The sequence below is a fragment of the Astyanax mexicanus genome, chromosome 10 (genome assembly GCF_023375975.1).
Source record: "Astyanax mexicanus isolate ESR-SI-001 chromosome 10, AstMex3_surface, whole genome shotgun sequence".
NCBI lineage: Eukaryota > Metazoa > Chordata > Actinopteri > Characiformes > Acestrorhamphidae > Astyanax > Astyanax mexicanus.
In genome coordinates, this window is record NC_064417.1 from 10,639,618 (window position 1) to 10,754,218 (window position 114,601).

At 38.7% G+C, this 114,601-nt stretch overlaps 5 protein-coding genes, 1 long non-coding RNA gene and 1 other non-coding gene across 11 annotated transcripts; 4 read left to right on the top strand and 3 right to left on the bottom strand.

Annotated features, from left to right (window-relative positions):
* Window positions 1–6,777: 6,777 nt before the first annotated feature.
* LOC125804833 (uncharacterized) lies at window positions 6,778–13,402 on the top strand. Its single transcript, XR_007441021.1, has 2 exons — window positions 6,778–9,820; window positions 12,217–13,402. It is a non-coding gene; the product is annotated as an uncharacterized LOC125804833 (long non-coding RNA).
* A 6,285-nt stretch (window positions 13,403–19,687) lies between these two features.
* psma1 (proteasome 20S subunit alpha 1) lies at window positions 19,688–25,658 on the top strand. Its single transcript, XM_007241085.4, has 10 exons — window positions 19,688–19,778; window positions 21,187–21,231; window positions 21,317–21,418; window positions 22,584–22,687; window positions 23,045–23,133; window positions 23,854–23,924; window positions 24,031–24,160; window positions 24,701–24,780; window positions 24,863–24,967; window positions 25,459–25,658. The coding sequence occupies exons 1-10, from the start codon at window positions 19,776–19,778 to the stop codon at window positions 25,516–25,518; spliced, it is 789 nt and encodes a 262-aa protein (XP_007241147.1). The 5' UTR covers window positions 19,688–19,775; the 3' UTR covers window positions 25,519–25,658.
* A 2,824-nt stretch (window positions 25,659–28,482) lies between these two features.
* On the bottom strand, window positions 28,483–33,148 carry ric3b (RIC3 acetylcholine receptor chaperone b). The gene is made up of 6 exons (XM_007241087.4): window positions 33,034–33,148; window positions 30,765–30,979; window positions 30,602–30,683; window positions 29,816–29,918; window positions 29,440–29,585; window positions 28,483–29,068 (listed from the first exon to the last, which is right to left on the bottom strand). The coding sequence occupies exons 1-6, from the start codon at window positions 33,146–33,148 to the stop codon at window positions 28,602–28,604; spliced, it is 1,128 nt and encodes a 375-aa protein (XP_007241149.2). The 3' UTR covers window positions 28,483–28,601.
* Window positions 33,149–33,442: 294 nt separating this feature from the next.
* On the top strand, window positions 33,443–37,796 carry rpl27a (ribosomal protein L27a). The gene is made up of 5 exons (XM_007241086.3): window positions 33,443–33,546; window positions 34,185–34,248; window positions 34,335–34,410; window positions 36,471–36,645; window positions 37,626–37,796. Exons 1-5 carry the CDS (start codon window positions 33,544–33,546, stop codon window positions 37,752–37,754), a joined length of 447 nt encoding a protein of 148 aa, XP_007241148.2. The 5' UTR covers window positions 33,443–33,543; the 3' UTR covers window positions 37,755–37,796.
* On the top strand, window positions 35,941–36,075 carry LOC125804877 (small nucleolar RNA SNORA84). The gene has a single exon (XR_007441097.1). It is a non-coding gene; the product is annotated as a small nucleolar RNA SNORA84 (small nucleolar RNA).
* Window positions 37,797–40,870: 3,074 nt separating the features above from the next.
* flnca (filamin C, gamma a (actin binding protein 280)) lies at window positions 40,871–75,486 on the bottom strand. 2 transcript variants are annotated; one of them, XM_022683935.2, is made up of 48 exons: window positions 74,673–75,486; window positions 70,279–70,527; window positions 67,366–67,463; window positions 66,281–66,431; window positions 66,005–66,123; window positions 65,551–65,628; window positions 65,151–65,313; window positions 64,298–64,498; window positions 64,123–64,209; window positions 62,872–63,009; window positions 62,393–62,519; window positions 62,142–62,278; window positions 61,804–61,997; window positions 61,238–61,351; window positions 61,002–61,145; window positions 60,742–60,865; window positions 60,464–60,624; window positions 60,026–60,116; window positions 59,759–59,928; window positions 59,542–59,659; window positions 58,916–59,178; window positions 57,270–57,867; window positions 56,984–57,157; window positions 55,799–55,961; window positions 55,162–55,322; window positions 54,910–55,077; window positions 54,624–54,747; window positions 53,669–53,825; window positions 53,324–53,513; window positions 53,109–53,132; window positions 52,717–52,961; window positions 51,829–51,928; window positions 51,602–51,742; window positions 50,910–51,038; window positions 50,586–50,759; window positions 50,074–50,235; window positions 49,622–49,825; window positions 49,381–49,533; window positions 49,150–49,272; window positions 48,455–48,697; window positions 46,748–47,008; window positions 46,204–46,341; window positions 45,969–46,084; window positions 45,489–45,621; window positions 45,061–45,237; window positions 44,509–44,727; window positions 42,523–42,735; window positions 40,871–41,721 (listed from the first exon to the last, which is right to left on the bottom strand). In XM_022683935.2, exons 1-48 carry the CDS (start codon window positions 75,046–75,048, stop codon window positions 41,534–41,536), a joined length of 8,181 nt encoding a protein of 2,726 aa, XP_022539656.2. In that variant the 5' UTR covers window positions 75,049–75,486; the 3' UTR covers window positions 40,871–41,533. The 2 variants fall into 2 exon arrangements, with proteins under 2 accessions (XP_022539656.2, XP_007241150.2); XM_007241088.4 differs by lacking the exon at window positions 64,123–64,209 and having other exon boundaries at window positions 74,673–75,483.
* Window positions 75,487–84,276: 8,790 nt separating this feature from the next.
* Window positions 84,277–112,880, bottom strand: ccdc136b (coiled-coil domain containing 136b). Of its 4 annotated transcripts, none has more exons than XR_002651798.2 (9): window positions 112,027–112,397; window positions 100,399–100,629; window positions 98,560–98,634; window positions 90,678–90,980; window positions 89,689–89,800; window positions 88,526–88,760; window positions 88,307–88,444; window positions 86,652–86,717; window positions 84,277–86,085 (listed from the first exon to the last, which is right to left on the bottom strand). XR_002651798.2 is itself a non-coding variant. In XM_022683934.2 (9 exons), the coding sequence occupies exons 2-8, from the start codon at window positions 100,592–100,594 to the stop codon at window positions 86,662–86,664; spliced, it is 1,155 nt and encodes a 384-aa protein (XP_022539655.1). In that variant the 5' UTR covers window positions 100,595–100,629; window positions 112,443–112,880; the 3' UTR covers window positions 84,277–86,085; window positions 86,652–86,661. The 4 variants fall into 4 exon arrangements, 3 of the variants coding, with proteins under 3 accessions (XP_022539655.1, XP_022539653.1, XP_022539654.1); XM_022683934.2 differs by lacking the exon at window positions 112,027–112,397 and adding an exon at window positions 112,443–112,880 and having other exon boundaries at window positions 86,652–86,757; XM_022683932.2 differs by having other exon boundaries at window positions 86,652–86,757; window positions 112,027–112,398.
* Between the last annotated feature and the right edge of the window lie 1,721 nt (window positions 112,881–114,601).

The following is a 114,601-nucleotide window of genomic DNA, read 5'->3' on the forward strand; positions in this document are numbered from 1 at the left end:
GTGTCTTAGTTCACTCTACCTGTGTGTGTGCACTCTATGTGTCTGTATTCACTCTACCTGTGTGTGTGCACTCTCCGTGTCTGTGTTCACTCTACTTGTGTGTGTGCACTCTCCGTGTCTGTGTTCACTCTACCTTTGTATAAGCACTCTTCGTGTCTGTATTCACTCTACCTGTGTGTGTGCACTCTCCGTGTCTGTATTCACTCTACCTGTGTGTGCGCACTCTCCGTGTCTGTGTTCACTCTACCTGTGTGTGTGTGTGCACTCTCCGTGTCTGTGTTCACTCTACCTGTGTGTGTGCACTCTCTGTGTCTGTGTTTACTCTACCTGTGTGTGTGCACTCTCTGTGTCTGTGTTCACTCTACCTTTGTATAAGCACCCTTCGTGTCTGTATTCACTCTACCTGTGTGTGTGCACTCTCTGTGTCTGTGTTTACTCTACCTGTGTGTGTGCACTCTCCGTGTCTGTGTTCACTCTACCTTTGTATAAGCACTCTTCGGGTCTGTATTCACTCTACCTGTGTGTGTGCACTCTCCGTGTCTGTGTTCACTCTACCTGTGTGTGTGCACTCTCCGTGTCTGTGTTCACTCTACCTGTGTGTGTGCACTCTCCGTGTCTTTGTTCACTCTACCTGTGTGTGTGCACTCTCTGTGTCTGTGTTCACTCTACCTGTGTGCGTGCACTCTTTGTGTCTGTATTCACTCTACCTGTGTGTGTGCGCTCTCCGTGTCTGTGTTCACTCTACCTGTGTGTGTGCACTCTCCGTGTCTGTGTTCACTCTACTTGTGTGTGTGCACTCTCCGTGTCTGTGTTCACTCTACCTTTGTATAAGCACTCTTCATGTCTGTATTCACTCTACCTGTGTGTGTGCACTCTCCGTGTCTGTGTTCACTCTACCTGTGTGTGTGTGTGTGTGTGTGTGTGCACTCTCCGTGTCTGTGTTCACTCTACCTGTGTGTGTGCACTCTCCGTGTCTTTGTTCACTCTACCTGTGTGTGTGCACTCTATGTGTCTGTATTCACTCTACCTGTGTGTGCACTCTCCGTGTCTGTGTTCACTCTACCTGTGTGTGTGCACTCTCCGTGTCTGTGTTCACTCTACTTGTGTGTGTGCACTCTCCGTGTCTGTGTTCACTCTACCTTTGTATAAGCACTCTATGTGTCTGTATTCACTCTACCTGTGTGTGTGCACTCTCCGTGTCTGTGTTCACTCTACCTGTGTGTGTGCACTCTCCGTGTCTGTGTTCACTCTACCTGTGTGTGTGCACTCTCCGTGTCTGTGTTCACTCTACCTGTGTGTGTGCACTCTCCGTGTCTTTGTTCACTCTACCTGTGTGTGTGCACTCTCTGTGTCTGTGTTCACTCTACCTGTGTGCGTGCACTCTTTGTGTCTGTATTCACTCTACCTGTGTGTGTGCGCTCTCCGTGTCTGTGTTCACTCTACCTGTGTGTGTGCACTCTCCGTGTCTGTGTTCACTCTACTTGTGTGTGTGCACTCTCCGTGTCTGTGTTCACTCTACCTTTGTATAAGCACTCTTCATGTCTGTATTCACTCTACCTGTGTGTGTGCACTCTCCGTGTCTGTGTTCACTCTACCTGTGTGTGTGTGTGTGTGTGTGTGTGTGCACTCTCCGTGTCTGTGTTCACTCTACCTGTGTGTGTGCACTCTCCGTGTCTTTGTTCACTCTACCTGTGTGTGTGCACTCTATGTGTCTGTATTCACTCTACCTGTGTGTGCACTCTCCGTGTCTGTGTTCACTCTACCTGTGTGTGTGCACTCTCCGTGTCTGTGTTCACTCTACTTGTGTGTGTGCACTCTCCGTGTCTGTGTTCACTCTACCTTTGTATAAGCACTCTATGTGTCTGTATTCACTCTACCTGTGTGTGTGCACTCTCCGTGTCTGTGTTCACTCTACCTGTGTGTGTGCACTCTCCGTGTCTGTGTTCACTCTACCTGTGTGTGTGCACTCTCCGTGTCTGTGTTCACTCTACCTGTGTGTGTGCACTCTATGTGTCTGTATTCACTCTACCTGTGTGTGTGCACTCTCCGTGTCTGTGTTCACTCTACCTGTGTGTGTGCACTCTCCGTGTCTGTGTTCACTCTACCTGTGTGTGTGCACTCTCCGTGTCTGTGTTCACTCTACCTGTGTGTGTGCACTCTATGTGTCTGTATTCACTCTACCTGTGTGTGTGCACTCTCTGTGTCTGTGTTCACTCTACCTGTGTGTGTGTGTGTGTGTGTGTGGACTCTCCGTGTCTGTGTTCACTCTACCTGTGTGTGTGTGCACTCTCTGTGTCTGTGTTCACTCTACCTGTGTGTGTGTGCACTCTCCGTGTCTGTGTTCACTCTACCTGTGTGTGTGCACTCTCCGTGTCTTTGTTCACTCTACCTGTGTGTGTGCACTCTGTGTCTGTGTTCACTCTACCTGTGTGTGTGCACTCTTTGTGTCTGTATTCACTCTACCTGTGTGTGTGCACTCTCCGTGTCTGTGTTCACTCTACCTGTGTGTGTGCACTCTCCGTGTCTGTGTTCACTCTACTTGTGTGTGTGCACTCTCCATGTCTGTGTTCACTCTACCTTTGTATAAGCACTCTTCGTGTCTGTATTCACTCTACCTGTGTGTGTGCACTCTTTGTGTCTGTATTCACTCTACCTGTGTGTGTGCACTCTCTGTGTCTGTATTCACTCTACCTGTGTGTGTGTGCACTCTCCCTGTCTGTGTTCACTCTACCTGTGTGTGTGTGCACTCTCCATGTCTGTGTCCACTCTACCTTTGTATAAGCACTCTCCGTGTCTGTGTTCACTCTACCTGTGTGTGTGCACTCTATGTGTCTGTATTTACTCTACCTGTGTGTGTGCACTCTCTGTGTCTGTGTTCACTCTACCTGTTTGTGTGCACTCTCCGTCTGTGTTCACTCTGTCTGTGTGTGTCTGTGTGTGTATGAACTCTACCTGTGTGTGTGCACTCTCCGTGTCTGTGTGAACTCTACCTGTGTGTGTGCACTCTCCGTGTCTGTGTTCACTCTACCTGTGTGTGTGCACTCTCTGTGTCTGTGTTCACTCTACCTGTGTGTGCACTCTGTGTCTGTGTTCACTCTACCTGTGTGTGTGCACTCTCCGTCTGTGTGAACTCTACCTGTGTGTGGACTCTCCGTGTCTGTGTTCACTCTACCTGTGTGTGTGTGTGTGTGTGTGTGTGTCTGTGTGTGTGTGTCTGTGTGTCTGTGTGAACTCTGCCTATCTGTGCAGTCTGAGATCTTAAAGTGCTCCTCTGTTTGAGAGGCAGTTCTAATGTGACTGCCTCCATTTGAGAAATGAAAATTTACGCTGGCAGGACGCCTGTCCCAACTGGACTGTCCAAAACATCACACACACACACACACACACACGTATGCTTAGTATGATTTGCATGCAAAACAAGGAGGTGCTCATAATTCTGTGTGATCGGTGCACAATGTTTTGTTTTCTAAATACAGTTACTGTATGCAGGATTTACCTGCACATATTGATACCATAACCCCTTCACCCTGTCTTCATTTCTTTTAAAGATTACACAGTACATCAGTTTCATTCTTACCTAGATTACCTTAAGCACCCTGGCTGGATATGTTCAGAGACTCTCCTTTTTTCTATAATAACAATCTGTATAGTTTTCAGTCTAAAAGCATCAAACCAATGTAGTAAACATGTAGTAATTTAAATCATTAGAATGAGCATGATGAGTATGATTTCAGTAAATCTACATCTATTGATAATATGAAGTGTTAGTGTTACAGTAAGCATACAGTATTACAGTACAGAGTACATTGTTGGATTACACACCTGTTTTCTTTATGAAAAGTTTGTATTGTTATTTATTATTAATTATTGATCTCTCAACATTCGACTGTATATTTTGACCAGTCTCTGCCATTGTAAGGCAATGATTGATAATATGCGGCCCTTATTTAATATGGAACATGTCTATAAACTTCCCTTATATATTAACAGGCATGATTTATCTGATAACTAATGCTCAATTCAGGAGATACGTACAAGAAATTGTCTAATAGAAATGTATATGTGTTATAGGTCTCAATAACTGGTTTAACTAATTTAAATGTAAGGATTTATGCAGGATTAACTAGCTGTTCTGGTGGGTAGGACAGTTCATCAGAGTAATGTATAATATATTGTGATCTACAGGACAGGAGCAATTGATAATTTAGGAAACAGCAGACAGATATAATTTGTAGGAGAATGCCAAATCAATAAAAATGGCTTCTGTGATGAGCAAAAGTGACTAAAAGTTGTGGAAGTTGAACAACGTATTTTGAGAAATTCTCCAAGTGGCCAAGAAAAACAGCAAATAAATACACAAACAAATGAGCAGGTGGATGGATGGATGGATGGATGGACGGACGGGCGGACAGATGGATGGATGAGTTGCTTTTTAAAGAGATTTAATACAGGACAACAATTGTGAACATATCTCATTTACACAGTAATATCAGTATTATAGGCACTGTTTCGTTGTAAAATAAAATTGTGTGTGGTTCTGAGAAAATATTGTCATAAATGCGAAAAATGTGAGACTACATTAACTAACTAAAGTACTTTAATCAATTTTACAGAACAATATAAATAAATACACAAATTAATATGAATGGATAGGTGAATGAGTGGTGAGATGGATGGATAGAATGATAGAAGCTTTTTAAAGATATTTAGCACACTACAATAGTTTAGAACAGATTACAGTAGAATATGTTTAACTGTAGGATAAATGTGTCGTGTAAAATAGATTGGTTAATTTGGTTCGTCTTTGGTTCATAAACATAAAAGGCTAGTTTAAGTGTAAAATACTGACTCTTTAATGAGTAAATGAATAAATGAATGAAGTCGCTGTTGGAGTTGTAGAGTGTCGCCATCTAGTGGGCACCATCTGCAACGACGATGCTTTTAAACACTGCAGCCCTTCTGTGTGTTTAATACATTTCATAAATCACATTCAGTGAAACATTACTAAAGTTAAAGTGTGTACATTTAATTTTAATATAATGACAGTGAAATAAAATGTAAAATTAGAATAAAATGAAAGTGACCGGTGCGCCATTTAAGGTGGAATTTAAATTGATTATTCACTCCCACTCTGGCATCTGTTGCTTTTCTCAGCAACTAAGTTATCAAAGAAAACAAAAGTTAAACAACTGTTGGATATGTTTATGTTACAATAAAAATAATGCATTATTATTCTTATTATTATTATTCTTATTATTGTTGTTATTGTTATTATTATTATTATCAATGCTGATGTTATTATTATTGTCAACAACAGTGATATTATTATTATTATTATTTTTATTATTATTATTATACTTGTAATGCAAGTAAAATTCAGCGTAATTTAATGTTTTTTTGCCTTCAGGGTTCACAACATATAATTGCACTATAATTTAGATAATGTACTAGTAACGATGTTATAAATATTAGTCTTTTACAGTCAGATGCAAATCATTTAAAAATTTGAAAGTCAGCACCGTTTAAAAAATTATTTTATTCTTGCACATAGATTTTAATTATTTAATTATTATATCAAACAATAATAATAATAGTAATAATAATAATAGTTTTCCACACTGATATTATTATTTTTATAATTCCACACTGATTTTTTTATATTTATTATTATTATTATTAATATAAAAGTTGTAATTCAAATAAATTCAGCGTTAATTTAATGTTCTTTGCCACCAGGGTTCACCACAACATATAATTGTGCTATAATTGAGAAAACTGTATTAATTAAATATTTTACAGTCAGACACTCAAAGCATTTAAAAATAAATATATAATATACGCGTTTCTATGGCTACAGAAGTGACGCGGCGCGCGGCAGCGTTCAGCGCGAAGATTGGCCGCTTGTTTTGTTTACAGAGTTCGAAAACTCTAGACCAGCAGCAGCAGCAGCAGCTTTTTCCGGAGGAGATTCAGGGATTTTTCGAGAGCAAACCCTTTAATTATTTCATATTTACTGTTTTATTAATTGTATTTTGTTTTACTTATTATATTATTGTTATATTGTCTGTTATTAATCTTATATAGTTTGTTTTTCAGGTGTCGGTGGCTGGTGAGGGTATACTGACACCCCGCGGTCCGACATGGAGTTTTGGCGTAGCAAAGAGCATCGCCTAGAGGTTAGTAAACAATTATCTAATTTTACACCAAATTCATAGTGAAGAGATAAAACTAGAGGTGTAGCAGCATAAATTACAGCAGCTGTTAGTTCTGCAGGCGGAGTGTGAGGAAGTGATGAGTAGCTAGCCTAACCTAGTTAGCATAACATTAGCATTTTATTTAATAACTGTATCAGTCTGGAAAGGGTTCCTTGCTTGGGTGCTATAAAGGGTGGTATATGTGCTCACAAATATCATCAAATAAGTTCTAAAATGTTCACTGAGCTGCTCACAATATCAGCATTAGCAGGGACAGTAAATTCTTGTAGATATTTTTATGTCCTATTTTTTAAAATGATTGTAAAGCATATTGCATGTATTTCTATTGCAGGGGGCTTCTGGTGGTTCAGGAGACCCCTTCATTCTGCTGCCTTTTTGTGTAAGTCTCTTTCAAACTTATTTTTAATCTGCCTAAAAATGCAGCCTGTTTAGTTTATACTGCATATAACCATCAGTTGTGTTTTTTTTTTCATATTTCTGAAGGGCACTGAGGAGCTGAGGGCTGCCTGTTTGCAGTGGCAGGGTGAGGGTCCAGACCCCTGGACGGAGCTCAGGAGGGTCTGTGATGGAAGGTGTTTATTGAAATGATTCATAATCAATGACGTGTGATGATTCATAAACAATGACGACTATTAATGATATTACTTTTTGTTCTATGCGATGATAATGTGTACTGTGACCATTCTACCCTCAGTGAGCTTTTTTTGAAATGCTGAGTAAGAGTTTTCTCTATCTGGCTATGTGTATGTGTTAAGGAATGCACGTCACAGTTGTTCTACAAATTCTGGCGCCAGGGTCATCTTCCTTTCTGCTTGCAATGTTTTGAGAACCAGCCTGATATGCTCACTAAGGGATTATGTCATATCACATGTCAGAAGAAGTTGACGTGTCACAATGGTGGCACTGTGCCCATAATTGGGAAGTAAGGGATGGGAGGATCTAAAAGGTATAAAGAGAGCTTGGCACCTCTTGCAAGGCAGGAGATCACTCTGTATTCACATGTGTGTCTTCTCAATAAATCTTGTTACTCATTCTGATCAAGACTCAGAGACTCTGAATATTTCTTTCTTCCTGTCATTATTTTTCCACCACAATTTGGCGTCACGGAACAGGATGAGCATGGTCTTGCGGCGGAGGGGGAGAGACTAGCACCTGCCGAGGACGCTCTCCAGCAAAACAGCTGGGCCCAAGAAGCAAGGGAAAAATTCCACAGAAAAAAGGACAAGTACCGCGGGGGTAAGTGCGGCCTCTCCCCCCCATTCGCAAATCCAGGCCTCATCGACAAACATTGGTGGTGAGTGACAGGTTAACTAATTTACTCATTAAGGAAATTTTAAATGTAAACAATTGTTCTTAAATTAATTTACTCCCCTCCATCCTTCCTTCAGCACTCCGCCCTGGACAGTGAATAGTTACATGACGGTGTACAAGACTAGCCTGGTCATAGCGAGGCCTTTATTGATGTATGTAAATATATCTTTGAAGTTAAAGAGAAGACTAGCCTGGTCATAGCGAGGCCTCTATTGATAGACGTGTCATTAGAGTAATAGGTCCCGGGACCGTGGGGAGGAGTGCATAAAATAATACTAATAGTACAGGGTACTGATTGTGTATTAAGCAGGGATAGAAGAAGGAAGGTGAGACGTGATTATTGGGGCTAAATTACTCTGAGTCATTAAAATCGAATGAGAGAACAAAAATGGGATCCCAAGTAACTAAAGAATTGAAATTTAATCCAAAAATTCATGACACAGCTCTTTTCAATCAAATGAGCCAAGACTATATGTGTATGTCTGTGTGTGTGTGTGTTTATGTAGTGTTGTTCAAAGGTTTGGAATCATTAGCATATTAACCCAATATACATATATTAAAGTAGGGCAGAATATTGAGCCATGCTGGAACTGTTCAATGTAACATGTTTCATTATCTTTATGGAAAATGCTGTAGAATTCTGAGGATGGCAGTTTAGTGAATATGTGAGACTGCTTCATGTTTAAATAGTAGTGATGAGTTATGTACAAATGTCCACATTGTGAAAGTCATCCCTGATTGAAACAGAAAAGAGATGAGGATTCCAGGCTTTTGATACAATGTGTGTGTGTGTGTTTCTGCGTGTGTTGAATAAAGCAGTGAGAGAGATAGACAAAACATCTCTTCTCTGCTATCTTCTATCACATTTGGTGTGTGTGTGTGTGTGTGTGTGTCTGTGCGTGTGTGTAAGTGTGTATGTTTCTAACATTTGTCTAACTCTGATATTCTGTAAGCGAATCTAATGATGAATATAATGTGTGTGTGGCTGTGTCAGAATCGCTCCCTATTCCAGAAATAGTGCACTATATAGTGTAAAACCATTTTTGCAGTACTGTTTAAAACCGCAGCAGTACATTCTGTTCCCTATATAGTTCACTATGAAAAACCTAATGCATCACAAAATTTAGAAATTCCAAAATATACTATAATGCAATGCAGTGCTGTTGTATTAGACGTCCTCAGAGCAGGACAAACATGGTTTATTGTTTGGTTGTTCCATAATTCGTTTAGTAAATAGAAAATGCTACATAGTGAAAGAGTTAATGAGTGAGCCATTCTGAACACAGCTTCTGTCTTCATGTGGTTTAGGCCTTTTCTATTATTATTCTTTTTTATTGAGACTGACTTCAGCTCAGTCTCAGCTGAATGAGATTTAAAGAATACACATATCTAATTTCTCTAGTGGTTCTCATGTATCTCAGTCTATGCTGATCTTTTGATTCTCTTAATGAGGATAGTAGATTTTAGAAACCAGTAAGAAAAGACCTTACTTTCTTTGGAAAGGTTTAATTTGACAAACTTAATATTGTATCTATTACGAGCTACAGTGAATTGGGTCTCTCTTTCTGACTTTTAAACAAGGAGACATCAGATGTTTTTTAAAAAAAAAAAAAAAAAAAAAAAAATGGAGCTTTTTGTTTTGCTTTCCATATGTTTTCTATTTCTCGCAATGAAGAACTTGCTTGCATATTCTTGGCTATATTTTGAGTCCCCATCAGAGCACAACAATATAATGTTAATGTTTATACAAGTTTAGAAATATCAAGCATCGTTTGGCTGGAAATAATTTTTGTTTTAGTTATTTCATGAGGCTAAACAATTTTTAACCATGTTAGAATTCCTTTCAGGATTTCTTTTTTATTATTATTTTTTTTCTTTTAAGTTTTTTTTTTTTGGAGGGATTTTTCTCTTTTGACTGATTGTTGCTCAGTGCTGTTTTCTGGGTGTTTGAGAAGGCGGGGGTGGTGCTCATCACAGGAGTTTTGACCCTCAGAGACAGGGTCCTCTGCAACAGTACTGTGAACATCATCTGAACCAGAGCACTTCATGAGGAGAGTCTCAGATGAGAGACTGTGTTTGGTCCAGCTGTCGGTCGATGGCTGGACTGCGTCTTCACCGGACCTGCTGTGATTGAAATGTTACAGCACTGGTCCAGGAAACTGGTTTCAGATCTGGAAGAACTGAGCGATCAGAGACCGCTTCAGACAGCACCTGCTCAACCATCAACACCACCCACCCCCAGCAGCCAATCAGCCCAGTGGATCCACCCCTCAGCCTGAGCCAGCAACAGAGACGTGAGACCAGATTTTTTATTTTTTTGCCTGCTTACTTTTTTTCCATTAAAAGGAGTGATTTTATTTAATTTTTTGATGTTTATGCCTCATGTAGAAAATGTTTGGTTAAACTTTAAATCTGGTGGTGACTCAAATTATGACTGTTTTACCTTTCTTTTTAAGAAAAAAAAAAAGGGAGGTTTTAGCTTTTTGGTTTCTCTTTTAAATAGTGTTTCTCATCAAAAACTTTGATGAATTAAAAATAATATCTAGTTCAGGGAAAAATCTTTAATTTCATTGTACACAGTAGCCAAACATGGTTGCTGGGCAGATTAATACATTAAAGGCCTATTACACATTGGCCCTCAATTTTCACTGGAAAGTTTTTTTTTTTTTTAGGTTTACATTATGTAATTTATGTTGCCTAATGACTATGATTTGTATAAAACATTTTTAATAACAATCATCTCCATTAAGGCTTATGTAAGGGAAGTTGTTTACTGGCTTTTGACAAAATTAATACATATAAACTCAGATGTAGTTGTAACTAGCTAAAGTAACCAAGCATGCTGGCTTAAATAAAAATCAACCATTTAAAATCTTATTAATACATCAATGTAGACTATCAACTACAAAAAGAGCTTTGCTTGCTCCAAAGGTTTTTTAAAAAATATATATATAGGGTAAGATAGAAATCTTTCTCTTATATGTGCATTAATATTAATGCTAAATTAATTCAATATATATAATAATAACTAGCTTGCTAAACCACCAGCTAACAGTCTTGCAACTATGCCAAACAAGTGAAACTTAAATATGTTTTTATTTTTTGCAATTAATTTACAGGTAGCACAGTTCGCAAAATATATATTGGAACTGAACAAGGAAAATAAATATTAGGCCAATAACTTCAAACAGGACCACTGCAGCTCATAGCTTCAAAATCACTGTCATAGGAACTAGTTAGTCTAAACTTAGGTGGACCATGCCTACAACAGCTTGTGGACACAACTCCACACACATTTAAATTCTAACATCAGCCAAATGTTTTTAGACTCAAGTTAACAGATGGAAAATAAGTTTACGAAGGATATAGAGGAAATGCACTGACTGCATCATACTCATCAGTGTTTTGGAAGAACTGAACTCTCTACTTAATAACTAAAATAAAAAGGGGGTGTTTTATGCTCTTTGTGTGTTCGCCCTCAAATAACAGCACTAATCAGACTAAATATTCTGAACAATGCTTTAAGGATTTCTGAGTATGTGTAAAGTTGAGGATTGTTTGTCTACAGATTGGCATTAAGAATTTTGGCACATAACAAACTATTTTAAAATAAATAAAACTAAGATTAATCTGAAGTGCACAAATAAGTTTTAGATGTGCTTCAAAGGAAGAACTGGGTGATCCCTGATGGATATAAACTGATAGAGAGTTACAAATCTTTGGTGCATAAATACAGAATGCAACGCTAAATGTTCTCAACAAATGAGCTGGAATTGTCGATCTGTCAGGAGTCCTGATATATACTTAGCTGCTAAGCAGTTAAGAGATTTTTACACTTTTTACACTAAATGAATATTAAAATCCAATCTAAATAATCTTCTCTCTTTTTTATGTGTGTGAGTTAGAACTGTAGCTGCAGCATTTTGACCACAATGTAATTTGTAAATTGTAGAGAATAATAATTGTAATCCAGAGAATAATGCATTACAATACTCTAATCAAAACAAAGGTGTAGATCAGCTTCTAAGCATCTAGTGTAAGAAAATGTCTAATTAATGTATAAAAAATATATACATTATTGTGGTTAAAGATTAAATTAGACAATGTGAAAGGTTAAAAGAAAATATGAAGGCATTTGATAAATAAATGTTGAGACTATGTATTCTATAGTCTAGAGCGAAAACAGTGACAATGTTGAAAAACATTGACTTGATTTTAACACTTTTAAACTTCATGTTGTAATTCTGGGAAAAAAAAAAAAAGAGAAAGTTAATGTAGTAAAATTTGTTTATGAATCTTCTCAGATCCATGGTGGGCATGACGAGGCAGGGAGAGTCCGGCGTGGGGACTGGTGTGCAATAGGCCCCAGCATGTCCACAGCTGAGATGAAGAAACACTTGTTCTCATACTCTGTATGCGGACACTTGTCATTACTCCCGGGGCTTCTTAGGCGTTATGTAGACCATCATGGAATCTTGGATGATTCCATTTGGTCTAGAAGGGGGGAGTGAAGGGTATGGTTGGAGATAACCACACCTTCACACTCTTATTCTTAAATGTTTTATACATTTATATATACAGTTATTATTTTTACTGTTCACTTTATAATTCACTTAAAGACCTTATGATCTCTGCTCTCTTTTTAACTGTCACTATGACAAGGCTTTGGAGGTTGTTTTTACTTTTTCAGGAATCAGGAAGGTCAGAGTGTTTTCATCAACAGTGAGAGCTGTGAGGAGAATGTGACCCTGAGTGGCAGAGAAGCTTCACTGCTGTTCTGCTGTTCTGGGACCAGTGCATATGAACTAGGAGACAACAAGTTATCTGAGTGAAGTGCTGGAAACCTCTCCTCAGATAGCCAGAAGATCTTTCCATCCACTCTTTTCCTCTGTTTCCTCTTCTCACAGACTTTAGGACACTTAAGGACTGTCTGCTGTGTTCATGAAGGACACAGTGCTGAACAACATCATGATAAGAATCTGTTGCTCAGACAGGCTGGAGCTAATCACGTCATTAAAACTGGACAACATGCTGTTAACTGGACTCTGCTGACGTAATCATATTGATAAGTTCTGTACAATCACATGTCATTTGCAAAATGTATAACTGCTTGGATGAAGTATGAGGAATTCTCTCTGGCCCTCGACTGGCTTTAGTTTATTTCTTTCTTTCTCTCTCTCTCTCTCTCTCTCTCTCTCTCTCTCTCTCTCTTTTCTAATATATATCTATTAATTTTTGTTCCGCCATATGCAGAAGAAAGGCCAGTTCCTGCAAGTTACAGTAGATACAATAGAGTTAGATACTGCATTTGGGCTAGACCGTTTGTTTAATGAAGGTAAAGAAAATTAGCTGTAAAAAGAAAATTTCATTATTGATTCAGAATCAAAGGGGGGAGTGTGATGGAAGGTGTTTATTGAAATGATTCATAATCAATGACGTGTGATGATTCATAAACAATGACGACTATTAATGATATTACTTTTTGTTCTATGCGATGATAATGTGTACTGTGACCATTCTACCCTCAGTGAGCTTTTTTGAAATGCTGAGTAAGAGTTTTCTCTATCTGGCTATGTGTATGTGTTAAGGAATGCACGTCACAGTTGTTCTACAAATTCTGGCGCCAGGGTCATCTTCCTTTCTGCTTGCAATGTTTTGAGAACCAGCCTGATATGCTCACTAAGGGATTATGTCATATCACATGTCAGAAGAAGTTGACGTGTCACAATGGTGGCACTGTGCCCATAATTGGGAAGTAAGGGATGGGAGGATCTAAAAGGTATAAAGAGAGCTTGGCACCTCTTGCAAGGCAGGAGATCACTCTGTATTCACATGTGTGTCTTCTCAATAAATCTTGTTACTCATTCTGATCAAGACTCAGAGACTCTGAATATTTCTTTCTTCCTGTCATTATTTTTCCACCACAGGTCCAGCATGAGTTTCTCGAGGGGAAGCTGAGGGCCCTCATTCAGAAGGTCAGTAAAGCACAATGAACAATTAATTAAGATGCAGAAAAACATCACAGTCACGTTTTACACACTGTAAATGCATGTATATGTCAACATATGTTGAGTATTGTTTTTAAAAATGGTTGGAATTTATTTGTATTGTAGGTGGAGTCTCACTGCGCACACGACTCTACCACTCTCCTGCCTTTTTGTGTGAGTCTCTACCAAACTGTTATTGTTGATTTGTCTTAAAATGCAGCGTGTTTAGTTTATATTGCAGTGTATATAATCCTGAGTTGTATTCAGGAGGAGCCAGACCCCTGGACGGAGCTCAGGAGGATTCAGCTTGAGTTCCTCGAGGGGAAGCTGAAGGCCCTCATTGAGAAGGTGAGAAAAGAACAATGAACAATTTATTAAGATGCAGATAAACATCACAGTCATACAGCTGCTTTCAAAACCAAATACCACCTTAAATCTGTTGAATATCTGTTAATATGTGTCTTTCAAACCTTCATCTTCCCCTCCATAGCAGCTTGCCTGTCCCAGGCCGCGTGTTGGGAATGTCCTGGTGCCAGTTATGGAGGCAGCCCCCGCTCACAGGCTGGACTCTACCAAGCCTGATATCCCAGGTCCAGTTGCACAGGTAAGAGTTTGCAGTTAATCCTAAATAATCTTTGCCTCTCTACTATGTTAAAATGATTAAAGATCTACAATTCATAATAAAAACCTGTAATAAGATGCTGTGAGAAAGTTGTGTGAAAGGAATAATAATCTCCTATTGTTTTGTTTTTGTCATTGACAGTGCAAAGAAGCTCCAGCTCCAGACTTCACCACCACCTCTCATCCGGAGCCATCCAGCCAGGGAGACACTGCACTGTCACCCACCACTAATACACAGCGCAGATCCCTGAAACGCCCTGTCACCAACTTTCGGACCTCCTTTGTGTGTCGTTTCAGGTCTCCTCGCCGAGTCCTGGTGCAGGTAGAAGAGGCAGATCCCTCTCACCGGCTGGAACTTCAGGACACAAAGCCTGAATTGGAGCCAGTGCCAGCTGCACAGGTAAGAGTTTGGACTAAATCCTGCTGTCAGCTATAGAAGATTCACTGTATATCACATTTACTGTTTATCTCATTTAATAATAATTATGTTAATTCATGGTATAATTTAGTCCAAAACACTTTAGACATAATTCTTGCAGTCACGGCAATATTGATAAGCATTTTACAATATATTACGTATAAAATTATATAAATATTTGACAAGCATTATGCAGTGAAATTATTAGTAAATTCTCTACAACAGTAAAGGTGTACAACAGTTCCCCTTCATTTCTGTGTCTCTGTCTCTGTCTCTTGTAGGACAAGGACGACCTGGAGAACGACGTGGAGGTCCTGGAGTTGGAGCATCACAGGCCAGGAGAGACAGCTCCAAACAGAAAGGTTAGATTTCAGTGTTAATTAAAGCAAAAGGATCAGCATATAAATCATAAAAATCTGCTCTTTTGTTGTACTGTTATGTTTGTGCATGTATATGCAATGTCTGTGTTAATGCTTTTTTACACCATGTCTTACTTAGTTCTTTGTTTTTTTATTTATTTTCATGCAGAGAGGATGGCTACAGCACCTGCTCAGCTGCTTCAGGTGGAAAGCAAGAAAGAGCTGAAAAGGTGATCTGTAGAGGATCTGGCTGTAGAGCTGTACATACATACACAAACACATACATAAACACATACATACACAGACATACATTGCAGGGTTAGAATTTTGGTAAATGGGCTGAGGCACACAGTAGTGGTCTGGAGGTTGTGGGTAATATTCTGTGATCTATGTCGTGTCGTGAGCTTGGAGGGAGGTGAGTCTGGGATGCCAGAATTCACTGCTGAGTCTTCCTGAGGTGTTCAGCGTAACGCTTATGAAGGGAGGTCCTCAGCGGATGACCCCTGTGAAGAGCTTGTGGCGTAGTGAAGGATCAGTGTATCAGTGGGAGAAGGGAAGGGTGGGTGTTTCATTTTTGGGATAAATGTTGCTGATTGGATGGTAAATGGCCACAGCAGCGTAGTTGTTAGCTGTAGGAGTTTATGGTTCTCGTGTAGTTTCATGTAAATGAGTGGGAGTGTATAGAAGGGAATGGGCGGAGCTCTAGATTTAACCACAGTTGCGTTACTTACATAGATATAGAGATAGAGGAATAGGATACACATAGAAATACACACACAGTAATACACTCACATACACACACACATACACATACATACACACAGTTTTAAACATATACATACACAAACACACGTACACAATTTCAAACACATATACACACAAATGTTTTTGTCTTTATGTGCATAGTTGTATGTATGTAAGTATGTGTGTTTTTGTTTCTGTGTGTATGTATGTATGTATGTATATGTGTGTTTGAAATTGTATGTTTGTGTATGGTTTTAAGTGTTTGAAATTGTGTGTATGTATGTGTATATATGTCTGAATGTATGTGCATGTGTTTGTATGTGTAAGTTCATGTAAGTATGTGTGTTTGTATGTGTATGCATGTGTATTCATGTCTGCATGTGTTTTTGTGTCTATGTGTATTTGCACGTGTATGAATGTGTCCGTATGAATGTGTGTGTGTGTGTATGTGTGTGTGTGTGTGTGAATGGGTATGTATGTGTGTGTGTGTGTGTGTGTGTGTGTGTGAATGTGTGTGTATGTATGTATGTATTTATGTGTGTATGTGATATTATGAATGGGTGTGAATGTGTGTTCTCCATGGATCGCCACCTTGCCGTTGGTGGAGAATCTTGTGTGTTCCAATGAACCTGAGAGCGATGCCGTCTGGAACTTAGGTTCCTGGTAGGGTCACCCATGGCGGTACGGTCGAGGGGGAGGTTCCAGACTAAGTGCGATCCAAAAAAGACCTCTTATGTGCATGTGTGTACGTATGTGTGTTTGCATACGTATGTGCGTGTGTATGTGTGCATGTGTTTTTGTATGTATATGCATGTATTTATGTGTGTTTCTGTGTATATGTATGTGCACAAATGTGTTTGGTATGTATGTGTGTTTTAAATTGTGTGTATATGCATGTGTGTGTGCGTATATATTTCTGTATGTGTGTTTTTGTGTATGTGCATGTAAGTATGAGTGATTGTGTGCGAATGCATATGTATGCATGTCTGCATGTGTTTTTATGATGTATGAATGTGTTTCTGTAAGTATGTTAATGTTTTTGTATCTGTATGTGTATTTGTATGTCTGTATGTATAAATGTGTATGTGTGTGAATGTGTGTTCAACATGGATCGCCACCTTGCCGTTGGTGGGGAATCTTGTGTGTTCCAATGAACCTGAGAGCGATGCCGGCTGTAACTTTGGTTCCTGGTAGGGTCACCCATGGCGGTACGGTCGAGGGGGAGGTTCCAGACTAAGTGCGATCTGAAGAAGACCTCTTATGTGTGTGTGTGTGTGTGTTCTCCATGGATCACCACCTTTCCATTAGTGGAGAACCTTGTGTGTTCCAATGGACCTGAACCATATAAAAACATTTTGGGCACCCTAAAAAGTTTTATGATTTTTCTTTATAAATCATTGTTGGTTCAGATCTGCAATTTCAGTTAAGTATATCATATAGAAGATGAACATAGTGATATTTGAGAAGTAAAATGAAGTTTGTAGGATTTATAGAAAGTGTGCAGTAATTCTTTAAATAAAATTTAAATTAAACAATTTTTTAAAAATTTGGGCACGGTTGATTGCTGGTCCAAACAACCAGTGATTTATAAAGGACTGTTGTAAATGTTTCAAAGAATCCAATTTGCCCGATTACCAATCAGGATGCTGCTTCTGATCAGGATCATGATGGAGATGACCATGATGAGGATACTATCTCTGGGTGCTCTGAGAGGCCTTCAGAGGTAAAATGGTCAACTACAAATTCAGTGTTATTTGTATTGAAATAGCTAATGCATTTATGTCCTACTGAATACACAGAACATACATTACACAGAACAAACAGAGCATTCCTTCCAACCTGGACCCTCCACATGCAGGCGTAGTAGGGTGACCTCTGAGGTGAATCAACACAGTCAGTTATAATTTATGTGTTTTTGTATGTTCATGAATACATCTCCCACAAATGAATAATGAAAATCTCTTTTTAAAGGTTGGAACAGACACTGTACGAGCATTGTACAAAAGAACACTGGAGCTGGATATACAGTACAAGCTCCTATAGAAAAAAGGATTAAGCCAAAAATATAACAACTGGAGTATGAAAAAATGCTATAGTAAGACTTATATTAAATATTCATTTAATGTACATATCAAATAATATTGCTGTATTAAGGTAGCTATCCTCTTTTGCAGAAACACCCCTGAAAGATTTTTTTTTAATAAAACTCAATTAGTGATATGAGTGTTTCATTTGTCTCTTAGAATGTGTATGTTCAATGAGTACTTTAGGACAGAGGTCCCTAATAGGCGGACCCATGCTTTGTCCAGTCCGGACCCAAACCGATAAACTACTAAGAAAGATTTAATTCTGACAGACAGTGTTCATTTAAAGTGGTGGAACGTTTATTTTCTTTACGGTTTACATGCTTTACAGCGCAGTAAACTTACAGACCAATCACATGTGCTGTAAGATAAGCAAACACTCTCCTCTGACAATCAGATCTGTGCAGATGCGAGAGCGCGGAGCCACACAGGTGAAGCAGGAGGTGAGAAGTCAGAGAATAAAGGGAGAAAAGCTAATACAGATGGTGCGCACCAGAAAAAGAAATTAAAATACTACATTTATAAAATATATAATCAGTAATGTAACCTTGCGGTGTTACATGGAGGAATTAAAGAGAAACAACCGAGACGAGAGTGATTTATCTATGGTCTTGACTAATCGTAAATCGCCTCAGATATTCACTCTCTGCATAACTGTTCTGCATCACCTACAGTGTATATATATCAGTCTAAAAGAACAGAAGATGACAGCTGAGTACTCAGCTAACTAACTAGTAGCTGGTATAATCCTACTGTAGTGGGAATGAACACGATTACGGCATCATAACTACTGCTAAACAAGACGAACAAGTGCGTTAAAAAGGCCTTTTTTGGATTATGTTACACGGGTAAAGTGCTAAAGCAGCCTTAGCAGGGTTAACTTGTTATACTACTTAAAAGAAAGCGAGGCTGGGTTACTGTAAACAAGAGACAAACTGAGCTAGATAAAGTTTACTGCTTATCTAATTGATCCGTTCCACCTTAAATAGTGCAGCAGTTACATGCTAGTTTCTCGGGCGCCGTAATCTGATTACTGTACCATTTAAGGTGGACTGATTAATTTAAATGAAAGGCCAAATTCAGGCTCGTACACACACATGGAGACTGCAGGAGGGAGCAAAGTGGCTCAGATACGGGTTTTTCTGGAACATATAAACGCTGCAATCAGGTGAAAATTACTGAATAACTAATGACTTGCTGAAAAGCTGATCTGCTGCAATGCAAGGTATGTACACCTGGACAGTAACAACATCCGGTGAAGCGCTGCGCAGCACTGTGGGATTTGTAGTTCATACGTATATTGTGTGACTACAGCACCTAAACCTCGACATTTTTTAAGGGAAATATTCGACTAATTTCACTATGCGAACTCATAAGAAGCGTTGTTTCTATTCTGTAACACATGCTTATAACGTTATTGACTTTACTTAAAATCTACAACATTTATAAGGTGGATTATTATGAAAACTTATTAAGAGTGCTGCTATAAAATCCGAGATAATTTAATGATGTCTGTGTTATTAATCCAGGTCTTTTGCAGTAATAATAACGCAGAGGGTCATTTTCTAAAGCATTTAAACAGCCCCGTTTAAAACAATTGATTTACTCCTGCACATTATTTAATTATAACAATAGTGGCAGTAGTAATAAACTAAAATAAAACAAAAAAAAAAAAAAAAGACAATGGGATTCAAATAAAAGCTTTAAAATTGCATGGAAAAATCGTATTTTTAATCAGTTATAAATTTATTAAAGTGTATATAAGTTACAGTTATTTAGATCTGTATAAACAGACGTTTGGTGTAAGGGTTTTCCCGCATTTTTTTCATATATATATATATATTATTAATATAAATGTGTCCTTGTGGTCAAATAAAGGGTCAAAAAAATATACAACACATAACTATATATATAACTATATGTCGATCTTAGAGAGTAATTTCCCTCTCTCCTGTGTAAATCAGTGACTCTGGGATCCTCTGGTTTGGTCTGAAGAGCAGAGCCGAGCGGAGCTGAGAGAGAGCTGCAGCGCGGAGATGGTGAGAAGAGAAACAGAATTAAAGAGAGGTTTTAGAGGGAATTCTGCGCTCTGGTTTCGGGCTGAGCTCGGGCTGTAGTCAGTAAGATTAAATACGGGGAGAATAATCGGGATTGTTTAGTTTAAATAGTTATTTAATAATAAACCATCGGGACCGTGAGTAAGCGTTTACAGCGGGGTAGCCTAGCCTAGCCTAGCCTAGCCTAGCTTAGCTTAGCCTATGTTAGTTTAGATTATGCTGTGTAATGTTAGATGGGCTAGTTTAGTAGCTTTGTGCTGCTGTGATTATTTGCAGTATATTTTAGTTTTTATCGTTATTGAGATGTTATATGCTCGTGGCTGATTATTAAATCAGGATTTGTAGCTGGCTAGCTAAACAAATCAGGCTCTAGAGTAATGCTGAATGACTAAGATGGCTAAAGCTAACTAGCTAACAGAAACTTCCTGATGTTTTAGCTGTCTTTGCTTATTTACTCTCTTAATATAAAACTAATGTAGCTAACATGTTTCTCACATCCGTTTATTCCATTTACCGTCTTCAGATTTCAGATGTTAATCTGGTTTATTCGACAGGTTTGCTGACCACCCGTAATTACATCTAACTGCTTTCACTTTCGACCTTAAACAATGATGCTTGATCATTCATACACTGATTAAACTGGCAAGATCCTTAACCCTCCTTAACACTTATTCACCCATTATTAATACTGGACCCCTAAACAGATTAAATCCTTTACTTATTAATTAATTACAAATTAATTAATGAATTGATTACTTATTTATAACCGGATGTTCAGGAGGTTGCAGTTCTTCTAGCTTGTTTTGTGAATGCTTTATACCAGCTGTTGAATCATTGAGGTAGATTAAGAAAATCAATTAGGTCTGGTAATGAGGAATGAATAGTTCTCCAACTCCATCTCTCACATCTATTGTCACACCATCATTTAAAGAACCTGCCACATAGTTTAAGACCTACTGTTCTATTTGCACTGTTCTTTTATGTCTATTAGACCTACCTACAAGTAGAGCTGTTAAAATGAATTTAACGTTTTGCTTTGATTACCCTATTGGTACATCAAGTGGCTTGAGTTCTGATACTACTTTAGAATTCATTAGAATTACCTTTCTCCTCAATGTGAATTAATAAGATTTTAGCATCCAGCTGTAGGGGAATGTTATAGGCTAAACAAAAAAACAGTAACATCATGCTTGGATTATTTAACAGTGAATTTCCAGGATTAGTAAATTGAAGCAGGAAAAACTAATCACAACACAATGGAATAAATTAAGTTAAACATCTCTAATTCAGTTTGTCATGTAACAAGCAGTCGTTCATTAAACAGACACTATCAACAGTATCCTCAGCACTGCATACTGTAATGTAATTTGTCATCTTTTTTCCCCCTCAGTTTCGAAACCAGTATGACAATGATGTCACAGTTTGGAGTCCTCAGGTAAAAATGTATTTTCTAACAATTTTTACTAATTTTTTTTATAAAGTGTGAGGTATCATACCTTATTGCATGTGTTGTTTTTTAGGGGCGGATCCATCAGATCGAGTATGCGATGGAGGCGGTGAAGCAGGGATCTGCCACTGTGGGGCTCAAGTCACGCTCTCATGCTGTTCTGGTAGCTTTAAAGGTATTAAGCCTTGTGTTTGTTAAAAAATGAGTCGGAGTTAAGAGAAATCTTATTTGACATGTGACCAGTGAGAAAGGGATGCTTTTTAAACATCAATTAAAGTGCTCCCTCTACCACTTACAATTAGCTTAATGACCTGAAGCTGTTTCACTGTTTACAATGTCAGTGAGTGTTCAGCAGAAGGGATTTATGATGACGTGAAAACACAAATGCTTTAAAGAAAGACAAAAAATAAATTCAGGAAAACAAGTCTACGTCAACTCATGAGTTCATGGCCTCGCCCACCTTGGGTCGGGACCGCCCACAGACAGAGCCAACAATGTTAGCTAAAGGGCTTACAGCTCTGTTTACACCAGCTAGATAATGTTAGCTATCTTGTGTAACTAACTATAATGAGACCTTTAATATACACTTGGGAAGCATGGTTTGACAAGGCAACACAACTCGACAGAACACCGGTCAAAGCACGCGCCATTCCATCAGATTCTATGATATCCAGCTGACTCTGACTAAGACGTAGTAAAACTGCCCAAGCACCTAATCATAGCCGCTTGGCCGCGGCAGGCAGCATCCGCTCGCCCTGCAGCATTGATAACATTTATTTTGACTCTAGCTCACAGTGCTATACCTTTACAGCTAAATATGTATCTCTGAAAACATTTGTCTTTTGAGTTTTAGAGCTGTAAAATTGACTTTAGGGGGAAGGCAGGTTGTGTTCTCTGCTGCAGTGCTGCTAGCAATATATATTTGCATGTATGAATATTCATGAGCAAGAGCCATAATCCTGTCTTTCTTAAGAGACCACAAATTCATTGAAATAAAGCAGGGCTGTACAAAAACACCCGACCATTTTTTTTCCACAAAAAACATCTCGCATTGTATTCATTTATACTAGAGACCAAAAATGAATAAGAAACCATTGGAATGAAACCTTTTAAAAGAGCAGCAAATAAATTTTTGTGTGAACTTTTTTGTATTACACTTATTAATCATGGTATACATTAAAAAAATATGTTACTCGTGCTGTGTTTTCCTCATGGGGCTGTATGACCTAACTATAAACTCATGTCCTATTAGTTTGAAATTCTTCTTCATTCTTCTGTTCTTCTAGTTTATTCATGTAAAGCACGTAAATATTAAAGTGTGTTTTTATTTTTTGTTTTAGAGAGCACAGTCTGAATTAGCAGCCCATCAGAAGAAAATTCTCCATGTTGATAACCACATTGGCATTTCTATCGCTGGACTGACCGCTGATGCCCGGTTGCTGTGGTAGGAACAGTTTTCACGAGTGTTGTTGTTGTTTAAGTATTTTATAGTTTATATTTCTGCAGATCTGTGTGAATTGTAACATTTAAATACTGTTTCACTTCTTAGTTGTTCCGTTTCAGTACTAATATAATATTCAGGCTAGAGATGGCATATGTGTGTAAATGGGATAAGCATTGGTCAGATTTCAAGATCGCTGAAACGCAGGACTATTTTCATGTTTACTGTTTTAAAAGGGTTCAAGAGTGTAAGTTAGGATGAAATCAGTGGTGAAAGCTTAAATGAAATGTACATTTCGAGTAAGAGAAAAATGTAACATTTAATTAATAATGGCTGATAATGTCTCATTTTGCTCCCTAGCAACTTCATGCGTCAGGAGTGTCTGGACTCCAGATTTGTCTTTGACAGGCCTCTTCCAGTATCTCGCCTCGTCTCGCTCATCGGGAGCAGCATCCTTTACTTTCACTGATTTTTTTTAGTACACTTCTTAGTTTTTGATTATATTTTGGTTAATTATAACTGTTACATCATATTTACATTTGACATCACATGTTTATAATGTCTGAAAAATCTTTTTTACATTTAACTTCAGATGTTCTGTAGCATAATTTTAAATATGGCAAGCAGCCAATATAAGTGTAAAATGCAGTATATCAAGTGATGTCTGTGTTAACATTAATTCAATTAAGGTCTGCTTTCCTTGTTTCCTCTCGTGAATTGGCCTGATTACTACTCAGTTCTGCAAATGTTAAGCAGAAAAAAAAACAATCTTTTAACAGTTTTTAAAAACATATTGATAACGATGTAATTGATTTACACTGGATCTGGCTTTAGCCTCCTGATTTGAGGGACTCTGCAGAAGGTAGTTTCATACATAACACAGATTTTTTTAGTTTATAAGTCAAAGGTTCTGGGACACTGTTCAGCTTACTTTAGTGCTGTATTTCATATATATGGCAGTATTTCATTCAGTAATAAATGAGGCTAACTAAATCCTCAACCAGTTAGTGGGATCCTGTTTGGAGCAATTAGTCGCAGCATAAATCAAACCAAATTAAAAGGTGAAAAATGTACCAGGTGTAAAACATGAATTTGTACACTATAGACAAAACTGGAAAAGGTGTGAGCTTCTCATGATCCCTGTGAAGTTTCCTTAATCTGTGAAACAGAAACCCAGATTCCTACACAGCGGTACGGGCGCAGGCCATATGGTGTCGGGCTCCTGATTGCAGGTTATGATGTAAGTAAAGTCACATGAACATTGTTTTTAAGCAGACTACAGTTTCCTGTTCCTGGTTTTCTGTTAAAAAGTATTAATTAAATATTTGTTTTCTGTGTGTGGATAGGACATGGGACCCCACATCTTCCAGACCTGCCCCTCTGCTAATTATTTTGACTGTAAGGCCATGTCTATAGGTGCTCGCTCACAGTCTGCTCGCACGTACCTGGAGAGACACATGGACGGCTTCTCTGACTGTAAGATCATCATCTTTTACACACTTTCTGTTATGAACGCAGAGTGGTTCAAAATGTCTTGTTGGAGAGAAAATTCTTAAGACATTTTAGACCCAAACTTTTTTCAAAACTCTGGTAAAACACTAAGGGTGTTTTTTATATGTTCTCAGAAATCAATTCATAAATAGACTGCAGTTAACTGAATAATTAAGCAGCCACATGAACAACATAATGTAATTTCTTATATCTGATAAGGTCTAAGTATCAGATTATCAAATCCAATAAACATAAGGATTTTAGAATGATGATATATCTTAGTCCATGTTTACTTTTAACCGGAGTATTCTCGGATTTCTCAGTCAGAGCTTGCAAGTAAACACACTGTGTGTATTGGGAGGTTTAATAACTTTCCGTAAGCAAGCTGTTAGGAAAATTAAACTCTTTAGATGTCCGGTTCCATTCGTGACTGATTATTGGCTTTATTATATTGATGTTTGTGGTGCAGATGTTTAATTGATTGTTTCTGATTAATGTATGTTACTGGTTGTGGTGTTCTCTCAGGTAACCTGAATGAGCTGGTAAAGCACGGTCTCTGTGCACTCAGAGAGACTCTCCCTGCTGAACAGGATCTCACCACCAAGGTCTGAATTCACTTCTCACTGATTTTCAGAAATGCAGAATCCTGCAGTGCAGCGAGACTCAGACTAAGCTTTGTGTTTTTAGAACGTCTCCATTGGAATTGTGGGGAAGGACATGGAGTTCACCATCTATGACGATGATGATGTTGCTCCTTTCCTTGAAGGATTAGAGGAGAGACCTCAGAGAAAGGTACGATTTCCTTTTAGTTCAGGTATATTTGTATTTTTCATATGGTTATCATATGTATAACTATGACATCACTGGGGATCTGCTACCTCCTGATATCAATATCTGTGCCACTTTTCCATCTACTGAAATCAGTCCCACTAATTCTTAGGCGTGCGTCTGGGCTAGTTCTGCTTTCTTTATAATCAAAGAGGAGTATGTAATTGAATTATAAATACTGAAATAAAACAAAAGCTCCATTTATTATAACATGCCTCAAAGTTTGTGGCTGGCTTTTCTGTTTGTTATTAGTGGACTATGATGAGTCAACACCTGCAATGTTTAGAAAAGCTGTTTCTAGAAAAGCTACTTAAGAGATGAGATGTATATATTACAAAGTGCAGAGGTCACCAATTTTCTGCAGTCATTCACTTCAGACCTCTAAACTTCATGTGGCCTTCAGATCAGCTCAGAACTGTAGATTCTGTAACAGGCCAGCGCTCTGTGTCTTGCAGGTGGCTCAGCCTGCAGATGATGCTCCTCCAGCAGCATCTGATGAACCCATGGAGCATTGAGGAGAGACCCCTCTGAAGTGAAAGGGGAGCTGCAACATTTACCCTGAGTAAAATAAATCTGTCACAACAACAGTAACTGTATGACTTTGACTTTCTATCTCCATAGAGTTCGATTCAATAAATGTTTCTTTTTTCTGAAAGGTGTTTGTGCTTTTTTGAAACGTGTTAAAACTGCATTTTTGCAGTCATTCACACCTGCACTTTTTAGTTCAATTAAAGCTCAGACTGATTCACACACTGATGCAGATCAGACACCTCACAAAGACCCATGATCTGAATTGTCTCCAAACAAGTTAGCATTTGTAGTTTTACTTGGTACAGATAACTATTAAAATGGCATCTCTGTTGATGCTCCATGTTCATTTCTATACAAGTATGTATAACACATTTGTTGTTGTATAACACATTTTGGGGTGTTGACAACTTTATGCACATCAGTCCTCTGTGATTTCACTGTGATGTAACTTTACCTGGAGTTGCTATTGTTTGTATGCATTTCCAATTTTCGGTAATAATGCAGTTGATGGTAGAATGTCTATAAACTATTTCAACAACTGCAATTCTGAGAGCTCTTCAGAATGACCCATGTTTGTAAAAAGAGAATTCATGGGTAGGTGGTGATTTTTATACACCTATGCAATGGGACTATACATCCACACACATCCAGATATTTTTTAGATTTTGCTCCGTCCAATTTGTTAAAATATTTTTTCCACACAGAGAATAACACTTGCTTGAGCTACTCACCCTGTAGTAACAAAAGACTTCACTACACCATGAAGAAGAAAGTAAACACAAGAGCTTTAATCTTAATTACACACTACTCCCTATGTAGTGAATGCAAGTCAGGAAATTATAGTTCTACATTTTAACATATCATTACATATTTGAAAAACATATTTTTAAAATAACAGTGCTAATATTGCAAAATGTGAAAACATATGCCATCTGTGTGTAAACGTAGTCCATAATTAATGTCGTTCACTACATGAGGAGTGAGTGTATTTGAAAATTTGCAAGAAACATGCATGTGTTGTAGCATCAACATAAAACACTTTCCCCCATTCACACAATAAGGTTGTTAAAAAACTCAGCTTGAAGAAGCATTTCAAAAAGCTCTATTTTCAGTACCAAATAGCACAGACGAAAACCTGAGTTTTAAAAATCTTCATATTCATGTGGATGGTAAATTTGATCTGTCTCAAATCAGCACTCATTGGTTTAGGGCATTTAGCAGCTTTATCTCATCAATGCTATCAGTCCTACAGTACAGAAATATCAACATGCAGAACAGGGTATAAATAACAGCACAGCCAGTATGTACTGGTGTGTGTGAAAACACTGCTGACTGGTTCGGTGTCTGTGTAAGTGGAACTCAAACAATATACTGAAAACTTAATAGTACACAATAAAAAAACTAGAGAATTAAACAAACATAAGAGGTGATAAATAATCCGTGTATCATTCGTTCATTTGATATTCAATTGAGAATCAAAATCGGAAAATTAAAAAACCAATTCGTTTTTTCGTTTTTGAATATAATACCAAAAAACGAATAACGGCTTGTATTTTGTATTTTTATTTGGTTATCCAAACAAAAATTGGAAATTTAAAAAACGGACCAGGAGCCGAATTTGATTTTGATTTTGAACTTGACCCATTTGTGTGCCCCGGAAGTTACTGATTTGTTTATTCTTGGTGGGTTTCTGTTGCGCGGGAGTTCACTGCAGTGTTATCTACACAGTCTGTATTGCTGTAGGCAGCATGGCCGGACTGGAACCACATTCTGGCCTAATTAAAGATCTTTTTGAAGGTGGTAAGACGCATGAAGAGATTTCGTGCACGTTGCAGCAAATGGGGATCCAGCGATGTTCTGCAATGAGTGTTAGAAGGTTCTGTGTTCAACACGACCTTAAGCGAAAAAGACATGTATCGAACACAGAATTGGAGAGGGCCGTTGAGGATGGAGAGTTTTATCTTGTTCAGAGGAACTAAACGCGTTGCAGTGAAAGAAGACGATATGACAACAGAAAAAATCTTTCAGGTGTTTGTCTAACGTTCCGTAGCTAAATGTCATATTTAGTAGGCGGCAATTCACAGAATAACATTAACTAAATATGACATTTAGCTACGGAACGTTAGACAAACACCTGAAAGATCCTGCCGATTTTTTCTGTTGTCATATCGTCTTCTTTCACTGCAACGCGTTTAGTTCCTCTGAACAAGATAAAACTCTCCATCCTCAACTCCATCCAAAGCCTACAGCAATACAGACTGTGTAGATAACACTGCAGTGAACTCCCGCGCAACAGAAACCCACCAAGAATAAACAAATCAGTAACTTCCGGGGCACACAAATGGGTCAAGTTCAAAATCAAAATCAAATTCGGCTCCTGGTCCGTTTTTTAAATTTCCAATTTTTGTTTGGATAACCAAATAAAAATACAAAATACAAGCCGTTATTCGTTTTTTGGTATTATATTCAAAAACGAAAAAACGAATTGGTTTTTTAATTTTCCGATTTTGATTCTCAATTGAATATCAAATGAACGAATGATACACGGATTATAAATAGGTGCTACATTGTATATATTATTTAAACAGCTCTAATAGAACCCTGAATTTCTGTTTGAATGAATATGTAAATATTTATATTGGTAGTTTAATATATGAAAACTGAGCTGAAGATAACAGCCTGTTTTAAATTAACTTCTCTAATCTCAGAAAAATCTAATTTGTATATATTTGTCTTTTTAGCCTACTGCACAGTATCCCACTCACTAATACTAGAGCTCTCAGAAGTGTTTAAGAGTTCAGAGTTAAATCTGCTGAAGTAAAGCCCAGGGAAAACCTAAAAAGATTAACATCTAGGAAATGGCTCTTTAAGGCTGTTCTGTTTATAATAAGTGCAAAAGTCATTCAGTAAAATCAAAACTACTTGAGAATAAATTATAATATATCTGATATAACAATATTTTCTGAATCAAATAATATTAAATGAATTATAAAATCATTATCATCAGCCACAGTCCTCATATAATCAATACTATAAATTATAAATACATAAATAAAGTAGGGATATTTTATTCAGGTCGTTCAGTTACTTCGACTGCTTCAGTCTTGGTCTTCCGTCTTATCAGTCGACTGCCTGAGATCGAAGTGTTCCAGACCAGAACTTCTCTTTCAGGTGAAAGTTTGTGAACTGTTTTGTCATCCGCTGCCTCCAGGCCCTTCATCATCTCACCAGCCACTTCTTCATCTTCATCACAGCCTTCAGTACTAACATCTTCCTCATTATAAACATAGTCTTCATCAAAGTCATTGTGCACATGTTCCCCATCCTGCCTGTTCCCTCCGTCTGCACATGTCTCTCCTCTGTCCTTGTCCATCTCTCGGTCCATTTCTTTGTCTATCTCTCCTTCCATCTCTCCAGCCACATCTCCATCCTTCCTGCAGTGGACCTTACTGGACTGATGGAAATGGCTTCTACAGCAGTGCTGATGCCACTCATTCATCAGCTCCTCGGGATAGACTGTCCCATCAGGGTAATCTGTTTTAAAAATAATTTGTTAGTTCACTTATTATATGATTGTGGGCTGCTTAAGACCCAAGGATTCCCTCCTTCTGTCCCCTTATAATAATTAGGTCTCAGGACATTGAAGGAGCATTATGTAAAAACTTGTACTTTTTTATCTTGAAGCAGTGCGTGCTTTACACATGCACTTGTTGACTAGCTGAGAGATACAAAAGAGGCATAAAAAAAACTTGTCATCAGAGTTGCAGAGTGCAGTCATCTGCATGTCAAGAACAAAGTAAGAATGACTGGGTATGTGTTTTAGTCCATATGGCAGCCAGTGGAGCATCAATATGATTTTGAAGCTGTTATTTAAAAAAAACATGCTACATGTTGCTTTAACACACCTTCCACATAATGCTCATAATTGAGGTCTGTAGTCTTCTGCTCTGGGGAAAACCCTTCCATTAGCTGGCCCTCCTGCATGACCCGGGTGATCTCCCTGAGCTGGAGCAGCAGCGCCTCCTCCTGGGCTGCACTGACAGGAGCCCTCCTACAGCACAGAAAAGTAAAGAAGTATGGTAAAGGTCTGTTTTTAGCACAGTACTTACACTGAAATGCTGTTGGTGGAACTGTTTTGCTACTGTTTGGTACTGGAAAACATTTTGAGCATGTCATTCAGTGTTACTGCTAGGATAAGAAGAATAACCAACACAAACTGAGCATCAACACATGAGCTACTGTCTCTTTCTGTAGAAATATACAAAGTTAAGAGGAAGAGACCTTTCTGGACTTCCGCACTGAGCCTGGGCTCTGGACACTATTCTCTCCATCACTTCCTCCGTCTCCTTCAGCCTCTCCTGAAGCTGGTTGAGCTCAAAGTCAGCTACAAAAAAGTGTTAAATAGTTTTATTAAACAGAATGGAACACAGAACATACAACTGAATGGTATGTTGCTAAATATACTGTTTTACTGTATTCAGTTGCATACTAAGTTGCAAACTAATAATCAACGTTTGAATGTTCTGAAATTCTCTCATGGAGAGTCCTAGATAGTGGGCAGACTGGGGAAGACTAACTAGAATAACAATCCAACAAATGTAATACCAAGTTTCCAACAAAAGAATTCTCCTACAGATTTGAACAGTATGAGTATTATGAATTGACTAAATTTTTCAGATATTCCAGCTCTGCCCATTAGGTGATCAGTTTCAGATAGAGCTGGGTGATATGACCCTAAATTTATAGTTTCCTCAACTAAAGTTAATAAACTATTATTATATTTGGACACTGCATTATATTATGGTATAAGTTGCTCGGGGTGGCTCATTGTCTCAGTTCTCCTCAACGTTGCTTCTAAGTACACAAGCAGAACCACACAAGGTTTTTAAGGGACAGTAGATGAATTCACATAGTGTGATAAATATTAACAAAATAAATAAAAAGGATATAATCAATTTGAACCAGCCTAATGCAGCTTTATGTTCTGAATGTCAGTTTTGATTCATTTTTTAATAATTGAGAAGCTCAAATTCTTGAGGAAACTACACACTACATGCTGGAACTTACAAATTTTCCTCTTCAGGTTTTCTGATCTCACAGCAGGAAACCTATTCTCATGTGGTTGGGTCGTTTTCCCTTTAGAGGTGATCTGTTGGGGAAAACAAAAACACTAAAGCTTCAGCACACATTTTTAGTGTAAGCAATCTACTAATGTGTGGATGATCATCACCTTAAAAATAATGTAAAGGATGTACAGAAGAATCCCAAATCCATAGACTGGAATGATCTGTCCCGCCAGGTTGGACTTGCCTCCTGCTGCCGTACCACCCTTTGCTCTGGCGATGGCCTCAGGGTTATGAGCCCGGGAAAAATGCCCCCCAGACGCCCGAGCAGGCTCTGGAGCCACCTTCCTGTGGAGCATTGGAGGGAAATGTCCTGCAGGCCCTGGACAATAGAGGACATTAGGAGAAAACACAGCTCATATGTTTGCACTTACACTCGGCCTGATGCAGAGGAACACTCCTGTGCAACTGAAGAACAGAACTGTATTGATACACACATTTCTTAGTTCTTACTAATTGTTGATTCTAAGGTCAGAATCTGAGTGAAATAGCAGGTAGGTAGTTTAGCTAAAACCTTTTCCTATAAAACCCTTTTAGGCCATGATTGGGACACCAAATTACCTTGATGATGGATCTCAGTGTGTTTCCATGTCTGTGTTACCTTCTTGCTCCCTCCTTTTGATCAGATCTGTAAGAGTATCGAATTCTTTGTATTCCATAAATAATTTCTTCCCATTATCTTTCTATGTATAATTGACTGCTCAATTGTTCCAGGGGTTTTATGTTTTGTATTTTTTCTGGATTTCTGTGAAGCTGTTCTGATCAGATGTAAAAAAAAAAAAATGCTATACAAATAAATCTGATTTGATTTATATCCAGTCATTATCAGACTGTATAACAGATGCTGCGTTTAGTAGTCTACTATTTTCTATAATGTGCAGAAAACTGCAAAAAAAATCCTTTTAGCCTAGGTGTAATAGCACTGGTCAATGCTTACCACAACACATAGGCTACATACTGGGAAACAATGCATATTTATTCGTTTTTTGTACTTTTTTATATAGTATAATTTTTAAAACACCTCTTTTTATTTGATGTATTTACTTTCTCTGGGCACCATCACCTTGAAATGAAGTCAAAATAAGGCGACTGACGAGGTTAACAGATTGCAAAATTGATTTTGTGAAAATGCTTGAATTCCTATATGAATTCCTATTAATTCTATAATATTCATGCATTTTCACAGAGATCTACCTGAAGGTACTGTGTGTATAAACAGTGTTTACTAATAAACTATCTGCACTTTCAAATCCCTCAGTGCCTTGTTTTAAATTTCAGGGCTTTAGAATTCTACCAGTGAAGTGTGGAGCTATTTTGAGCGTGTTAATGCAGAGCTTTCTAGCATTGTAAGCCAGTTGGGAGCATTGGCTAAAAGCCCTGTATTTTGGAACGCCTGGCGGTGAATAGAGACGCGCTATTCGACAAACGTTTGTACTCATTATTATGTTACTAACACCCCAAGTCCATTTCACACAGGTGTTGCATTGAATTTTGTGGCTGTTGAGTTGTGTTGACTGCACAGGGAGCTATTTCTCAGTTTTTGGACAGAGGGCCAGAAGCCTTAGCATAGGAGTCACAAATTCTGATAGCTGCTGTCAAAATGTGTGACTGCTCTGCATTTTTATGCACAAAATAATACTCATTTTTCTGTCTGTTACTTTTTTGCTCTTTGTGTGTGTGAATCAATGTCACAAATCTGTGAATAAATCTGGCGTTTTGCTTTCCTCTGGTGTAGACACCCTCTGATGTTCCTTATATGTTGTTTACATACGTAGAAATTTGTAACAAAACATTTATGTACAAGTGTATATGTGTCATTAATAGATGACAGTGTAAATACATGCATTTCTCATGGTTAGGCTTGCTGAAGGCAGCAGGACGACAAACAAAAGCGAGTACGAGCGTAAAGCTCGAGCATGTGAAAAGATACAGGGAAATAGCGCCCTCTAAGATCTAAGAAATTTGGTGTAACTCCGGATTTCTACTTTAAAAAATTATAATTAATAATCCAAAGTAGAGTCACTTGCATCCTCAGCTCGTCTGGAGGCACTATTTCCTTATTTTATTTTTGTTTCTTCAGTATTGTTTTACATTCTTTATAGATTATAAATGTATGTTCTAGTACTTCTACTGCCCGGCTCACAGTAACTGTACCCTAAATATCGCGCTTTGGTGACGTAATGCATAGTAACCACACGTGACTGTAAACGACAGGTTACCTTTCCTCCTCTAATAACGGTTATACCCCTAAATACTCCTTCATTAACACATTATTCCTTTATTACACTTCTGCTACTACTCTCTTCCCACCATAAACATACCCAGTATCTCAGCTCTGAACCAGTTAAACACCCAGAGGAAGATTCTCTCGCTTACCCTTAGCTTTGCTCTCCTGGCTGCTGCTGCTGTTATTGACTCCGGCTCTTTGCAGCAGCAGCGCCACGCACAGCGCGACCACCGACAGCAGCGCGAGCTGCAGGACCGCCGGCATGACGGAGCAGCTTTATACACACCGAAACAACAACAATAATAATAATAAATACATAAACTCTAATAACAGCGGTACTGCAGTAACGTTACTGAAGATGCTGAAGATGATGCTGCGGGTGATGCAACGGGGAGCGACGGAAATGCGGATTATTTTAAAATAAGTTAACGTTAAATCAAGAGTCGCCGTCGATACCACTATCACTACCTTTTATTTAACAGCTATAACATTAATACAAACAAATGACTAAAATAAATGAATAAAACTAAATAAAACAGTAAAAACAGAAACACTGCGAGCCATTGTCCCGCAGAGGCGGGGGCGGAGCTTAACATACAGTCTCGGACTTACTCGCGAGATTTAGCGCCGCTCTCTCTCTTTCCACTTCCCGCTCCAAGATGGTGAGTTTGTGTCCGCGCTGGGACCAACAGCATTACTATTATAAATAAAATCCACCTCAATCCGCCAATTTAAACCCCTAAAATTACAATAATCACATTACCCAGCTTATCCGCGAAGTATGTAGGCCCATGTGGCGCGGATATTGTTAAGATTAGACACAAAAACTGAGAGAAAATGTTGAGTTTGGTTCTGGAGGTTAGCCGAGGAGGCCGTGTGCGGATTAAAGTGGAAAATAAAGCACTAGTGTGCATTATAGTGAACTGATATAACTCTCGTTTAATACGCGGAGTGTGGTATGAGCTGGGTCTAAGTTATAGAGGTTATTAAGGACCGTGTTTTGTGTGAATTAGCTAGCGTTAGTTGGGTTGTTGGGTCGTTAGCCGGTTAGCCTGTAGCCTGCTGTGGTCAGAGCGGATCTGGTAAACCGGTTCGGTTGGACTTAGGCTAACCTCATGACGACCCAATAATTCAGTTACAGCAACAGTCAGTTCAGGGGGAAAATCAAAGCTATGATTTGAGCTTGGAATTCGCCGTTCCACCAAAAAGGCACCAAGTGCTGTAACTTGTGTACCAGTTAAGGTAGAGCGGTTAATTGGACTCAGAATCCACCTTAAACCTTTACATCTCTTCTCTGCAGCCTACCAAGACGAGCAAGACCAGGAAGCTCCGTGGACATGTGAGCCACGGCCACGGTCGAGTGGGTAAGCAACTGATTTTTGTCTTAGCAGTCTCTTTAAACCGGTGTATTAATGCTGGAAATCATCCTAACCGTGCCCTCTTCCCTCAGGTAAACACAGAAAGCACCCTGGAGGCCGCGGTAATGCCGGTGGCATGCATCACCATAGAATCAACTTCGACAAGTAGTAAGTGAACTCGTTTTTGTTTCATAACTAGAATTCTCCCGATTCAGTCAAGAGGTCTGACTTATAACAGACTCCAGTTGAAGAGTTTAAACTATCAGATTCTGCCCAACTATCAGAACAGGTCGAAAAATCAGTATTTTAATTATCTGTCACTGAAATCAGATGTGATTTTAAGTTTAATCCTATCATACATTACACAGCTTTACCTCCTCCTGTCAGCTATGACTGCACCAGAGTCTGCAGACTAAAGCCAACTAATCCCCCCCCAGATGCCCGAGCAGTTTCACAGAACCTCCACTAATTGAAATCTGGGTTAAAATCAGCCTAAAATTCTGTAGTGTAACTCCAGATTTACAGGGTTGAGGGATATATACCCTTGTCCTGTGTCACTCTTGAGCCTCTTAGCTTATGTGATGCTGTCAGTGATGACTCAATTTTTTAAAAAGTGAAGAATGTTCTTGTACTTACAACCTAAAGTTGAGTGTATAATATTGCTTTGATGATTTGAGTCGGAAGTTCTGCATGAGAGAAATTGTAAGTATTTCTGTGTTTTGTGGTGAGCTGCTTGTTGTACAGTTTGTCAGGGTACTTAGGTTTTTTCTTTAAAGTTAAAGTTGTTTGAATTTTCAATTCCACATTTAATGGTGCAGTTTTTACGTTCAACACTGCGTAACCCTGAAAGGTGGAATGTAAAGTTATGTGTGAGTTCAGCAAATTAGTATTAGGAGTAAGTTTCTGTAGCAGTATTAAAGCCTTATTTGTGAGCAGGGTTTGTGTTGGCAGCTGTAAGGCATAAAATACTGCTCAAACTATTTTACGTTACACACCTTCCCAAAACCTCCCTGAAGTTGAGTGTGGTAAAACACACAGGTGTGTGGGATTACAAAGGTCAGAGCTTGTGGCTGTTAAGCTGAAACTTTTGGAAATAATCTGCAATTACTAGAAATGTGTGTGAAAACTCTGAATGCAATCTTTCTGGTTTTAAGCATTTTTGCTCTGGCTTTAATAAGTAGCAGTAATCAGAGTAAAACATATGAGAACATGCAGTGTGTTATTGCAGCTAGCTCTGTTCTTGTTTGTAAGAAATGTCTGTTTTAATGTCACTTCAGTCTTGGTTGTATTCCTGTAAACACTGTTGCTGTAATGGTTTTGATCGGTGATGAAGCTGGAATTTAAAGTAGAGTTTATAATGAGTGTATTCTTCTAAACAGCTGCTATAGGGAATAAAACACAAAAGCAGTATGTTTACATCTTGGTTTCTCTTATTTTTAAAAGGTTTCTAATAAGCTCCAATAATTGTGATGCAGAACAACACTTTGCAAGCTGAACATGCAAACCACTTGTGAGAGATGTAGTGCTAGAGAACGCAACTGCTTCTAGCCTAAAGGTTCAACACGAAGGAAAACCTGAACAATTAACTGCATTTTGCTGTAGTTAAAATAATTTGTCATCTTTAAGCATCAGGTTTAAATTGACACATTCTGCTCTTGGCTCAGTAAAACTAAGGGGGTTAAAATGACATGTTATTTTGCCTGGTGGTTCCTTGAAGCAGCTTTTCTATGCTGGTCATCAAGGTTTTATTAAACAGGCAAATATTAAAATCTGCGGTTTAATGCTTGGGAGCTGCTTCTGTGCTGCTTCCACAGCCCGGCCGCAGAAACATACTTCTGTTTAACAAGACAAATGTACGCACCTCTTTTACTTCAGTCCATGTTCTAGTAACAATGATTTTTACAGTGCCAGAAGCTTCTTTAGACTTTTAGGTGTTTTAAGGGTTAGTGTGGTATCCATCCCAGTCCATTATCAGTGAGCTGAAAGATGGTCTTTCTTCTAGAAATGAAATGTTCCGTGTAAAATGTTATGATTAGTTTGTCAGTAGAACTGGATAGTTCTGGAAGAGTTGTTAACTCTTAACAACACACCATGGGCTCACCACTTTTTGCTTTATATGCTACAGTTGTGCTAAAGTTTCTTGTAATTTATTTATGAGTTTTTTGATTAGTTCTACCAGAAAGCTGGATTGCACTGTCCTGATGATCTTCCCTTTTTTCTGTCTTTAGCCACCCTGGTTACTTTGGAAAGGTTGGCATGAGGCACTATCACTTGAAGAGAAACACCGTTTTTTGCCCAACCATCAACCTGGACAAGCTCTGGACTCTAGTTAGTGAGCAGACCAGAGTGAACCATGCCAAGAAGCTTGATGGCCCAGCACCAGTCATCGACGTTGTTCGTGCTGTAAGTACTCCATTACACAACCCTGGTGGGTTCCTCCAAGATGTTCTGAGAGACAATTAACATAAGCCTAAGATACAGACTGCCCAGTAGGAGGAGAGCTAAGGTGCCGCATTATTAGACTGGCAAACCAGCTTTTATTTAAGGGGCCTCAGTTCCCTCAGTTATTTTGAATCCCATTGGTTACTCCTTCAGGCAACCAGCCCATATGTGGAATCTAAACTGCATTAAAGCAGCCTGTGTTGAATTTGCTGTTTTTGTTGTGGCAAGAACCTACTCCTTTACATCTCTACACATTTAACGTACTAGATTGAGGGAACAAACACATGCAAACTAAATTACATGCTTTAATGTAAATGTTACATCCTCAGAACCATAACCTTTTCATTGTAAGGGATAAAGAGTTGGTGTAAATTGTTTCTACATCTTCAAACTGTCAGAGTATGCAAAGAAAAATATAAATAAATATACCAGAGTATATTAGAATTTTTATCCAGACTTTGCAATAGAGCTGCATGATATAGAGAAAATCTTGCATTGTGATTTTGTTGTCCTTTGATAAATGTCAGTATGCTAACCCAGAAATTAACACTAATTTTTACAAGAAATCGATGATCGAACTTGTCATAACAGTGGACGCTACTTTTAGCTCCTTCCACTAATCAGTCCCACCTGATCCATCTAATTACTGCACACATAGAGTTTCTGATCAGTTAAATGGGCTGTAAGATTTGGGGTGGATTTGTGTAACTGCTGGACAGTATCTCTACAGGAGCAGGTTTGGTGACCCCTGATCTAAACTCTGACTAAAGTTTTCTATCCTTAACAATTATTATTTTCAGTATAGAATTTTAAACAAAGCATAACACATTTGCGTGGTTAATTTTGTTTTAATTACATGATTTGCTGAACAAATTGTAAAGGATTTGTTAATGAAAGTCTTTGAGGAATGAACTCTTAACTCTGTGTGGTCTGTTTTTCAGGGTTACTTCAAAGTGCTTGGCAAAGGCAAGCTGCCCAAGCAGCCGGTCATCGTGAAGGCCAAGTTCTTCAGCCGACGGGCAGAGGAAAAAATCAAGGGTGTCGGAGGAGCTTGTGTACTGACTGCATAAGCAGGCGCTGGTTTTGCATAATAAACAATGTTAAAAATTGAAGTGGTTTTAATGTAGTTCTTGAAGTTGTGCACGATTTTTAGGTCTCTGTGTGACTTAAGCCCTGTTAAAAGCTGGACTAGTGTTCTCCCTAGCTTTATCAGTCATGTGACTACCTGATCAGACCAATCAAAAAGCATGAGCTAAATTATATTTATGTAATCTTTCTTAAATGTGCAGGACAGAATATCATTGTCATCCTGGAGTCAACATTGGGACATCTGTGTTTAGGTAGAAGCAGGAAAGAAACTATTCTTGCATGCCAATATGATTTAAAACATAGGAGGAACTGTTTTTAACTAATGAAGACTTAAAACTGCCAAAAACATCTTATTGAGACAACAAATTTTACTGAAAAAGATGTAACCAATTTGTAAAGTGTTCCCTTCAGTCTGTTTTCTTAGCTGCTCTTCTGTAGATTGAAGCAAAATGGTCTGATTTTAGTTGTATTTTTCCTCTCTATTCTGAGGGTTTATTGCCTTAACCTAATCCTTATTACATTGTAATTTTTATACTGTAAATTCTCATTCTCTCAGCACAAAGTATCAATTTTTTTAACACAGGACAATTTCTCAAGATTTTAAACATGCTCTGGCTGTAATTTCAGCACCTAATCACATTAGCACAAATGCAGAGATGTATAGTAAAGAAGTAGAACTACTTCACGTTGTACTTTATCAAATACTTAGTTATTTGTTGCAGTTATATAAATGTTAGGAATCATTCCTGACCCACATTATTATAAGTCAGAAAGGTAGATGCTCTGCACTTTCACTGGGCGATTTTTTTTTTTAATTGGTGAATCAAGAGAATTTTCCACTGCAATAACTACATAACAATACTGTACTTTTGCTTTCGGTACTACAGTCATACATTTTGCAATAAGCTTCTTGCAATACTTAAATACAGAAAATTATTAGTTCTGCTTAACTATGGTGCTTAAAGAACTCCTCAGCTTCTACTTGTCACTTTTTTCAGAGCTGGGTCTTTATACATGTCTGCAGTAATGCCAATGTCTCCAAAATTTTTCCTGTTTCCTGTTGAAAAATGTAAATTTGCAGCTACGTGTATTTTAAGTGAAATGCTTTATTCTACTTAATAATAATAATAATAAACTTTATATATCACTTTTTATACATAAAAATGCAGCTCAAAGTGCTTTACATAGGGAGAAAGAGAGTAAGAACTAGCACACAAGAAGACAAAGAAAATGAGTATTAATTAAATACTCAAAAATAGATTAACTAAAATTGATAGAATAAAAATACAATGAAAACCAGACAGATAAGAATAGAATTCAATGTAATGCTGTAAAATAAAAAGATAATAGTGTTAAAAAAAAATCTGAGCCAAATAAGTTATAATATATAAATTATAAGAAGGGTCTAAATGAATGCTGGAACAATAAGACTTGGGTAAAAAAAATATGGTTTCAGCTTTTTCTTAAAAATAGTATCAGAGGTTCCTTGAGGAATACTTGCCCATATTAGTGGTATCCTGGGCAAGTCGTTTTTATTTGGTCAGTTTTTATTTGAGTTTTTAGCTTCATTCAACCCCTGTTCATTTTTGACTCGCTCGCGGGCTCCCTCTAGCGAGCGGAATCGACAGGTTTAGGGGAATCGGGAGGAAAAGGTGGTGGGCAGCTCTTTTAGCCCCGGAATGAGGCGGAAAACAGCGGAGGGAAGAGATCGAAATGATGTTTGGACAACCTGTATATTTATATAATGTTTAAGAGTGGTGACAGTTTGATGGCTGATTTTAATGAATAAATGCAAAGTGTTAAACATTACATTTAGTGAGAGTTTTGGAGAGTGATTATATGTGGTCATATTTCGTGCTGATAGCTGTGAAGTAAATATCATGCCACACGGTGGCGGCATCCTAATCCTAATAAAGCTCCAATATGAGATCAGTAAAGCTGATACCAGTTATTTAAAAAAAAGGAATGGTAGTTTTGGCAGTGTGCCAAGTCCTGCTGAAATGAAACGAAAATAAAATAAAGTTTCGCAGCAGAGGGGAGCATGAAGTGCTGTAAAATGTCCTGGTAGACACTGCGCTGACACTGGACTAGATAAAACACAGTGGACCAACACCAGCAGATCATCACTGATTGTGGAAACTTCACACTGGACCTTAAGCAGGTTGGATTGTGTTTCTCTCTACTACTTCCTCCAGACTCTGGAACCTCGATATCCAAATGATATATGAAAACGGGACTGTAAAACACTAAGCAACAGTCCTTTTTCAGGCTCAGGTAAGATACTTTTAAGGTTGTCTCGTCAGGTGGAATATGACAGTTTAGCTACCAGGCTGAAGTTGGCTTCTTCTTCACCAGCGTCTTGTTGAGATTTCCGTTCCACCTTAAATGCTTCCTGCAGTTACATATCAACAGTGAAAAGCCACATTTAAGCACAACTTTGAATAAAAAAGTCCTGAAACACGGTGGATATATATATATATATATATATATATATATATATATATATATATATATATATATATATATATATATATATATATATATAATGTAATGTATTATGTGTTATGTATATAATGTATTAATGTAATGAAATATGTAGATGTGTATAGACATGTAATATAAAAATAATAATCAATTGCCACCTTAGGTCTACTTTTCAGGGCATTATCTCCTCGTTCTTACACTGTCTCAAAAAACTGTCAGACTTAAGAAACAATATATCAGACTGGTAAAATCATATATCCTGGATACATCTGTGTGTGGTGGCTCTTGAAGCACATACTCCAACAGCAGTCCTCTTTGTGAATCTCCACCAAATCAATGAATGGCCTTTTCTTGATTGTCAAGTAAAGATTGGTTATTCTTATTGTTTCTACCACACTTTTTCTTTCCACTTAACTTTCCATAACAGCTTCTTTAACAATGACCATCCTTGTGTTCACCAGCACGTACTGAAGCCAAAGCTGAACATTAGTCAGATGTTATTTTAACGAATTCTTCTGATACTGATATAATGCCTATTCATCACCGAATTTAATTTAGAGAAATTAAGGATAATCTAAAATATACACAAATAACACAAACACATTGTGGCAAGTTAGCTTTATAATCTTTATTAGGTCTGCAAATATTTACCAGCCATTTGGTTAATTTAACAAAACACTCTTTTGAAGCATATAAAACCATACACACAAAAGTTACACACTTAAAGCTGTTTAACACATCACAACGTTCACACTAAAAGGCACGGTCTCCCCTGTTAAACTCAATCTGAAACTAATATTTTATTGATATTAAAAGAAAGACTTTTAATGTCAAAAATGTCCAAATAAAACAAAACCTAAAGAGTGCATCTGGATCAGCACATCTGTAGTCTTTTTCCTCTGTGAGACAGAGCTTCAGCTTCATGATTAGGGGAAACACAAAAGCAGGACATTTCTAGACACATTTCTGTAAGGAATTCTCCAACACTTTTTAACCTCGGCCCTGATCTGCTGCATCTGCAGACCATAATCAATAACCATGATAATAAAAGTAATAATAAAAATTTCTAAACACATATAAGAGCCAGTGGATAATCCAGAGCCCTTTATTTTATTTTGAGATAAAGGAAGTGTTAAAAAGCCGCTGGACTTTTACTTTAGTATAAAATGTTTTGGCACACACAGTAAAGACGACTCTCCTTCCTCGTTAAGAAAAAGTCTCCAGCATTTTCATAGTGCATTTCAGCTCAGCGGCGTGGGCGTTAGGGGGTCATCATTCAGGGCACGGTCACGTGGAAGGGGCTTCCAGGCACTGTTTCGTCTCCCCACTTCACAATCACCACGTAGTTTCCCTTTTCCTTCACGGTGTAAGTGACGTTGTAGAGCCTGTTGCCCAAGTGCTTCACATAAACATCCTCGCAGGGCGTCCGGGGGCCGTGAACTCCAACCATCAGCATGTTGGTGCCTGAGGAGCACAAACACAAAAAAAGTCTCAGGAGAGAACACATCTCAGTTTGACCTGTTCTTTTTTTATCACCACAGCAGCCTGAAGTAAATTCTACTACAATAGTTTGGACACACCTTTGCATTGCAGGTGACTCTACCTCATAAAGCTGACTGTGAAAATGCCAAGATGTGCAAATCTGTCATTTAAGTAAGAGGTGCTACTTTGAAGAATCTGAAATATAATACATATTCTGGTTTATTTAACACTTTCTTTGTTGATTAAATAATTCCCTATGATTTGGATAATAGTTTGGATTTAGATTGGATTTAATCTACAATGTAGAAAATATATATAAAAATAATGAAAAAAACAAACACTTAATTTAATTGTCTAATGTTTTGGTACTGTAAACAGTATAGTTTATTTTGGACCAGTGTATAGAGTTACATTGCCTGTATGTGTGTATGAACATGATTGTATCAATACAAATACCATCACTCTACAGTTCCACTGCTCCACAGCTCAATACTGGGGATTTAATTTTCACACCAGGCATTAAACTCTGTGCCAATAGTAGATTCATGTTTATCTCTTCCAGAAAGTTCTATTTTATTGGAAATACTCTCTACAGGGAATAAACAGGGATTTGCACATCTGTTTCAGATTTGGGTGCAAATTAAAGTGGATAAAGGTTCTCAAGTTCACAAATAAAACTAATTAAAAAACTTTGTGCAGTTTATTTTCTGTTTAGAGACTAATGTGAGTGAACAGTGTTTGAAATGGTTTTATTTCTTCCTCTAAATGAAGTGGTGTTCTTACCTGCTTTGCTGCAGTCCACAGTGAAGATGTTTTTCTGACCTATAAAAGCTCTGGTCAGTCCAGCCCCCTGACACACCACCCTGCTGCCGTCGGAGGACAGTGAAGAACTGGATGCAGAGCTGTAGGCTCCAGCCACCTTCGAGCTTTTAGTCATTGTCTCCACAAGAACGGAGGAGGTTTCGTGCAAACTGTGGCCTCCAGACAGACGGACACCTAAAACAGAAGACATGTTACATAACACACCACACAAACACTTACTGTGGTCTTATATAATTACTGCTACAAACTCAGAAGAGGGATAGGGGCATGCCTCTCTCAGAAATTTTACATGAGATTGTTTTGCCGTGGTTGAAGGATGATTTATTAATAATACATTCTTTATAGAAAAATTAAATATATATATATATATATAGAGAGTATAAAATATTTAGACCAAAGCTTTTCAGTGGCAGACAATATATATATGGCATTAAAAATATTTTTGGTAGTGAACGTCAGTTAATCTAAAGTATCTAAATTGATCATAAAGTGTTACTTCAGGGAACCGCTTGAGAATACCCCTAGCTATGTAAGTGGTAAGACTGAACACTGGCCAATGTTGCATTTAACCATTCTCGATCCACAGTGTCGCTCGCGAAAGTACCAGGAATACAGTGCAGTGTATGGTAATGATTAAGTCCGGCAGCATCTGGCTAGAACTGTCTGTGAGGACAGATAAGCCCCCACATGCATATCCCACAGGTGAGTGCAGTATTCTTTAGCTTCCATAGGAAGTCATGGGACACAATACTACTTGCTGTTACATAACGTTGACATGTTAGTGTATATTTATGTATAAACTGTATGAAGCAGAAAAGCTCTTTACATAATAATGCAACCTGATTTGTTGTTATATAGGGCCATTTCTTTAAAAGGTTCCGTATGAGACCATCTACAAAATATTTTCTACCAATCTTAAGAAATTAAGAAATGAATTTCATTAAGAAACATTGCCTTCATTACTGTACTCTTGAACAGCTATTTTTAAAATGTGTATCTACTGAAATTTGCATTTTCTATTTTTTTATTTAAAGCAGGCGACCAGCAGGTGGCAGTAGTTCTCTAAACACACCCCAGCGCTGCACTTTATCAAAACAAGTAAAAAAAGCATTTATTCTAAAATAACATTAACGGAGTTGTTATTGACATGCATGCGTAATTCCATAGCACATTGTAACACCTGTTACTGAGCAATACAAGTATAAAAATTCTCCTTAAACCCTGACAGCCTCTGTTTCCCACACCTCACTCCCTTACTCTCACAACTACACACATCAGTTTGACTTTAGTTACTGAATAATTCATAGTGGATACCTAAATAATTTAGATCAGATTCTGAATAATAGGTCTTAAAGTTATTAACTGAATAATAATACTCACATATTAATTAAACCTTTCTCTGATCCTTAATATATCTCACTAATCTCACTCAGCCAGACCACCTGGAGTGCAGAGTAGACCAGCTCTAACTGCTCTAAAAGCTCATCTTCCAAATCTGCATTTCTATTTTCACCTGAGATTCACGCTCTCCTTTCAGCGCAGCCTGTGACAACAGCCTGCACTCAGAGGTGACGCGTTTATGTAACACTGTGGGGAGAATTGCATAAGATTCCGCTCCATTTTTAAAGCAGACTTGCTGTTATAGTTAAGGACTTACATTTCTGAATTTGATTGTTATTCTTTGTGAAGTCTCACATTTTATTAATTTTATGGCAAAACCATAATTTGTTCTTTTATTTCTGCTTTTGTACTGATATATATATATGCTTTATAACTGTACTTGATAAAGTTGCAATATTAATTCAATTGTGAGTAACAGAAACTAGATATTTTACCCAAGGCATATACTCTAATTAACCCATTTGGTAGACAGAGTTTTTTAAATATTCAAAGTAGTTAAGAAGAAAATTTAAATAAATACAATTAAAACTATGCATCATGATGTACCTGTGATTTTAGCTTTAAAGGGGCTTCCCACGATGTGCTGTGGTCCACCGTATTTGATGGAGATGAGATAATTGCCGGGAGCCATAGGGGTGTAGTTGATTTTGTAGCCCTCTGCGCACTCCACACAGTCCATTTTTGCTTTGGAGGGGCCGTCAATCGTCACAGATAAAGCCCCGGACCCAGCATTACAGGTGTTGACCACAAACTCAGCAGGAACACCTGCAGAAGATTAGTTCCAAAGTGAGATACATGCTGACATTGCTGATATACAGTTAGGAAACATATTTTATATATATATATATATATATATATATATATATATATATATATATATATATATATATATATATATATATATATATATTGTGACTTTACTAAAATTACTTTCATGTTTCATTCACCATTAATATTAGGGAACAAGTTATAAATTAATTAATAATATACTGGATTTAAATATAGAGCTGCATGAGAAATACCTCTAAATAGATAAGTAATTCTGGATACTAAACATATGACAATCATAGAACACATTCAGTGTGTTTTGAGCTTTACCTGTGCAGCCGGCCTGCAGACCGGGGCCATAAGCAGACACCAGGCCTGGATCTCCTGCATGACCCGTCTCACCCACACGCACATTAAAGGGGCTGCCAGGGATGTGGCTGCCGTTAAACTTCACATCGATGGAGTGGACGCCGTTCTCCCGTGGAATGAAGCGAATGGCGCTCTTATCTGCGTGGAGGAGAGCAGCAAAGTGAAGCAGAAGCAAACTCACAGAAACACGTATTTTACAACCTCATTTCTGTGTAGCACTTCTCTGTATTACCATGTGTACTGTACTTACAGAGAAAATCCAGCAAGTGCCCTCTTTTATGAGCTTCATTTGAGCCAACAATTTGTCTGGTACAGTATACTGTATGTATGTGTAATGTATGTGCTCATGTGCTGTATGTGCTCATGTCACTGAAAACAAAGACACTCACCAGCATCTACGTCAGTGATATAACACTCCTCCACCACGCCGGAGGGACTGTGGACCTTGGCATCAATCACACCCCGCGCCCCGTTACGCTGCACTGCAAAAGAGGCTTCCTGATACACCCTCAGATCCTTCTCCTTTGAGGGAGACGTTAAATTAATTGCAGTGTTTGCCAGGGTTCACAATTCTGTCCATTTCCCACATTATTTCTACTCTAAACACACAGGAAGTCACATTCTTCAAACATTTCTATATTAAATATACAACTAATATTTGATATTCTGTTTAGTCTTTCAGGATATTATTGGAAGTGTAAAACTGCAGACTGAAAGTCCAGCTCATGGTCAGTTATGCACACACTTAATCCCCCTATAACTCTGACCCGGGTCCACTTACAGCTGAAGGTCAAAACTCACTATAGCAGGTCAAAAAGGGCTCATAAATACTAAAGTGTAATAGGTAAGTTTGTTTGTTGGTCACTGACCTGAAGGCTGGTGACGGTTAATCTCCGAGCATCGTCGGACAATGTGGCAATAGGTACAATAAATGGACTGTCAGGGATGTGCTCATTGTTGAACTTGATTGACACTTCATAGTCACCTAGAGAAAACAGAGGATCAGAGGAAATGAATCATTCACAGTGCTCAGGAGAAATGCTGATAATACGTTTCAGTGTTACATCACTTGAGTGGGCTGCACGTGGGTGGGTGTGTGTTTACCAGGCTCTTGCACTATGTAAGACACTCCACACGATCCATCCTTCCTGTCCTCAAAGGAAATCTCCGCCTTGCTGGGTCCCTCAACTGCGATGGACAAGCCTCCTGCACCAGCCTCTCGGGTCCAGATACTGAACTCCGCTGCAGAGATAGAGTGAATAGAAGAGAATGAAAACAACTATCAGGGAAATAGATAATGATCAGTCTAACAGTCAAACTAACAAGTTTGTAGTTTGTACACATAATGCAACCTTCCTGACCAAATAATGTACATGTCTCTTTTTGATACCCCACATCTGTTTTAAATAGAGGACATTCCATAATGACCCTACAGTAGTAAAAAAGCAGCAATGCATTCTACCTCAACTTTAGTTTAAAACTAACCAAAAGCCCATCTTCCTAACAAGAAAAAACTACAAAATAGAAAACTACACAATTCACGTAAACGGCATATAATATTCACACAGAAACAGAAGTTTGTGTGTTTATGTGTGTGTTGTTTGTGTGTGTGTGTGTGTGTGTGTGCGTGTGCGTGTGTGGTACGTACTGGGCACTCCAGCAATTCCTCTTTGCAGTCCGGTACCTCCGGCTCGGACCTTGTGTGGGCCCCCCTCGCCTAGGGGTCCTACAGTAAACTGGAAAGGGCTTCCAGGGACATGCTGACCACTGTACTTCACACTGACTGTGTGGGAGCCCATCTCAGTCGGTACGAAACGTACGCTATAGGTGCTGTCTCCACTTTCCACAAGCTCTGCATTCACAACCTTCCCCCCAGGGCTGGTCACCTGAGCCGTCATACCCTGCACATCTGCAGACAAGAACACACACGTATTGTAGAGATGATGAAGTAAGAAAAAAAAACATGTTAAGCAGGGATATAACCACAGCACTAAGGAACCTTTATTATTTACAGTTAAAAAGGCTGTTTTTGATATTGTAACTGGTGTATGCAAATAATCGATAGTTTAGTCCTACTTTTGAGCAGATTCATGTTTGGGGCTTAACTGCTGTAGGCTGAATGGGTGGGGTTACACTTCTCTGAACTGAATGGGTGGGGCTAAACTGCTGTATTGTACTGTTGTAAACTAAGGCACCCCCCCCCCCCCCCCTCTTTAACTCCCCCGCGTGATCTCTAATAACATCAAATGGCATCTCATCATATGTTCCATAGCAGCTCTGCATTCAAGGCTTAAATAAGCTGCACTAAATAAAGTCCATGCTGCACAGGGTCAGCCAACAAGCAAAGCACCTGGTGCTGAGCCAGACTTCACTCAGCTTTACACACACAGCCTCACCTAGTAACAGTGTTGGGCACAGATTGAACTTATATCGTAAAGCAAGAGGCACATACTGTCACAAACACATGATTAACAAATAACCAGATGAGCTCTGGAATACAGCAGTAAAGAAAGGACAAACATACAGTACCAGTCAAAAGTCTGGGCACACATGTGTTGATTTATTTTTTCTAGATTGTAAATTAATACTGAAGTCATCCAGACTATGAAGGAACACATAATCATGCAGTAAACCTAAACCTGTTAAACAAAACAAAATACTCTGTGCTGCTAACTTGCGGTTTCTGAGGCTAGTAACTTATCTTGTGCAACAGAGGTAACTCTTGCTTTTCCTTTCCTGGGGAGGACCTGATGAGAGCCTTTTTCATCATAATGCTTTTGATGGTCTTTGCACTTGAGTATTTTTTTTCAGATTGACTGACCTTCATATATCAAGGTATTTATTTTTTTTGGTTGAGAATTTCTTGCCATAATATGGATTAGAACATTACTCAAATAGAGCTATTTACTGTATACCAACTCTACCTCTTCACAACTTTACAACTGATGCTCTCAAACACGTTAAGAGACCAGAAATTCAAGTAATTAACTCTTGAAGAGTTCAGCACAGCTGTTAACTGAAAGCCTGAATTCCAGTTGACTCTGCCTCATAAAGCTGACTGATAAAATCCAGCCAAGATGTGCAAAGCTGACATCTAAGTAAGAGGTAACGACTTCTGGTTTGTTTAACACTATTTTGTTTGCTAAACAATTCCATGCATTTTTTTCACAGTTCGGACGACTTTAATATTAATCTACAATGCAGAAAATTTATAAGGTGAGACCAAACCTTTGACTGGTACTGTATTACTTTGCACATGCTGATAATAAATACTTAACTGCTGTGCAATTGATTGTGAAATTAAAACAATAACACAGCTGTAACCTTCAGATTCCCTCAGGCTCCTATCACTCACCCTCTTTAGATGTGAGAGATCCAAAGCAGCCCAGACTCTCTCTGCCCAGGATTGATCCGAAAATGTCTCTGAAAGGGTCTCTCCCTCCCACCTTCGTGCTCTCCTCCACATGGACCTCACGTTTGGTCTCTCCCCCGCGGGTCTTGCTGATTTCCGTGCGCTCGGTGCGTGTGTACGTGTGGCTGCTGCGTGTGAAGGTGCGGGTCAGACGCTCCTGAGCAGAAACCATCTGGAACCAGTTTCCTGAGGACAGGAGAGCAGGAGGCAATTCAGAGTGGAGTTTACCTCTCAGCTGCACTGACCTGCTCATGGGTTTAGAATTCACTGATCACATCAGCATTATTATTTTCAAATGGGATCATCATTAATTATATTCTTTATTTATGTTGTACTTTTCTTACATCAGCTCAAAGTGATTCTAAAAAGAGATGTTTAAAGTATAAGGGGTAAAACAGTGTACCCACAGAACAATAAGCTTTAATTTAATTAAGATATGTGTTAAAAATCAATACAAATAAAATAAACATAAAAAGATGTAAAAATGTAATAGTAATCAAAGACAAAAGCATTAATAAATGCAACACAGCATGAACCCGTTTATTAACGTAGGTATTTAGCACTTATTTATTCCTTTTAAAATAATTAACTGTTACTGTTACACAACAGCTCTTCATTAAACTTCTGAAAAACGTCACCTGGAATTTTGAGATTCAGATCACAGATGGTGCCCACTGAAGCGATGGAGGGAGCCTGCCTCTTCCTCATGATGCTCTCCTTCATCCTTCCTTCTCCTGTCACCTTCACTGTAAATGGACTCCCTGAAAGAGAGACAGAGTCAGAAAGAGAAGCATAAGGAATGGTCTTGACCTCGCCTCGCTGGCTGGAGTCTGTTGCAGCAAAGAAGAGTATAAAACTGAGCCTCTCACCTGGAATGTGCTTTTCTGCAAATTTGATGTTGATGATGTAGTTGCCCGGCTCTGTGGGACAGTATGTAACTCTGCATGTTCCGTCCTCAACATCCTCACACTTTATATCCACCTTACTGGGACCCTCAATAGACAGCCCCAGCCCCCCATAACCTGAAAGCACAGATATATCAGCTTTTTAAAAATAGTTCATTTATATATAACTACATAAAGTTTAATAATACATCTTTCTCTCACTCACCTGCGTTTCTCGTGTCAACAAAGAATTCAGCCACTTCGAAGGTGTGTGCTTCCATCAGGCCTTTCCCGAAAGCCCTGACCCTGCTGGCCTCTCCGATCTCAGATGGACCCACCATGATTTTAAATGGACTGTTATTGACATGCTTTCCACTCTTTTTCACACTAACCTCATGCTCCCCTACTTCTTTAGGAGTGAAGGAAAGACCTGTGAGAAAAAAAACACCAGACTGAGTGTCACAATTTTCAATTATCGTGTCAGCTCATTATAAATGTCAGTTTAAAACATCAGTTCACTTACTTAAGGCAGTGTAAAATGATTTAAAATAAAAAATTGTGCTCAAATTAGGTATTTGTATGCAGTACACTCAATTGATGTTTTTATTTAAATCTGAAAAAATATTACAGTTTGAAATAGTGAGTGTGTGTTTGTGCATGTGTGTGTGTGTTACTGACCGATGTGGCGGTTGGGCAGTGTTTTCAGTAGGCATGGCTGTTCTGCTCCAGATGGTGCTCTGATGCTGGCGGTTAGTGAGCTCAGGTCGGTCTCTGTGATTTTAAGTGAAACATCGGCCGCAGAGCCCACATTCAGCTGAGACGTCCTCAGAGAATCATCACCTGCACAGAACAACACACCAGCATTAAATATCACTCAGTAATGGATTGGTCCAATTCAGCGCTAAAAACATAAATATGAAAACATTTTAGTTTGTAAATTATTGAGTGTAAACTATTGAGTTAGACTACATCATATAATTAATATAATATATAAATGTATCTATTTAACAATTGTAATTGGACATTTAGAATACAATTTCGTTCCACCTCATCTACCACAAGTAATGTGAGTGACATTAAAGTCTCTTTAAATCATTAAATCCTTGGATCATCTAACTTTGCTGTTGAATATGATATTTAGGGATATCACAAACCCTATTCTTAACCCAGAAGTTACACGACACCCTTACCTGTGATCTTAGCTGTGAATGGACTGCCAGGAATGTGCTTGCCATCAAACTTCACGATAATGTTGTAATCTCCAGGTGCAGTGGGCAGGTAAGACACAGTGCAGGTTCCATCTTTATTGTCTTTGCAGCTGATTTCAGCCTTGGATGGCCCCTCTACAGCGAGAGAGAGCCCACCTGCAGGACACACAGCAGCACACAGCTTTAGCTGCTTATTTCTTAAACTGTGAAGAATAACGTTACATTAGCTGGTAGCTAGTAGATAGTAGCTACCAGTCAGATAGATAGACAGACAGACAGACAGAGAGATGGACAAAGCATGGATACCTTCAGCAGCATTTTTGGTGACCACAGTAAAAGTAGCAGGTTTGTTGACTGTGCCGTGACACAGGCCAGGTCCATACGCTGTAACCATCCCGCTTTCTGCAGCATCCACAAAGAACTGCAGTGGACTTCCTGTGTGAGGGGATATCCTGTTAGGGGTGTATTCCTGTCTCTACCAACTCATACCATTACTTACGGACCATTTACATTCCCAGAGCCAGATAAGCTTTAACTCAGATAGAAATACATTTACTTAGTATAAATTTTAATTACATTTGTATCTTGTGTTTTAAATGTTTCCCTTTACAGCTTTATGAGTTTATCAATTGCCTTGTTAATGAATTACAGTTAATCCATGTCCAGGAAAACTGATAATCTGATTAAACTGTCAACGTTTGAAACATGAGCCAAAAATAAATAAAATGAAAAATCATGAGAATAATATTAAATTTGGCACTGTTCTTTTAATGAGCTACTGAGGTTTTAAGTAGTCTATATCACTTTAACTTAAATTTTAAAAGAATTCTAACAACATGCAAAAAGGTGTGGCCAATTAGTACGGTATATATTCAATATATATATATTCAATATATGCATATTCTGTACAAATTCAACATGAGAAAATTCCACATATTCCCTTGTAAACAACAACACCCCAATCTACGCAGTCATCTGAAAGAACAGGAAGAGTTAACCTGGAATATGGTTTCCATCATATTTTATGTCCATCTCGTGCAGGCCTCTCTCTGTGGGAGCATATTTCACCGTCACTGTCCCGTCTTTGTTGTCTCTGATCAGAGGCCGTGCCGTTTTCCCCGAAGGCATGCGGACCTCACCTGCAAAAACATCACGGTGACGTCAGTGTGCATCAGACCTGGACAAGCTACTGCTGTAGATAACTCAGTATAGCAGACGGACTCACCAGTGAGAGCACCCTGCTGTACAGTGAAGGGAATGAGCAGGTTGATGGGGCGGAACTGGGGCTGCTTCTCATCTCGTGGCACCACTGGTTCCTTTGTAGCCTGAGAAAACCAGGAAACACGTGAGTAATTTCTCAGTAAGCTCAAAGTCATTCTCAGTCCCATCTATTAAAATTATTTAATAAATAAACAGTCACGCTCTGAAAACAGAAATACAACAAAGCTTGGAAAACTGTTTTTTTTATACTCTTGACCTTAGAGATGGACTGATCTGTGTCTCAGAGGCTGATAACTGTTGAGTGAATTGCTGGATGCCCTTTAACATTTCCAAGAAAACACAGTAATGCATCATCATGCAGGGCTTCTGTAATGTTCTGCATTGTCCATCAAGATGAAATGTACTTTAATGTTTAATCCACAATTACACAAAAAATGCAGTTATACACTGAGCAGCAGAGCTGAGTGAGTCTGTAAATTCCTAAGGATACCCACTATACTGAGTTGAGTGATGTACTATCAAGAAGGGTATCTAGTTAGTGCCGTTAAGTCTATAAGTCTACACTCTGCTACCTCCATGATTATTTCGACATTATTTTCCACCAATATGTGTGTCTGAATCATATAACCATTTTAACACAGGTTTTAATAGTTTTTTTGTATCAATGAGTGAGGTCTGCATTGCCATCCAGCACTGCCAACTTAAATGAGGAAACTGCAGCATCTTGTGATCTTATTAACTTACAAAATATGGATCATATTTTCTAACTGGCTCTGAGAATCATCTACATTATCAGCATATATGCATACTTGGTCAGAAATTCATCCTACTTGTCACATTTGTGTATAAAGTTCATTGTAATGATCCAGGTGTGGTGCAAGATGCTCTTTACCTGTACGTGGAAGGGGCTGTTTGGAATATGCTGTCCTCCAAACCGGATGGTGATCACATATTTTCCAGGTTCAGGGGCCGTATAATAAATATCAAAAGTGCCATCTAAATTCTCCACAACGTCTACGTCCAGTTCAGCTCCGTCTGGAGTGAGAACCTTACAGGTCACCTTTCCTGTCCCAGCAGCCTTAGCATCCACACTGATCACCGTCTCTTCACACATCTGTATATTGGGCCCCAGACTGCCTACTCAAACACAAAGAACAGTAATGCAAATAATAAATACAATCATTCAAAATTTATAAACACAATTACATAATAAACAACAAAAACTTCTGCTAATAAAAATACTGAATGTTTGATTGAAGCTAAAATGAAAATAAATTCGCTCACCAACTCCACGTCCTCCAATAGACACTGCAGAAAGACATGACAGACCCAGAGCAGCACATTGATTTAAAGCTGAATCCTTTTATTTAGCACTTTTCACCACTACATGCATGAGTGGTAATCCCATAAATCAAACACAGCACAAAAAAAATCTATGCACTTTTGCTCGTTATCTGTAAAAGCAGATGGGTTGTATGTGAGGTCTGTTGTGTTTGTACCTGAGAGCAGGCATTTGCTGGCGTCTCCAGTGGGCCGTGCCTGTATGGAGTAAGGAGAGAAGGGGATCTGATCACCACCATATTTTATAGTGATGGTGTAGCGGCCTGTCACATCAGGCACATAGGACACAGTGTAGGTTCCGTCTTTGTTATCCTGGATACTGGCTTTCTTCGGCTTTCCCTCAGGATCCTGCAGAACAAAACAGATGATCTTAAAGCTCAGAACACTCAGCTCTCAGAGCTCAGCATGTGCTTGTGTTGCGATTAGGCTGTATCGCACAAGATAACTTGGGGCTGGTGTTATCTATGAAGGACCAGTAAATTTAATTTAAAGGATGAGCTCACCAGGATCTGCACAGTGAGAAGGCCCTCCCCTGCATCCCGGGCATCGATAGTGAACTCCACTGGTAGACTTGCAGGCACTCCAGCTTTGTCCAGTCCAGGACCGCTGGCACGGACTTTACTGGCATCATGTGCCGGACTGGAGTGAACCTTAAACGGACTGCAAAGAGAGACAGAGGTTACAGATCTGTCAGTTAATGACGTGCAATACATGCCTGTCAGAGATCAATCTGATACCACTAACCAGTTCACGTACAGAACTGGATATTGCATGAATATGAATATACATATTGAATGTTATTCATCACAAACCTTGCACAGCCCCAAATCAGAAAAAGTTGTGTAAACACAATGAGGATTTTTTTTCCATTCATTATTTTTTTTTCCTTCCATTACTTTTTACAATATTTTAGCACAAACCCAAGATACTTCCAGAATATCTTCAGTCCAGAACAAATTTTTTCCCTGTTTTCATTCCTCATTATGCAGCATGTGGTTTCGCATTGTCTTAAAAATGTATGGACCTCCCTGATCAGTCAAAGAATATGATTTGTCTGATCATAATACACATTTTAACAATGTTAACTTGTTAACAATGTTTTTAAACATTTTAATAATGTTAATAATAATATGTTAAAAAAAATGTCTTGCGCATTTGTTACAAATCATTATCTGCCCATCCTTTCTTTTAATAAACTAAAAGATAAAATATCTTATTATGTGTTTTATTAATTAAATGCAAAATGGAAGTATATTAACAAAATAAACAAAGCAGATCAGACAAAAAATGTAATATCTTGGGTTCATACCCAAGTTAATGTAAGACACCCTGTGTTTTTTCTTTGTATTTTCATTTTCGTTTTTTCTGATTTGGGGTTGTGTTTTTCCACTGAGTTTTTTGTGAGACAGCAACAATATTACAGTAATGTTGGTTAATTGCTTGTGTGTGTTTTCTGACCTGCGGGGGACATCTTTGTCTGCGTATTTGACAGCCACAGTGTATGGCCCCTCCTCCGAAGGAGTGTAGTTCACTGTGTGTGTTCCATCACCATTGTTGAGGACAGCGACAGGTTCAGTTGCACCTAAAAGACGCAACAGGTCTGGTTAGGTCTAGGTCAAATTTTGTGGTATTTTATGTAAAATAACTTATATAGAGTTTAAAATGAATAAATCTAAAAGGTATTGAGATAATGATTGATTCATTCATAATAATAATATGCCCACACTGTGTGTGTTTATCTCACCTCCCGGTCCATACAGCTTCACATCCAGTGAAGCCAGGCCTGCCTTGCTGCAGTCTACAGTGAAGGTTTGTGGGACATGGGCTCTGACTCCACTGCCCAGACCAGGACCCGAACACTTCACCTTACTTGCATCCACCACGTCTCTGACAAGGACATGGAACGGACTACCTGCAGAACCATTTCATCTGAATTATTAACTAGTTCATCATGATTTCCTCTCTCATATCAAGAAAAGCTTCCTGCTGAATGTACCTGGAATGGGCTGGCCTCCGTAGGTGATGTTAATGTCGTAGTTTCCAGGGATAAAGGGAACGTATTCCACACTGCAGCTGCCATCCTTATTATCCTTACAGGACATCTTAGCCTCAGACGCACCCTCAATGGTAAGGCCTAACCCGCCGGCCCCGGCTCCCCTAAACAACAAACAACACCAGCTCAGAGTCTCTCCGCAAATATACAGAAATGTTGATAATAAAAACTCATGCAGTCAAATGATACTGAGTAGATAGCTGGGCAATCATTCCCAGCTATATTGTGTAATTAAAAGAGAAAAAAATTGCAGAACTATGAGGCTTAGCAAGCTTAGCACCACAAGGGGGAGCAATCCACAATGTAGCAGCGTGAATGAGTCAGTGAAACAAGACAACTGGCATAGCAGGAGCACAGGTGAAATTAAGCTCTGAAAGGAAACTCTAAAACAAAGCATTGCATTAACTCTGAAAACATGACAAACAGAGAAGCATGTAAGTCCTTGATGTAAAAAAAATGTGTATTAATCTAAGTTTGTTTTTTTCTGTTATTTGCAAGCATATCATTAAATATTTATTATAATAACTATGCTTTTTATTTTTGGAGTAAATTTAATATACTGTCATTAGCTGGTCATTACCGAGTCTCTACAGTGAAGCAGTTGGGTTTATTCACAATTCCTCCTTCCAGTCCTGGACCGTAGGCCCGAACACGAGAGGGGTCACACCCTTCAACCACAGAGACTCTGAACGGGCTCTTAGGAACAGCAACTTCATCATAGAAAACTTCAATCAGATGCAGTCCTGTAAAATAAACACAGGTCAAAGGAGTGAGTGAACCAATTTGATTTGATTCATTATTTGGGTATGATATTGGGCAATATTGAGGTCAGCAAAAATCATTGCGGTCATGGCCATGTTGTTGCTGTCCAGTGTATCTCCAAAATGGTGACTTTACAGGAGGGGCCATACATCCTAAACTTGAATGGAAGTCAAAGTAAAATAAGAGCAACTTACTAATATTGGTCTATTCTTTCACTATTATTTACACAGTGTCCAGAGAGAAAGATACGTGTTTTACAGGAATGTAGTGCTATATTGGATGATAAGTTCATAGCATAAATAAAAAATTGTAATCAAATTCCATGTTGATTTTTTTTACTCAACTGAACATCAAATCCCTCAAATAAGTGTACCGATGTCTCAGTTTCAGTAAAGATGAAAGGTTAGGAGTGTCCAGTCCTGAGCTATGTTCTACTTTATGATAAAAGCTCTATTAATAACAGTTGAGCTTTAGTGAAATCCCCCCATGGCAAGTTCCAGCATCACACACATACCTGTGTGTTTAACAGCACTGTGTTCCCCAAATTGCTTCTAATTTTAAATCCTGCATCTGTCTCTTTACCTCGCACCATCAGTATCTCTCTCCCTGGAGCCTGAAGTTTCAGCCTAATGTCGCAGCCTGTATTTATATCTCCTGACGCTTCTACAAACACCAGATGAACTCCACCTGTTCTCTTACATCTACCTCTGACCTCTCTCTCCTGATCCAGCACTAAGCCATAAAAACCACAGAGCCCGTTAGAACTGATATGGGTTCCTGTTCAACTTCTTCACCCTCTAGTTCAGGGCAGCACTGATTTCAGAACTGATTTATTTAAAATGATACATTGTGTATTTAAATGTTTTAACTCATATTTATTGTTTGACTTGTAAAAACAGTGTTTTTTAAGGTACAGTAACAGATCAATCTAAAAACAAGTCAAATTCAGAATTCTGCAATACATTCACAATGTTTCTAAACCATTAATGTTTCAACCACTTACCATCTTCAAACGCAGTGTACTCCACCCTGTATGTGCCGTCACCCTTATCTGTGATGTGTGTGTCCGTGTTAGAGCCTGATGGATTGATGATTCGCACTCTGATGTGATTTCCTCCCATTTTGTTCTGAGCACGAGCGTCCACAATGAAGTGCGTGGTCACATCCCTGAGCACACCTGGAGTCACATCAAAGGTTAAGATGCATTTAAATAATACATTTTAATATTTATATTTTACTGTACTGTATGAATTTGTTTGTTAAAGTCTCTGAAATATGGTGAAATCTACCTTTGGGTTCCACTCCAGGTCCATAGACTTTAACTCCACTGGTGTCCACTGCAGGCTCCACCTGTATGCGAATGGGGCATTTTGGGACCATCTGGCCACCGTAGCGAATGCTGATGGTGTATGGGCCGTCAGATTGGGGAGTGTAGGTGACGGAGAATGTTCCGTCGTTGTTGTTATAGATTCGCACCTCTGCCGTAGCCCCAGAGTCTGACACGATTTCCACTGTGAGCTCGGCCTCGCCAGCCCTGCTGCAGTCCACAGTGAAAGTGGCCACCTCACCGGCTTTCGCTCTCTCCAGCCCAGGACCGCTCACCGTCACCCGGCTCGCGTCCAGTGCCGGTTTAACCGCAGCTTTAAAGGGAGATCCAGGGATGTGTTTTTCTCCATACAAGATGTTAATGTTGTAGTCTCCGGCTTCGGTGGGCAGGTAGGAAACTGAGCATGTTCCATCCCCATTGTCCTGGCATTCAATCTTAGCTTCACATGGACCCTCCACCGTCAGGCCCAGCCCACCTGCACCCGCTCCTTTAGTGTCAATGCTGAATGGAGCTGGTTTGCCCACAATGCCTCCCTTCAGTCCTGGTCCATATGCTCTTACCTGATGAAGAGAAAAGCGGGTTCATGGTTATAAAGCTGTTGTTGTTCCAGCCAATAAAAAAAGGATGCTATGATATAATATAAATATACAGTGTCAGTCAAAAACAAAACAAAACAAAATACAATGTGAAACTATTTATCTGGGAAGCTGTTAACTTATATTTTCTCAGGCTGTTAACTCTGATAAACTTATCCTGTGCAACAAAGGTAACTCTTGCTCTTCCTTTCCTGGAGCCAGTTTCATCATTTTTGACAGTCTTTGTGACTTCACTTGAGGAGAATATTTCGGTTTACTTCGTTTTTTTTCTAAAGTTAGTTGAGTAGTTATTGCCATAATATGGACTAGAATGTTTCTCAAATAGGGCTATTCACTGTATACCAACGCTACCTCTTCACAACTTTACAACTGATGCTCTCAAACACATTAAAAGACAAGAAATTAAACTCTTAAAAAGGCTCAGCTTTTAACTGAAAGCCATTCCAGGTGACTCTACTCATAAAGCTGACTACGCAAATGCCAAGAAGTGCAAAGCTACTTTGAAGAATGAAAAATCAAAAATATGAATCAAATTCTGACCATTTAACCCTTTTTGTTTACTAAATAACTCCATATGTTTTTTATAGTTTGTTGACTTTAATATTAATCTACAATGCAGAACATTTAAAAAAAACATTTTAAAAAAGATCACGCTGAATTTTGACTGAAATTACATATTAATTATGTATATAATAGAAAAACATGCAAACAAAAAACTGTCAATATAGACCAGAAACAGAATGTAATAATTGTACAACTACATGCTATTAATTACAATATTATGTAACTAATTGTAAATATGAATAAATATGAACATAGTTGATGCTGTGAGTATAAATAATTCATATCCTCTACAGAAACACAGATCTGTACATACAGAGCATTTGTTCACTTATTTACACTCAGAACATCTGAACAAAGCTAGCACAGGTGTAAGCAAATGTTTCATATGACTGTAAAAAAAAAAAATTATAATTCTGGGTGTATAAATTTTAAACACCATGGCTCCTACCTTTGATGGGTCAGCAGGCATGAGAGCTTCCACAGCGAATGGGCTTCCTGGCACAGGGTTTCCATCATAGCTGACATCCACCTTATACTGACCCTCTTCAGGGGGAATGTACTTCACATTAGTGACCCCTTTAGCCCTGTCCGGCTCCAGCTTGCACGGAATAGGCCGGCCCGAGGGTGAGACCATCTTCACTCCAACATTGCCCTGGCCTCCCGCCCCCTGTGTGTTAACAGTGAACTCCTGGTCTTTACCCACCTCCACCTCTGAAAGTACACAGCATTAGACACGGCATTAACAGAAGCTCGAACTGTCTCCAAACTTTATTACATTTTCCTGAATCAAAGAGTATCAGAAACCACAATTTTAAGTAAAACCAAGTAAGACACTTTTCACTTTGAAGTGTTAAATAAAAAATGGTAAAAAAATATTCTCACAGTGTTTGGAGACATTTTTGTGATTCATGATATTATCACAATATTATGACATACAGATACAATTTGCAATAAAATAAAATACAAGCTATAGAGTTAAGAGTTAAGCAGAGTTAATTTTAAATTGGACTAGAGAGATTAGAGACTGTGGAAGGACCCGTTTAAAGCTGTCATCCACAAATAGAAGGTACTTACTTTCATTGAGACCTTGCACCTTGACTTTACTTAGATCTAGAGGAGGTGCTACAGAGATGTTGAAAGGGCTTTTAGGGACGGGGTCTCCTCCATGGGTTACTGAGATGCTCATATTACCCTGGTTAGAGAAGAAACAAAATAATTATTGCAAACAGCCACTATTTAAAATCCCTCAAATCTTTCAAAATGACTTTGAATATAAGGAAATATTCTCCACCTGCTGAAGTGCAGTGTATTTGACAGTGTAGGAGTAATCGTGATTATCAATAATCTCAAAGTCTTTCACTGGGTTTCCTTTCTGTCCTGTGCTGAAATGGACCTCTGGTTTTGCCTTGCCTGCTCCCTTGGTGAAAATGGTGAAATGGGTTGGAGTGTCCACTTGTACACCTGTAAAATATTTCTGTATTAATGATAAGCCATCTTTCACTTTACTGGATTCTCAGCAGTGTGTAGACTGTTTTTTTAGAAGTGTAGCTACACTCACCTGTTTTGTTCAGTCCTGGACCCTCTGCTCGCACCTTTCCAGCATCATGAGAGGGTTCTACCTTTACTTTATATGGACTGCTGGGAATCTCCTGCAGTAGAGAAACAGAAACATGCTTTTGATTTGAAGTTGTAAGTGAAAATGCACAAATGCATCATGTTGCCATTTAAATTTATGTTGCAATGACAAGTTAAATAGAATTATAAAAATATTTAAAAAGTATGCGTTATAAAACCTAGTACTTACTACTAAATATAATACTGCAACTGAACTAAATAATATCACAATAATCAAACTGAATCTAATCGTGGTGAAACTTAAGATTTGATGATGCACTAAATGATTTCTAAAAGAACTGTTGTAAAACATGTTCATGTTCAGTTAATTTAATACATTTCATTTGACTTAAATCATCCTGCAGAAAAAATGCTAGTTTACCTTTTCAGCAAACAGTACCATGACCGTGTAGCGTCCCGGAGCAGGGGGTGTGTACTTCACAGTAAAAGTGTCGTTGTCATTTTTGATTATGTCAAAATCAATGTCTGCCTCAGCTGTTCCCACAACTCCTGCTGCACACTTTATTCCAATGCTGATGTCACCTGCAACATTTTCCACCACAAAGAAACAGGTGAGGAGATATGAGCATACGGCTCAGTAAAACAAACACAAAATACAATGCAAAATACAGCTCATTTTAAGAATTCACATTACATTACCTTGGCCAGCTTCACCGCAGTCCACTGTGAAGTATGTGGGCTCACTGGATTTCAGACCAGTTTTTTCCACTCCAGGACCATACACCTTTACTTTATCTGGGTGGCAGCCCTCACCAACAAGAACCTGTACACACACACACACACACACACACAAACAATTCAGTGTTCAGGTATTTTATGGTGCGGTAAAGCCTATTAATGTGTTTATGGTGTGTTGAGCTGTGGGTGTGTTATTATGTGTTGGTGTTTGTTACACATACCCTGTATGGGCTGTTAGGTACATTGACTCCACCCCAGCTGATGATGATGGTGTGCTTAATTGGCTTTTTCGGGACGTAGACACACACAAAGGTGCCGTCACCTTTATCAGTAATCTTGATGTCAATAATGCATCCTTCAGCATCCTGCAGAATACACAAAGACAAAAATAAAGAACCACTTCTAACTGCATGTAGATAGACGAGTTTATCTGTAGTGAACAAAACTTCAGTCTAACCTGAGCGTAAATCTTCAGTTCGCCCTTCCCTGCCTGCCGTGCATCAATGGTAAACTCGGCTGGCATGTTCACAATCACTCCAGTGGGCTGCAGACCAGGACCAAAGGCTCGAACCTGCAGAGGACACATATTTACACAATGGTAAGTAAGACACACTCTCTCTACAAACCCACCGAATCTGATGATTGGGCACCCTAACAGAAAGCAAGTGTCTTTCACATTTTCAAAAAGTCTGCAAATGGCTTCAGACAGTGCTTTAATATACAGTACATAAACTGGCTGTGAAACATGTACTATATACAAGGACTACACTCAATTTCATACTATATACAGTTCAGTAAAATCAGCCTCTGCCTGCTATCTGCCCCAGGTCCATGTAAGCAAATGTTCAGAAGGTTAGTTCACTCCATGGAATCAGATCAGGATGTTGAAGTTCCACTGCTTCATAGCTCAATGCTAGGCAGCTTAATACCCCTATAGCCAAAGCCTAAACTATTGGAAATGCTTTTACACACAGGCTAGAGGAAATGTGTGTGAGTAAAATGGCATTAATACACATTATACACCTTTTCAGGGAAGACATCATTAGCTGCGGGCAAGATGTGGGCCATGAAGGGGCTGTCCTTAATATCCTCATCATCACAGATAACATGGACGGCGTAGTCTCCAGGCTCTGTGGGCCAGTAGCGAACGTCACACGATCCATCGCCTTTATCCTCACACTCGATCTTAGCCTGTGATGGGCCCTCAATGGAAAATCCTGCACAGAGGACACATTACTGAAACTCAGCACCACCCACACCACACACAGCATCCTGAAGATCCTACTTATGTGTTTTAATGAAGCACAGATCATTAGTGCTTATTTGGAAACTATGCTGGTCGGCTGGCTGGAGTTACTCACCGAGAGATCCAACCTCAGTGCCGATGGCCTCAACCACAAAGTCTGCAGACTTGCCCACCATGCCCGTCTTTAAACCCGGACCCCAGGCTCGCACCTTCTGCAGCCCCGCCTGCACACCCACTTCCACCTCAAACGGGCTGGAAAACAGAACCACACACACTCAGCTATTTTAACCTTGTTAAGAAACACACAGCCTGAGGAGGAGTGGGATCAGTGCAGGGTGAGGAGGGTGAGGTGTGTTTCTGTCTCACCTGCGTGGAATTGCCTGACCTCCCCAGGTTATGGTTACAGTGTATTTTCCAGGAACGGTGGGGCGATAGTCACATTCATACACTCCATCACCAACGTCACGCACCTTCACTGGCACTTCAGCTCCCCCTAACGTAGTCCAAGAACAATGCACAATCATAATTTGGGCCAAATTTTTGTAAGAAAAGGTACAATATACTATGTACATACTATTTTACATACTAGCAGAAAATCACAAATTTTGCATTTACAGAATCAACCCTCAGTGGACTGTGCTTAACAAGAACATGAACTTACAAGGTAAAAATTTAGATTTCTGGTCATTAATTTTGGCCATAAAACAGTAATTGTGTATTAAAATGTGCTAAAGTATGTCTCTGTTGAGAATGAATTTATTCATTTATTATTCTATAAAAACATATTTCATTTGACAGACTTTTTAAATCCAGTAAAGGATCTTCTGCAAACCACAGGGACTCACCTGGGCCTTTAACCGAAACCTTCAGTTCTCCAGTGCCTGCACCTTTAGTAAAGACCCGGAAGTCGGCCACCTCCTTCACGCGGACGCCCTTGGGCTGCAGTCCTCGCCCAGTGGCCCGACAGGCGCTCGCATTGCTGGCTGAACGGAGACAAAACACACAAATATTACATCTTGAAAGGTACAGACTACAGCGCTTCTTGTGCTTCTTGTGTTAGTAAGCTTCCCAACAAAACATCAACAGAACAGACCAACAAACTAAGACTCGACCTGCTGGGCACGGGCCGAGCACATGTCCAACATGATGCAACAAAGGCATAAAGGAAACCCAAGCTGGCAGCTGCACTTTTGGGCCATATGGAAAATGTGCTCACAAAAAAAAATCAATTTTGTACAAAGACATTACGCTGATAAACCAGTAAGGCTGAAATCATGTGGAATCAAGGTAAACAATCCAAAATGTCTTTTGAAAAATGCAAAATGCAGCTTATTTAAAAAAAAAAAACTTATAAAAACAAATCTACTTCTGTCATCCTCTTCTGTCCACAAAAAACACTTACAAAATGTCTCTTTCTATGCCATTCCACTGGCACTCCACACATGCACTCACTCTGTTTTCACTCATTCTCTCTGTCTCTCTCTCTGATGAGAGATGCACTACGCAGAATTAAAGCGATCATTTGGCCAAACTATTTTTTTCTTTAACCTGAAGTTCGTCAATCAGCCAAAACATGTTTGCTATCTGAAGTTTAAAACTGTTCTTTGCCCTGGATCTTAAAAGAAGTGAAAGGAAATGATGTGAAGGTTTTTGGTATGATATCTACAACGTGATTACGTTGTTTCCAACACTGTATGACTGAGTCGTCTTGATCATTGACTGATTTCAATGTCATAATCCACATAATCAAGCCTATTCAGACTAATTAAAACCTTCACATGGTTTACAGAGAGTGGTGATAAGCTTCCATTACTTGTGTCTACACAACCATTGGGACAAACAAGTTTAGATCCAACAACAAAGTTAAATAAACTTCAGACACCGATCATGTATTGAGTAATTGAGTGATTTCAGACCAAACTATCACTTTAAGTAGGCCAGAGGCTGAAGCACAGAGCAGGTCTTAGATCGGAGATCTGTGACACGGCGAGAGCAGCACCAAGCAGAGAAAGCTGAGACAGTCATGTCAAGACTGGCGGAGATGGGCAGGGCATTGAGTTTGGCCCACGCTCAGTTGGCTGGCCGTCGAGTCGCACCTTTAGGTTTGTGGGGCTGTTTCCCTGCAGGCGGAGTGCGCACTGACTGGGGGAGAATCTGCAGTGCTGGAGAAGCACTTACAGGAGCTACAACAACAAACAGCACAGGGAGTTCTTTTTCTCATCATTACTGTGAAGAAAAGATCACTCGGGGTCAGGGTGGACCTGGGCTTACCTTCAGAGATGTGAACTTTGAAGGGGCTTTTGGGGATGGGCTGTCCAGCAAACGACACATGAATGGTGTGAGGTCCTTCCAGCACAGGCTGGTAGGTGCAGCGGAAAACGCTGTCGCCCTTGTTTTCTAGAATAACCTCCACAGTGTCCTTTTTCCCCTGAGGATCTACAATGACGACACTGACATCACCAGCTCCGGCACCTGCAGAAACAAAGAGGGCAGCCATTCAGACAATAATAATAATAATAATAAATTTTATTTGTAGTGCACTTTACATTTGGACACAAATCTCAAAGTGCTACATAGTAAAAAGCAAAGTAAAAAAACACTATAAAACCACCAATTAATTAAGAATGGTAAGTTCTTCTAAAAAGAAATGTTTTTAGTCCTTTTTTAAAGCTATCTATTGACTGAGGAGCTCTCAACTCGTCAGGTAGCGCATTCCACAAGTGAGGTGCGGCAGAGCAAAAAACCCTATCACCCATGGTACTGAGCTTAGTTCTGGGGAGGAGGAGACGGTTTGAATTTGCAGAGCGAAACAGACCAGTAACACTCTGAGAGAAATTAAAAAACGACTGCAGCTCATGATTAGTTCAATTATAAAATATGTTTTAACTGTTTTTTAACCATTACATCCGTCTTCTCTTTGAAAAGTATATGCTACATTCTTTACCCTACACTAATGAGATTAAACTGATATAAGCAACTGACTGCCCTGTATTGTGCATCTGTACTGTAAGCTAAAGTACATTGTATAAACTCAGTGTGAACCAGTTAATAAACTGATATAGGATGAATAAATGATACATATTTAAATGCACTAGTCTTTGACATTGTACGCAGATTTACTCACCAGCAGTATAGATGTCAAAGTAGGTGGGCCTTTGAGTCACATTGCCCGTGGGCTCCAGCCCAGGCCCTCTGGCCTGCACTTTGTTGGGGTCACCAACAGTCTTAGCCACATTAACCGAGAAAGGGCTCTTATCAATGTCCTGTCCAGCAAACAGCACCTTCACCTGGGACACGGAGAACAGACTCAGTTAGGTTAAATGTATAAGAATGCACTGTACAAAGCTGTACAAAGTTCATCAATTCATGTTCATCTTTTCATTTCATCCTTGACCGAATAATTTCCTAGAGCTAATTTTAGAATACGTTTTGTTGTATGTCAAAAACATTCACATGGTTAGGATTATTCCATTAAAGCCCCTGAATAATAGAGAACTCTAGCTTTATATGAGTCTGTTGGTTACCTTATGAGGTCCAGCCACCTTGGGTACGTAACTGACGGAGTATGTCCTCTTCTTATCATTGTTGGGAACAACTTTGGCCTAATAAGTTGAGACAAAGTCAATTGTTAATTTTTTTTCATGGGAATGAGCCATACACTGTTTAAAATTATGACAAAACATTTACAGTTACAGAGTATCTTTAAAAACCTGTATGTATTTACTTATTCAAAAAAATTATTTATTAAAAGTTATTTTACAGAAATGTAATTCCCCCCACTACCCAATAAACATATTTAAACAAATTTGCTTAATAACACTATCCTATTAAAGACAGACTGAAGTGATGGACAGTTTTAAAGCCACATCGTCACAAAGGTTTAACAGTATTATTACACTGTGTTACATGACTAACAATGTAATTGACAGAAGAGAAAACATCATGGTTGTCAAGGTTGCATGCTCCACCATCTCTCACCTCTTCTCTGTATCCCTCTGGATCCTCCACATACACTATAACCTCGCCCAGACCAGCGTCCAGCGTCTCCACCGTGAACACAGCTGGTTTCATTACCATGTTGCCCTCTGGCTCAATACCTGCATGTATTTGGACAATGTTTAACCATTAATACAAGAACTTTATTAGATAGAAAGTATGCATTTGCATCGTTTACACGACCTATTAATCACTGTCATTTTGACTAATCATGTTTATTTAAATAAACTGCATCATTAGATTAGGAAAATAACCCACCAGGGCCGTAGGCTTTGGCCTTTTTGGGGTGTAACTGTCTGGGCTTCACCGGAGCACCAGGCTTCAGCTTGGCTTTAGGGAACTGTGAGAGATACGTCATCACTGAGTGTTCATCCACATCAGGGTCTACGATCTCCTCTGGGGCGATCACCTGGAGATCAGACACAGGTACATGTTAATGTATCAACACTAAAGGAAATATTACTGTTTTTTTCAATTGCTAAAAGACAATTTTGTAAACTAGGCTGGTTTTATAAAATGTTTTACACAGTTTACAAAACCACAAACCCAAACTGCAAAATACCTCATATATACTCATACACATATACACTTTCTCTACCAGCTCCAGCAAAACTCTTCCTCCTCTCATTCTCACCCATCCTCTTACTCTCTCTGCAATGTTTTCCATTGTTACTGTAAAAAAGCTGCTCACTTGTGATCTTTTTAGATTTGTTTTAGTTCACATGTGAAGACAGATGTAGGACCAGAGTTAATTTAGTGATATGTTTAAAACCCACTGACTAGATAGCCGTGTATTTTTTGCATCATGCAAATACACTGGCATCCAGGTATATAACAATAATACACTACTAATTTAAACATGTAGATAAAGTATCGATTTATCCTAAACTCCAGCAACAGTTAGCATTAAAATATTGTATTAATATTATAATTATTAATAATGTTGGCAGTATTTTAATATGAAAAAACGCGACTTCAGGTCAGATTTTTGTGTCTTATGCAGATAATTGTGTTCAGTGCATTTAAAAAGGGACCTTTTCAACTGTGAAATGTGTGTAAAGCAGAAAATGTGTTTGGGGTGTTTGAGATTTGAGAATAGGGTATATCCTCTGTGTGTCAGTTTAAATAACTGGAAAAAAACGGTAAACTGTGACATATCTGTATCATCTTAGACGATTCATGCATACTCTCTCTCTCTCTCCTCTACAGAATCCCACCCTGCTGCCCAAAAATTTGTGACACAAAGTCACCATCACGCTAGGAATGTAACAAATGTTCCAGTGTGTCAACAGCACTGTGTCAAAGAGCAATGTTAGTGTGTGTGTGTGTGGTTATGTTTGTACCTGGGGTACTCCCAGCCAGTCGTCTGCCTGCTGCATGGCCTCCCTCGCATTTTCCACTGGCTGATTTGGGTCCCATGTTTCCCAGTCTGGACACAAACCTGCAAAAACAGAGCGACACACAGTTCAGACTCTCCCATTCTCTGTAATTTATCTGTTTATAACATTTTATTTTTACCAACTCACAGCTTGTGGATATGGGTGTACGAAAATATTGAAAAAACTTTTTTGACAACAGGTTTGATTTTTAATAAATAGTTTACATGTATGATTGGTGTAAAACCAGGGATAGTTTAGTGCTGTTTTAACCCCACCCACTAGATAGCAGTGTATTCTTTGCATTATGCAACAATAACATTGATTTAAACATGTAGATTAAGTATTAATAAACCCAGGGTTAAAATCCATGTACACTGAGCTGCTACTGTTGGGCCCAGAAGCAAGGTTGGGATTTGTAAACAGAACACTTTTGTTGTACCGCACCAGTACACATAGCAATGCATGTAGTTTAATCATTTTCAATTTATTGAGAACAGCCCACATTTCACACAAGTGCTGCAAGAAATGAAGGCTGTGAGCTGGTGCTGCTGCAGTGGAATTCAGTCCTGAGGTTTTGGGCTGCCTCTCTAAGTGCCTCTGTGGTGCGTCACCAGCGGACAGACTAGATGAAGCTAAAAGTCACGATTAACAAGAATGCTCTCAAGCAGCAGGGAGACAAATGAGCCATCCACTCAGGAAACAACGTTAATTAAATTCTCACAAATCCTTTTTAGGTCCCTGAGTGTTCTGAACTCCTCAGGCTGTCTGAGGGAGGACGGGTTTGTGTAAACCTGTTGCTGGATGTAAGATGTGAACAATCTGCTGTGAGGGTAAAGAGGTGCTGAGGAAAGCAGAGCCCTGTATGGTCACAGCAGTAGCTGTTCTACAAGAGCTGCTTCATGTCAAACACAACTGCAGTAAACACACACACACACACACACACACACCACCTCAACCCCCTAACAGAGGGAACGACAAAGCTAGAGACAACAGGGCCATTCAGAATGGTAAGAGTGGTAACTTCAAAAAACAAATAAAGCCAAAATGTAGTCGCTCATATTTAGCGTTTTCTTTGTTTTTTGGTTCCTTATATGTTTTTGATTTTCATTGCTGCTCGCTGTTTTAACCACTTTGTACATCAGCCACCAGACTGTAGATACTCTGCTGAAAAATCCAGCATGGCCAGCTCAGGAATGATCAACCTGACCAAAATAGTTAACCATCAGAACTAAACTTGATCATTCTAGTTGACCAGAGAACGATGTAACCAGCAAGATCAAGCTGGTCAACAAGTTCAGCCAGCAGAGGCAGGCACTGCCAAAACTTTTTTTCAGTACATGGTATATTTTAGCCTAGATGAGCAACTTTTTAACCACCTTGACCATCAAAGACCATCTTAGACCAACTAAAACCCAGAATACACTCCTTAACCCCTATATTTTTGTACGTCTTCTCTCTCACCCATGTTCTGAGATGCCTTATTCCTGTTGTTCTGTCCTGATGCTTCTTTGACAGCTGGATGCTGTGTGATTGTTGATGGGACTGCTTATCACAAATGAACTTTACACCAGTTTAACTCCCTCCAGAGTCTGAACTCAGTGACATCTTCACAAATCATGTCTTGCTTTCTTAATAAATTTAGTTTTGACCATTACTCCTGTTGTGTTATTTGTTGTGTAATCCCCTTTTGAGTCTCTGTTCCTCTCATGGTTTCTTCCTCCTGCTCTGAGGGATTTTTTCCTGCCATGGTCACCACATGCATGAGGCTAATGTAGCTAATGTAAAAAGATAGGTAATGCAAGCTTTTACTTCAGCAACTAACATGGTGCAAACTGCAAGCCTAAATCATCACACAAGTGCAGCATGAACATATCCAGTGACCTTGTAGTTTTAAACCTTTATCATAAGGTCATTAAATATATGTCTGTATGGTTGAGGAGAGGGTCTGCACCTAATTTGGATACTAAATGGTTTGGTTATAAAAAGCTTTGCTCAGGGACTCGGGTCTGCTGAAAGCGTGGCTTAGTGTGAGCCAACTGTCCAACTGTCAGGGAGGTCTGTGTGACAGCCTGAAGGCATAAATAGCCCAGAGAGCTTCACCAGGACCTCCAGCAGGACGGCACTGCTGGGCCTGAGGAACTGCCCGCATTGCTGGTCATGGAGTGGGAATAGTAAGAATCTCCCGCAATCAGGCCTCTGCTGGGGGATAGGTATGAATCTGAATCAAAATCAGAGCCAAAGACTAAGTCCAAACTATTAGCCTTAAAGCTAAACTGCAAACAACCTGCATATATTGATGGTCGATTACCAACTCCCCAGCTCATACCAAAAATACTGGATGGAGCAATATCATTCCAAAGAACACAGTTCCACTGCTCCACAGCTCAATACTAGGGGACTTCATGACCCTGCAGTCCATGCCTGGCATTAAGAATGATGCCAATAGGATCACTGCTACAAAATGTGACTCATTGCTCATTAAGAAGAGCCATAAATGAAAAGTTGCAGTGGGTTTGTTAAAGCAGTCAATTCTCTAAGGTGTGCTGGGTATGTTGGTGCCAGGAACAGGATTGAAGAACACTGGCATATTGGCAGTAATTCTCTGTAGGGACAAGACAAGCTGTTTATGTACATTTGCACATTTGTCTCAGCAAGGAGCGCAACTAAATGTAGCTAAATGGATTCATTAGATGAAGTATACTCAAACATTAGTTCATACAGTGAAAATAAATAACATTTAAATCAGTGTAACTCGAATGCAAGTGACTCATAACACCCTTACACATCATCATAGTTTTGTTCTGACAAAATCAGTGCAACATTAAAGTTCTAATAGCCTCTTTAAGAACCCTCTGGTGGTTCTGCAGTGATACACACCTGGAGCACAGTTATCCACCAGCGCTCCCAGTGCCTTGCCGTCCCTCCAGTCACGGTTGAAGTTGTTGATGGGCAGCTGGGGGACTTTGTTCTGGATCCAGCCAAGCAGACGCTGCTTAGGAGTGAGTTTCTTCTTCTCTTCGTCATCATCATCGTCCCACATGGGCATGGAGATGGAATAGTGCAAGATGAGCGTCCAGATCATACCCAGAATGAGCTTCAGGTTTCCATCCACAATGGCTTTACTGTCTGTAAAGCAGAGGAAGAGCAGAGGAACTGTCAGTGCTAAAATGGTTCTACTAACAGAAGGCCTGAAGAGAATGAAAACAAGAAAAGTCAGGATGAACTAATAGATTATATGTGCAATAATTTATCATTCTGCAGTTTTATATTTTGTGTATCTTGAAAACAGGAAACTTACTGTGTATTTTACACTGTAAAAGATTAAATAATCAAATTATTTTTTTTTTACTGATTGAGAGATTGAATTGTTCAATTAAATATGGTGACCTGGCTGTGCCTTATGTTTGGGCGGTGCAACCCTGCTCACTGGTACCTGATAAAACTTTTCAGCATATTGGATGTGTCCTCTTCTGTTGCTTACTGTCAGTGTGTTGTCATTCCCAGACTACCATCTCTTGGTTATATAGTTATATTTTCTGTAGTGATTAACTGTTTGTGCTAAATGTTGTATGCCAGATTGCTTAGTTCACACCAGCATTACTACAGTCCTATACTTCCAGCTTTGGCAGGTAGTTATTGTCAATTAATGAAATAAACCAAGTCATTTGTTCACCTTCACTAAGATTAAACGATTTAAGACTTAAATAAGATATTAAATATCACTGTACAATGTCAGAGTTCAATCATGTCTTGCTAGAGCTGTTTGGTGTAAGGTGGTCAAGTCTTTTCCTGTTTTTGATATTCTAAAAAAACACAAAAAACATTTAACTTGTTTAGAACTTCTTTTAAAGCATATTACTTTAGAAGTTTATTTAATTATTAGAGGCAACAGAATGCCTCATAGGTGAGCTTATCAAGGCTTTCAGTGTTCTGTATATGGATAAAATGATAGTTATTAGCTCACAACCTCCTTTTACTTATTAAATCCATCAACAGCTAATTATTTCCTGCTAAATCAGTCTCTAATGGTGACCTGTATGGGCTAGGACCTGCTCAAAACGCGTGTGGTGGTGCTACTCATACACACCACACCCTTCACACACACTCCCAAAGAAGCAGTCACACTCGGAATTTCTCTGCCTGTCTCTGAGGAACATCACTGACAAACTTAGTCCTGATTTCCTGTATCTTCCTATAGCTTTGTAAAGGATATGTTATTATATCAGAAAGCCTATATGATATTTATCTGTAGTACATGAGGGCTAGGCCTGCGTTAAGCCAGATAAACACAACCATGAAGACCCAGAGGCATTTTGTTACTGTGGTTTTCCAAAATATTTATCCCAGCTTGTCTAAAAGTAAAACATGCTAATGAATTAACACAGTGGTGTGTGTGTGTGTGTGTGTGTGTGTGTGTATGTCTGGCTATGACAGCATTAGCGAGCAGGGAAACCATCTGTCCTAAATGACGGAAAAGGGTCGGTTACACACACTTGCCCCTCCTGCAGGAACTAAACACATTCCTGACCTCCTGGCCCTTCCACACACAATTATGCTACAAGTGTCTAACCTTCACACGGACACACACACACACACACACACTGCCCCGCTATTTTAAGCATCTGCTGAGTGTTTGAGCAAGTGGATATTTTACTACTCATGACTCACCCGCTAATAATTGGCATGCGCCAATCAACAGAGTGTGTTTATCTGCTCAATGTTACAGGTCACGGTGACACTCTGACACTATACCAATCTGGTGACAAGCATGAAAAAATGTTTGAAATACTACTTAAATACACTAGACTGGACAAAAGTATTGGGACACCTGGATATTTTTTTTCTTCCATAATCAAAGATTTTAAAAACGTTTACCCTGCTTATGAATAACTAATATGAGTAACTGTCTTGACTACCTAGACAGGCTTTCTACTAGAATTTCCCAACTTATCCTAAATCCTAAATCTACCTGATGGAGTATCATCATTCCAAAAACACACCTCAACTGTTCCACAGTTTAAACCCTGGCCTGGCATTAGGCATTTTCCATCTGGTTCATGTTAATCCTCTCCAGATGATCCTTTTCTATTAACAATACTTATGTACAATATTATTATTATTATTATTATTATATTAATAGATATTAATAAATTATTAAATATATTATTATTCGTTAGTATTTCCAAACCCAAATTATCCCTGTCAGAGCAGTAGATGGTCTGCACTGTCAGCGGGTTTGATTAAGCTGCTCATCATTGTGTGAACTAAGAGACCAAGCTGATCTTATTAGGAGACCTTGCTGCTCCCGTTCTGCCTTTCACTCTAAGACCTTTATTGCTTTCTATAATAACTACACAACACAGTACTGTACTTTTACTTTCAGTCTTTCTGTACTATATTTTAGGACTGCTTAACTACTTAAAATACTTGCAAAATTGTGAAAATTTTGTTCTTCAACTTCAGGTGTAAAGCTTAACATTTCACACTTCTTCTCAAGTTCCTTTATACATAGAGCACTTTTATGTTTACACGAGTCTGGGTCAGTAATACTTTTTTTGTGTGGTAGTGAGTTCATAATTTGATTCAAATTTTCTTCTAAGGAGAAATATTACACACTTTTACATTGTGTTTCGTTTTCTTTTAGTTTTATCTGGCAGTGACAAGTAAGGGTACTTCTAGAAAGAGCTATCATATCCCCCCAATGCTATCCAACACACCAGCTGTTGAGTGGTGTGGCTATTTTCCATCATACTAAAACATGGAGTCATGCAGGGCACTGGAACACACTCCATACCATTGAGAAAACGAGATGGATACTTGTCTGGCAGTGTGTGTGTGTGTGTGTGTATGAGAGAGAGAGAGAGAGAGAGCAAGAGAGAGAGAGAGATAAAGGTTCTATAGCAGGTCTGCTTACAGTAAGGACCCATGAGGACAACTGAATTAGCCTGCCCCTGAGTTCCCCAAAACCTACCTGTCATCTTAGTGTGTACAATGTTTTGTTTAAGCCACCACAAACATTACATCTGGCCACACCTACTGTGCACTAGGGGTGGATGATATGGCCCTAAAATTATATCACAATATTGCAGTAATGATACTCTTGGCGATATGACAAAACACTGAATTAAAAAATAAAATTTAAGAATACACTGCTGCATAAAAATGAACATTATTTTTTATTAATGCATATGATATGATATAGCACACCCCTAACTGAGATATTAAAAATAAGTATTTTATCAGATTTGTAACAGATGTCAATGATCCAGAATGTCATAATACTAATAATGCACTGCAAATATCTCCATATATCCAGGACTAAAGCAAAATTAATTATACTGGACAGATATAATCTGTCTCTAGTAGATATATAATCATTATATATAATATGAGAATATTGTGATTTTTTTCTTTTGCTAAAAACAGCTAAAAAGTAGTACCCTGATGTGATTATTGGGGGTGGGTGATATGGCACGATATGGCAGGGTATAATATTGTTCACTATTTAAACAATTTTGGCGATATTATTGAGTATGATATGATATGGCACACCCCTACTGCACACCCCACCCCTTTTGGGTTGTCCAGTTCTTCACAAAGACCAAAGTATACTGATCCATATTCTACACAATCTACCTAGGTTGTTTTTTAATTTAACCCTGTGTGTCATTGATGGGGGTCCCTAGAAAGTTCTATTCGATTCAGTCTAATTCATCTGGCATATCTTTGCTTGCTCTGTCACACTTTTAATATAAAGAATATTTAAAAAACATTCTGTTTCCTAAAGAACCTGTCATAGAAACTATTTTTGAAAATGAGGCATAGGAGTAAATATCTTTCAGAGTTGGAAGAGCCTGTACACATAATGTTATTGTAAAAGAAAGATTACTCCTAGAAGAAATGCCCAGTAGATTAACCCCATTCCTAAACAGAGGAAGCTGTTGCTTGTTTAGGACTGCTTAATCAGTGTGGCACAGCCTTTAATGTATGGTCATATGCGAAAGTTTGGCCATACTTCTACAGAAAACATTTTTACATATGCTATTTATTCCAAAAAAATAACATATTGGGAAATGACCACCTTTTTTTAGTACATTCCACATTATGATGTACTGTTTTCCAATAATAAATAAATAAACAGTAGTTGTGTATTAAAAGGTGCAGACGTTTGTCTCTGTGGAGGATATGTCTTACTTTTACATTACCTCTACATAGTTTTACCACTAAAGCTCTGTGACTGTTTGACTGTAAACATGTAAAAGCTCACTCACCTATTGACACCAGTTTGATTCTCTCCCTGTCGAGAAACTCCAAAGCCACAGAGACATTTTCCAGTTTCATCTGTCTGAAGTTGGGTCTGACATGGTGCTTCCTGTACATCTTTTTCTGGCTGAGCACCTCCAGCAGGGCTATGAGCTTAAGGCCATCACCCAGGTCCCTCTGTAGGTCTGTGACATTTTTGTTGATGCACTTCAGGTGCTCATTGCACCACCTGGTGAAGGTGTTCTGCTGGATCTTCTTCCAGGGCGCATCCTCAGCCAGCTCTTTTTCTGTTGCAGGCATCTCGTCGTCTTCTTCCTCCCCCAGATCGGTGGCCTGGTGGTACTGGGGCAGCTGGTCGTCCAGCGAGGTTTTGTGGCTCATCATCCTTTCTTTGGGTGCTGGAGGCTTTTATAGCTCAGTTGGGCTGGAGGTGAGATTTTGTTGCTGTGCGGTTCGGCAGGATGGTGCGAGCTGCTCCAACAGGCCAGAACTTTGATGAGGTTAAAAAAACAGAAAGATTTTCAAACCTACTTGTTAAAGGGACACTTCTGTCAGGACAGTGATGAATGAAATAATCCGATTTATGGTTTACAAGCCAGCCGGTCCTCGTTTTTAATTGGCAGTCTCTTGTCAAAAGTAGTCGGCCCTTCTTAATGGAGTTGTGCTGTACAGCCTCAGTTTGGAGATCAGTCGCTCTCTCTCTCTCTCTGTGGGAATAGGGGCAGTTGAGCTGTGCTCGCTTATAAACTGTCGGGTTATAAGTGCTGGCACCCCCTTCCCCCGTCAGGCTGCAGGAATGCCGCTGTCATGCTCCACACAGGAGAGATGAACACACTCATGCAGGATTGGTCAGAAGCACATGAGGAGCTGCTATTGGCCGGAGCAGCTGAATGACAATGAACTTTATTTCTGTTTGAAATAGATAGGGGGAGTAGTATGAGATCATCAGACTGAAACAAGTGTCTCTAAAAAAGAAAGTGACGTACAACTCTGAGGATCGCTCCAATAATCAAATCTTAAGCTTTTAAACAACTTACATTTCTTAACTGCTACAAAAAAGAATCTGTTTAAATTTCACAAGATAAGACAATACTGTGTTTTTACTTTAGCTTTTTAGTTGGAACTACAACCAGAACATAGCTTCAAATTAATGGAACTTAATACACACTGAGCACTATAAAACTGCATGGCTAAATCATCACACACTTATGGAGGTGTTCAGTAATCTCTAATTCTGGGGTTTCTGACATTTATGATTCACTGTTATCTAGAACATGACTAAAGTATGGATACAGTTCAGGATTAGTATAATTAGTCATTAGTCCTAATCTAATCTAATATTATAATTAATAATCAATTTTAACACAAAAAACAGGTCAACACTGTTGCTTTCCAGACTCTGACCCACAGTGACATTTAACTATAAGAATTGACCTAAAGACTGTTAAAGCTCAGATGTTGCTGGTTTCTGATTTTACTGTGGGTTCTCCAACAATCAGTGTTCTACCTCTACATTAGTGTTCAGCAAAGAACTGTTAATAACTTCTTACAGTTTAATATCAACAGGAGCCTTTATCACTCAGTAATGATCATCTAATCAGTGTACAGTCCTGCCAACTGATCAGCAAAAATGAATAGGAAGGATAGTGGAACAGCTCTATAATTCATGCAATTCCAATACATTCATTTAGCAATCTGTTTCCCTATTCTACCTATTTGTTCTCAGTGCCTCGTTTTAAATGTCAAGGCTCCTGGAACTCTAACAGTGAAGTGTTGAGCTTGTTGACAGTGTAAATATGGTGATTTCTTTGCATGGGTAACGCTATACCCTAAGTAGCATTGTAAGCCTGTTGGGAGCATCAACTAAAGGTTCTGTTTTTCCGAAAAGCTAGGGGTGATTGGAGATTGTGAGCTATTTGACAAAAGTTTTTACTTATTATCATGTTTTACTACACCCCAAATTAATTTTACCGCAGATTTCTTCTTTATTAACTTGCTGATAAATGAACATAGACCACCAAAAAATGAAACACCAAAATCAACAGTAGAAATTAGAAGATGAGGTGATGATTGGTGAATAAAAGAATGATCCTGCTTACAGTTTACAAACCTAGTGAGAAAGATCTGCTGAAGCTGAGAGGTTTAACACTAACTGATAAAAAAAGAAAAGAAAAAAACTTTAGCTTTAACAGAATAGTTTTCCAGGAGACCATTCATATACCTTTATGTATTCATGAGGACATGAATAGGCTGAGGGATAACGGGTGTAGCCCAAATATAATTCAGTTCTATATTTACTTCCATGCCTCTATGTATCTTGTCCCTTTGGCCTGGGATGTAGGAGGGGTTACACGTGTAAATCAGGTTGAATGATCTGTCGTTTAAAGATATTAACTAAATTAAAAGGGCTTACTGGACCTATTTTACACAGCGGTCGCCTGTGATCTGGCTGACTCCTCGAATTACTTTACTTTACTTTACGCAATCACGGACCTCACCCACTCACTCATCCCCTCACCCACTCACCCTGACCCCCTCACACACCCCCTCACTCACTCAGCACAGCCGGGAACTCAGACTCACCACCTGTTTATACACCCTGATCAATCAGCTCGGCGCGCGCTGTTCCTCCTGACCGCCGGCAGAGAAGCAGTGTCTTCACCGAACCCATCAACAGGTGTTGTGCCGAATTCCGACTTGCCTCGCGCTCTCGTTTTTCTCTGTTAATAAAATCCATTTATCTTTTTTTTTTTTTGCAGAGCTAAAAACAGAGCCCTGCCTGAATCAGAGTTGCTCTAAGTGTGTGACCTGATCTCCACATGCCTCATTAACCCCGTCACTATACTGTATAACCCAGCATTTACTATCTGAAATATTCTGCCGAATCGGTGCCCTTTCTGTCCTCAGGAAAACAATGTGTAAATGTGCACACAAAATAACTTTAAAATACATTTATTTAATTATATATATGTGTCTTGTACATTGACCTAATTGCAAAAGTAAAATATATAAAAAAATAGCATTTGTTACCTGTCCCCACTCTCTATCTATAAACCTCACCATAGTCTCTGAACCTCACTATGAAATATAATTATTAAAAATAAAAATATTAAAATATAATTATTAAAAGAGATGTATTTTTTCCTGTTACCTTAAAACCTTATCCCATGTGAAACATCTGGAACATTTTACAAGTCACATCTACAACAGAATGTGACGTTAGTTGGTTCTTCTGAAGATCACGGGAAGATCAAAATTAAGTTCCTTCATTTGTTATTCTGTATATTTGATCTTATTTTAACTATGGCTAAGGAGGTCGAGTTCCAGTAACAGAATGAGTGCTGTCCCCTGGTTTATTGATTTAATAATGTGAATTTTATTTAATGTAAACCACTTTTTTACAATTCTGTTTGGTTCATCATTTATCCATTTATTTAATAAATTGCATGATAATAAATTTGATCAATTTCAGGTTTGGGTCTTCTTGAAAAAATAAAAATAATATTTTTCTGTCATAAATATCAATTATTTGAACATGCAGTCAATCAATTTAATCATCTTAGGATTAGAAAGTAAAGCTGCCTGAGTTTTGGAAAGTTAAATATATGTGTTATTAGATAAAGAGTTGAAAAATCTAAAAAAAAAAAAAAAAGGTTTAATTTGGAACAGTTACAACAAGCATAAGGCACCCAATCGGTGGAATGGCCCATATAGAAGTGAACTGAGTAGAGTTTATGCTAATATGAATACTTCTACAATAACTACACATAAGTTAGGACCTAAAGTTTTTTTTTTTTTTTTTTTTTGTAAAATATTAATTTAATATGCAGGGCAAGAAAACTGCTGACAGATTTAGATTTTTCTGTTTTCTTCAACAGGAATACAGTAGTTTTTACTGCATTTAAGACATAGGCCACCATGAAATTTAAATATTAAAACTGCCTTAAACATTAAATTAATATTTTACAAAAAAGTCTTTAGGTACAGGCCTAAATTGTGTACAGTAGCAACCAATAGCATTGTGTGTATCTCTAAGGGAAATATTTTTGCTGTACTGGATAATGCTGTATAATATGTTGTTTATGAAGCTAAATGTAAAGGTTATGTTGTGGTTTGTGCCGTATTATCTGGTGTAATGGATTCATCATTTATGTACTGCAAACGTTACAGTAGGCAAGCAAGACGCTGTAAGGACTGTAAGACTTCAGTTCTTTGAAGCGTCTGCACTGTATACTGGTTTGCCTTTACACCCCAAAGAAAAAATATAGACCCGCCAATTGTCTTTGTATAATTTGCATCCTGCTTATTATAATTTGGAGATTTGGCCTGAAAGGATAAGTAGATAAAACTGTTATTTTCATATGATGTCAAGGTTGTGGGTTCGATACCCGGGTTTAGTGGGCCACCGTTTTGGATTCTTAAGTAATGCTTTTAAATCAGGTCAATGGGCCCCTAAGCAGAATTTCTTTTTGGCCAACCCCCCATACCCCTACATCAGCACCAGATGATTTATCATTCCATAGGCTAAACTGTGTGTGTAACGTGCCCAATATTATTAGCATAATTCATAGTTAGCAGAAATCATTCCGTCATTAATCATTCTTGCTACTTTCAAGTACAGAGTGGTGTATAAATATTGCATATTACTTAAACTATTTACATCAAAATACAAGACACAAGAAAGTTATTTGACTGCAACACAAGTTTACCTTTGGCAAAAATGAAAAATAATTTTAAAACCCTTCAACTCTAATTCTGTAACTATCTAGTAAATTGAAGCATGTTTGGACTTTATCACTAGGCTAACTTCCAAACATGCTATTCCACTGAGCAAAAAAACTTGCTACATTACAGTTTACTATTCTACAGACATTGTGTAATAAAACACAGTACTGCCAACATGTCATGCATGTACTAGTCGGTTACATCCTAGCCTAAATGTTTTTAATCATCAGCTTTATTTACCGTAATCCATTATTAGCTACCACAGCAGCCTGGTTAAAACAGTGCTGATATCTTTAATACACCTCTACAAGTCTGTATTTTAACAGCTTACCTACCATTTTATTTGGTAGCCTATCTAATGTTACTGTAGCTTCTGGGCTCATTTTATTAACTCTCCAGAACATAAACTGAACTGAAGCTGGATTAGTATATTATAAAATAATGTAATTTTGGACATGCAGACCTACCTTTTGTCCTGCTGTTTTTTTATCTTCTTCTAGCTTCTTCTCTTTCCTTTTCTCTGCTCCAGAGGGAGAATTTGTAGCTTTGCTGACTTAATACTGCCCCCCCCCCCACTCCTTAGTTATCAAACGCCAACCCCCCAAAGTGCTACATATCTACATTTACCCAACAGCGGCAGCAGACATTTTTTTTCATGCTATCTTGGTGCTCTTGGGGGCTTCCTGGGGGAGTAATTCAAGTATGCCTAGGGCCGGTTCTGTCTTTACACTTACAGCTCCCTGGGCATCACAGCCACGGCTGCCCACCGCTCCAGGCACGTGTGTTGCCTGGCCTCTATAAGGCTGAAAGAGCAAGTTAATCCAATCTCTGCTGCAGAGTACGCCTGTATGTTAGCTGAATGCTACAGTATCTATTAATGCAAAATTATGGGATCAATATTTGGCAGATTAACAGATATATGTATTTGAATCCTGTTTCTATTGCTGAATTTTTGTCCAGTACTTTTTACTTGTTAGGTTTTGTCATTATAATTAAATGTGGGATCAAGTCAGTGGGCACACTGGACTTTGCTATAAGCCACTTCTTTTTCAGAATTTATAGCGTATAATTTAATAATCACAGATTACCATTTATTTGTGAGAATGCTGACACTCGACACAGCTCTGAGTGGTTGTGCCAGATAATTGATGATAATTGAAAGGTGTGTGCTGTTTGTATAAATATTTAATAATTGTGTAGAAAAATGTATGATAATGGTTATTTATAATAAAAAACAACAGGAATTGCGAGTGTAATGTTGTTCCCATACTGCAGCATGACCGTGGCACACAAATGGGATTCGGATTCTGGCAGGAAGTCAGAAAGTAAATGTACTCCCAATCCACATTTAGCCATGAGGGAATCCCTTCCACCATTCCAACATTCAGCAGCAAATTTCTACCAGCAGTTTTTCTCCTATTTCTCCTATACTGTGTGGGTCAATTGTGTGTGCGCAGCATAGCTGTTTATTACATTTAATACAAATACTGTAACAATACATTTCTCAAGATTTACTCTAAATATCACATTTTCATTTAAAAGTATTTTATGTTTATTTTATTTGGTGTACTTATGTGATTTTGATAAAACCATTTTGATGTCTCCCAAAATGTCTCCACCCACACACTGTTTTATTAAACAAAAATATCTGCTGAATGTTAAGCAATCAGTAATAGTAATTTCATTTAATATTTATCATATTGTCTCTATACTTAGCTGAAATAAAGATTAAGCTGTCCACCTTTTTGTGGTAAAATATCAATATGATTAAAATAATTTTAGAAAACTAAAATGTATGTTTGAAACAGAACTGGGACTATTAATGAACTACCAAATTTCCATCACATGACCACTGCCAATGCTGTCCGTGTTCACTCTGTCGTGCATCTTTCTGTTGAGAGGATGCATGCATGCAAATTAAAATATAGTAAATATAGTATCATTAATTACCAAAAGCTACACTATATACATCGTCAGCCTAGACTAAATATAGGATTGATGAAGATTTAGGCTAAACATTTTTTAGGAAGGTTACTTTTCCTTCTTCTGTCTGGGATCTAGTAAGAAGCCAGCACCCTGTGACCTAAGTAATTCTGATGTCTCAAAATAGAAACAGATCTCACAGGAACTCAGGACCAAGTGCTGAATATGTCTACATGCTCAGAACATGGGAAGAATTTTATAATTAATATGACATTTAAATGAAGCCAGTGCACACTGAAACACAATACTCTTTCTTATACTGTACCTAAATGTAGCCCATTATATTTTCCCAAATTATATTTCCGATTTAGAAGATTTTAATTTAAACTAAAAATGTATTTAGCCAAAGACCAAACATTAAAGACGATAAACTAATGGTAATTTTGTTCATTTTGTTAGAACTAAAACACTACAGTCACCTGAGCTGTTAAATATCTCTTTAAACCTCTTTAAACAAACCTAAACCATGTTAAACCGTAGGAAACCATGTTCTTGTCTGTGAGAGTTTCATTTCATTTTCACATTACAATTCTGTGGTTTATTTTGTCCACAGGATGTTTCATCCTTGATTTCAGGACCGCTGGAGGAGCAGGTGTGTGGATTTTGTTGGAGGTGTAGAGCAGACTGCAGGTGTACTTATACTGACTGTGGATAAGATTGGGTGTAGATCAAATTAATATCTGCACTTTTGGAGAAACTAAGTTTTTTAAGTTGATTTTAGTTCAGTTTTAATTCCAATTTTGTTGCTGAGCAGAGACAGGCAGTGTGTCCACTAGCAGTGTGTGTAATAACTAAATGTGTGTGTGATGGTGAACAGAGATTTGGCTGCAGGTGTATTTTGGGAGTGTCCTGTGGTCCTACACTGACTGAGTCACTCTCATACTGACACTCCACTGACCTCTGCACCAGAACAGGCACACAGACTCTGCTCAGAGTAACTGCTTTAAAACAGCCCTCAGTCACAGACAGGCTAAATATACAGCACCACACTCCACCACTCTAAAGTCACCGCTTTAAACCCCAAACTAACTTTCACAAAATTAACCTTTTAATAAAGCTTGTATATCATTAATATCCAGAGTGAATATCTAATAACCAAAAAATTATGTTTAATATCAATAATATCAGGAAATCATAAGAATGTTAATATCCAGAATTTGAGACAAGAGGACATATGATGAAAGTAAGGACATAAAAATGGAGACTTGCTCAGCATGGAAGACAGCGTCATTTCCAATGAGTGTGCGTGTGTGTGTGTGCGTGTGTGTATATCAGTTTACAGCTGGAAAAAATAGAAATAGAGTATGGTATGGTATAAACCCCCTAGGAAAACAGTACTTGTCAAACGTTTTACACACATCCTCTCACTTAAATGTGTTTTCTTTCTTTTTTTTTTTTATTTTATAAATTTATAAATTTAATATTGAAGACATTAAAGCTATACAGGAATATATGCTAATTTGTTTGTAAACAAAAGTTTTAAACAAACCAGAATATGTTCTATATTTTAGATTATTTTAAGTATCACATTTAGCTTCGAGAACAGATCTGAACACTCTGGGTATTATAATCTCAGTGTCTTCATGAGGGAGAGTCACCTGGAATAGTTTTCTCAGCATCTTGAAGGAGTTCCTGGAGGTGTCGAACAATAGTTGCTGCTTTTCCAGCTCAAATCACCTCAAATCACCATCTCAGTTGATATTGTTAAGGTCAGAGGATTGTGGAGGACTAACACATTTTTACTGTTTACTATACAATCACGTGGTCCCGTAATTGTTTTCATATCTTTAATAATAATCTACAATGTAGAAAATATATCATGAATATATCATGAATAATACTGTACATACAGACACACATAAAACACTTTTAAAATAAAACTCAACAGTGATTTATTTTATTCATAATTCTTTTATTTGTTTTCAAAACGTGTAATATATTCCAGATTACAAAGAAATCACACAAACACACCATTAATAAAGATAAATAATCAGCAATGTAATAAATTTAAACTAGATCAGTGAGACACTCACACTCACAATGCTCAGAACACTGACAGTATATGTTTTAAGGTGTACAACAGTACATGGCCGTTGTTAGATTGTTTGTTTCAGAAAATGCAACTCTGTGTACTTTTCTGCATTAATGCTGCATTACAGTAGTGTACTAACTAAACCCCACATCGTTTATTTTATCTTTGTATAGAGCACAAAGCTTCTGTTTCTTCAAAAAATATATGTTTTACACCTTTTCACTGTGTGGTCCATTTTCTTTAAGGTCGACGCAGTGTATGATTAAAATAAGATTTTCGTTTTAATTGGGATGTATGAATGTAACTCTGAATTTTAGTGCTTGACAAAGGTTTGCCTATGTGGTTCTATTAGCTATTGTTTATCACGCAGTGCCATCTAAGGGGACTGGCGATCACAGGTGAACAGCTTAGGCTTGTGCCTTTACCCTTTATCAACAAATGTCCCTGCTCCTCAAAGCCCTAGTCTTTTGTGGATACAGATTTTTTACTAAATCATGATTACAGTGAGCTGTTAACACCACCTGTTTAAAATATCATCAGTTATTTAGTTTTTGTTACTAACCATTACTAACCATAGATGTTATCCATCCCAACATGTTCTGGAATGGTTTGCAGGCCTAAAAAGCAGAAAAGGGTGCATATAAATTAATTAATTAAATAAAGTTGAGCGAAGAAAACTTAAATATTGTGAGTTCATACTGTCAGTACAATGAAAAAATCCAAAGGAAATGAATTTGCATTTTGCAAAATGTTTAAGAACGTTTTTTGATTTGGGGTTGTATTTTGTATAGTGTATATGTTCTCCCTGAAATATTTAAACTCAGAACATCTTTAATCATTTAAATAAGTATATATAAATATATATGAACATATTTTATGGAATTGTTTGTTTTATTTGTCGTACTTTATTCAGTGGTAAATATTCTCTGTGAAATTCTGAAATATCATAAATAAATTACAAGTAAATAGTACAGAATAACTTTTCATTTACAGAAATATACATAGGTCCAGGTATAGATGTGTTTTCACATGAAATTGGAAAAATGCAGGAAGGTTTATTGCTATTTTTTTGCAATTAGTGAAAATTTCCTTCAGCATGCAGAACAAATCCCTCTCTCTAAAATCACCACAATGCAGAATCACAGCCCTAAACATCTGCAAAAAATCAGTCTCTTCATTATGAACTCATCGTGAATATCTGTAAATGAATCCCACTTTCAGAAATCGTGAGATTTTTAAACATGTGAACATGCTGGAAACCCTGTGGTAAAAAATTTCCAGTGTATCATTTACAGTGTACTCACTGTACTGTATCTGCAAAAACATCACGTAGCAACTCATGCAGCTCTTTCTATTAGCAAATATATTCTTATAAATCAAAATATATAAATATTAATTAGTTTCTATAAACCTACTGTCATGTGATATCAGTTAAAATTACTACAAACAATAATGTTTAAATTCTAGATATTCTCAATATATAAAATACTTTAATATATAAAATGCAAAAACATCAATAAAATAAGTAAAGTGAGCTGCTCTACAGTCTAACTGTAAACGCAGAAAACACATTAAAACCACAGGAAGACTGAAATCTAACTACAGCAGATTTCACACACAAAACCGATTATAGCAAAAATGTTTCTAAGAAAAAATCATCAGTCTTTCACTTCAGTAAAGTGCTTTTATTAATCTAACCTGTTTCCACTATAAAACCCAGTTCCGAATTACCTAAACCCTACAGGACAGAGGTTTTTTTGGGCATATACTGGGCTTGGACAATATCGGCTTATCAGAAGAAACATCACAGTACCAGAAGAAAGAAACATAAAGAAAAAGATGTCTTCATTATCAAGTTTCTCCTAAAGGACAACGAGACTTTAAGCGATGAGTCATTTTAGGAGAAACATCAGTGACCAAGCTGATCTCTAAATGAAACAAAAGTGAGATCACAAATCTCATGAGATCACAGAGTTTTATCTGAGCAATAAAATATAGATGAGAATATAAGCATGTAAGCATTTGTATATATTAACTAAATTATGTGTGTGTGTGTGTGTGTGTATATAATTGTGTATGTGTGTGTGTGTGTGTGTATGTGTGTGTGCACTCTTTATCCATGTCTTTCACTTCACTATGCGCTAATAAATTGAAAGAAAAATTCAGCTGCTGATTTGTATTGTTATTGCATTCGATACCTTCCTTACCCATTTTTCTCTCTATAATAAATAATAAAAAGGTAGAACCGCACAGAAAGAAAAAAATTATACAACACAACAATATTTATGTTAAATATTTGAATAAATTAATAGATCTTTACAAATAATGGAGTGAGTTACAGGCAATAATAGTCAAAGATAAAACAAGATCAGAGCATATTTACAAAAAGAGTAAAAACCCTCACAAAGAGTTCAGGTCAGTGTCTCCGTTAGCTTCTCTGCTAAAGCTGCCGCTCTATATCCTGCTCTGCTGGCCGGTCAGGGTATCCTGTCCTTTCCAGAGACACAGAAACCCTAGGTAGGACTGAAGCCAGGTAGATAAATGGATCTTCGCTGACCGTTAGGCTGACTACTGATCAACAGATTACGCTCCAAAAAATAAACACACATGACGAAACCGACCACTCTGCCTCTTCCGCCTGATTCTCTGATAAAACCCAGAGAATCATATAGTGATCACACCTGAAACACAAGGAAAAACAGATTATTATTATTTTTACTGTTATTATAAGTAGAGTCCTCCCCACAAATATTTTTTCATGTAAAAATGAAATTAATTAAAATTTATAAATTAATAAAAAAAAAATATTAACAGATTTTTCTCAAAAGGAAGAGCCGTGATATGTGAGCCGTGACAGGGTCCCACCCACTGATGCTAATGGAGGGTCCGCCTCCCTACCTATACAAAAGAATCTGTGTCTTGGTGCCAGATACTACAAGACATCTTCAGACATCTTGTGGAGTCCATGTCTCCTTGAAGAGAGCTCTTTCAACCTAAATGTTTGTTGGCAGGTGGTTTGTTGTTATGGTTGATTGATGTAAAACAAGACGTCTCTGCACCACAAACAGGGCAGCAGATCTTAGCTAATCCTTAGCTACTTAACAGGACAAGCTTTAATTAGCCTAATCAAAGACACTTTTCTCATTCAAAGCTCAGTTTATATCACCACAGTAGCTGTGAAGGAGCACCTGTTTGGGCGGAGCCTGTATAGATCAATCAGATCTACAGAAATGAATATTTTCTGTACCTTTCGTTCTTCAGGATGCCAGCTCAGACCAGCAGCACCACAGCACTGCCACAATCACTATCAGTCCTATGAAAGGCAGCGAGAGAACAGGGGGCTCAGTGGAGAACTGGGGGGTGGAGGGATGAACAGATGAAGTGAGGATGGAAAAAAGGATGCAAAAATTAAGATATGAATGGAGGGTGCAGCAACAAAAACACAAAAAACATATTTTATGGACTGATTATGAAGGTGTAGTGGGAGTGTGGAAAATGAATACAGATGGAATGAGAGCCACAGAAATTCACTATATGGACAAATGTATTGGAACACCTGCGCATTTATTGTTTCATCTAATGTCATGTTTATTTTTAAAATCCTGCTTTGCTAGGAGTTATTGTCTCTCCTCTTTAGAGAAGGCTTTCTACCAGATTCTGCAGCATTACTGTGAGAATTTGATTGCATTTAGTGACAGAAGTGTTACTGAGGTCAGGGTGTTAGATGATCACCTCACCACATCCTCAAGTACCAAATACCCAGTACCTAAAAAGTACTGGATTAAAAAAGCTCCATCATTCCAGTGAAAACAGTTCCACTGCTGCACAACTGAATGTTGGGGGTCTTTATACCCAATATAATCTAAATTACAAATGGTATTAGACATGGTGCCAATAAATTAATGTGTATTTGCTCCAGAAAGTCCTATTATATTAGCAGTACTTCTCTCAGGAGACTAGACAAGCTGTGTGTGTGCTTTAGCATATCTGGGTGCAACATAAAGCAGCAGAATTTATTTATTACCAGGGGTGTCCACACACATTCAGACACCTAGTATAAACAGAGAAACTAGAAAATAGTAGTTGTAATACTGAGCCCGAGTCTAACATAATCATCCTATTCTTGTGATACTCTCATTATCAGTATGTCAGTCAGAATTAGAGGATCCGTTGGAGAATAATAAATATAATATTGGAGGACCTGTGTTTAGGGGTTGATGTAGATGTAGGTGTAGGTGGGGTTAAGTTAGTAATTTTGGTTGATGTTTTATGATCTGGTATTTAAAGATTGAGTTAATTGATGATTGTATTAGTTGGGGTGTGTAATGCTAGAGTTAGTGTAGAGTTAGTTTTTAGAGTTAGAGTTAGTGTAGAGTTAGTTTTTTGTGCTGGTGATAAGGATCCATTTTCCAGACAGGAATCAAGTCTAGTCATAGACTATGTTCTCCTTTTAATGGAAGTCTGGAATGGAAAACACTGTGTAATCCAAGACAAGGCTTAATCCCTCTATAGAAAATTGGCCCAAAGTCTCTGAGTTAGTTTGTGTTTAGGTTAAGTGATTTTTTTAAGCTGATGTCTGGGTTAAATGTGTGTGTTATTTGGGGATTGTGTAATATTAGTTAATGGTAGTATTTAGGAGTTAGTATTTGGTTAGTGAGCTAAGTATTTCTCAGGGTATAAAATGTTTGGGTTAGGCAGTGTTTGGAGATTTGAGGTAAGCTGATGTCTGGGTTAATTGTTATTTGGGTTAGTTGTTGTTGATTAAGTGTTGATTAATGCTAGAGTTAGTTTAGGTTAGTTAGTTAGCTTAATGCTAGGGTTAGTTTGTGTTTTGATGTGAAAGGTAAGGTCATGTCTGCACTGGTATTTAGTTTTAGTGTGTGATCTTTGATGATGTTTCACCTGTGTCCCATTCTCCTCAGAGAGCTTGTCCAGCTCCTCCCTGCAGCGAAGTAACTCAAGCTCCAGCTCTGCACGCTCCTTCTGACTAGTTTCAAACAGGTCCTGTAACTCCCTTAGCTCAATCCGCACCCCATCGCACTGCAACATCAAACACCATTGTATTAAGTAAGGTACAAACAACTCATCTGTCTCTTTCCCTGTGCAACTGTCCCAGCTTACCTGTCTCTGTACCTGTTCCGCCCTCTCCTCTGCTTGCTTCAGCTGCTCCCTCAGTGAGAGGATCTCAGAGAACCCTGCACTCCAGCTGGTGGGAGTGAGAGGCTTTCCCTCGAAGGAAATATTCTTCTGGATGCAAGCATCCACCAGCCTGCAGTTTGAGTCCGGCATCACGCTGCTCCCTTCAGTTTCCTCCTGCTCCTCCTTCAGTGAGGGACACGCACTACCCGAGCTATTTCTGTTTAGAGTTATAGAGAGACCAAACACACTTATACTTTTACAGTTACATTAACAGCTTTAAAGTTAGGACACTGCAAAAAAAACATCTAAATTTGAGCAACATTAAGAGATGGTGGTAATATTTTACATTGATATAAGATATATCATTTTTAAAATAATTTGCAACTAATCAGCACTTTTTATCAGCAGTAACAATTTTCTCACACTAAACTCTATGATCAGTGAGGAGTTTTCCAAAGTGCACAGTGAGAGACAGTGAAAAAACAGTAGAAAACAGCCTGTTATAGTAGGAAACAATGAGTAACAGTAGGAGAGAGGCAAATACAGTGGGAGACATTCGATGGCAACAGGATAGGCTGAGACAGGGAAAGACAATGGGGGACAGTAGGAGACAGCCTGGGACAGTGGAAAAGAATAGGATACAGGCTGAGACTGTGAAAAAAGTAGGAGACTGTGGGGAGCATTAAGAAACATTGGGACAGTAAGAGTGGGAGACAGCGGGTCAGAATGGGATACACTATATGATATACTGAGGTTGTAATACAGTGAGAAACAGTAGGAAACAGTAGAAGACATCCTACGTAGGAGTCAGGCTGAAACTGTGAGAAGAAAAACTGTGACTGTAAGAGTGAGAGGCAGTCGGAACAGTAGAAGACAATTACAGACAATAGATACATTTAAATACAGACTGAGACAGTGGGGATAGTAAGAAACAGTAGATAACAGACTGAGACAGTGGGAGACAGAGAGAAACAGTGCGACACTGCTGTATGAGGACTGTCAGGCATGTTTAAAACAGATGGAATCTGTTTGGGCTGCCCCTTTTTAATATTGTATAAAAATAGCATCGGGGTCCTGGTGTAGACGTGGTGTGGATAAAAGGGAGGACTGTGTGTGTGTGTGTGTGTGTGTGTGTGTTATTCTACCGTGTCCTCTGCAGCAGCTGTAGCTTCTCCATTAGTCGGCTGTTGGCCTCCTTCAGTGTCTCGCACTCCTCTTTCAAACCAGTACATTCCTCCCTCAGCAAGACAACGTCACCTGAACAAACATGTACTCAGTTATTCAGCTGTTAATTCACTCAACCATTTAGCCTGGACACACCTTCTCATTCAATGTTTTACTTTATTTCTTTATTTTATTTAATTTCTTTAATTGCAGCTTAATATCAAAGACATTAAAACAATTAAAGGACACATATAGAATTATGTAGTAAACAGTAAAAAAGTGTTTGTCCTCCACAATCCCCCGACCTAAACCTGATCAACTGAGAGGGTGATTTGGGATGAGCTGGAGCTTCACAGTGTGAAGGAAAAGCAGCAACTTTTGTTCAGCACCTCCAGGAACTCCTTCAAGACACTGGGAAAGCTATTCCAGGTGACTCTTCCTCATGAACACTAAGATTAAAATACCAAGAGCGTGAAGATCTGTCTTCAAATGTGGTATTTAGAAGAATCTAAAGTGTAAAATGTATTCTGGTTATTTGACACTTTTTGTGTAGAAAAAAAATCTTCACATCTTTATGTCTTGATGTCTTCAATATTAAATGTACAATGTAAAAATCATAAAAAGAAAAAAAACACAAAATAAGACAAGGTGTGTAAAAAGTCTGACTGGTACTGTACATATAAATCCTCTATGTCTTCTTCCTTCTATCAGCTGCGAGTGGGGGCTTGGCCTTAAAGCCATTCTGAACTTCAGCCCAAAAGCCTTCAGAGTTTGTCTCCCCATTTCAGCTCTAATGGGTGTGGTGCACAGTAGCAAAGGATGACTGAAGGATGTTAGAAGTGCAGCCTTGGAGATGAGGTTGATTGATCATCACTGGTTTCACACTGATATCAGAGCAGATCAGCTCCTGCCTTTCTAAGCCCAGTCTGCCAGAAAGTGTTACTATGAAGATTCTCTTATTCTCTCTCACCTTCTTTTCTCTCTTTCTCCCTCCGTTGGCTCTTCATGGCGATTTCGGCCCTTAGAGTGACCGCCTCCTGCTCGTAGTCTTGGGCATTGGCCTCCACTCGGCCCAGTTCCACTCGGACCCGGCACAGCTCCTCCTGCAGGCTGGCGATGTCGTTCTCTCGCTCGGCCGCGCACTCCTCAGCCGCCTCCCTTAGCGCCTGCACCTCCTCCCTCACCAAACTCAGCTCCGTCTGAGCCTCAGCCAGTTCACTGTCCTTCAGCTCCTGTATCTGATCCAGCTCATCCTGAACACTCCGTAACTGAGCTAGAGAAAAAAGATCAAATTGAAACTTCCAACACTTTAATAACTCATATCATACTCAGCAATGTTACACTGCTGACCCATAACACACTCCACACTGCTACAACACTAACTCATCTCATACTCAGCAATGTTACACTGCTGACCCATAACACACTCCACACTGTTACAACACTAACTCATATCATACTCAGCAATGTTACACTGCTGACCCATAACACACTCCACACTGTTACAACACTAACTCATATCATACTCAGCAATGTTACACTGCTGACCCGCAACACACTCCACACTGTTACAACACTAACTCATCTCATACTCAGCAATGTTACACTGCTGACCCATAACACACTCCACACTGTTACAACACTAACTCATATCATACTCAGCAATGTTACACTGCTGACCCATAACACACTCCACACTGTTACAAAACTAACTCATATCATACTCAGCAATGTTACACTGCTGACCCATAACACACTCCACACTGCTACAACAATAACTCATCTCATACTCAGCAATGTTACACTGCTGACCCATAACACACTCCACACTGTTACAAAACTAACTCATATCATACTCAGCAATGTTACACTGCTGACCCATAACACACTCCACACTGCTACAACAATAACTCATCTCATACTCAGCAATGTTACACTGCTGACCCATAACACACTCCACACTGTTACAACACTAACTCATATCATACTCAGCAATGTTACACTGCTGACCCATAACACACTCCACACTGTTACAACACAAACTCATATCATACTCAGCACTGTTACACTGCTGACCCATAACACACTCCACACCGTTACAACACAAACTCATATCATACTCAGCAATGTTACACTGCTGACCCATAACACACTCCACACTGTTACAACACTAACTCATATCATACTCAGCAATGTTACACTGCTGACCCATAACACACTCCACACCGTTACAACACAAACTCATATCATACTCAGCAATGTTACACTGCTGACCCATAACACACTCCACACTGTTACAACACTAACTCATATCATACTCAGCAATGTTACACTGCTGACCCATAACACACTCCACACCGTTACAACACAAACTCATATCATACTCAGCACTGTTACACTGCTGACCCATAACACACTCCACACTGCTACAACACTAACTCATCTCATACTCAGCAATGTTACACTGCTGACCCATAATACACTCCACACTATTACAACACTAACTCATATCATACTCAGCAATGTTACACTGCTGACCCATAACACACTCCACACTGTTACAACACTAACTCATCTCATACTCAGCAATGTTACACTGCTGACCCATAACACACTCCACACTGCTACAACACTAACTCATATCATACTCAGCAATGTTACACTGCTGACCCATAACACACTCCACACTGTTACAACACTAACTCATCTCATACTCAGCAATGTTACACTGCTGACCCATAACACACTCCACACTGCTACAACACTAACTCATATCATACTCAGCAATGTTACAAGGCTGACCCATAACACACTCCACACTGTTACAACACTAACTCATCTCATACTCAGCAATGTTACACTGCTGACCCGCAACACACTCCACACTGTTACAACACTAACTCATCACATACTCAGCAATGTTACACTGCTGACCCATAACAAACTGCACACTGCTACAACACTAACTCATATCATACTCAGCACTTTTACACTGCTGACCCATAACACACTCCACACTGTTACAAAACTAACTCATATCATACTCAGCAATGTTACACTGCTGACCCATAACACACTCCACACTGCTACAACAATAACTCATCTCATACTCAGCAATGTTACACTGCTGACCCATAACACACTCCACACTGCTACAACACTAACTCATCTCATACTCAGCAATGTTACACTGCTGACCCATAACACACTCCACACTGCTACAACACTAACTCATCTCATACTCAGCAATGTTACACTGCTGACCCATAACACACTCCACACTGCTACAACACTAACTCATCTCATACTCAGCAATGTTACACTGCTGACCCATAACACACTCCACACTGCTACAACACTAACTCATCACATACTCTGCAATGTTACACTGCTGACCCATAACACACTCCACACTGCTACAACACTAACTCATCACATACTCAGCAATGTTACACTGCTGACCCATAACACACTCCACACTGTTACAAAACTAACTCATATCATACTCAGCAATGTTACACTGCTGACCCATAACACACTCCACACTGCTACAACACTAACTCATATCATACTCAGCAATGTTACACTGCTGACCCATAACACACTCCACACTGTTACAACACTAACTCATATCATACTCAGCACTGTTACACTGATGACCCATAACACACTCCACACTGTTACAACACTAACTCATATCATACTCAGCACTGTTACACTGATGACCCATAACACACTCCACACTGTTACAACACTAACTCATATCATACTCAGCAATGTTACACTGCTGACCCATAACACACTCCACACTGCTACAACACTAACTCATATCATACTCAGCAATGTTACGCTTCTGACCCATAACAAACTCCACACTGCTTCAACACTAACTTATATCATACTCAGCACTTTTACACTGCTGACCCATAACACAGTCCACACTGCTACAACACTAACTCATATCATACTCAGCACTGTTACACTGCTGATGGGTCAGCAGTGTAACAGTGCTGAGTATGATATGAGTTAGTGTTGTAGCAGTGTGGAGTGTGTTATGGGTCAGCAGTGTAACATACTCAGCAATGTTACACTGCTGACCCATAACACACTCCACACCATTACAACACTAACTCATATCATACTTTGCAATGTTACACTGCTGACACATAACACACTCCACACTGCTACAACACTAACTCATCACATACTCTGCAATGTTACACTGCTGACCCATGACACACGCCACACTGTTACAACACTAACTCATCTCATACTCTGCAATGTTACACTGCTGACCCATAACACGCCACACTGTTACAACACTAACTCATCTCATACTCTGCAATGTTACACTGCTGACCTATTACACGCCACACTGTTACAACACTAACTCATCACATACTCTGCAATGTTACACTGCTGACCTATAACACGCCACACTGTTACAACACTAACTCATCTCATACTCTGCAATGTTACACTGCTGACCCATAACACACTCCACACTGTTACAACACTAACTCATCTCATACTCAGCAATGTTACACTGCTGACCCATAACACACTCCACACTGCTACAACACTAACTCATATCATACTCAGCACTGTTACACTGCTGACCCATAACACACTCCACACCGTTACAACACAAACTCATATCATACTCAGCACTGTTACACTGCTGACCCATAACACACTCCACACCGTTACAACACAAACTCATATCATACTCAGCAATGTTACACTGCTGACCCATAACACACTCCACACTGTTACAACACTAACTCATATCATACTCAGCAATGTTACACTGCTGACCCATAACACACTCCACACTGCTACAACACTAACTCATCTCATACTCTGCAATGTTACACTGCTGACCCATAATACACTCCACACTATTACAACACTAACTCATATCATACTCAGCAATGTTACACTGCTGACCCATAACACACTCCACACTGTTACAACACTAACTCATCTCATACTCAGCAATGTTACACTGCTGACCCATAACACACTCCACACTGCTACAACACTAACTCATATCATACTCAGCAATGTTACACTGCTGACCCATAACACACTCCACACTGTTACAACACTAACTCATCTCATACTCAGCAATGTTACACTGCTGACCCATAACACACTCCACACTGCTACAACACTAACTCATATCATACTCAGCAATGTTACAAGGCTGACCCATAACACACTCCACACTGTTACAACACTAACTCATCTCATACTCAGCAATGTTACACTGCTGACCCGCAACACACTCCACACTGTTACAACACTAACTCATCACATACTCAGCAATGTTACACTGCTGACCCATAACAAACTGCACACTGCTACAACACTAACTCATATCATACTCAGCACTGTTACACTGCTGACCCATAACACACTCCACACTGTTACAAAACTAACTCATATCATACTCAGCAATGTTACACTGCTGACCCATAACACACTCCACACTGCTACAACAATAACTCATCTCATACTCAGCAATGTTACACTGCTGACCCATAACACACTCCACACTGCTACAACACTAACTCATCTCATACTCAGCAATGTTACACTGCTGACCCATAACACACTCCACACTGCTACAACACTAACTCATCTCATACTCAGCAATGTTACACTGCTGACCCATAACACACTCCACACTGCTACAACACTAACTCATCTCATACTCAGCAATGTTACACTGCTGACCCATAACACACTCCACACTGTTACAACACTAACTCATCACATACTCTGCAATGTTACACTGCTGACCCATAACACACTCCACACTGTTACAACACTAACTCATCACATACTCAGCAATGTTACACTGCTGACCCATAACACACTCCACACTGTTACAAAACTAACTCATATCATACTCAGCAATGTTACACTGCTGACCCATAACACACTCCACACTGTTACAACACTAACTCATATCATACTCAGCAATGCTACACTGCTGACCCATAACACGCTCCACACTGTTACAACACTAACTCATATCATACTCAGCAATGTTACACTGCTGACCCATAACACACTCCACACTGTTACAATACTAACTCATATCATACTCAGCAATGTTACACTGCTGACCCATAACACACTCCACACTGCTACAACACTAACTCATATCATACTCAGCACTGTTACACTGCTGACCTATAACAAACTCCACACTGCTACAACACTAACTCATATCATACTCAGCAATGTTACACTGCTGACCCATAACACACTCCACACTGCTACAACACTAACTCATATCATACTCAGCAATGTTACACTGCTGACCCATAACACACTCCACACTGCTACAACACTAACTCATATCATACTCAGCAATGTTACGCTTCTGACCCATAACAAACTCCACACTGCTTCAACACTAACTTATATCATACTCAGCACTTTTACACTGCTGACCCATAACACAGTCCACACTGCTACAACACTAACTCATATCATACTCAGCACTGTTACACTGCTGATGGGTCAGCAGTGTAACAGTGCTGAGTATGATATGAGTTAGTGTTGTAGCAGTGTGGAGTGTGTTATGGGTCAGCAGTGTAACATACTCAGCAATGTTACACTGCTGACCCATAACACACTCCACACCATTACAACACTAACTCATATCATACTTTGCAATGTTACACTGCTGACACATAACACACTGCACACTGCTACAACACTAACTCATCACATACTCTGCAATGTTACACTGCTGACCCATGACACACGCCACACTGTTACAACACTAACTCATCTCATACTCTGCAATGTTACACTGCTGACCCATAACACGCCACACTGTTACAACACTAACTCATCTCATACTCTGCAATGTTACACTGCTGACCTATTACACGCCACACTGTTACAACACTAACTCATCACATACTCTGCAATGTTACACTGCTGACCTATAACACGCCACACTGTTACAACACTAACTCATCTCATACTCTGCAATGTTACACTGCTGACCCATAACACACTCCACACTGTTACAACACTTACCCATATCATACTCAGCAATGTTACACTGCTGACCCATAACACACTCCACACCATTACAACACTAACTCATATCATACTTTGCAATGTTACACTGCTGACACATAACACACTCCACACTGCTACAACACTAACTCATCACATACTCTGCAATGTTACACTGCTGACCTATAACACGCCACACTGTTACAACACTAACTCATCTCATACTCTGCAATGTTACACTGCTGACCCATAACACGCCACACTGTTACAACACTAACTCATCTCATACTCTGCAATGTTACACTGCTGACCTATAACACGCCACACTGTTACAACACTAACTCATCACATACTCTGCAATGTTACACTGCTGACCTATAACACGCCACACTGTTACAACACTAACTCATCTCATACTCTGCAATGTTACACTGCTGACCCATAACACACTCCACACTGTTACAACACTAACTCATCTCATACTCAGCAATGTTACACTGCTGACCCATAACACACTCCACACTGCTACAATACTAACTCATATCATACTCAGCAATGTTACACTGCTGACCCATAACACACTCCACACTGTTACAACACAAACTCATATCATACTTAGCAATGTTACACTGCTGACCCATAACACACTCCACACTGCTACAACACTAACTCATATCATACTCTGCAATGTTACACTGCTGACCCATAACACACTCCACACTGTTACAACACAAACTCATATCATACTCAGCAATGTTACACTGCTGACCCATAACACACTCCACACTGCTACAACACTAACTCATATCATACTCAGCACTGTTACACTGCTGACCCATAACACACTCCACACCGTTACAACACAAACTCATATCATACTCAGCACTGTTACACTGCTGACCCATAACACACTCCACACCGTTACAACACAAACTCATATCATACTCAGCAATGTTACACTGCTGACCCATAACACACTCCACACTGTTACAACACTAACTCATATCATACTCAGCAATGTTACACTGCTGACCCATAACACACTCCACACTGTTACAACACTAACTCATATCATACTCAGCAATGTTACACTGCTGACCCATAACACACTCCACACTGTTACAGCACTAGCTCATATCATACTCAGCACTGTTACACTGCTGACCCATGTCACACTCCACACTGTTACAACACTAACTCATATCATACTCAGCAATGTTACACTGCTGACCCATAACACACTCCACACTGTTACAACACTAACTCATCTCATACTCAGCAATGTTACACTGCTGACCCATAACACACTCCACACTGTTACAACACTAACTCATCTCATACTCAGCAATGTTACACTGCTGACCCATAACACACTCCACACTGTTACAACAATAACTCATATCATACTCAGCAATGTTACACTGCTGACCCATAACACACTCCACACTGTTACAACACTGACCTGTAACACACTTTATTCTCTTACATAATCCAGTTTGTTATAGCACTAAACTGTACACACTCCACACTGTTACACCAGTGACCTGTAACACACATCACTGACCTGTAACATAATTCAGATGGTTTCAGGACTGACCTGTTACACACACCACTGTTAAAACTTCACAATGTTAGAAAACGAACATGTAAAACACTTTACACGGATCCATACAGCTACTCTACACTTGTATAAAACACTTGTCACTGGCTTGATTATTACATTATTTGTGGTTATTAAAAGTATTTTTCTCTTCCTTTTTATTATAGAAAATATAGAAAAATAGATACATTTTAAGCTGTTTTACCTTGCAGTTGCTGAATTTGGTGCGTAAACGCTTCAGCCTGGTGGGCACTGGCCAGACGCTCGTCCTCCAAAAGACCTGAAAATCAGCAGGGCGTTTAACAGAAACCTGCTTCACCTCCCCCCTTTACCCTAATTGTACCCAGTGAACTAAAAAGAGTTCACTTTTTTTTTTCTGAAGGACTGATCTGTGTTTTTTCACTTCAGTCAATGTTCTCGATATTTCATACAGTACATAGTGTTTTTTTGTCAGAAGCAACATAAGCAAATCCATTAGAGAATACTGAACATGGTTTGAGGAGTGTGTGGAATGATTTAGACATGATAATAACTGACAGGGTATGAACTTTATTAATGTATTTGCTATATTAGTTTTAAAGCTACAGTGATAAGCGTAAAGAAACACCAGCCACGTCTTTAACTGAACACACTTGAGCTGTGGGATTATTTATTATTTTTCGGCCTAAATATCACTATATCACTATATGTTACATGTTATATGTTATGTGCTCCTTCAGCTGGTGAGAAAGCACTCACTGTCATCCTGTGGCCACACTGAGCATGCTCCGTGAGAATTGCCCAAGAGTGATGTCATCAGCCAAGTAGGTGACAGGACAGTCTGTCTGGAAGCTTCCTTAAGCCCACAGCTGTTGTGGGAAATGACTGTGCCATTCCACACACTGTGGAAGAGCCACCAGTAAAACCCCACCACACTCTGGCCTGGCTGAAATACTGTTATCAATCATAATTGTATTGATTTTATCACAAAGTATTGTGACTGTGTATAGAGTTTCCTCAACTCCCCATAATGCTTTGGGTTTTTTTTTGTACAGTGTCTCTACAGTGTGTACAGTATTTTCCCTCAGAACTCTGTTTAAAAATATAAATACAATCATATGAAAAGTTTGGGCACCCCTATTAATCTTAATCATTTTTAGTTCTAAATATTTGGATGTTTGCAACAGCCATTTCAGTTTGATATATCTAATAACTGATGGACACATTAATATTTCAGGATTGAAATGAGGTTTATTGTACTAACAGAAAATGTGCAATATGCATTAAACCAAAATTTGACCGGTGCAAAAGTATGGGCACCCTTATCATTTTATTGATTTGAATACTCCTAACTACTTTTTACTGAAGCACAAAATTGGTTTGGTAACCTCATTGAGCTTTGAACGTTATAGCCAGGTGTATCCAATCATGAGAAAAGGTATTTAAGGTGGCCAATTGCAAGTTGTTCTCCTATTTGAATCTCCTCTGAAGAGTGGCATCATGGGCTATTCAAATCAATAAAATGATAAGGGTGCCCATACTTTTGCACCGGTTAAATTTTGGTTTAATGCATATTGCACATTTTATGTTAGTACAATAAACCTCATTTCAATCCTGAAATATTACTGTGTCCATCAGTTATTAGATATATCAAACTGAAATGGCTGTTATATAATATATAATTATATAATATTTAGAACTAAAAATGATTAAGATTAATAGGGGTGCCCAAATTTTTTCATATGACTGTATTTTGTTTAAAAACTTACTTAACTTACTGTGTTATTGATATCAGTTAATTACTGTAATTTTGTGTGCAGTAAATGGTTTCTGTACTGTTGCAATATGGTTGTTATGATGTTGCAGAGTGATTGCCATGGTGTCCTAGGTGCACAATCATAATAGCAGTTTTATTTTTGCCTTTTGATCATTTTTACTTTGTATTCTAAGATCAGTCACGCCACCAAACTGACAGAATTATGGGCTGTAACTTTTCCACTTTAAACTCTCAGTGGAACTGTTCTTTGAAAGCTTCTCAGTTCCCGTTCAGCACTAAATAACTCACCCTGCAGTTCGAGGAAACTCTCCTGATGTTTCTGCGAAGCATCTCTTGCCTCCTCCAGCTCCAGCAGCAGCTGCAGAACCTGAGCCCTGAGCTCCTCCAGCTCCTGCTCCTCACTCAGCACCTCATCTCCTGCCTTCTCCTCCTTCACCTCCTTCTCCTCACCTTCCAGCTCCTTCTCCGTCAGATCACTGCTCATGATGGGCGCCTCTGATTTCAGTTCAGTGCTCTCATCTACACACAACAGATGGGTTGCAAGTTGCAAAAGTTGATTTCAGGGAGGTCCCCCCCGTCCCCCCCTCCCCTCCCTCCGGCGGCAAAAGAAAAAATCAACCAACTCACCAAATGATAACGAAACTTTAATTTTATATTAATTAATTTTACGTTTTTTTATATATAAAATTTAGAGTATTCAGAGTTGAAATAAAATGAGTTTTATCTTTTTTGAAGGCCCTGCCTCTGCTTTCCTGCCTATGCTTTTTTTTTATTTGACAAAAATTAACAGTAACAATATCACAAGAAATTGCACAAAATCAAAAACATTTCATATCATATTACAATAATTATTAATATTGCCTCTGCCATGATCTGCTTTCTCTCACTCACTGAACAAATCCCGTTCGAGAGGGGGGAAAAACACTGCCCGCCCACACTAAAAACTGACTCACAGACTCTTTGCAGAGAACAGGCCAATCAGAACCATCTCTGTTTTCTCTCTCTCCTTCCCACACGCGATTAGAGAAAAAAGTTTGTCGCCTGTGTGCGCGTTTGGGGCACTCGTTCTGAATTCCGGGAGATTATATGTGACTCGCGGGCATCCGGGAGCCACTACCGAAATGCGGGAGACGTCCGCAGCTTCAGGGAGACTTGGTTTGTCTGCATTCAGATCAAACAAAAGAGCATGAGTAAAAGTTTGATAGACTTCCCATGACCAAATGTCTCAAGTTTATGATTTAGTGACAGTAGTAAGTACATTATATAAAAATGAACATTTGGTCTCTGTTGCAGTTATTGTTCAGCATCTCCTTCTCTTGAGTAGTAGCCAGCAAAACAGATAGACAGACAGACAGATTGACATGCAGATAGACAAACAAACAGCAGATGTGTTTTGGTCATAAGTTGCTACATGATGAAGCATCTCTTAGTCACTTTAGTTGCATCCTTCTTTAAATTGACAGACACAATTTTTTCATCAGTGAAGATTAATGAGTACATCCCAGAAGAAGCCATGCAAGCCCAAGCCATGTCATTATCTTCATTGTGTTTGACAGGTGTGTCCGGTGTGTTTGGGATCATGAGCAGATCCTTTCCTTCTCAAAATTTTAGCCTTTTCATCACATTGGTAAAGTAAATCTTTGTCTCATCAGTCCATTACAGACTGGCCTATCCTTCTTGATAATAGTGAATTTCATCTTCTGTTAAAGCCTCTATACTTTTGTTTTTGAAGTTTTCTGTGCATGTTAGATTGTGTTACCTTCACTACTGCCCTCTGGAGGTTGTTGTTGATGTCACTAACAGTTGTTTTAGGGTCTTTTTTTAAACAGCACTCACAATGTTTCTGTTATCAACAGTAATCTATTACACCAGTCATGACTTTCTTCTTCAGGACATTCTAAACGGTTGTACTGGCCATGGCCAACATTAGTGGAATAGTTCTGATTGATTTTCACTTTTGCTTGTTTTTCACCTAAAGACAGCTATCTGCTTTCATTGGTGGTTACTCCTCTAATTATAACTGCACAGTTTGCACAGAGAAGACCAAAGACTCAAAATCTGGATGTGTTCATCCAGAGGGCTGTCCTCTAAACTGAGTGTCAGGTCCCAGATGTAAATACCAGGAAATTAAAACTGAAATGTTGATCTTTTGTCTCATATTCATATTTTAAGGTCAATTTTAAGTATTTTCAGTCAAAAATCAAGGGATTGGCCTTACTGTTCCAATACGTTTGGATGGTGACTATGGTGTTTTTATACTGAGCGACAGCCCCATCTTGTGGTTACAATCAAACACTCATTTCCTTATCATAGCAGTGCTTTATATACTGATATGGATTTTCACATACACACCTTAAGAAGCACACTCTGAGACAATATGTTATTTTTAGATCTTTCCCAGAATAAGTGGCAATTTCATCACGTTTACTGGTGGTTTTACTGGTTATGTTATTGTAGTTCTTCTGTGAGCGTGTTTTTCTGTGAGGCTGTGAGTGTGAGCGTTAGTGTGAACAGAATAAATTTCACTCTAAAGCTTCTGGTGGTTCAGACAGACTGTGCTTGTGAGTGTTAGTGTGAGCTGAGCTGTAAGAGATGGTTCTTCTCCACTGTCTTACACATATTTCTTTACTCTATACTGTTCAGCTGTGCTGTCAGAGGAGTTGAAATTTCCTTGGGGAATTCATTACATTTATCTAAACTCATAAAAAAATCTGAAAATAACTGATTCAGGGGGAAATCACCACAGTGGTGTCTATTATGAGATATGTTATTACTGTAATAGTATCGTTATCTGTGTTCCAGTGTGTTTCCTCTGACTGTTTTAGTTTATGCTTCATCATCCGGTAAATGATAAACTCACACACAGATACAGTTCCAGTTTACAGTAAAAGAACGTGCTTCTTTATGAGGGGCACTGTATATAACCGTGTGTTTATAAGGGTTTTATAAACACAGATCTTTTCTATAACAGAGCATTATTTAGCTGTAAAAGACAGAACTAAAGAAGGTTAGAATTCAGAGAGCTGATCTGCTGGAGACATGCTGAGCAAATTACACAGCACACAGGAAGTGTGTGGGGGTTAGCACTGTGTTCCAGTACTGCAACACACACACATGCACAGACTGTAACACTCATTCTGTGAACTGAGCTTTTCACTGAATTCTAATTAAATCTAATATAATTTTCTGTTTAATGATGTGAAGGTCAGTCTGCAGCAGCCTTAAAAGCCCACAGACTGGAGCTGTGTTTAAGGGTTTCACTGTTGTGAGGTGGGTGGATGGACAAGTGTGTGTGTGTGTGTGTGTGAGTGGTTTGAGGCCCAGCTAAAGGAGAGGAAGAAGGCAAGCGATAGTGGTGGCAGCTTTCAAAGTAAAACCTTGCATTCCTTTCTAATATATATGATTAACCATAACATTAAAACCACTGCAGTGAAGTGAAGTAAATAAATGTACTAAATTTACTAAATTTCATAAAAGTATCTATCTATCTATCTATCTATCTATCTATCTATCTATCTATCTATCTATCTATCTATCTAGCTATCTATCTATCTATCTATCTATCTATCTATCTATCTATCTATCTATCATAACTATGATAATCTGGTTCCAGTGGCACCTGTCAATGGGTGGACACTTTCACAATAATCACACTGTGATGGTTAGACTGGATCAGAAAGTGAAACTGGTGAACCTGCTACAGGGTCATGGGTGGCAGAGCTCAGTGATGCTCATGGAGATCCCACCTGACCACGTACAGGATTCAAGGACAATTTTTTGCACTATAAGGCGTGCAGGATTATAAGGAGCACTGTCAATAAACATCTATTTTCTGGTCTATTTTCATACGTAAGACCCACTGAATTATAAGGCACATTATTTGACACACACACAAAAAAAAATAAGTCAAACAAGCACTGGATGTTAATTTACACAGATTTCCCTCCTGAAAACTGTTTATTTGGGTAAGTAAAGCACTTCCATTTATTTACAATAAGCGTAGATTTCCAGATATCCACAATGGCTAGATGCAGCAGCATTAAGATCAGCTAACTGCTAGCACAAACCACGGTTACCAGTTAATGCCACCTGACAGAATTAAACTAAGGAACCCCAGAGAGATGGTAGCTCATCTCAGCTTGTTTTAACACGGTAAGCGCGCAGATTACAGGCCAATATACTCCCTCTGAACGGAAAAAGAGCTAACGCTGCAGCTACACATGTGTCTAGTTTTAGTTTTCCAGCCCCCTCATTATTTGTCTAACATGTTACTTGTTTCATCAGTTCTACTAATGCCCCATGTTTTTCTTTGTTTGACCCTCAGTGTAGCTGATATTGTTTTATTATCTTTATTCTGTTTATTGCCTTCTGTCTGTTTGTTAGTATTTTCTGTCTTGCTAGTCTTAAGTTTTTGTTTTCTAGTCATAGTAATATCTGTTACTTTGTTTATTTTCCATATGACTTCAACTAAAACCTACTTGCATTTGCATTCTGCGTCTGAATCATAGTTGTTACACTTGTTTTCCATGTAAATTCTTAGTAATAATAATCAATGGTATGACAGTTAGTACGTTATAATGTTTAGTTTACACTGTTCACTATACTGAATTATTGTGAGGCCAGGCGCTTATATGATTTACTTTACCTCAGACAGTAATGAGGATTCCACTAGCAAAAGATCAAGTGAAAGATGGTGTTTTACAATGAGTCAAATGGGTCAGACACTTAGTAAGTAATGTTTACTAGTTCAGTCAAAGTTTCCTCCAGAAATCCTCACTCATAACCGTCCAAATGTGTGCGGAGACCTCTTTTTTATAAATGCATTCAGCTACTTAAAGTTGGTCCCATTGTTGATGCAGATGTGAAATTGCACACACAGCTTGTCTACTTCCTGTAGAAACGTATTGCCAATAGAATAGGACTCTCTGGAGCAGAGAAACATGAATTATTGGCACCGTGTCCAGTACCAGGCACAATCTAGAGGGGCATAAATCTCCCCAGCATTGAGCTGAGAAGCAGTGAATGTATGTTCTCTATCTAATTACTTTTAAGATGAAATGGGGAGTTGAGGATGAGGTGGGATGCAGCCTAAAGTCCTTGTATGTATCTTACTGCTGACAGCAATGCTCCAAAATCTAGTAGAAAGTCTTTTCTGAACAGTTGAGACAGTTAGGATAAACTCATTTTAATATTATTGAATTAGTAAGAGATTTAACCATATATTCATCCATATAGTGTATTTCTGACTGTACTACTTTCTACTGCACATTCTACTGCTCAAAGTGAGCACACAACAATGTGCGTGTGTGTGTGTGTGTGTGTGTGCGTGTGTGTGTGCATGCACCAGGGCAGGAGTTGTGTTGTAGTGTGGGAGGCCATAAATAATGCACAGCTCTGATCACACTCCTACACTGCCACTCCTACAAAGGTGTGTGTGTGTGTGTGTGTGTGTGAGAGAGGGGTATTTTCTTATGATCTGAGTTTGATTCAATTAGTTTATATCTGTCTTGTTTTGCAAAAAAGTGAAAAGTGGCAATAAAGCGATGATGGTGATGATTTAATATGATTAATATATAACTAATAATAAATATTAAACAACCCATATTAATAAAAAGAACCAATGAATTTTCCACATATGGTGCAGAATTAACACAGGCAGCGACAGGATTCACACTGCTAAACGAAGCCAAGTGGTGCCTGTGTGTGTGGGGGAGGCTACAGGGACAGCAGAGCTCTAAGGGCCTGTAGTGTAGAGACAGTGGAGGTGAAGAGGAGTGTGTGTGTGTGTGTGTGTGTGTGTGGGAGAGAGGGTGAGTGAGAAAGATGGAGGGAGGGAGGGAGAGAGAGAGAATGGGAACGAATGAGAAAAAGAACATGAAAAGAATCATTATGCGTGGAGGGAGAATGTGGGCTTAGAAATGAAATGCACACTAGCTTTGTGTGTGTGTGAGTGTGTGCGTGCTGATTAGTGGGCAGAATAAAAAGAACAGTTGTAGCAGGCACATACAGAGAATGAAAGGAGCAGGTGTGTGTGTCTGTGTGAGGCCTGCCCCTTCTCCCCATTCGCAGACCCCAGTGTTTACTGTCACTGCATATGTGTGTTTGTGTGTGTGTGTGGGCTGACTATAGGGCCGGTCTTCATCAATACAGAGTGTCTTGAGAGTTAGTTGTGCATTTCATATCATGCAGCTGCACATCACCTCAAACCCCAACAAGGACACAACAGACGTATGTAGTATAAAATGTAGAAACACACTGTATGTTGTCTGGTATGAAGATGATCCGTGCAGAGACTCAAAAGAATTCCAGCCAAATGTCCCAGCTAAAGTTCATAAATATATTTGCATTGTACTAAAATGCATCCATTTTTAATGGGCATATATGCAGCTGAAAAAAAGGGCCTAGTTCATCCCAAATTTTTAAACGTCGTGCACTATAGGACCCTGTCACGTATTAAATGCTTTACTTTTACACTTTTTCTTGAGTAAAACGAATAAGTTGGTACTTCTAGAGACTTCTACAGTATTTTACACCCTATTTTTACCGCACTCTCAGTAAACACTAGTTTACTATCTCAGTACTTCATACAAACTTACATACTACTCAGTATAGCTGTAATGCTCACCGTGTGCAATATCTATCTCACTACATGTACTGTGATCCCCATCACCATTTGTGCAATATGTTTAACGTGCAATATTTTCTCACTATTTATTTGATATTTATTCACTGGTCACCCTACCATAATCATATCTCTGTGCACTAGATGTATATATATATATTTTTCTTTACTATATTTATTTTTTTAAGTATCTTTATATTTTTCCTGTAATTGTTTTTGTATATATAAATTTATTATTATTTGTTTATATATTGTTCCTGACCTATTTCTCTGTCCTTTCCTCTGTACTGCTGTAACATTGTAAATTTCCACATTGTGGGATTAATAAAGGATTGTCTTATCTTATCTTTTCTTATTCTCATACATTACTACATGAGTAAAGAATGGGAATACTTTTGACACCGTTGGTTGGTCACATATTTGGAACAGTCTAATTAGACTTTGTGGTGATTAAACAATGTGTTTCCATTTCCTCAAAGAAACAGTAAATAATTAATTTTTAAAACAAAAAAATCATTTTTCTCATTTTTCTCATTTTTCTCAAGTTTTAACTTTGTGAAATCTCCTATCACAACCAAATCCACAGTCAGCACGTTATTCTTGTCAGAAAACTTTGACTCTGAGCTTCTCCCTAGTACATATTCTGCTTAGCAACCATTCCACAGTAAAGGACACATAGAACAATTCTGAATGTTGCACACAGGAAGTGATTCTGTAAAGCTGGGTCCGGCCCTGCTAACACTGACCAGCCAAGTGAACATTTTATGACCTTATTTGATGAGATCTTTGAGCAACAACACAGTATGGCACTCAAGCAAGGAAAAATAATTCCAGCAGCTTTTCACCTTTATTAAATAAAAAACACTATTGATTTAATGTCACTTAGAAATAATCTTTGACCTTGCATCTAACAAATTACAGCCCTTATCTGATTTAGGACTGAATTCTATTTCACTACAGGGGACATTAGTTCTGTCATACCTAAAAAAAACAACTAACTAAAACATATACATTTCTTTACATATCTCAACATAACAAGTGCTTACAATTTGACCTGCATTGGGGTGTTGAATGGAAAAGACTTAATAGTATGCAATATACTGTCTAGAGGGAGTTACGAGTATTTGTTAATGCTGTTTGCAGCGTAACCTATGGCATAGCCGATCACGGACCTCCCCAGAATTGTGACTATGTATCGTGGCAGCGCAGAGGCAGCAACTGTGATTGGTCTACTGAGCCTTGTGTTCCCGCATAAACATTCCCACATTCTTTGCAGTTAAATTGCAGGGCGACACAAACACACAAACTTACAAGTATAAACGCTAACAACAGAGTAGGACACTAGCACAGGCTACACTGTAGACTCAAAGGAGAAATAGTGTAGTGTAGTGAACTTGCCTAGACCTAGATCAGTTAAGGGGCTCAAGCACTTTCTAGATTTCTCTTACTTCTAATACTTACTTTAACACTTACATCCCTGCTTAGGGGTAAGAAAAAGATTGGGGGCACTGCAGCTAAGGACACTTTGTTGTGTCCATGCTGCTAAACTGGTACCAGGCAGAGTAACCGGTTCTAGAAGACTGTCCTGACAAATAAACTTACATTCCCACCTCAATTCATTCAACAACAAGTTCTGGTTATTCTGACATACAACAATTAACTTCATACATAGAATGAAAAAGCGCAAAGTAAAGCATGGCAAAGCACTTAGATTCAGAACTGCTGGATTGGTCATTCCCTTATAAATGCCCAAGTGCTCTTGGTGCACTATCATTCTGGTCAAAGAATTCAACCCCTTATTTCCCCACAGCACTGTAAATAAAAGGGAAAGCCTTTTCTCTTATGTTTGTAAAGCTTTAGGCATCAGTGTGACTCTTACTTCAGGTTATTGTCCCCTAATGGTCAGGATAAAAGACTTATTCAAGAAACTGGGCACTCTTTCTGTTTACATGCTGGTATCCTAGCTTTCATAACTAATCTAGTTCAAAACAACTGGTAGCATCATGACAAACTAGCTCTAATTAAACCAAGGCTGGTTTCTGTATCTGTTAGCATTGAAGCTTTAACCCAGCTCAGCTGTTAGCATTACAACTAACTTGCTCCAACTCAGCCAAGGTCGGTTGCTATGTCTTAACCCAGGTAACAGAGAACATTATATGAACATTTAGCAATGTTTAAAAAAGGTTTTGGAAGGTTAGCATGTAACATTATAAAAATAATGTTCCAGAAACATTCTGAAAACGTGTGACATAACAATGATTTGCGTTATCAGAACGTTCTACCTGAGAACCTGTCAGCTAACCAGCTTTAAAAGAATTAATAACTCGAAATCTGAAAAACCTACAAGGCATTAATACCATAGTAAACAATACATACCCTAACAAACCAGCCACTGATCTGTTACCAACTGTCCAGCTTGGAAAAGTTAGTCTGTTTACAGAATTTAAATTCCAATGTAAATCCAATAGCAGCTATCCACTGCATGTATAATTCATATAAGAATCATTTTATAAATATCATATTTACAAGATAAGTGCACATAAAGTGTGATTGGTTTTGTTCCCACGAAAACCTCTTGAATAGGAATCACATCATACTGATGAGCTCCATAGTCATAAGCACATATAGATCTGGAAAAAAAATATTAGAACACTACAAAATAATCAGTTTCTCTGAATTAACTATTTATAGGTATATGTTTGCATAAAATGAACATTGTTGTTTTATTCTATAAACCACTGACTAAACATCTACCAAATTCCAAATACAAAATAGCCATTTAGAGCATTTATTTGCAAAAAAAAAGAGAAATTGTCAAAATAATGAAAAAGATATAATGCTTTAAATCTTAAATATTGCAAAGAAACAAGTTCATATTCATTTAGAAACAACAATACTGATGTTTTAAAAGTTCAATCAATAATTGGTACATGGATTGGTACAATAGGTTTCTCAATAGGGTAGAGGTCTGGAGATTGACCATAAACTTATTTTATTGTCAGTCAACAACCGCAGGATGACCTATAAAAAGAATGGCAAATGGCAGCTGTGGTGAAGTGCATGGAAAGACCCACTGTGAAATTTGATGGAAGATTGGTAAAGACCTGGGGATGCTTCAGCAAGGCTGGGATTGGGCAGTTTGGTCTTCGCGAATGACGCATGAATTAAGCTGCATACAAGGTTATCCTGAAAGAAAACTTGCTTCCTTCTGCTATGGCAATGTTCCCCAACTCTGAGGACTGTTTTTTTCCAGCAGTACAGTGCTCAATTTCACACAGCTAAGTCAATTAAGGTGTGGATGAAGGACCACCAGATCAAGACAGTGTGATGGCCAGCCCATTCTCCAGACCTGAACCCCATTGAAAACCTATGGAATGTAATCAAGAGGAAGAAAGATGGTCACAAGCCATCAATCAAAGCTGAACTTCTTGAATTTTTGAGCCAGGAGTGGAATCAGGTCACCCAAAATCAGTGTGAAAGACTGGTGGAGAGCATGCCGAGTGACCTGAAAGCTGTGATTAAAAATCTGGGTTATTCTACCAATTATTGATTCTTAGATAAAACTTTAGTACTCTTGTATCTAAATGAATATAAATTTGTTTTCTAATTTTCTGCAAATATATGCTTCAAATGACAATATATTTATTTGGAGTTTGGGAGGAATGTTGTCAGTAGTTTATAGAATAAAACCACAATGTTCATTTTACTCATACATATACCTATAAATAGTTAAGTTAGAGAAACAAATTATATTAAAGTGGTCTAATATTTTTTTTCAGAGCTGTATATGTGAAAGAGAGGTGGACTTGAAGGCAGTTTTAGTCCTCCACAGTCTATGCATCAGTGTAGCTAGTGATCAGGGTCAGCACTTTGTAAAATCCAAAATTCTGATTTTTGCTTAGTTTTGAATGCAAAGGTCTAATGCAGTTGCTATTATCTTATTATAGCAATATTGTGGTGACAATATGTTATTAGCTTTTAATAATCTGTGATGGTCAAGGTGGTTGAAAATTTGGCTATCCAAGTCTTCTATGCTATAAACTAGCTGGTTATACTAGTCATGCTGGTTGTTTAGCATGGATAAGGTTGTTCATGCTGGCAGACAAAAGCATACACTATGCCATTCAAGAGCAAAGCTGCATAAGTAGTTAACTGAAACTGAGGAGGTTGAGCTGGCCAGCAGGAACGCCAAAGTCTGGAAATATAAATATAAATATATTTATATTTAAATATAAAGGAAAGCCAAACAACAGTGGAGTAATTAAGCATAGGCGTTTCTCATAATTTCTAAAATATATAATTCTAAATATAAGTAAAGCCTGAAACCCTTAACAGAATTAAAACAGCTGATCTGATTGTAAAAGTAAGCACGCTTTAGAATAGTTTAGAACAGCTGTTATCTCTGTTCTACTGAAAACAAAGGTAAAGTCTGACGCGTGTAGCTCTGGTATTTAGCAGTGAAGATACAGAATGATAACTACAGTGAAGATGTTGTGTCAGTTCAGTCATTTCCTGATCTCTCTGTCTCACTCTCTCTCTCTCTTCCAAATTCCAAACAGCCTCAGATTCAGCCCAGAACAATAAACTCCACACATCAGCACACAATGCAGACCCTGTTCCACTGCGTTCCCCAACGGGGAACACCACATTCTTCAGTTGAGGAACAGATTATCATCCTGATGTGCGTGTGTGTGTGTGTGTGTGTGCGCGTGATGCAATATGCACGACTATTAAAAACACAAAAAATTGAGTTTTACATATAAAAAGCATAGAAATGCACACACACACACACTAACTCATTCACTCACTCACACACACACACACACACAAAGTGAGCTGGTACATTTACCTGCTGCTGCATTTAAAGCTGAGAGTTCCAACAGCTGCACTCAAATCAAACCGCTCTCTTTCTCTCTCTATACTGTCTCTGTTTGACTCACTCTTTTACTCTCATCCCTTTCCTCTCTCTCTTTTCAATCACTTACACTCTTTCTCTCCTTCTCTCGTCATGTTCTCTCTTCTCTTTCTTGCTTTCACTTTTCTCCCCCTCTCTCCTCTCTCGCTTTACCACTCAGACCCCCCCTTTCCTTTCTTTCTGTCTCCTTCTGTCTACTTCTCTCACTCTGTCCTCTGCTGTGTTCTCCATTTCTCCATCTCTCTCTCACACTCTCTCTCTCCAGATGCGATACTGTTTTTCTGGTACTTTCCCCTCCAGCTGTGTGTGTGTGTGTGTGTGTGTGTGTGTGTGTGTGTGTGTGTGTGTGTGTGTGTGTGTGTGTGTGTGTATGTGTTACCTGTGGAGTCCAAAGCTTCCTCTATAAGTGGTGGTAGCCTTAATCCATCCATATCCATACGCATACACACACACAAATTTAACCAACAATAAAAGTCCTACAACACACACACACTCTGCACAGCTGAAAGCTGAGGGTCTAAGAGCGCGAGTCCCCTGATACACAGTGTGGGAGGAGAGAGAGGTTGAGGTGGAAGAGAGAGAAAGGGAAATAAAGAAAAGAAAGGGACAGAGAGAGAAAGAGGTAGAGAAATAGGGAAAAGAGAGAGAGAGTGGAGTGTAATTGTTTTTGTCTTATTGTTTTGTACTTATACACACACACACACACACACACACACACAGCTTTCATTTCCTCACTGATGTTTCACTCTCTCACTCACTCTTTCTCTCACTCTTTCACTCACTCTCTCTGTTTACCTGGTTCAGATCTTCTTCACTCCAGTTCAGCTCTTAACAATAAACACTCTCTCTCTCTCTCTCTCTCTCTCTCTCTCTCTCTCTCTCTCTCTCTCTCTCTCTCTCTCTCGCTCGCTCTCTTTCTCTCCCTTCTTTCTTGCCTCAGCACAGCTGGTTTCTTATCTACGCAACACGCCAGAAATGCATACCCACACACACACATAAACACAAACACACAGACACACTCAAACTAAGCAGTGTGTAGTCCAGCCCTGTTTAACCCTTTTAGAGGTCGTGAGAATTCAGGCTGTGATGTCACTTGGCCATAAGAAACTATCTGAGACACAGGAAGTGAGTGTGTACACAAATGTGTGTGTGAGAGAGAAAGAGATAGAGAGAGAAAGATGAAGTGTGTGAGAGAGAGAGAGAGAGAGAGAGAGAGAGAGAGAGAGAGAGAGAGAGAGAGGGAGAGGGAGAGAGAGATCGTGCTGGAATGTGTTATAGTTTTTAGATGGAGATGCCAGATGTGCTGTTCGGATGGAAGGCTGGGTGGGGAGAACAGAAGGAGGTGTGGATGAAAGATGAGGAGAGGACAGAGAGAAAGAGGAGAGAAAGAAGGATGGAGAGAAAGAAAACTCCAAAAAGACCAATGTGACTAAACTGGTCCCACCCACTGTATATCAAGACAACCAATCAGTGCTTAGGTGGCTCATACCTGTGTTGGTGGATGGTTTTTAATAGTTAAGTCCTGACCAATGAGAAGATAACTGCCACAGATATCCCTGTGAAAACAATGCTAAAGTATGCATTTATTTGTTTCACAAATTATGTTGAAAGCATAATAGGTTCAATGGTTTGGCTTTGGCAGAGAACATTGTAAGCATTTAAACCTCCTTGCAAACATAAAAGTATTTTGTCTAGATTGACAGTAAATACAGTATGTAATAAAACTATATCAATAGAAAACATTTGAAGAAGGGTTAAAAGAATTAAACTCAATATAACTGTATATTTTAACAGTTCAATTAGGATTTCAGCTTGTCTCAGTAAACCTTTAGACAATGTTAACAAAGCCTAAATTTTTTGAACAACAATACGCACTGTTTTATTCACACACTTACTACTTACTCCTGAACAAAACTCAATGTTTGTTAAATTCTTTGAACTTAACAAACATTGATCAGGGCAGTGTATACTGTTTTTTAAAGAGTAGAAGATAATGGCACCAACACAAACTAAAACTAGTTTTCATGCAGAAAATTTACAAATGCGCTGGAAGGTTTTCTTGGGGATGCTGGGACCAAAATAAATGCTCCAATTTTTAAAAAGGCTGTGTGCAGTGACATAAAAATATTTTATGTTTCATATGATATTTAATTTAAACATGGTTTGTGACTCACTGTTATTATGTGGGTTTATGTGGAATTGTAAAACAGGAAAATGTAGGCCAGTACTAATAAATGTAGAAAGGAGACCTGGAATGTGTCCACAATCCCAATCATCATATATATTTTTTTCTGAATCACCAACTGTTGTGTTTATATTGCCTTGACTAAAGGACCAGCAAACTTTAGGAAGGACATACTAATAATCAGCGTTAACGACTAATGATCAGCATTAATGAATTAATGATCAATGTTAACGAATAATGATCAGTGTTAAATGTACAGTTATATCAAGAACTTGGTAATACACCATGCAGACTCTCCACTGGGGTTCCACAAGGCTTGGTGCTTGGTCCTCTTCTTTTCTCACTCTATACTCACTCTCTGGGTGAAATAATATATTCTCGTGAACTCTCATACCACTGCAATGCTGATGACACTTAACTAATCCTTTTTTTTCCTCCTTCCAACTCTCAGGTTTCATCCTGTATCTTAGCATGTCTCAGTGATGTCTCATCGTGGATGAGTTCTCATCATCTAAAACTTAATCCCAGCAAGACTGACCTTCTGTTCATCTCAGGAACAACGAGCCCTCATCACAATCCCTCCATCTCTTTATAGAACTCACTGGTCACTCCATCGGCAAAAGCACAAAGCCTTGGCGTAGTAATGTATGACCAGTTATCATTCTCGAGCCATGTTGCAAATCTGACACCGTCATGCAGATTTCTCCTGTATATAATCTGAAGAATTTGACCGTTTCTGTCTCAGGAAGCTACTCAGGTGCTCCTGCAG

Excerpts from the sequence above, each read along its gene's own strand:
- psma1 (XM_007241085.4), top strand. Across the intron at positions 21,419-22,583 it reads CTGTTCTGGTAGCTTTAAAG|AGAGCACAGTCTGAATTAGC; the intron begins GTATTAAGCCTT and ends TTTTTGTTTTAG. Across the intron at positions 23,134-23,853 it reads CGTCTCGCTCATCGGGAGCA|AAACCCAGATTCCTACACAG; the intron begins GCATCCTTTACT and ends TCTGTGAAACAG.
- ric3b (XM_007241087.4), bottom strand. The coding sequence starts at position 33,148 with ATGCCGGCGGTCCTGCAGCTCGCGCTGCTGTCGGTGGTCGCGCTGTGC. Across the intron at positions 30,980-33,033 it reads CCAGGAGAGCAAAGCTAAGG|GGCCTGCAGGACATTTCCCT; the intron begins GTAAGCGAGAGA and ends TCTATTGTCCAG. Across the intron at positions 29,919-30,601 it reads AAACCTGAAGAGGAAAATTT|CTGACTTTGAGCTCAACCAG; the intron begins GTAAGTTCCAGC and ends ACTTTTTTGTAG.
- rpl27a (XM_007241086.3), top strand. Across the intron at positions 34,249-34,334 it reads CCACGGCCACGGTCGAGTGG|GTAAACACAGAAAGCACCCT; the intron begins GTAAGCAACTGA and ends CTCTTCCCTCAG. Across the intron at positions 36,646-37,625 it reads TCATCGACGTTGTTCGTGCT|GGTTACTTCAAAGTGCTTGG; the intron begins GTAAGTACTCCA and ends TCTGTTTTTCAG.
- flnca (XM_022683935.2), bottom strand. The coding sequence starts at position 75,048 with ATGATGAGCCACAAAACCTCGCTGGACGACCAGCTGCCCCAGTACCAC. Across the intron at positions 64,210-64,297 it reads CAAAGTTCACATCTCTGAAG|CTCCTGTAAGTGCTTCTCCA; the intron begins GTAAGCCCAGGT and ends TTGTTGTTGTAG. Across the intron at positions 61,352-61,803 it reads ATGATGTCTTCCCTGAAAAG|GTTCGAGCCTTTGGTCCTGG; the intron begins GTGTATAATGTG and ends TGTCCTCTGCAG.
- ccdc136b (XM_022683932.2), bottom strand. The coding sequence starts at position 112,090 with ATGCGTATGGATATGGATGGATTAAGGCTACCACCACTTATAGAGGAA. Across the intron at positions 88,761-89,688 it reads CAGCTGCTGCAGAGGACACG|AAATAGCTCGGGTAGTGCGT; the intron begins GTAGAATAACAC and ends AACTCTAAACAG. Across the intron at positions 88,445-88,525 it reads CGGAACAGGTACAGAGACAG|TGCGATGGGGTGCGGATTGA; the intron begins GTAAGCTGGGAC and ends TTGATGTTGCAG.